Source organism: Lygodium microphyllum, chromosome 14 (genome assembly GCF_053477565.2).
Source record: "Lygodium microphyllum isolate KBCC chromosome 14, Lygodium_microphyllum_v1.1.10, whole genome shotgun sequence".
NCBI lineage: Eukaryota > Viridiplantae > Streptophyta > Polypodiopsida > Schizaeales > Lygodiaceae > Lygodium > Lygodium microphyllum.
Window position 1 is genome coordinate 149,973,334 of NC_141148.1, and position 144,179 is coordinate 150,117,512.

Below are 144,179 nucleotides of genomic sequence, written 5' to 3' on the forward strand. Positions count from 1 at the left end.
AAGCACTTACATGATGTACTGCATGTCCCGTCAATTACTAAAAATCTATTGTCTATGGGCCAGATGACGGAGCAAAACTTTCAAGTTAGGTTTAATAAGCATAGGTGCTTTATTGAGAAGTTTGGTAATGGTTGCAAATTGATTGCTCGCGATCACAGGAATGACATAATGTTTACTCTTGATGCTACTTTGTTAGACCTAAATTCATCTATGTTTGCCCATGGTTCTAGAACTATCAGAGATTTGGAAATTTGGAAAAAGAGAGTGGGGCATGTAAATTTGCAAGGGCTGAAAATTATGCAAAAAAAAAAGCTCGTTATAGGTTTTACCCAAGTTCCAATACTCAGATATTGGTCATGTTCGCGATGCTTGCCAGTTTGGTAGGCAATCTAGGTTGCCATTTGTTAGGCATGTAAGGCAGAGTACACATCCATTACAAATACTACACTCTGATGTTTGGGGGCCAGCCCATAATGCATCTATGGGAGGCTCTAGATACTATGTGACATTCATTGATGACTTTAGTCGCTATACTTGGGTCTATATTTTGAAGACAAAGGATGAGGTGTTTGGTGTTTTTCGGCATTTTAAAAAGCAGGTTGAAAAGGAATTTGACTGCTATATCTCTTGCTTGAGATTAGATAGCGGTGGGAAGTATGTGTCAAATGAGTTTGATTTTCTGGCTGAAAATGGCATACACAGGCAGCTTACTTGGAGCTACACTCCTCAGCAAAATGGGGTAGCTAAAAGAAAGAATAGGGTCTTGATGGAAGTTGCTCGTGCCATGATGAATGAGAATAAGATGCTGCTCTATTATTGGGTTGAGGCTGTTACGACAGCTATGTATATCTTGAATCGGACTCCCACTACAGGTATTCATGAGATGACACCGTTTGAGAAGTTGTATGGCTATAAGCCGGATGTAAGTCACATGAAAGTCTTTGGCTGTCTTGCTTATGTGCACATTCCAGATGAGAAAAGGAAGAAGCTGGATCCAAAAGCGCATAAGTGTGTTTTCATTGGATATTCGCAAGAGAAGAAGGTATACAAATGCTATGATCCCTCTACCAGGGGGACTTTGGTACGCAAGGATGTTATCTTTCATGAGATGTATTCTTGGTATGTATCCTCGGCTGCAGTGCCATTGGATATGCCTTCTATTCATGTATCTATAGTTGATTCACAGTAGAGCACTCCTATGACAGGTCCTAGTGGTCAAACAGTATCCCCATGTACAGGGAGATTGAGGAGCTCACCGTCCACTAACACGAGTATGTCAATGAGGGGGAGAGATGATGTCTTGGACAGCAAAGGAAAAGAGAAAGCTACTGAGGATGCATCTGGTATGATGACACCTGGTAGAATGACTTCTGGATATGAGTCTGCTGACACTTTAGATAGTGAACTTGGTATTTCGACTGTCTATACGCCTGGCACGAGGCAAAGCAGGTACATTCCACCTCATGAGAGAGGGAAATTGAGCAGTGCACCACAACCTAGACGATTGCAGAGAGTTAGATATCCTGTTGACAAGTTGACGTACAGTGGCTACTCTGTAAAGCATTATGCTTACATGACAAAAGTGATGGAGATCAAAGAACTAGGTACATGTGCTGAAGCAGTGAAAGATGAGAACTGGTGTGCAGCTATGGATGAAGAAATGAATGCCTTGGCTGAAAATAAGACATGGGATCTTGTACCACTTCCTGAAGGGAAAAAGACCATTGGTTGCAAATGGGTCTACAAGATCAAATGCAAGTTGGATGGCAGTGTGGAAAGGTACAAAGCCAGGCTGGTTGCTAAGGGGTATGCCCAAAAATATGGACTTGATTATGAGGAAACATTCAGCCCTATTGCCAAGATGGCAACCATATGCACTGTGATTGCTTTGGCTACTGCTAAAGGCTAGAAATTGCATCTGATGGATGTGAAGAATTCCTTTCTTAATGGTGACTTAGCAGAGGATTTTTATATGGTTTAGCCTGAAGGGTATATTCACCCTAATTTTTGGCATTACGTATGTAAGCTGAAAAAAACATTGTATGGGCTCAAGTAGGCTCCGAGAGCTTGGCATGCAAGGATCAGTAACTACTTGCAAAGATTGAGATTTGCTGTTGGTAGGGCTGATCACAGCCTATTTACAAAGAAGATAGACAGTGGCTTGGTAGTGCTGGTCATATATGTTGATGATTTGATAATCACTAGTGATGATGACTTGGGCATATGACATGTAATGAAGATGCTGAAATCTGAATTTGACATGAAGGACCTAGGAGAGCTGAAGTATTTCTTGGACATTGAGGTAGTTCTAGCTGAAAATGGTTTATGGCTGATGCAGAAGCACTATGCCATGGAAATGCTGAAAAAGTATGGCATGGCTAAATGCAAACCATTGGATACACCTCTTGATCAGAATGTCAAGCTAGACATGAGCACTGGAGCTGAAGTAGAGGATGTGACTATGTACAGGCACATGGTTAGCAGTCTAATTTACTTGACCATCACTAGGCCTCACTTGAGCTATGCTGTAGGACTCATAAGCCAGTTTATGCAAAAGCTCAGAAAGCCGCACTTGGATGCAGTTAGATGCATTATGAGATATGTTAAGTCCACTGTAGAGTATGGGTTGTTTTACGTCAGAGATAAGCCCTTGAAACTCATTGGATACACGGATGCAGATTGGGCAGGATGCTCATATGACCATAGATCTACGAGTGGATATGCTTTTAGATTTGGTAGCGGCGTGATTAGCTGGAGCAACAAGAAGCAGTCTATGATTGCTTTGTCGAGTACTGAGGTAGAGTACAGGGGTGCTGCATTGGCAGCATGCAAGATTTCATGTCTGCTCAAGCTTATGGATGATTTGGACATACATGTAGATGCTCTAGTAAAATTACTATGCGATAATCTGAGTAGTGTACTCTTGGCCATGAATCCAATATATGATGCCAGAACGAAACACATAGAGGTACATTACCACTTCATTAGAGAGATGGTTCTTGCAGGACGAGTTGATCTCATGCATGTAAAGACTGATGAGCAGGTTGCGGATATCTTTACCAAGTCCTTGGGTAAAGATAAGTTTAGTAGTTTCACATAGCTACTTGGAGTTCATCAGATGATTTGAGCTTGAGGGGGAGTGTTAGAATATCATGCTCCCATTACTCTTCTGTCAGAATGTATGATCGATATTAGCTATGTCCAGTTGTATCAGCAAGTGTGGAACATTAAATAGGTTGGTGGTCTTAGACCCAGTGTGAATGGTCCTACGAACCTTAGTACTATTGTACACACTTATATTATGTTAGTAGTCTATGAAATAATGGAAGATGATGAACGACATGAAGGTTAAGTTGCTGCTCCATTACATTGTCTCTCTTCCTCTCTCTTCCAATAACTATAGCCAACTATTCTCCACAAAACTAAAGAGAAAAATAAAAAGAATGAGTATCAATGGAATATTTTGCTATTATTGAATAATTTCAAGACATCATCAAGTGGGAGATTGTGAAAAGGATTCAGGAGTCATGATTAGTGGAGGTTCACAAGAATAAGAAGGAAAATAGTTGGGACTTTTTCAAGAGTCCCAAGGCAAACTAAGGTCCCGCCAGATCCATCTTGAAAATGTGGATGACAAGCCAATAAATTTAGTCCTATTACCAATCTTTAAGAGAGGATACAATGAAGACCCTAATCTTCATGTAGTTGAGTTTATAGTAGCGTGTGTAGCCAACAATGCTAGAACCCCCAAGCATTAGTTGGCAGTATTCATAGCCATTTCCAAAGGCGTAGCATTTCAATGGTATGAAAGATAAGGAGCATGAAATTTCGGCACATGGAATGACCTAAAGATGTCCTTTCTCACCAAATTCAAGTGTGAAGGTTTTAAAGAGTAGATGAATGAGAAGTTTATGAATTTAAGGCAGTCCTCTAGAGAGTGGGTGGAAGCATATGTCTCTAGAATGGAATCCATACTAAAGAGATAGACCAACCATAACTTGGATAAAGGCATCTAGAATGGAGTTTTTATTAGAGGCCTACAACTAGAAGTTTCTAAGTTAGTGGAGCTAAGAAGACCAATCAATCTACAAGCTGTAATAGAAGGTGCAAGACTGTATGATGAAGTTGAAGCATGACTATCTATGACCTTAGCAAGAGGAGTCCTATCTCCTCTAATTCTAGGAATGTTATACCCACCAAATGCAATCCCAGGGACCATTCCCTACCCCTATCCTTAGATGCAAATAGTGCCATAGTATAGTGCACCAAATCCATAGTGGCTATAGATAGGCAGTGTCTCAAATAATGGTTCAACCATAACATCGATTGCCTCAAACAATTCCCACAATGGCAAATCAACAACAATGAAATTCTACCAACTAGAACTAGCAACCAATAGACCCAACAAAAGCTATAAACTAGAACCAAAATAGAGGACCCTTTATATCAACCCAATCAATTTATGTGATGATTATAGAAAGCCCCCAAAACTCTACTCCAAGTGCTAGAGGAGGAGAAAATTTGAAGGACTGCTTGTCCAATTCAGTTGCAAGCATCAAGAAAGAGCTAATGGATGTGATTATATATAGCAGATATGGACACTTTAAGTGAATACTACTAGAATATCCAATATTGTAGGAGTAGAAAGAGATTTGATACAATTGAATACCTAGTGGGAAAAGTGCCATCAGCCATGACATTTGGCAACTAAATGTACTCGAAATCCAACTATCCTTAGAGTATTTTTCTGTGTGTCTAAGAAAAAAAAAAAAGAAGACATCTACTCTTTGAAGGAGATGCATGATAGAAGGAAGAAAGATGAGGAAGCAACCTGCTTGAAACCAAGATGACAATGCAAGACATTGGACCAAAGCCTAGAGAATTTGGTCCTAATTTTGGTCCAAGGAGTTTCACCTCCCAAAGTTACAAAGGAAGAGAGTTTGATGGTGAACAATGATCTGAAGTGGAATGTTATAGATATAGAGAGAAGATCTATGGATTACAAGCCTCTCTATAGCTGATGCAAAGGAGAAGGCCATAATACGAAAGACTATCCCAGTCCCTATCAAGGATAATACCAAGACAACCAATAGAAGAATCAAGAGCCTATAAGATCCATGGATTACAAGCCTCTCTATAGCTGATGCAAAGGAGAAGGCCATAATACTAAAGACCATCCCAGCCCTTATCAAGGCTAATACCAAGACAACCAATAGAAGAATCAAGAGCCTATCTCCAACTTGGTGAAATTAGAGGTAGTTGTAGTTACATGTACCAAGGAAAGAGAACCAATAGTTCCAAAAGATAATTTTCCACCTCTAAAAGCTATCGAGTTCAAGCTTCCAACATAGCCACAAAGCAGTGCGATACATGACAGTATAGTGAAAAATAATATAGTGCTAGAGAAGAATACAGAGATAGTTTAGGATGATAGACTAGAGATACAAAAGTGAGAAGAGGCGGATGTGCTCCAATAATAGAAGATATAGTGATGCAATCCTTGGTTTAAGAAATAAGAAAAATTAAAGTGGGCATTGCTCCATTCCCTAACAAATTGGAGAAGCTAGTGGATCCTATCAAAGAGTATGACTTGGTAAAGGACTTGGATACCTTCCACCCTAATCTAATATTCTAACAACTATTGATGCTCTCACCTAGTTGAAAAAAATTATTCAAAATCATTCTCATGCAAGGACGTGGTCTAAAAATCTCCCAGCCTACAACTATTACCAATCCAATAAGGCCCTAAAGCTTGTGAAAGAAGTGGATGTGGCCAATGCCTTCCTAGATCCTAGAACTCTAGAGCTAGAGATTGATGTCTAGATAGAAGAGTACTTCATTGTGAGTGCATTGACAGATGGAGGCTCTTTAATGAATATTATAATGGATGTGTTGATGAAATGTTGAAGCATACAAGGCATGAAACTTATTGTGGCAGATCAAATTGACGGATCAAAGAAGAATCAAGCCTTTAGGCATTGTGTCTTACATCATGTCCACAATTGCAAGAAGAGATTTACTGGATGACTTACCTAGTGGTGAAATTAAACTCGTATGGGGCATTTTATCCTCTATTGTTTTGTTGGAAAGACCATGGTTGTTTGAAGCATGAGTAAGGACGGATTGGTTTACAAGAACCCTGACCCTAGGTAAGGAACCCAACAAAGTGGTGCTCAAGCTCTATGGTTCATAGAGAGGCCATGGATCCACCTCCATAGAAGTCTCATATGACTCTTCCAATAAAGGAACATATGGAACATCAGTAGAAGAAGACGATGTCAAACAAATTTTCTCAAAGAAACCAAAAGCACAATCCATAATAGTGGGCATTGAAAGCCATCTGCCGAAAGATGCAATATCATTGTCAATGGGTGAATACCTTCTACTAGGATTAGGAATGACTTTTGAAATTACCTTTGATAGTGAGATAGAGGTATATATGTATTGCTCTCCCTATTACATGGCTACATCAGAGTCCAAGACAGAAGTAGAAGTAGAAACAAGAGTGTATTCTTTTCTTATAGAGCCTCTACAAAAGTAGAGATAGAGCTTGAAGTGGAAGATTATGAATCCAAAAATGAAGTTAATGAAAGCCATGAACAGAAAGAATCCCTTCCATTCAAAGAGGATGTCCATAAGACATGACAAAGTATTTAGAGGATGAAGAACCCTTACTCTTGGATGGAATGACCATGGTCTCTTTTCGGCTCATTAGTGGTCCACAATGCATGCCAAGGATTTACACAAAGTGAAAGAGATAAATAGAACCAATCCCATGGCATCAGAGAACCTTAGACATCATCAAGGAAATCTAGCTCATCATTTTGAGCCGAGAGTCATGTCAAAGCCATGCTACTGCTATTATGAAACACGTAATAAAAACAACACATAGACATCAAGAATTGAAAATATGATAGCCAAGTACATTGAATGACAATGCTTATTAGTTACATAGTACTACAAATCTTAACCATGCAATTAGAGAATTAGAATGAAAGAAAATTATACTTTTCAAATGGTTTTATATTATGAACATGGAGAAGTAAACAAGGAGCAAGCCATTGTTTTATAGTCATAGTACAACTTGCAAATAATCATTGTTGAATGTATGGAAAACAAGGGAATAAATATATTTCATATTTATCACATGACATCCTTGAATAACATTGAAACCTCACATTTTAAGCACATTTTATATCCCATATCCATAATATTGCAAATATGAATATTAAAATAATTGTAATGAATGAACAAACAAGGGTCATATCAAAGGGGAACGCTTGAAAGATAACATTGTTAGCTTTATTGCATAGTGTGAGAATATTGATAATGAAATTAAGAAAAGTACATGTTTAAAAAAAGATTTTATTAAGGGGTCACAACAATTAAGGAAAAAAATATCATGCCATAAATTATTTTTAGATGCCAATGTATTGTGATGCATACTCATGAAAGGGAAAGTTGCTACTGCTTGACTCCATCGTAGCAAAGTATATGCTCCAAGTTCCATATTTGCATGTCTCAATTAAAAGAGGTACTTAGTAAAAAGGCAAGAATATCATGCATCATTTTCAGCCTATTCTACATTGATGCAAGTATGTTGTTAGAGGGGTTTTTGTTGTTGAAAGGTCATATCCACCGGGGATCAGAGATAGAAGGAAGTAGAGATAGGAGATAGAAGAGAAGACAAAGAATACACAAGAGGTAAACACAATAATGACAAAGCACAATGAATCAAATCAATATGTATTGACATAACCTAAAACCCTTTGTCTGGCACTACTCAGAAGCACTCTCCAGGCATTAGATCTCCTGCAGTTCCTTTGTAGACCAAAAACATGGATCGAAATAACAGTTCCTTTGCTGCTCGGAATCCAAATCAGATGGCTTAGTTGACTTTGAAAGGGGGTAAAACCCTAGGACACTTGCTTAGGGATCTCCCAGATCACTTCTTCTTCTTATTCCAGTTCAAAGTGTAGTTTTCAGCCTGTCAACAATGATAACGAGGCATGCGATTTCGCCAATCTATTTTTTTTGTGAAAAATCTCATAACTGACTTAAAAAATTTTGCTTTTTGCATGCCATCCTAATCCAAATATTTTTCTATCTTTTTTGGATTTTTACAATAAATATGTTATCTTGTTTTTGCTCCTAATGACTAACCTCTTCCATAACATGCTTGGGAGGTGGCTCATGTGTAGCTTTATGCTGATCCACACTTCTTCTTGTCATTCTTTTATATGACCCTGCATTATCTTCATCTCTCTTTCATTTTTCTTCCACAAGTACATCCGTGTTTTGTACCTTTGCTAAATATGCATACGCTGAATATGCACTACTAGTGATTCCCAACCAATTATGCCACGAATATCTTGCCTTGCATGAGATATTTCACTATCAGTGACCTTTCTCTTTTCAGTTATATGTAAAACATGTGTCCATATTTTAGCTTTTGAGCCAACCATCACTTGGTCATGCATTCTATCCAATTGTAGACCAAAAGTAGAAGCGTGTACCACCGCATAAGCATTTCAAACTGCCAAGTCCTCCAACAAGTTCTACATATTCCCGTTTCTTGTGCATGGATCTTGCCATCTTTCCAAAAGGTAAGTTGTCGTGCCAAGGCCTCTTGATAGGCAGCACAATCCTTTCTCTCATGCTACAAACTATCACACCACATACATCGTTTTCCATAGTCTGTTTTTTGTGAAAAATCTCATAAGTTGCTGAGAAAGAAAATTTATTTTTGCATGCCATCCTAATCTAGAAATTTTTCTACATTTTTTAGATTTTTACAATAAATAATATCCAACATATCTAAAATAGGCTAAATTGTCCAAAAATCTAGTATTTTTGTATATTCATGCTACTCACACTAGCACTAAGGACTTAAATCACAGTGACTCTCTTCATCAATAATAAAGTCGGATGATGATGCACTCCAGAGTTTTTCACACCATGTCCGTGTAGTGGCACGACAACGTTAACCATAAATGAAAGAGAAATAGTAGTAGCAAAACAAACAAATGTATTCTAGGCATTAAAACTCAACATATTTAGCTTTTGTCTGAAATGCAATAATGCATCCTCAATGTCAAAGTTCAACATTTTCAACTTGCTTTTAGACAACTGGACTACTAAATTTCATCATTTAAAAGCAAGAGTAGCAAAATAGAAGAATATATTCTCATCATCAGGTTTAACACAACCAACTTATTTTTTAGAACTACAATACATTGACAATGAGTTAGTTATAATCAAGAGTAGATAAAATTATGTGATTACTGGTATGAAAATTATAATTCAATTTGTGTGATTAGGGAAAAATAGGTTGTATAATTAGACCATCATTGAGACTTGGTAATTAAAATTAGAAACTTCATTGCTAAGTAAATGTTAGAACCTTTGCACCTTCTTGGCTTTGCATGCTGCCTATCAAGTAGAATATGCTTACTTTGAATGGAGAATTTGATAAATTTGAAGCTTCATTAGCAAAGGTATGTCAATGTTTCTACACTTGTTGCAAAACATTTATGTTTATTACAGTTATCTCGCTATAATTCTTTCTCATAGTTATGAAATTAATATATTTCAATATCAAATATTATACAAGAGTAAGAAGATAAGGAAACATGAGAGTACTTGAAGGTGGGTGTTGGTATGGGATGCAAACACAAACTAAGTGGGATGCATAAGCAATTGAAGAACAGAAAGCTTGCATGCAGTGGAGAACACAATAACAATCACCAATTGTGAATTCAAAGAGAAAAATTTCTTAAGAAAACCATATGAGACAATTTTTTATCTTTTGCAATTCCAACCTTCAAAATAAAGGGCAACAAAACTTGTTGTAATGGTGAAGGTTGATTTTCCTATCATTGAAGACACCTATAAACATTTGGTGAAGGTAGAATATGTAGATGTTAGGTGATCACATGTTGGCTTGCAATGGAGGGGTCTTCATAGATAATGAAGGAGGATCATTCCCAAACAAATAATAGAATAAGCAAACAATGCATTGAGAATTTTCCTCACCTATTAGTATCTAAGCATCAACAAGGGCCTAAAGTTGGTAGGTGTTGTAAGCTAAAAGGATGACCCAAAAATTGGTTAGATACAAGTGGTAATCTCCAATGCAGGAATTGTTCATTATGACCAATTTGACAATAGAAAAGAGGGGGTAGAGGTGAAATACCTAAAGAGCATACACATACACACACAAAAGCAATGGAGACTTGAGAACACAGAGAGATGGGGCTAAAATCTTATTCTTCTTTTTTGTTCTTTTTCCACACAAAAGAATTAAGTCTACAACATGATAAAAGGCTAGTATAAAAGTACCACAACATATATGTACTAAGTCACTGATTGTGAATCCACTAGGAAAGAAGAGGTGGCACAATAAATATGCCATAACTAAGGATGGACTACGTGGGTATAGTCTAGCGATAGAATCACTAATGTATCCTCATGTCGGTCACATAATATGCCAGTGAATAATATCATGCCACATCACCAAGACATGTAGTGGATGCCAATTCATGTAGAGCTCGATACCTCAATACTCTCCCTCAAGCTCAGCATGAGCTCATGAACTCCAAGCATAGTCTTGAAGTGTTGAATTTTCTCAACTCCCAAGGTCTTGGTTAAAATATGAGAAAATTGATCTCTATGCTGACATAAACCAAGTCAATACCACTTGCTAGAGCTCACTCCCAAATGAAATGGTAATGGACCTCTATATGTTTGGTCTATGCATGATACATTGGGTTCCTAGTGAATTGAATACTATTAAGGTTATCATAGTAGATTATAACCTTTTTATCCACATGCATTCCCAAATCACCAAGTAGCTTGTGTAACCAAGCTACCTTACATGCTACAATTATAGTACCTCTATATTTTACCTCTGTAGTAGACAGGGCAAGTGTTGATTATTTCTTGTTGCTCCAAGTAACAGTACCACTCCCAAAGCAAAACATAAAACCATTGGTAGTTCTCCTATCTAAATTACTACCAACCTAATTTTCATGTATGTAACCATGCAAGTCTGATGGTATACTTGCACCATAGAATAAGACATAGTCCAATGTAGACTTGAAATAATGCAATGTGCACCGAACTACATAAAAATGTGGCTTCCATGGGAGATGAATAAATTGACTCTCCAAACCAACTTTGTAGTTTAGGTCTAGTGATCGTCAAATAGATAAGGGTGCCTATAATCTTTCGATACATAGTGACATCCTCAATCAAGTCACCCTCATGTGTACTAAGCTTAGCATTGACATCCAAAGGTATAGAAATAGACTTGAAATTAGCCATATCATAATTTCTCAATATTTCCAATGCATACTATCTGTGTGACAACCATATACCATTTGGAGTCCTAATTTTCTCCATGCCAAGAAATTAGTACAACTCTCCCAAGTCCTCCATCTGAAATTCAACCTCGAGAAGACCCTTCACATTGTCAATCTCTATTTCAGTATCATCCATAATTATCGAATTATCCACATACATATGCATCCTCTAGAATCCAGATTATCTCTATGCCACGAACATAGCATAGCTCTGCCAAGTCCTTCATCTCAAATTGAGTCTCGAGAAGGCCTCTCACATTGTCAATCTCTATTTCAATATCACCCACAATGACCAAATCATCCATATATATAGTAATGGTCACAATAACTACATCACTCTCACATACATAGAGGGACTGATTAGCTTGTGCTCTACAAAATCCAATATCGACAAGGTATTTTGAAATCCTATCATGCCATGCCCTAGGTGCTTGTTTTAGTCCATATAAGGCCTTAAGAAGCTTGCATACATAATCTTGTAACTCCTCCTTTAAGAAGGCATTCTTAATATTCGTTTAATGCATGATCCAACCTTTTGATGCAACCACTAATATGATAACCCTTACAGTAGCCATTTTAGCCATTGGAGCAAAGGTCTCCTCATAATCAATACCATGAGTTTGTGCATAATCTTTAGCAACTAGCCATACTATATAATGCTTAATAGATCCATTTAAATTTTGCTTGACCTTGTAAATCCATTTGCAACCAATAGATTTCTTGCATTTAGGTAGAGGCACCAACTCCCATGAGTCATTATCCATAAGTGCATCCATTTCTTCATTCATAGCATGATCTCAATATTCATTACCCATCACTACATCCTCAAAATAGGTGGATTTTACATCCTACACAATCTTAGCCATGTATGTGTAATGATGAGCTATATAGCTATCATATGTCAATTGATGCATTTGCTTTCTCACTCTACTCACAATAAATGTGTCATAACTAAGGATGGGCTATGTGGAGGTGTAGTCTAACTATAGAATCACCAGTGTATCCTCATGTCGGTCATGTAACATGCCAATGAATAGCATTGTGCCACATCACTAGGGCACGTAGTGGATGCCAACGACATCTCAACACAAATGCACGATAGACACTACAAAAGGGATACAAGCTATACTAATGCTTTTGTTCAACATGTCTTAACAAAGCTTTGGCACACCAATATGAATGTCTCTTTCATATAGTTGCTCCAATGAGTTGACCACTCTTTACATCTTATGCTCAAATAATTGCATTATCGTGGACAAAATGATGCCATTTTAGTTATTTAAGGCTGCTATTAACTTGTTTGGTGAAAATGCAAACATGAGAAAATTCAAGCTCCTTGAGAAACCTAGAAATAAGGAAGTCAAGCTGCATTGTCTCATCGTTGAAGTATTGGGAAAGTCGAGAAAACTTGGTAAGGCTAGATGTAGGTGGACCATTTTGTATGTGGATTACTTGATCATTAAAGGATAGCATGAGCATATGCTTCATAAGATTATGAAGATGCTAAGCTTTGAATTTGAAATGATGGGTTTGGAGTTTATGTGATTTTTTTGGGGTATCAAGAACTTGGTAAGATCTTCATTTCTCAACAAGGGTAATTTAAGGACATTGTAAAGATATTAGAAATGACTGAGTGCAAGGTAGTGGTTTCACTGATGGAAGTAAATGCTAATCTCTCATAGGGTGCATCACTATTAGTGGAAATTAGTTGACGTTGAAACTTGAGGGAAGTCTTATCTTTTTATGTATTATGAAGCTCAATCATAGTTCTATAGTTGAATTCTTGAGAAAGCTCTCAAATGAGCCCTAAAAACCATTGGAGAGTAGGGATGTGGGTGTACTACAATTCTTAAAGGATGTAATGGGACTATGATATCACCTATAGATTGAGAAAGAGCTTAATTGGACACTTTGATTCGGATTGGGCAAGAGATGTAGTTTCTAGGAAATTAGTGACTATAAATTTCTTCTCAGCACTTCCATGTACATAGTCTAAAGATGAACTTGTATGGCATCTCCTTTCAATATTACTATAAAATTCTACATGAATTTTACTTAATACCCATCCATGGTGGTTGGTTATGAAATTTTAAGACCCATATAAAGGTACAAACATACAATGCTTGGCCAATTTACATCATTGGTGCAATTTACAAGTGTAAGCACTTGTGAGCAATGGGTCAATGTCTGTACATTACATTGCATTAAATGAAGTTGTCAAGTAATGAAAATGTAACATTATACATCTTTTACATGAAGCCCTTACAATATTTTATTTCACTTTTGATAATAAGGGTAGAGTTATCACTACTTTGAACAAAGACTATGTTGGCAATTATAAGCAACCACTATTTATCTCACAATTAATCTATTGATTGATTATTGATAAAATTGGTTCAAGGGAATATTAAGGGGATTTTCTTTCAAAAAACGTGTACTATATTGTGGAAGACATTGAGATTATGTTCTTGGGATGTTTGTATGCTATGCATCACAAAAATCATAGTCATGTATGCTTGTTCTTTCAATATTAATGCTAATGTCCATATGATTCAACAATTCCTTCTACGAAATTGGGAATTTTGATTATAATACATGAACTTTTGCAACAAAATTTGAGAAGTTATCATGAGTTAGGGAAGTTAATTATTGATCCTAACATCATAATGGATCTATGCCATGCATTTTATGCAACTCTTATTGGGCCACGACAAATAATGGATGGATACATGTGCACTACAAGGTATTGGGAGTATAGCAATGTTTTCTTTCATCATTGCTATATAGCAACATTTTTAGCAACACAATGCTATGGGGAAAACAACACTGAAGCAAGTCCATGATAACTTTCAATTGTGAGTTGAGAGAAAGAAAGAAAGAAAGAAAGTTATATTAACGTCTTCTAAAGACCAAAACTGGCCTATGAGACAAACTGTGATACAACTGATGAGGTCCAGCTATCCAAAATAAAAGTGCTGAATAAAAAGCTAAAATTTGGAAACTGAAAATACGGTGCTGTGAGTGTGCTTAGTGTCGTGTATGTGTATGTGTGTATGTAGCTCTGGTACTCCAGATAATGGCTACAAAAGGGGAACAAATGTCGGTTGTCATAGGGGAACAACTGTCGGCTGTGATAAAGTGGTGCGATGTGTATATGTAACAGATGCAGGGAGATATACTATCCTAGGATGTAGTAGCAGTTGTCGAAGTCACTAATAGTAGGTGATCCCTCCTGGATGCAAGATGTGGTACATCGGTGGTGGAGAAAGAGCAAACTGGAGATCTGAGATCCAATGTGTCGAGTGTCGTCGAATCTCAGTCTGCTGTCCATGTAGATCAAGAATCCTCCGGATCTCCTGTCGGTGTGGCTGTGGGGTCCGAAACCCATGGATCCTCGTGCGGCGTCGGGTACGTTGGTCCTCAGCCTGCTGTAGTGTGAGCCCGGATGTCTGGCTAGAGGCTGGCACAGTAGCTCTCACTCTGTCTGTCTGAAAGAACTGTGTAATAGTCGTCTGGGTGGGCCCCTCTCTGACTGGGACCCGCTCTGTGCTCTGCTCTCAGATGTGCCATGCCTCTCCCAGAAAACGGCCAAATGATCTTTGATCCATATCAATCATACATCCCTAAAGTGAGCTGCTCAATGTGTATCTAGATCTCAACTCTGAGTATGCCCAGGATCTGAGAACAAAATGCTCCTCACTCTCCACCTCTGATCTGCAAAGGGGACATATCCTCTCCTCCCATGGGATGCCACTGGCTCTGCCACTCTCAATCATAAGTTGATGTGATGATACCCTGAGCTGTCCAATAAGAACTCTCAATCGATGTGGCATATAGATCTGCATATATCTCGGAATCTCTATGAATCCCTGCTCTGATATGCTCAAGAACTGTGTATAATAATGTGCTATCTTCGATGGCAGTGGCTGTGCAGGGCTGACCCATGTCCTCTGTATATAAATATGCCATATCTCCTGTCTGATGACTCTGTTCCTCTCAGAGAGAGAGAGGGTGTAAGTGGGAGCATGAGTATCATATAGAAGAGGTGGGAGTTTATCAATGTCCAGCCCATGTCTATCAAACCAAGCTCTAGTCTGTGCATACCATGATGTGGTATCCCCCGCTCGAGCCATCTCCTGAGATGCCATATATGCTCTGTATGCAATGCGATCTCTGTCCATATCCTGAAATTTGTGTAGGAAGCAGACTGTCTGAAATAATGCCTCGACTAGCATGGGCGGTGTGGCAAGCTCTGCTCGCACAATGTCATGTGGGACTGAGGCCTTGCTGCGAATCAATCTAGATATCAATGTCCATACATAATCGGCAAGGCCTAGCCCCCATATAGCTACTCCATACATCAGTGCTGGAGTGACTAGAGTATCAAAGAGCCACCCCTTGGTGCGGGGCTCCTGGAAATGTGCCTGATGACACTGTTGCTCCATAAGAGCCAATGCTGAGTATCCTCTAGTGAGGCGGTCACGAGCTGCCTGTGTCATTGAGAAAATCCCTGAAGCTACTGTAAAGGTGACTCCCAAATATACATATGATCCAATGACCTCAATACTCCCTCCTGCTGCCATGAAAATACTCTATCTACGTATGTGAGTTGATGTATGGAATATAAGAACCTTGGTTTTACCAAGGTTCACTGTCATGCCTCTCTGTATGCAAAAATCATCCAATGCTAATAAATGTTGCTGTAATCCTTGAGCTGAATCTGAGACCAACACAATGTCATCTGCATATAGTAAGATATGAACTGTGGCTCCACTGAGATCTATACCTCCACCGGCTCGTTGTTGAATAAACTCTGCTATCTGATCAATGTATAGCCCAAATAGAGTCGGTGAGAGTGGGCATCCTTGTTTCACACCAATGGTGCTCACAAGGGGATCTGATATACCTCCCGGACATTTGACTCTGCCAGTAACACGCTCATATAGTGCATAAATACCCCACATCGTGTCATCATCCACCCCCAGATCAAGTAGGCGTTTGAAAAGCCTCTCTCTCGGAACCGTGTCAAAGGCTTTGCGGAAATCCACAAAGCAACAATACAATCTCTGTTTCTTCACTTGTGTCTGGTCGATCAGACAATGGAGAGTGAAGATGTGGTCTATGGTAGAAAATGCCCGTCTGAACCCTGTCTGTCCGGGTGCGTGCATGCACTCTCTCTGTGCCAGCGTGTTGAGCTCCTCCTCCATCACCGTGCCATAAAGTTTGGCCAAAACTAGCCCAATCATGATGGTCCTATATGTGTTAGGATCCATAGGATCCCCTGACTTGTGGATAGGTACAATGGTGTGCTCTATCCACGAGTCAGGGAACCCCTCAGACAATGCACGGTTGAAGAGGTGAGCAATGAGTGGAGCCAATGTGTCTCTACCATATATAATATGCTTTGCCTGAAGATCAAACTGGTCTCGAGTGTGGCCATGCTGTAATCGTGAGATAGCATGTTTCACCATACTAGTGGCAAAAAAGGATGAAATACCGGGTCTCGGTGTACATGGTGTGGGTATCAGTGGTTGTGCGGGTACATGATATAAACTCTGTGCGTATCCATGCCATACTACAGGGTCTTGTATCGGTGTGGGTGAGTGTGGTTCTCTGATCTGCCTCCATGCCTCTGCACAATCTCTGCTCATAAGAAGGTGGTATATATCCCAATATCTCTCCTCCTCCCATTCCCGCTTTTTACGGCGGGTCAAGCGGTGCATGCTTCTCTGCGCCTGTCTATGTGTGATCTCTCCTCTGGCCTTCAAATCGTGTAGCTGTCGACGTAGATCTCTGCACTCATCATCATACCACATGTTCTGTGGCATGGTACCGGTCCGAGGGGGGTGCGTGTATGTGTGATGTGAAAAATTGAGTGTAGCAGAATCATGCAAAATGCGTGTGATATCAATGGTCAGTGTATCAAGGGGTGCTTATGGATCAAGTGACGTGATGTGCTCCTCCAGATGCTGTGAGTAAACATGTGAGAGCTCATGAGTGAAGTGTATAGTAGTATGCATGTGGGGTATGATATCTACAGCAGGTGGTGATGGTAATGAGGTGAGGAGTGAGAGACTGAGAAAGGTGTGATCGGCACTGAGTGGAAGTCTCCCAAGGCCGAAGGACTCGATAGTATGCATCCCATCGATCGGTCCGAGCAGATAATCTATAGTACTCTCACCCCCCCCATGTGGGAAGCATGTAAGACCTCCTGAATATGGCCATCGTGCCATCCCGTTACAAATAACGAGATGATGTCTACTACCAAGCTCAAGTAAATGCCCTCCATATCCTGTGGCATCTGGCCCAGTATCTGCTGACTCCCGACTAATCCCCAACTCCTCAGGGTCTAATGCTCTCATGATCTCTGGCTACTCCATATCAAAACTCTCAAACTATCAGCTCTGTGTGCGCCCGTTGAAGTCCCCCATAAGGAAAACCTCACCCAAACTAGAATACAAAATAATGTCCTTTGAGAGTTGTGAATAAGGGGAGGGGGAATCTCTGGCCTAAATATCACCCTGCGTAGTAGCATATATGGACCCTCGTGGTGAAAAGTAGCATACTGCCATATAAATCCATCTCTCAGCTGATATCTACACTCTAATCCATATGTAACTGGCCTCCTCATCTCGTCTCACTAACTGGATATGTCTCTGTATCCCCTGACGGAATAGAACTGCCACCCCTCCTGAGCCCCTAGATGTACTCTGCCTAGTAGTAGCCCTGTATGCAGATACCCACTCAAATCTTGTAATGCGTGGAAGCCCTCTCTCTGGGCTCTCATGTGTCTCTGTCCATCTCGATAGAAGGCTTTACGGCCTTCTCTACGTGCTTGGAGTATCTATGGCATGCATGCTCATCTGTGTGCAATCTGCATCTAAGTCAAGTCCTCGTCCATGAAGATGGGAGCCCCAGTCATCCCTCGGAGCAAAATCCGCTTCCGAAAGAAAGCGGCTCTATCTTCCAGTGTGCTCATATGTAATATCAGAGCTCTGACCTTGGTAGTATCTCATCCTGCACGCCATGCGTGAGTAAAGGGCATGCTCGTGTATCCTAGTCGGGTGCATAGCCCACGTGCGTTCTCCTCCGGAGAGGCCCCTTCGGGGAGCCTGGTAATACGCACGTTCAATCTACGCACGTTCTTGATCCTCTCCTCCTCTAAGGTCTCCTGAACCCGGACTACCTACTCTTTTTATTTTCTTCATGGACCTCCTTCTTAATGTTCTTCTTCACTACCTCAATCCACCCCTCCTTATTCCCTTCTAATTCTTCCTTCATGTTTGCTTTGATTTTTTCCTCCCATCCCTCTCTCGAAGCCTCAACTTCACCTTTAATGCATACTTGGAGGTCCTCTCGGCATTCCTTCGTGATAGCCTCTCGAAGGTCCGCTTTGAAATCCGCGTCCTCTCTTGCCTCCCGTAGATGTGACACTTCCATTTGTAGCTTGTCCAGGTCGGTTTTGAGATCCCTCTTCTCTTCCATGAGTGTCTTCACCATCTCCTCCAGTCGCAAGATCCTCTCATGGAGCTGGCGGGTTTCTTGGTTCAAGGCATTATCCGCATCCTTCTTGAAATCTTTCTTCACCTCCTTGATAGCCTGGCTGATTAGAAGCTCCACGTTATGGAGCTTGAGCGGCATGTCGCCTGCCTCCTACACTGCCTGACACCTTCGTCAGACCAGTGCAGGGTCTCTTCTGCCCTGTTTGAGCCCTTCTCTCGTCTATTTGTGAACAGCCGTTTGATCTATTTGAGACCTCTCGTCAGACCAGCGCAGGGTCTTTTCTTCCCTTCTCAAGCCCTGGCCTCCGCTATCTGTAAACAGCCTGCTCGAACTGTGAACTGTTGTGCATCATTCCATCCTGCAGAGCCCTCCCTGGCTGCGATCTCAGCCTGACTTCTTGCGCCTGTCTTGGCTTGACCTGCACATGCGCTGCCCTACAGTAGTCTACAGCCTTGTTCTTCGGGCAAAATGTGATAGCTTCAGCATCCAAGCAGGGAAAAAATTCCTCTTGATTGTGACACAAATTACTGTCCGTGTCTTCTACTTCTTTGCCTGAAGTTGTGTGGCCACTGCTGAACACTTTTGACTTGACATCTCTTTGTGCTTGCCTCCTGTCATTACCAATGTCTTCAAAATCAAATATTTCCTACTGATTCTTCTGAAGGGATGAGCAGTCCCAATCAAGATGATTGTTCAACAGACAGCGGATCAACTTCCTGAAGGGTTCGAATAGAGAACCTCACAAGCAGGGCAGTCTACAAAAGACGACTGCCTTGTAGATGTCAGGCGTTGAGAGAGAGAGACAGGTGTTGGGTGCGTTCTACAGTCACACTATCGGTTGCGAGGAGGGACAAGAGAGTGCTGTATGCTTCGACTGGAGATTGATTGATCGGAGAGAGAGAGAGAGAGAGAGAGAGAGAGAGAGGGGGAGGGAGGGAGGGAGGGAGGGAGAGAGAGAGAGAGGGAGGGAGGGAGAGAGAGAGAGAGATCATCAGAGAGAGGGCGAGAAGATAGAAGGAGGTTGGGAAGGAGAAAAGGAGGAAGAAAACCACGAAGGATAAGAATAAGACTAACACAAAGGAGAGCTTCAAGGGAGCACTCATGCTTATTTGGGCATTGAGATAAGATATTTATTTTCTTCTTTCCTCATTTTTCTTTATTCATTGTGCTCATGAGAGAGAGAGAGAGAGAGAGAGAGAGAGATCATCAGAGAGAGGGCGAGAAGATAGAAGGAGGTTGGGAAGGAGAAAAGGAGGAAGAAAACCAAGAAGGATAAGAATAAGACTAACACAAAGGAGAGCTTCAAGGGAGCACTCATGCTTATTTGGGCATTGAGATAAGATATTTCTTTTCTTCTTTCCTCATTTTTCTTTATACATTGTGCTCATGAGAGAGAGAGAGAGAGAGAGAGAGGGCTATTGAAGTAATGAAAGAGGAAGAGTGAGAGGTAAGCCTTTTATTTTCTTTGTTCATTATTGTGCCTTTGAGAGAGAGGGAGAGAAAGAGAGAGGGGAAAGGAGACGGAGATTGAGAGAAGTGATAAAGGGAGAGAAAGAGATCAAGAAAAGGAGATAGAGATGGAGAGAGAAAGAGAGGGTTATCAAAGAAATGAAAGAGGGGGAGAGAGAGGGAAAGAAATGAAAGAGGGTGAGAGAGAGGAAAAGAAGGAGGGGGGCGGAGAGGGATATGGAAGCGGAGAGAGTGAGAGAAAATTAATAATTTTTTGTTAATAAAAGATGGGATATGGGAAGATAAGGAAAGGTGAAGGGGAGAGAAAAACATAGAAAGGGATATAAATATCATAGGAAAATAGAGAGAGGGGTGGGGATGCTTAGGAAAAAATTAAAAATATTAGAAGAAAGAGAGGGGGAGAGTTGAGATAAAGAGGGGCAAGAGATTAGAGATGAAGAGAGGGAAAGAGAGAGAGGGAATGAGGTTTAGAAAAAAAAAAAAGAGGAATGAAAAAAAGAGAGAGGGAGAGTAGTAACGAAGAGGGGAAAGAGAGACATAGATAGGGATATAAAAATCATAGACAGAGAGAGAAGGGATGAGAGGGTTATGAAAAAATAAAAAATTTCAAGAAAAAAGAAGAGGGAAAAGAGAAAAAAGATAAAGATAGGGAAAGAGGGAGAGAGAAAGAGATAATTGGTGGAGAGTAAGAGAAAAGAATAACAATTATTGGAAAATAAAGAGAGAGAGAGAGAGAGGGAGGGAAAGAGAGATAAAAGGAAGAGAGGGGGATTGAATAATTTCTCAATATGTTTTACTTACATGAGTGTAGAAGTGATCAATAGTTGTGGTTAGTAATCATATGTAAGCATAGACACACTACATTTGGTAGCCAAGTGCTTAATACATGTATCCCAAAAAACCAATCTATAAATTTTTTATCCAAGTGTCATTGACGATTCATTAAATGCACAAAGCTAATCTCTATGAGTTTGAATTGAGAATACAATGTGATCTAGTCATTTAAATGTGAATGTAGTTCTCATTCAAGTGGTAGTTAAGATATTAGAGGGTCTAATATTTTAGAGAGAATGACTAATGATGACAACTACAATGTTGGAGATTGAGAGGCGTATGTCAATTAGCATGTCCCATGTTCTTATATTTGCAATTCACTAAAAATGTTGTTTTTCCATAGACCATGTGCAATGCTATGGCGAGTTTCACTAAAAAGCCATTGATTAAAGGATCTTGGACTACGAGTTAGCGATGAGCAAAGTGTGCAATGAATGCATTGTATGGTCAAGCCTTTATTGAAATATTCTTCAATATATTGTTTTTCTATGAAAATCTTCATAGGGGGATAGCGATACATTGCAAGACATGATGTTTTGTACCCAACAAGAAGAGTTTGTGGGCATATCATACAAGGAGCACCTAAATAGATGTGTCCTATGAAAAGTGCTTCCTCTAGTGTACCCTCCATTGGAGAAGATATTGGGGACTAACTGGACCTCCCTCAAATATTGGAGTGTGAGATGGAAGCGATGATTGAGGCATTACTACCCATGGATACTTAGTCATTTGATTGATTGAAAGAGGAGGCATCTATACCATTATATAATAGGTGCAAGGTATTACAATTAAAGATTCTTCTTGTGCTCCTGATTATATAAGTCGAGTATGGATGGAGTGATGCAAGTGTGATCGAGCTCTTTAGGTACTAACCTTGTGCAACTAGCTTATACGTGATGTCCTCTTTAGCCCCTCATCTTACTTTTGCTACTTCCTTTAGGAACATGTTCCTTAGAAGACTCTACATACCACCCAAATGATAGAGCATGAGTAGGAACCTACCACCACAGTTCAATGCTCTAAGCAATGCTCAACTCTCACAAGCTAAAATTGCCAATCCTAGCAGATTCCCTTAAAGAGATGCCATACCCCAAGGTTGGGTATCATCTCAAAGATTTAGTACACTCATTTCTTAATTGTATTAAAATTAAAATGTCACATATTTCCATATGAAAATATGATACCAAAGTTTAGTGATGATGTAATACAAGTGTTGCAAAAGCTAAACATGGATTACAATAATATACATACCTACATAAATGATTGTGTGCTCTTTTGAGGAGAATATGAATCCAAGGCTACATGTCTGAAGTTTGATGCTTATAAGTATCACCAAGACATGTAGGATCAAATGGTCCCTTAGAATGTTCTCAGAAACCTTTTGTTCTTACTACATATCTATCATATGTTTCAAACATTAGGCATGGTAAGTGTAATAACATGACGTACATAAATTAGACCCATGGATGGTATCTAGTATATACTGATAGACTTGCAAGCATGGTGTTACATTGATTCCACGTTTCTGAACTTTGCAAGAGTGTTTTGGAGAGTGCTCAAGTAGATAATTCTTCATTCTCATTACTTTATCTAATATCATACATTTATGCTCATGTTGACTAGATATAGTGGTTGTTGTAGGGCTTGTTACCTCAAGTTACCAAAGTAAGACTCTCAAAGGTCTTAGGCAACCTCTAGTAAGGATGAATGCCCAAAGCTAGTATGAGTGGAAGATAGCCCATGAAGGGTAACTAGTGGAATGCAATGGTTCTCAAAATTTTATGGGTTTCCATATTAGAATCATTTGCAAATCAATCATATTTTGGATCCCATGAACATTTTTAAGAATGTTGGTACCTTGTTGTGGGATTAAACTCCATAGCTCACATTATCCAAGGTTACAAGTACAATAATCTCTCTCTCTCTCTCTCTCTCTCTCCCACACATCACTATCACACTCCCTTTTAGATAAATCTAACCCTAACTCTTCTCTATTGAATGTGTTTATATATAGACACTTGATACATGCATTTCTCTATCTTAACATCCCCCTGAAGTACATGTATCCGTACAGAGAAATGTCTCAATTCCCCCCCTTAACCTATACCTTTCCTCTCAAACACACACAACATAGTCTCTCCCATTGTTTTACATGGTACAATTGCTCTCTTATGGAGCATAGTGCCAAAAACTAGTGAGAGATCAAATTTGAGGAATACATAGTGATAGACTTGTAATATAATGATCCATGACAAATCAATCTGAAATGTAAGGGTTGATGTACATCCATAATTTGACCCCTCAAGGGTCTTTGCTTAAGCTCAGTGTAGTCAACTCCACTCTCACTAAGTAACATTGTCTTGGACTTGCTCTCATGCCAAGAAATTAAGAACATAACTAGCTCTTCTTCCAACCTACATATCTTCATTGTGCTCTTGCATTTTGTCATCATGAATTATATTTTTAATGCCTTGCTCATTGAAATTTCTTGATACATTTCTATAAACATCTCTATGCATCACATCTTCTTTTTCACATTTCAAAATCACATCTATGCTTTTCCATGCACCCCTATATTTCAAATCATGACCATCATCTAGATGACAAATATGTTTATCCTCACATACATATAAATTAAACAAAATATCAAAACCCTTTGTGATTTTGATTTCACATTTTTTTGTGATCTCCCAATTTATCTCCAAGCGGCTTGCCTCTAGTGCTCAAAGGGGTTGAAGTCACACTTCCAAAATTTCTTCCTTCATCAATGGGGATGCATTATCCCATGTACCTATCATGGGCTTATCATCATTGTTAAGGAAATATGGGTCATTGTAATGTCCATCATCACTTACAAAGACATGTTGGTGTGGCTCAAGTACATCCACATCATCATCATACATTCCAATGAAATAAATTCATCATTTTAATTTTTTTTTGCTATGAGTTAAAAAAGAATTTCTTATGTGAAAGGGCCCAAAAGTTTTATGGATATGGTTTCAAATAAAATACTCAATTTTGTTTCTTCTTCTTTAGCTTCCTAATTTTGGGTTCTTGTGCAATTAGCTAAGCTAGTTTCCTCCCTCCAAAACCTCAACTTCATATAGTGCTTTGTTGCCCTTTCCACCAAGAATCAAGGGTAGAGATTAATGGCTATGGTAGCATCAAGGTTCTTATCTTATAGGTAGCTCCCTCAATATCCAATTATTCACTTGTATTGTGTGCTAGCAACACCAGCATACCTATCTCCACTTTTCAAGGTGAATTGTGAGACTAAAACCTTAAAGGTGAATATTGGTTCTTTGCACCATACTAGAATGTACTTTATGGCTCCTAAATCACAACTCCTACATCTTCTGTGGGTGTTTGATCCGTCCCTTCCATTATGATTGATCTTGCGAAGATTAAGTGTTTAATTCCTTTAAACTTTTGGAAATGCATATCTAATAGTTATTTTCTCTTTGAATTCACAGGTTCCCTACTTCCAATTTATTTGTAGCACTCCATCCACTTTGTGTTTTTATGCACCCTTGGCTATGGCTCCACTACATTAATACTCATCCTTCTATCCACAAGGCCTCTTTGGAGTGTGGGTCCATAACTCTTGTTGCACATTTGATGCTGGTTTTTGGGCTAAACGCACAACAATTAGGACATTGGATGGGCTTCTATTCTTTTAGAAGATGCAACTCACTTTAGCAATAATCTCTCAACTTGTCTCTCCACACTCCACTTTAGATAACCATGCATCCTTCTCTCCAATTCAAGAAAGCAAGGAAAAAAGACTAGCTTCAAGGTGTAGTGAACTCGCAACTTACCTTCTTGCATTGTAGTACAAAATATTGAAGGATCCAAAATGGTTCCATGATCAAAACAACACAATCTGATGATGTTGCTCCTTTGCATTCACCACCAAGTACACCAACAAGTTGAGAAGCTAGTAGAGAAGAATACGAGAAAGAAAATGACAAAGAGCTTCACCTTCCCTCAGTTCCTTCCTCAACTCACCCCTCACTCACCTCTCACTCACTCTCTCAATCACTGTCAACAATCAAGGAAAGATGATAGAATAGAAGAAGAGAATGGAAAGCTTTAATAGTTGTACTAATAGGAAAGATGATACAATTGAGACCTCCCACCCTTATATAGATACAAATTAGAGCTAGGGTTAGGTCATTTCTCTAGAGTGGAATGCCAGTTTAGGGTTAGGGTTTGCACCTCCTTTTGCATTTTAGGATTTGCACCTTACCTTGTGTTTTAGGGTTTGTGTCCCTTTGAATTAGGATTTGCACTCCTTTTGTGTTTTAGGCTTCTATCACTGTGAATTAAGATTTGCATCCTCTTTTGGGAATATTATCCACTTCATGGGGTCTAGGTTGATCATTCCTTGAAGAATACTTGTACCTTCACCTTATTAGATCATATCTACATGAATATAAAGACAAATACATGTGCACAACCTGAGCCTGACTCTCACGAAGTAATACAACCATAATAATATGATGTCCATGAAGTACAAAATTAATATACAAGTTCTCAAAATAATATAATGAAGCTATGAAAAACAAGAAGCCTTTCAAAAAAATAGTAGCTGCACTTGTGCTTTCACTTTACCTCCTCCAAATATCCTTAATGTTGGTGATCTCTCCACATCTAGTATCTTTCATCTTCAATGAAAATAAAAGATATGTTCATGTATGATCTACTACATCTTGTCTTTCCTTCCTTCTTAGAATGTGTTTGCAAAGAGAACTTTTGATGATAGGATGCCCCATGCTATGTCCTTGTTTGGTTTTACATGAGGCTAGAACCTCATTGTCAAGCCCTTGGGCCATACTTCTCTTTCATAGAAGGCATTTGAGCTCCTTTTTTATTTGCAAAGGTCTTCTTGAACTTTCATTTTTTTATATTCAGCTACATGTTTCTATCCTAAACTAGCTTATGTATAAGCTTCCGAGAACAAACTTCCAATCAATTTGAAATTTCTTAAATCATGTCATTCTTTTGAAAGTTGTTGAACTAAATAGCATTTTTCATAGTTTGGGAATGAGAATTTGCCAATAATGTTGCAATGAAGCATAATGGAGCCATCATGGCTTAGAATTTCTCTAATATATATTTATCTTCTTCTTTGTGAGCTTTTAATGTCCTCTGACTTATTCTATTTAAAGATGCCATCACACACCTCACTGTTTTGCCAAATTTAGGCCATAAAACCATTAACTTTTCCTTTCTTGTCTTTCAGTGTTCAAGAGGCTAGGCTCTTCTTCATAAGCTTGGCTTTGAAGCCAACAAATGTAGCCCAAATGCACATCACACAAATGCCTATTCTTTCAAGCTTCCATAACATATCAAACTTGAGTATTAATAGCCACCAATAATTCATAAACTATATTGTTCTTGCGACAAAATCACATATGTTCCTTTATCATTGAACAAAAACTTTACAACCATCCAGCCTTGAATGTAACAGCCATACCTAGAGCCTTTCAATAGCCTAATTCATTTAACCACGATGAACTCTTCTCTCAGACTGTAGATAACAACAATTTAGTGATTTTGACCTCCTTGTACTAAGCTCCATGTACAACAAAAGACAAACCCACAAGTGATTTTGACCTCCTTGTACTAAGCTCCATGTACAACAAAAGACAAACCCACAACCTCACAGTCTCAAGGATGAGGCTTTAATACCATGTAAATAGATCGAGGAGGGGAGAGAGAGAGAGAGAGAGAGAGAGAGAGAGAGAGAGAGAGCGAGAGAGAGGGAGAGGGAGAGGGAGAGGGAGAGGGAGACACACACACACACACACACACACACACACACACACACACACACACACACACACACACACACACACACACTCCATAGCTCACATCATCCAAGGTTGCAACTACAATAGATTCTCTCTCTACCACACATCACTATCACACTCCCTTTTATAGATAAACCTAACCCGAGCTCTACTCTATGGCGTGTGTTCATATGCACACACCTAAGATGGATTTCTCTATCTCAACACATATCATATGAAAGAGAGACACTTTGGGGGCAAGGATGGACTTGAAAGATATAGGTAAGATGGAGGTATACCTAGTGCTTCTTAGGTCCTATCCACTAAAGAGGAGTGCATAGTGAAGCAAATCATTTGGTCTATCTGCATACCAATCAGTGTGATGTGCTCTCCAATCACATTGATTTTAGCTATGCACTGATTGGTGTGCACTGATTGGTCTTTATGCTCCTTATATTTACTATTTTCATTGATATATAATGCATTTAACTAATAAAAATTCATATTATAGATCACAACCACTCGTCTCACTCTAGAGATACATTTGGCCATTTATAAGTTGTCAAAATTAGTACAATGTATCTTGAAAAAGGAGATAAGAACATCCTTAATTGAATTGGTAAGGCAAGGAGTGGTAAAGATCATCTGTCTTTTTAAGAAGCACTTACCATAAGTATTTTCAGGATATAGACCCATCTCCTAGTACATCTTGTCAAGAAAGTGGAGGTGACAAGACTAGTACATAGCTAGTGGATGTTCTTTTTGTGGAATGCTTCAAGAAAACCTTGAAAGGATTTGTGCAATAGTGGACTCATCCATAGGGTTACATGGCTGAAGGTTAGCTAATGTTAGAGGCTTTGATACATATTTTTTAGTAGCTTGTGACCATGGATACATACGATAAAATACTATGGAACTTAAAAGAAAATGATAGACTAACTAGAGTTGTGGTAGTTGGAAATGGAATAGAGAACCATGGACAAGAAAGTGAAAAATTTTAAAATATTGCACCAGAAGGCAATGAGAGGCAACATTATTTGAATTTTAGTGTAGTACACAATGACAACACGTTCAATATCCTAAGGGCCTTGAGGAGTTTATGAAAGTCATGCCTATGAGGTGGTTGTATGATGCATTGACAATAGCATCACATGAAGGGGAGGTAGTAGTCATAAGAAGAGTGGTAGTTCTCCAAGGAATGTAATCCAAAGGTAAATATATGTTTTCATCATTGTTGTATCTAGCAACAACTACAAGTGACAACTGACTTAAGCGTTTCAATGTACATAAGAAAGTCTATAGCAAAGTGTGGTTGGATATGCAATGTTTTTTGTAGAATGCATCAATAAATTGTGCTTAACAATGGATTGTGATATAATGGCAGTTTTGAACAAGAAAGTCCATGGTGAGCCATAGACCCAAATATTGTAGCAGACAAGATGGAGTACTTTGGTAACTTGCAAAGTGTGAAATCAATAGATTATCATAGCTTTTCCATTATCATATTTGATGTGTAATGGTTCAAAGCATAATTGAAAGGAACAAAGAAACCATTAGATGAGGGTCATCTAGATTATTAGAGGTAGATTCTGAGAGGAGATGGAATAATTTGTGAGATATGTTTCTCTTGCAGAGTCACTATGAGGAGGTGTGTGCCTTGTTTTTCCTTTTAATTCAATAAATTGAAGGCCACAAATACATTTTACTTTGTACATAGTTCTTAATTGGTTCCATAAAGGTGATCTTTTATCCTAATCTACAACAATGTGATTGGTTGTATGTTGTGCATATAGCACCTCAGAAAACTCAAGTGTGTGATGAAAGAAGTGTCCCTAGTATGGACAAGGAGAGAATATAGGAAAAAATCAATAGAGGAGACAAGCATATAAGAATTCTTTGAGAGCCAATTAGACTCTTCATTTTGTGGACACCCATGCATAGACCTTTAGGTGTATATCATGTTATGCCAAGTTGAAGTTATAGAGCCGTAGAAGCCATCATATTACAATAGCTTGTTTGAGTCATTGATTCCTTCTTATGTTAGCTAGTCTCTCTCTCTCCCTATTTATTTATTTATTTATTACACTTCACATTCACCTCTATATTGAATGTCTTGACATCTATTTTTGATTGTGTAAGTCATCACACTTGATCTAGAGAGTAGTACGAGCCAACCATTCACAAATGACGAGCTAGAGAATATTTTCATACGTATGTCTCTAGGTCACATGGAACACTTCAAAGACACAATAGATATAGAGTTGTCTCAGTCAATATCCTCATGGATAGCCTCTATGGAGTTGATACTCTAGGTTGGTTATGAAGGAAGATGGCTCAAGTATGCCTTGCCCAATTGGTGGAGGTGGTGGCCTTAATGCACATTGTGGAGAGCCACAAACTTCCTCTCCTCATCCCACCAACACTAGTTTTAATGGTGTTGTGGAGATATTGATGCAAACATCCCATGGCCACTTGATATATATCCTCACTTCCATCACAATTCTTCAAAGGTTGGCTCTAATGGTTGTTGCAAAGATATAGATATAGTATTGCCCTTGTATCAATTGAGTGGATGCATATCAACCATATTGGCTACACCTAAAATCATTTCCACTCTTGTGATGTTAGTGCTTTCTTATTCATCGATGGGTTTGGCACTCCCATAGGTGCCATTCTTGTGTTGTCACTCCTGTAGGTAAACAAGATGTATATGGATCTCTTGGTTATACTTAGGAGCATGATGTGAGGTGAAAGTGGGCATATAGCAAATGTACCCCACCAAGCTATGGATACTTAGTGGAGATATCCACTAGTACTATGTACATGAATGATGAGGGGAAGACTCATAGCGTACATGCACAAGTTATATTAGCAAGTACTTTGACATAATATATTGGATCACTGGAAAAACAAGGCCTATGCTAGCAAGAACTATGTGATAGCATCCTTGCATGAGGAGTTCCTAATACCTTCTGTGACTAATCATTTTACTATAGGATGGATGATGGATCAGATGCACAACTAGATGTCCAACAGATGATCAGATGTATGGCATGGAGTATCACTCTTGGCATGTAGTAAAAAGTGATACAAGGAAGCCTGAGTGCTAGATTGGAGAGGAGGTTACTTCCTCTCCACATCAATGGTGGCAGTAGTGGAAGGTGGCAAGGGCATGACTAGAGATGGAAGTCATGGATCACCTTGGGAGTGGTGGCCACATGACTTACCTAGAGGATTTTGTAAGTTCTCTATTTGTTATTATGACTTCCTTATTTTTTGTGTTGCTCATAGTAATAACCTAATTCTAACCATACTTATTTATCTTTTTTGTTGTAGTACTCCATTAAAAATCACAATCCAATAGACTTGTAGATACAATATGCAAAAAGACATGGTCTAACTATGCTTATCGACAAGCTCTATGGATGTACTGGTATGGTACACCATGACTCTTTTGATAGTACATAAAATTTTTAGTTCTTAAAATGCATTGTCTAATTTGGATTGATCTTTGGTTATATTACAGAGCCATTTCAATAGTTCCTTTCATCAAATGAGCTATCCAATGGCAACTAGCAATAAGAGCTTGAATTCATGGAGCATCTCTCTCTTATTTGGTCTTATGCTCCATACATAAGTTTTTCGATTGATTGCACATAGCTTCCTTTATACACATATTTTTTCTTCATTGTATGTGGCTTGCATTGAGCAATTATTATAGAGACTTTTTCATGTTATTTCCTCTACCTTATCACTTGTTGTAGAACTATCATAGTCATGTGTTATCATTGTACTTTTCTAGATATTCAATCAATGGATTACTTACTTTTTGTAGAGAGGTTTATAGTCCATTGAATCATGATGTACAATATTTGAAACTTACTTGTATGTTGGATTGTAATTGAAAGGAGGAAGAATGTTGAGCCCATGTGGCTAGAAGAATGGCAAGGCATGCATACCGTGCCACTCCACAATTTCTCTTTTTGTCTAAAATTTTCACTATTAGCATCGCAAATTTTGCTACATTTGTTGCTATTAGCTTTACTATTTTAGTATAACCATCAGTATACTTGTTGCATTAAATCATCAACAAATAGCAAGGACCATATTGATGCGAATAGTGATACTATCAAGGAGAGAACTCAAAGGTGATAAAAAGAAGAGCAGAGGAGAGAGAAAGATATAAAAGAAGAGAGAGAAGCCATAGAAGCTATCAACAAGAAGGTGAGATAAGAGATAGTAAATGTATTAATGTTTAAAAGATGTGAAATTTTACATGTCTCTCCCTTTTATACATGTGTCAATATGACAATGTATTATTAATAATTTCACACTAAACATATCTTCCCAACTTCTTACAATCCACCCCATCCCAAAGGTTTTTGCCCACGAAAACAAACTTTCAAGAGTTGAAAATGATGGATGAAACAGAGTACTAGTCTATTTTCAGCTATACAAAGTATGGAAATTAATTGAAGATTAAAGACATATGGATTGGAATGAAGACATGAAAGTAAATCTAAGCTATATACATGATCTTGAGTTCTTCAAAAGAGTTTGGGGCCTTTAAGTCTTCAAGAAACAGACTCAAAATGAAGAAGATAGCTTGCTATAAAAATAGACCCTATTGAGCCAAATCTATCATAACTTTTGGTAGCAGTATCCAAATGAAGTGTGATACATGTCAAAATGTAGCTCTTGAAGAGTAATTTGACGTTGAGGTGCCATATCTCTCAAAAATTTAGCAAAATAAAAAATATTCTAAAATAAACTGTTGTCAAGACCTTGTATGCACCGTAACTAGCTCCACAGTAATTATTATTCAACCACAAATGTATCTTGTAGATAAGAAAACTCATCTAATATACATTCGGGCCTCCAATAAGCTTCTTCACGTGGTAAACCTCTCCATCTAATTAAATATTCAATGATAGAGCAAGAGCAAAGCTTCTTTTCACGTTGACCTATGATAGCCTCAAGGATGTACTGAATAAGACCTTCATTTATAGGTGTAGCAACTCATCAACTCTATCCACAAGAGCACTATAAAAAGGCTTGAGCTAACTAACATAGAATACATTATGAATCTTAGTGAAAGAGGGTAGTTCTAATCTATATGTCAAGTCTCCAATATGCTTCAAGATCCTATAGGGTCCATAAAACCTGTGAGCAAGCTTGTTACTAGATCCATCCTTCAAGGTAGAGTAATGAGACTTGGGCACTTTCAACAGAACTAATTCTCCTTCTTGGAAGTCTAAAGCTCACCTCTTCTCAACTGCATGCAACTTCATTGCATCTTGGGGCTTCCTAAGATTCATCTTGCATTGTTGAAAAAGGGTCTATGTTCTTTCCAATTCTTCTTTCCCATGAGAATTGATTTTCTAATTGAAATTGAAAATGACTGTGGGTAAGGGTTTTTATAACCATACATAGTCTCAAAGAGTGAAACTCCAATACTAGCATGAGTGGAGTTATTGTAGACAAACTCAACCAAATGCAACCAAGAAACCCACAAATGTTGCACATCATTGTAAAATATTACACGGCGCAGCGAACAGAATCTGAGAAAGAGATAGAGAGTACACAACAGATAAGAGGAGAATCAGTAAATTCTTTTACTTCAAACAACTGATACAAAGATGGCTCTGTCCACCCGTGCGCTTCCACTGAGTGAAGCTTAGATGGCGATCTAGACAGAAGATAGGTGAAGAGTTTAAGGCTAGCTGGAACAACAACTCTGACTGGGTGAAAGATTAGTGTAAGATGGCTGCGAAGGGGTTTAGCTTTTATAGCCCGCGAAGGTCGTTAGGTCGGCCTGCTGACCGACCTACCATATGAGCCTCCACTAGTCGGCCAGGGAATATTCCAGGGAATATTCCCTTTACCATCGGGCCGGGGGCGCTGCCCCCGGACCCCCGCCAGGGGGGCCGCTGGCCCCCCTGGGACCCCCCAGCCAGGGGCCGCTTTCGCGGCCCCCGGACCCCACAATAGGGGCCCCTTTTAACTCCCTTACCACGCAACTCAATGCAATGTGCCTCGAGTTGCTACCAGCTTAACCACTCCGTCTAACCCAAAGATTAGACCCACAACAGTCACCTTTTTGCCATCCGGTCACATAGACCTCATCTGATATACAAGTCAGGACTCAACCAATGTCCGGGCTCACATTTGGCTTCTCCTCATAATGGGGGCCTTACAACTTTGAGCACCATGGATCATTGGTAGCACCTAATGAGGGTGGGGCATTGATCATATCTAACACCCCCCCTCAATGTCCACCCATAGGTGAACTATCTCCTCGGCCCAATGCCGAGTCTCTGAAGATGAACTTGAAGCAGATCCTTCGTAAGTGCTTTGGTGAAGATATCTGCTCCATTCTCCTCTGTTGGACAGTAGACCAATTCCACTATCCCATCCTCCATCAAATCACGCACATAGTGATACTGGATCTCTATATGTTTGGTGCGTGCATGAAACACTGGATTTTTGGCAATGGCGATGCAACTCTGATTGTCACATCTCAGCACAGTTGGTTCTTCATCCTGCACTCCCATATGCCATAGAATCCTTCTCAACCATACGGCCTCACATGCAGCAAAACAAGCTGCCTTGTACTCTGCTTCGGTAGAAGACAATGCCACTGTTGGTTGCTTCTTACTAATCCAAGAGAAAATTCCTGAACCCAAAGAGAAACAATAACCAGAAACTGACTTCCTGGAATCAATGTCTCCTGCCCAATCTGAGTCACAGTTCCCCACAAGAGAAGTTCCGAAACTGTATGTGATACCATAGTCAAGAGTTTTCTTCAAGTATCTGAGCACCCGCATCCCAGCCTTCCAATGACTCTCATGAGGTTTGTTTGAGAACCTGCTCAAAACACCAACAGCAAAACTGATATCTGGTCTGGTGTTACACAAGTAGATTAGACTGCCGACCAACCTCCTATACCTCCCAATGTCTGCTAGTGCTGATGTATCCTCAACGGATAACTTTACATTCACCTCCATAGGTGTAGCTATCTCCTTGCACTCGGTCATACCAAATGCCTTCAAGATCTCCCATGCATACTTCTTCTGAGAGATGAAGATCTTTCCTGGCTCTTGCCAGACTTCAATCCCCAAACAATAGTGCAGCAAGCCCAAGTCTGTCATTTCAAACTCAAAACTCAAAGCCTTTCGAGTTTGGTTGATCATATCTTCATAGTCACCTGTAATAAGAAGGTCGTCCACATATAGGACAATCACTACAGACTTTTTACCATCCCTGTAAACATACAAGTTAGCATCTGAGGCACATCTTTTGAAGTTTAGGTTTAAAAAGAACCTATCTATCCGCTGGTACCATGCTCTGGGGGCTTGTTTCAGCCCATACAATGCCTTCTTCAGTTTACACACTTTGTTCTCAGAATGGGGGGCCTCAAACCCTGGTGGCTGAGCCACGTACACCTCCTCCTTGAGGTCACCATTTAAGAACGCTGACTTAACATCCATTTGGTACACTGGCCACTTCTTGTGGGCAGCCACTGCAAGTACCGTGCGAATAGTGGTCATTCTGGCAGTTGGGGCAAATGACTCTTGAAAATCAAACCCTTCAACTTGTGAAAATCCTTGGGCAACCAGTCTAGCTTTGTACTTTTCTAAGGTACCATCAGCCTTGTACTTTACCTTCCAGATCCACTTGGTGCCAATAATCTTCCGCTTTGCTGGCCGATCCACTAGCTCCCAAGTGTCATTCTTCATTATGCTGTCATACTCCGCCTGCATAGCAGCCTTCCATGATGGATCTGCAAGTGCTTCTTCTAAGTCAGTTGGCTCCTTTACTTCTCTCATAATCTCAACCATCAAGGCCATGTTGACTATGTGAGCAGAAGCCCTCCTTTGCTCCTCTATTCTCTGAGACCTCCTTGGTCCGTCTGCCTTCTCCTCAACAGATGCAGGCATAGGATTATTGTGGTCATAGAGCTGCTTCACCCAGCGCGGCAATGGCTTTTCCGGTGGGGTGATGTCAGGTTGGTGAACTTTTTCCTCATCATCTGAAGATGATGCTTCCTCCTCCTTAAGGATAGGGATAGCTCTCGGGACAGGTTCATAGTGGACTACTTCTTCGCTTGATGATAAAGTGGAAGACCTTGCCTTCTCCTCCTCCACTGTATGCGGCTCCTCCTTGAACACCACATCACGGCTCGCGATGATCTTCTTTGCCTCTTGGTCATATAACTTGTAAGCCTTCTGCTCATCACTATAACCCAAGAAGATACATTTTCTGCTTTTTGGTTGTAACTTGTTTCTCTTCTCATCTGGAACATGTGCATAACATTCACATCCAAAAATTCTGAAATGTGAAACAGATGGTTTCTTACCAGTGTAAGCCTCATGAGGTGTTTTTCCCTTGAGAGCCTTTGTGTAGCTCCGATTTAGAATGTAGACTGTAGTATTAACAGCTTCAGCCCAAAAATGGTTAGGCAATCCCTTGCCCTTTAGCATGCATCTTGCCATCTCCACAATGGTACGATTCCTGCGTTCCACAACACCATTCTGCTGAGGTGTGTGAGGCGTTGTCAATTGACGCTTGATACCTTTGCTCTTGCAAAAGCCTTCAAACTCCTTTGAGTTGAACTCACCACCACCATCTGTTCTAAATTTCTTCACACTTTTCCCTGTTTCATTCTCAACAAGTATTAGCCATTCTTTAAACTTACCAAAAGCTTGAGCCTTATCACGAAGGAAGTACACCCACATCTTCCTACTGTAGTCGTCGACAATCAACATAAAATAAGAAGATCCCCCCAAGGCCTGTGTAGGCATCTTACCACACAAGTCAGCATGCACCAACTCTAGAGGAGCATGTGCTCTATTCTTGCTTTCTTGTGGAAATGCCTTTCTCTGTTGCTTGCCCATCATACAAGCTTCACATGGTTCCTTCAATTCAGTTATTGTAGGTAGGTGAGCAACCATACCTTGCTTTTGCATCTCCTTCAATACTGCAAATCCGATGTGTCCAAACCTTTCATGCCAAAGCTTACTTGTGCCCACTCCAGCGGTGGCTGTAAGAGCACTTAGCTCATACAGGTTGTTCCTTCTTTCTCCTTTGCCAACAATTGTGCCAGCACTATCAATAATTTCTGCACCTGTCTTCTTGAACCTCACTTCATGACCAAGATCAGTTATGGCAGCAACTGATAAGAGATTTCTCCTGATTTCGGGAACATACAACACATTTGAAAGCTTTTTGACTTCACCATTTGCAGCAACAAAAGAAATAGTACCTGTGCCCGCAGCAGGGCATTTAGCATCATTTCCAACCGTCACAGTGATGGATTCTTGTAGAGGCTGCATAGAACTGTATAGACCTTTCTTGTTGGTCATGTGACGGGAGGCCCCACTATCCAACACCCAAGAGTCAGTGGTAGATTCTTCTTGCGCCGAGGAGCACACTTCCTCAATGGTCGCCATGAATAATTCCAACTCTGCTTCAGCCGTATTGGCTGTCTCTTTCCCTTTAGTTTTAAGGGTACCATTCTTTTCATCTGCCTTCTTGACACGACAATCTGCAATCGCATGTCCTTTCTTCTTACAGTAGAAGCACTCTCCTTGAAACTTCTTCTTGCCGCCCTTTTTCTTTTTGTCACCATCATTTTTGGTGGAGGAAACACCTTTGCCTTTTGCATTGGCAGAGAATGCAGCATCTCCATTGTTGCTTCCTTCTCGGGCTTTCAGCCTCAACTCCTCCTCCATTAATAATGCACAAAACTCCTCAAAAGTCAAAGCTTGAGGTCTCACCTGAGTATTAAGGGCAGTTACTAGTCCATCAAACTTTTGTGGACAAATCCGAAGACACCTCCGAGCTAGCTCTTCGCTAGTCTTTTGTATCCCAGCGCCAGCCATCTGGTCGCGCAGATTCTTAATCCGAGTGATGAATGCTTCAACCGTCTCTCCTTCAGCAAACTTCTCCGCTGCTAGTTGATTCTCCAAGTTTTGAATCCTTGTTTGGTTTCGTGTTTCATATTGACTCCTTAGTACATTCCAAGCCTCTGACGCTTTGGTTGTATGCTGAATCAGAGTCAAAACACTGTCAGAACAGCTTGTAACTAAGGCACACAATGCATCTGCATTCCTTCGTTTCCAAGCTCGTAGAAGATCTGCATTCGGAGGAATCATCACACTAGGATTTGATGGGTCGGGGGTAGGCTGTGGTTCTGCGTCAGTCCCCAGCACAGTCTCCAGAAGCTCATAAGAATCAAGGATAGTAGTAATTTTGAACTTCCACAAGGTGTAGTTTGTACCATCTAACTTGCCTTCGCTGAAGGTTGGTGGACGAATCCTCAGTGTTTGAATAGCCGGTACAGCAGCACCACCTCCTGCACCGCTTCCTGATGCGCCAGAACTGCTTCCCGGAGTCGACATCGTTTCTCTTTGCTGTTGAAGCCTTTGCCTCTTGCACTCTCTCCGATCTCTAGAGCCCCCTGGGCTCTGATACCATGTAAAATATTACACGGCGCAGCGAACAGAATCTGAGAAAGAGATAGAGAGTACACAACAGATAAGAGGAGAATCAGTAAATTCTTTTACTTCAAACAACTGATACAAAGATGGCTCTGTCCACCCGTGCGCTTCCACTGAGTGAAGCTTAGATGGCGATCTAGACAGAAGATAGGTGAAGAGTTTAAGGCTAGCTGGAACAACAACTCTGACTGGGTGAAAGATTAGTGTAAGATGGCTGCGAAGGGGTTTAGCTTTTATAGCCCGCGAAGGTCGTTAGGTCGGCCTGCTGACCGACCTACCATATGAGCCTCCACTAGTCGGCCAGGGAATATTCCAGGGAATATTCCCTTTACCATCGGGCCGGGGGCGCTGCCCCCGGACCCCCGCCAGGGGGGCCGCTGGCCCCCCTGGGACCCCCCAGCCAGGGGCCGCTTTCGCGGCCCCCGGACCCCACAATAGGGGCCCCTTTTAACTCCCTTACCACGCAACTCAATGCAATGTGCCTCGAGTTGCTACCAGCTTAACCACTCCGTCTAACCCAAAGATTAGACCCACAACAGTCACCTTTTTGCCATCCGGTCACATAGACCTCATCTGATATACAAGTCAGGACTCAACCAATGTCCGGGCTCACATTTGGCTTCTCCTCATAATGGGGGCCTTACAACTTTGAGCACCATGGATCATTGGTAGCACCTAATGAGGGTGGGGCATTGATCATATCTAACACCCCCCCTCAATGTCCACCCATAGGTGAACTATCTCCTCGGCCCAATGCCGAGTCTCTGAAGATGAACTTGAAGCAGATCCTTCGTAAGTGCTTTGGTGAAGATATCTGCTCCATTCTCCTCTGTTGGACAGTAGACCAATTCCACTATCCCATCCTCCATCAAATCACGCACATAGTGATACTGGATCTCTATATGTTTGGTGCGTGCATGAAACACTGGATTTTTGGCAATGGCGATGCAACTCTGATTGTCACATCTCAGCACAGTTGGTTCTTCATCCTGCACTCCCATATGCCATAGAATCCTTCTCAACCATACGGCCTCACATGCAGCAAAACAAGCTGCCTTGTACTCTGCTTCGGTAGAAGACAATGCCACTGTTGGTTGCTTCTTACTAATCCAAGAGAAAATTCCTGAACCCAAAGAGAAACAATAACCAGAAACTGACTTCCTGGAATCAATGTCTCCTGCCCAATCTGAGTCACAGTTCCCCACAAGAGAAGTTCCGAAACTGTATGTGATACCATAGTCAAGAGTTTTCTTCAAGTATCTGAGCACCCGCATCCCAGCCTTCCAATGACTCTCATGAGGTTTGTTTGAGAACCTGCTCAAAACACCAACAGCAAAACTGATATCTGGTCTGGTGTTACACAAGTAGATTAGACTGCCGACCAACCTCCTATACCTCCCAATGTCTGCTAGTGCTGATGTATCCTCAACGGATAACTTTACATTCACCTCCATAGGTGTAGCTATCTCCTTGCACTCGGTCATACCAAATGCCTTCAAGATCTCCCATGCATACTTCTTCTGAGAGATGAAGATCTTTCCTGGCTCTTGCCAGACTTCAATCCCCAAACAATAGTGCAGCAAGCCCAAGTCTGTCATTTCAAACTCAAAACTCAAAGCCTTTCGAGTTTGGTTGATCATATCTTCATAGTCACCTGTAATAAGAAGGTCGTCCACATATAGGACAATCACTACAGACTTTTTACCATCCCTGTAAACATACAAGTTAGCATCTGAGGCACATCTTTTGAAGTTTAGGTTTAAAAAGAACCTATCTATCCGCTGGTACCATGCTCTGGGGGCTTGTTTCAGCCCATACAATGCCTTCTTCAGTTTACACACTTTGTTCTCAGAATGGGGGGCCTCAAACCCTGGTGGCTGAGCCACGTACACCTCCTCCTTGAGGTCACCATTTAAGAACGCTGACTTAACATCCATTTGGTACACTGGCCACTTCTTGTGGGCAGCCACTGCAAGTACCGTGCGAATAGTGGTCATTCTGGCAGTTGGGGCAAATGACTCTTGAAAATCAAACCCTTCAACTTGTGAAAATCCTTGGGCAACCAGTCTAGCTTTGTACTTTTCTAAGGTACCATCAGCCTTGTACTTTACCTTCCAGATCCACTTGGTGCCAATAATCTTCCGCTTTGCTGGCCGATCCACTAGCTCCCAAGTGTCATTCTTCATTATGCTGTCATACTCCGCCTGCATAGCAGCCTTCCATGATGGATCTGCAAGTGCTTCTTCTAAGTCAGTTGGCTCCTTTACTTCTCTCATAATCTCAACCATCAAGGCCATGTTGACTATGTGAGCAGAAGCCCTCCTTTGCTCCTCTATTCTCTGAGACCTCCTTGGTCCGTCTGCCTTCTCCTCAACAGATGCAGGCATAGGATTATTGTGGTCATAGAGCTGCTTCACCCAGCGCGGCAATGGCTTTTCCGGTGGGGTGATGTCAGGTTGGTGAACTTTTTCCTCATCATCTGAAGATGATGCTTCCTCCTCCTTAAGGATAGGGATAGCTCTCGGGACAGGTTCATAGTGGACTACTTCTTCGCTTGATGATAAAGTGGAAGACCTTGCCTTCTCCTCCTCCACTGTATGCGGCTCCTCCTTGAACACCACATCACGGCTCGCGATGATCTTCTTTGCCTCTTGGTCATATAACTTGTAAGCCTTCTGCTCATCACTATAACCCAAGAAGATACATTTTCTGCTTTTTGGTTGTAACTTGTTTCTCTTCTCATCTGGAACATGTGCATAACATTCACATCCAAAAATTCTGAAATGTGAAACAGATGGTTTCTTACCAGTGTAAGCCTCATGAGGTGTTTTTCCCTTGAGAGCCTTTGTGTAGCTCCGATTTAGAATGTAGACTGTAGTATTAACAGCTTCAGCCCAAAAATGGTTAGGCAATCCCTTGCCCTTTAGCATGCATCTTGCCATCTCCACAATGGTACGATTCCTGCGTTCCACAACACCATTCTGCTGAGGTGTGTGAGGCGTTGTCAATTGACGCTTGATACCTTTGCTCTTGCAAAAGCCTTCAAACTCCTTTGAGTTGAACTCACCACCACCATCTGTTCTAAATTTCTTCACACTTTTCCCTGTTTCATTCTCAACAAGTATTAGCCATTCTTTAAACTTACCAAAAGCTTGAGCCTTATCACGAAGGAAGTACACCCACATCTTCCTACTGTAGTCGTCGACAATCAACATAAAATAAGAAGATCCCCCCAAGGCCTGTGTAGGCATCTTACCACACAAGTCAGCATGCACCAACTCTAGAGGAGCATGTGCTCTATTCTTGCTTTCTTGTGGAAATGCCTTTCTCTGTTGCTTGCCCATCATACAAGCTTCACATGGTTCCTTCAATTCAGTTATTGTAGGTAGGTGAGCAACCATACCTTGCTTTTGCATCTCCTTCAATACTGCAAATCCGATGTGTCCAAACCTTTCATGCCAAAGCTTACTTGTGCCCACTCCAGCGGTGGCTGTAAGAGCACTTAGCTCATACAGGTTGTTCCTTCTTTCTCCTTTGCCAACAATTGTGCCAGCACTATCAATAATTTCTGCACCTGTCTTCTTGAACCTCACTTCATGACCAAGATCAGTTATGGCAGCAACTGATAAGAGATTTCTCCTGATTTCGGGAACATACAACACATTTGAAAGCTTTTTGACTTCACCATTTGCAGCAACAAAAGAAATAGTACCTGTGCCCGCAGCAGGGCATTTAGCATCATTTCCAACCGTCACAGTGATGGATTCTTGTAGAGGCTGCATAGAACTGTATAGACCTTTCTTGTTGGTCATGTGACGGGAGGCCCCACTATCCAACACCCAAGAGTCAGTGGTAGATTCTTCTTGCGCCGAGGAGCACACTTCCTCAATGGTCGCCATGAATAATTCCAACTCTGCTTCAGCCGTATTGGCTGTCTCTTTCCCTTTAGTTTTAAGGGTACCATTCTTTTCATCTGCCTTCTTGACACGACAATCTGCAATCGCATGTCCTTTCTTCTTACAGTAGAAGCACTCTCCTTGAAACTTCTTCTTGCCGCCCTTTTTCTTTTTGTCACCATCATTTTTGGTGGAGGAAACACCTTTGCCTTTTGCATTGGCAGAGAATGCAACATCTCCATTGTTGCTTCCTTCTCGGGCTTTCAGCCTCAACTCCTCCTCCATTAATAATGCACAAAACTCCTCAAAAGTCAAAGCTTGAGGTCTCACCTGAGTATTAAGGGCAGTTACTAGTCCATCAAACTTTTGTGGACAAATCCGAAGACACCTCCGAGCTAGCTCTTCGCTAGTCTTTTGTATCCCAGCGCCAGCCATCTGGTCGCGCAGATTCTTAATCCGAGTGATGAATGCTTCAACCGTCTCTCCTTCAGCAAACTTCTCCGCTGCTAGTTGATTCTCCAAGTTTTGAATCCTTGTTTGGTTTCGTGTTTCATATTGACTCCTTAGTACATTCCAAGCCTCTGACGCTTTGGTTGTATGCTGAATCAGAGTCAAAACACTGTCAGAACAGCTTGTAACTAAGGCACACAATGCATCTGCATTCCTTCGTTTCCAAGCTCGTAGAAGATCTGCATTCGGAGGAATCATCACACTAGGATTTGATGGGTCGGGGGTAGGCTGTGGTTCTGCGTCAGTCCCCAGCACAGTCTCCAGAAGCTCATAAGAATCAAGGATAGTAGTAATTTTGAACTTCCACAAGGTGTAGTTTGTACCATCTAACTTGCCTTCGCTGAAGGTTGGTGGACGAATCCTCAGTGTTTGAATAGCCGGTACAGCAGCACCACCTCCTGCACCGCTTCCTGATGCGCCAGAACTGCTTCCCGGAGTCGACATCGTTTCTCTTTGCTGTTGAAGCCTTTGCCTCTTGCACTCTCTCCGATCTCTAGAGCCCCCTGGGCTCTGATACCATGTAAAATATTACACGGCGCAGCGAACAGAATCTGAGAAAGAGATAGAGAGTACACAACAGATAAGAGGAGAATCAGTAAATTCTTTTACTTCAAACAACTGATACAAAGATGGCTCTGTCCACCCGTGCGCTTCCACTGAGTGAAGCTTAGATGGCGATCTAGACAGAAGATAGGTGAAGAGTTTAAGGCTAGCTGGAACAACAACTCTGACTGGGTGAAAGATTAGTGTAAGATGGCTGCGAAGGGGTTTAGCTTTTATAGCCCGCGAAGGTCGTTAGGTCGGCCTGCTGACCGACCTACCATATGAGCCTCCACTAGTCGGCCAGGGAATATTCCAGGGAATATTCCCTTTACCATCGGGCCGGGGGCGCTGCCCCCGGACCCCCGCCAGGGGGGCCGCTGGCCCCCCTGGGACCCCCCAGCCAGGGGCCGCTTTCGCGGCCCCCGGACCCCACAATAGGGGCCCCTTTTAACTCCCTTACCACGCAACTCAATGCAATGTGCCTCGAGTTGCTACCAGCTTAACCACTCCGTCTAACCCAAAGATTAGACCCACAACAGTCACCTTTTTGCCATCCGGTCACATAGACCTCATCTGATATACAAGTCAGGACTCAACCAATGTCCGGGCTCACATTTGGCTTCTCCTCATAATGGGGGCCTTACAACTTTGAGCACCATGGATCATTGGTAGCACCTAATGAGGGTGGGGCATTGATCATATCTAACAATCATGACAAAAATGGCAAAGGTAACTTTCCAACCACTTGTTTGCCCTTTCTATCTGGCCATTTTTAGTTTGTGGATGATAGGCTATAGAAGGATTCAATTTAGTACCCATGGAGTTGAATATTGCTTGCCAAAAGTTATTCATGAACTTTGAATCTCTATCATGTACAATCACTTATGGTAATCCATGTAATCTAAAGATCTGCCCATAAACTAGTTAACCACTTATGAGACAGTGAACTGTCTTGGTAGGAATATAATGGGATACCTTGGTGATTCTATCCACCACCACATAGATACTATTCCATCCCCTTTTGGTAGTATGCAAACTAGTAATGAAGTTAATGGTAATGTGTATCCACTTGCCCTCAAGAATAGGTAATGGCTACAACAAACCACTTGGCTAGGTAATAACAATCCTATCATTTAACCAAACTAGGCCATTTTTAAGTTGATAATGTGAGTTTCCTCCATGAGTTCTTGTTGTAATTTTTGAAAAACATGGCTAAGCTCATCATCCAAAAGATAGGCTTCTTGTAAATCTTCAATCCACTCACTATGTAGCTTAGTCATAACTGAAACATTACATATCCACATGCAAGAAAGAGAATCAACTACCACATTGTCTTTGCCCCTCGTATGAGTGATATCAAAATCATAATTTTGTAGAGTAGCTATCCACATACACTACTTAGGAGTGACATTGGACCGAGTGATAAAATACTTTAGGACCCTGTGATCACTCTGAACTCTAAACCGGTTGCCTTACAAATAATGATGCCACTTCTTTATTACATGTAATATAGCCAACATCTCTTGGTCATAGAAATTCATAGCCATTTCCTTATCTATAAGCTTGTGACTTTGAAAGGCAATAACTCTATGCTCTTATAATAAAACAACCCCTATGCCATGGCCACTAGCATCACACTATATGGTAAACTCTTTCAAAAAAATCTAAGCATACTAGAATAGGAGTGGAAGTAAGGAGTTTCTTTAACTGGTTGAAGCTACTATCTGCAAGTATATCCCAAAAGCTTCCCGTAATTCTTCAATCTAGTCATTATGTAGCTTAGTCATAGCTGAAACATTACATGCCCACATGCAAGAAAGAGAATCAGCTACCACATTGTCTTTGCCCCTCATATGAATGATATCAAAATTATTATTTTTATGAGTAGCTATCCAACTACGCTGCTTAGGAGTGGCATAAGACTAAGTGAGGAAATACTTTAGGATCCTCTGATCACTTTGAACTCTAAATCGGCTACCTTACAAATAATGGTGCCACTTCTTTATTGCATGTAATATAGCCAACATCTCTTGGTCATAGACATTCATAGCCATTTCCTTATCTATAAGCTTGCAACTTTCAAAGGCAATAACTCTATGCTCTTATAAAAAAACAGCCCCTATGCCATGGCCACTATCATCACACTATATAGCAAGCTCTTTCAGAAAATCCAAGCATACTAGAATAGGAGTGAAAGTAATAAATTCCTTTAACTAGTTTAACTAGTTAAAGCTACTATCTGCAAGTGTATCCCAAAATAAAGCTTCCCTCTTCAACCTATCAATCAAAGGAGCTATAATAATTGCATAATGCTTAATGAATCCGCAATAAAATGGCGATAAACCAAGAAACCCTCTAAGTGAGGTAGTGATAGTAGGCATTGGCTAATCTTTAACACACTACACCTTCTTAGGGTCAACTTGTATCCCTTTTTCACTAACAATACGGGCCAACTACTCCACCTCAATCTGCATGAAAGAGCATTTCTTCTCCTTAGCAAACAGTCTGTGATGCCTCAATACATCAAAGACCTTCCTCATATGTGATAAATGGTCCTATAGAGTCTTACTATAAATCAATATATCATCAAAGTCAACTATGATAAATTGAAAGAGGAAAGATTGTAAAATCTTTTTCATTAAACTCTGGAAGGTAGCTAGAGCACTAGTAAGCCCAAATGGCATCACTAGAAAATGGTATAGGCCACAATCAGTCCTAAAGGCAGTCTTAACTGCATCACCCTTTTGCATACAGATTTGATGATACCCTGAACGTAAATCAATCTTGGTAAAGAATCTAGCCCCCTTGAGCTCATCAAACAAATCATAAACACTAGGTATTGGGTACTTGTTATTCACTATGATCTTGTCTAAATTCTTATAGTCAATACACATCCTAAAGGATCCATCTTTCTTCTTCACTAATAAGACTAGAGATACATAAGGTAAAGAACTAGGTTCAATGAATCCCATCTCTAGAAGCTCCTTCATTTGCTTAGCTACTTCTTCACGCTTACACTTGGACAATTTGGCTTATTGTTTGCCTTCGAGTTTTGCTCCAAATCAATAGGGTTCTTAGGAGGTAATAAAGTGGGTACTTTAAACAAATCCATGTACTTCTCAAGAAGAGGTTTTAAAGTTGGATGATTTGCTAAATTTTTAAATTGCTTCAATCTCCTTATTCAGGTACAAGACAAAAATCTATGAGTGTCTCTTATACTCCTTGAGTTGTTGAATGGTGATAAGTTGAAAATCAGATTTACTAGAGATTCCCTGTAAAAGGATAAGGTGTTTATCAAAGTTAAACTCCATATACAGCTATGAGAAATCCATAGTAATCTTTTCTAAGGTCATCAACCAATCACATTTGAGTACAACATCTATGAGTCCAATTTCCAAAGTATTTAGGTTTACTTTTACTTCATAATTTTCAACTCGAGGAAGTTACTATATATATATTCTCTACATCACATGCGTTCAAGGCCTATTTATAAATATCCTTATCTGTGAATTTTTTTGAGTAAAACATAACCATTTTCTATTCAATTTGTAAATAACCCCTTTATATTACACCCTTCTATATATGTAAAAAATGTATAAAAATGTTATTTTAAAAATACCTTATTTTGAACCCACGTGATGCACATATATATTCATGTAACTTATCCAAGATTTTCAACCAGTTGTAAAGAAACCTATGGACATATTTGAGTACTGATTCTCCCTACACGGGCTCCATAATCCACCATGAATCCATCATAAAGCTTGAAGAATCCACAAGATCAACCCATATAAGCTCAAATAAGATTGCATTCGTAACGAATCAATGTTCCAAGCTTGCTTGAACACTTGAATGTTAAAGATTCAAGCTTCTTGAAAAAAAACCCCAAAATAATCCTTCAATATAACCTTTAAGAACCTCAATATACTGAAATCATTGCAATGCCTTCAATCTTGAAGTCTATATTGCTCCAAATTGATGGTAGAGAAGCTTTGAAGGTCGGGAAGAGCCAAAGATTGAAGAAATTGAAGCTTCTCAGTCTAAAGCTATGGCTACCCTACTATGTATTACGGTTCCAGAGAAGAAAAATAAAGATTAGTGGCTTACAAAGGCTCAGGCCCTAGTGAGTACAATGCCAAGGATTGGTCCAAACGATAGGCAATCTAGAGATAAGTGATTGTTGATTGTTGTGGCTTGTGGACAAAGAATAGGAAATCAATGCAAATTTTGGTGCATTTTTTGGGTTGGCTTGTGATATCTTTTCTCCATTACTACTCACCCTATGGTGCTCTATTTGATGCTCAAAGGTTGAGGAATCATTGCCCCATGGTCAGATAAGAAGAAAATATCATTGGAGAGAAAGATATTGCATTTCTTGGCAACCACCATGGAAGCTTCAACCAAAGCTTTAAAGAGAAAGAGAAGAAAGCTCTACTCCAAAAAGTAACTGAGGTTTTAATATTCTCCATGTCCAGTTACCTCTCCTTTCTCAAAGTTATCTCCAAAATGATGTGTAACGGATGCACGACCTACCATTTTAGCCATGGTTTGGATAAATCTCTCCAAGATCTTTGTCAAAGCCCTAAGTTTAGTCTATGCTTCAAGAAGAACTCTTGCAAGTACTTGCCATGTGGCTCCTATACCTATTGTCCAAGATTTAATGGTGAAGATTTAGAGAAAAATATGTCTGAAATGAGAAAATCCAATGGACTAGAAATCTATGCTCTAATACCACTTTTCAAGGAGAGAACTAGGAGGTGAGAGAAAGAAGAGCAAATGAGAGAAATACTCAAAATAGAGAGAGAAATATAGAAAAGAAGAGAGAGAAGCCATAGAAGCTGTGAACAAGAAGGTGAGGTAAGAGATAGTAAATTTATTAATGTTCAAAAGATGTGAAAATTTACATGTCTCTCTCTTTTATACATGTATCAATGTGACAAGGTATTATTAATGGGGGTAATTTTTACATAGACTAATAATATCACTACAAACATTAATATTGAATCTGTATATTATGGTGATGCACGTAAGGCTCTATACATTGTCTTTGGCTTAGTTAGCAATGATTTACCTTAGAATATGGCTTATAAATTGGATGCATGCATTTTATAACACGAGGTCAAAGGTGTAACGCTTCATTTGAAAATACACAAAAACTAGGGTTGGGATAGTATCACCACTAATTTTTTCATTGGAAATATTGAGCATTTGAAGGGGCCTTTGATTACCATTAATCGAAAAGTTTGGCCAGCCAAAAATTTGCTTCAACCATGAACGTGGGTAGTGGGTATAATGGTGGGAAGAGAGGATTGGCCTTGGGGGGAGGTTATGGGTGTATGCACTTACATGTATATAGTTCAAAGATGAACTTTATAGGCCCTCCAATGATGCTTAATACCAAACTAATGGTGGTTGGTCATGCCACTTTCGGGTGCATATAAAGGTGAAAAGGTACAATGACTAGAAAATTTACATCATTGCTACAATTTACAAGTGTAACCACTTGTTAGGTGGGTCAATGAGAGTAAAATTGTATAGTATACATGGACCGTGAAACAACATAAAACTTGCACAAATCCACTATGCACCCATCAACAACATATTTAAGCTTATGGTATCTAGACAATTTGCAAAGGAGACCTTTTAAACCACAGTTGAAGGACATGACATAGAGCTAAACTTTTTATTTTAAAATAAGGATTTTAGTGTATATAGTCAAGATTGTATTTCAAAGCATATACTCAAGATCACTTTGCATATAGTCAACGTTGCATTCCAAAACATATAGCCAATAATACATTGCGTGCAATCAAGTTTACAAAGAGCCTTAGTGAAAATGTATAAAAAATGAAGAATACTAGCCCGAGACTACATTGCAAAGTAAGGGTCTTAGTACATAAGAGATAACAAAAATGGAAGAAGGGAATCTAGTTTCATGCACATCATTCTTTAGAAATAACAACCATATGAAGGCTCAAGAGCCAAGCAACACCCAAGCAAATTCTACTTGCACAAGCTCGCATAGTTAAGTTTAATAGTGTGTGAAGTTCATTTGACCCTGTTTAGCTTTAAATTAGAATTTTAAGGAGTTCATGGAGTACCATTTATAAATGGTAGTATTCTATGAACTTGTTGCTGAAGTCCAAAGACTTGGTAACGAATGATTGGTAGAAATCATATTCTCTCTTGAAGGCCCCTTTTCTCTCTAGCTCACTTCTCTCGCTCCCTCTCTTCTTTATACAATTTTCTCTCACCTGAAAGACCCCCTCTCTCCTTGCTTGCATAGGTGGGGTCCAAGCTTAGTCAAAGTAGGGCTGGCCTTGGTGCTTTCACTCCCAATTTTACTGAGCTCAAGGCCAAAGACTTGGGCATGGTGAAGCCCCAAGAATATACATAAAATGTGTCATAAATGAAGAAAAGTGGTCCAACATTACATGTTGGAAAGCAAGAGGCTTACATAACGGGTGTCAAAAAATGGGGGAATAAGTGAATTGAGTTTGAGATACATCGAGTCTTTAGAACCAGCAAGTTGCAACCAGGTGAAGGCTTAATAATATGCCTATAGATACATACAGACGTGCACTCATAGATGTTTCTCTGCACAAAATGATTGACAAATGCATCGAGCTTACAATTGCCAGAATAGTAAGCATCAGGTGGCAATTGTTTAATCGCGCTGCCATTACAAACAGGCCATCAACTTCTTATATCCGCGTAAAAACTGATGGCAGAACATTCTGTCTACAGAGCTATGGAGGGTTTTACAGCATTTGCGCATACATATCGACACAGAATACCATGAAAAATGTTACAAAAATTTGCGGATTCCCCAAACGCCATCATCACATACGACCGAGTGGTTAGTGTCAGGTCGGTTAGTCCAAGCTGCATTCTGGAGGCCTATTGAGGTCCTCGTTAATTAATCTGGGCCGCTTGGGGGGAGGGCTAGGAGCTCGATTGCTCTGCTGATCAGTACTGGAGTCCACCCTGGGATCATGATGAGGCAAGACGGAAATTATGATCAGACACAAGCTTTGGTTTATGAGAGAGAGAGAGAGAGAGAGAGGAGCTACCAGAGTTGCAAGCCTGAATTAGTAGTACAGCTGGTTGAGAGAGGAGCGCAGTTAGCGCCCTCTTCGTCTTCTTGTTGTTGTTGGGCGGCCAACTGCAGGAGATTATTGAAGGTGGTGGTGTTATTATTAGTAGGAGAAGGAGCTGCATGTTGATGCTGATGGCGGCGCTGCTGCTGCTGCTGCTGCTGGGAAGAGAAAGGACCCGCAAGATCCGCCAGCTTCGTCAGAAGATTGGAGTTCGAGTTCGCGCTCGTCCGTACTTCCGATACCTTCCTTAACCAAAAGCAGTTAATTGGACTTTAGCTTTACTGCCCTGATTCATCCCTCAAATCGCCATATAACATAACATCACAAGTAAGAACTATAATCACCTCGGTTCATTCCAACAAATGTACCTTAACTTTACTGCCCTAATTCACCCCACAACAGCCATCACATAACAAGTAGCACCTATAATCACCTCAATTCATTGCAATGGACCAAGTTGCACTTTGGTATCAACTTGATTCCAAAGCTTGATCATTTCTCTTTATGAGTTTGCAAAATTGTGTCCTTGTGTAGGTGTGTAAACTTCAAAGGGTAGCAAAGGTGTGGACACAGAGCTAGCCTCTTTCCACCAAGTGAAAGACCTTTGTCCACCATATTACCATTGAGAATAAAATCTTAATGATTTCTAATGATGATTCTCTTTGCATGATAAGCTTCCATCCCTTGGCATGACCAATTCATCAGATGACATGGCAATGATTCTTATCACTCATTTTCCATCTCCCAAGCCTAATCTCTTCTACATGAGTTTGCTCAACCCAAAGTCTTAGAGACCATTGTATGGAAAGAGTTAGGTTCACTTGTTTTGGAGTAGAAATTGGCTCAAAAAATTTGATGCCAATGGATCAAGCTTGACTAAAGCTTTTAGTATAGGTTTGGGAGGTGAGAAGGACAACAAGAAGGCCAAGAATGACAAGAGGAAGAATGTTAAGATCTTAACAAGAAGAGGAAGAAGGATGACAAGAAGGCCAAGAATGAGAAGATGAAGCATACCCGTATAGAGAAGAAGTGTACGAAGAAATATCCTCACCTTCATCGAGGAGTGAAGGATGGAGCTAAATCATCTTTACCATTCCTCTACCTTTACTCCAACTATTACATATAAGTTTGTATTCCTTTACATCCATGAGATGGAGGAGCCCGTTGTTGCCTTCTTCTTTGGGTATCTCACGTGCAAAGAGGCCTTGGCTCATTGATACTAGTGCTTCAAGTCATATGAGTCATTGAGAAGACTTACTATAGAATCTTCATCCATTATAGGGTATGGTCACTATTGGTGACATTGCTTTGATGCCTATTACTAGTGGTGCACTTTATCATTATTGTTTGACCATCCATCAAGTTCCATTTGAGATGCCCTACATGTTTTAGATTTGTACTTTCCACCACTCTCAGTTTATGGCCTTACTAGACTTGGGTAGTCACGTTGACTTCACAAAGCAAACAATCTTTGTTGAGGATTCTTCCAAAGGGGCCATTTAGCGAAAGGTTGGTAAGAGAGGGGTACTAAATAGACTCCATTTTCCTTCCTTTGTGTGGGGTCCTTTGAGGCAATCTTTCATTGCCCAACTCATTGCTGATTTTTTCTTGATTGTGCACTGCCTATACCATATGTTCCATCCCGTCTCTCACCATCTTCTCTAGTGGTTTTCTTGTATCCCACATCACTTTCATAGGGGATGATATTGGTGATACAAATATGGATTTCCTAGGTCCTTATGGTTTAAAGGGTAATTCCTAGGATTGTGAGGAGTTTCTTTATTATAGACTACCTCGATGGACATAATCACTATTGGTACCTCTTTTATCACCCTTGGATCTCTTATGTTCTCTTTGACCGTTAGCCACATCGAGGATTTGAGAGGCCTAGGTGTTGGCAAACATATATGTATTGCACAATCATCTTCCACTTGTGAGACTCATTCTAAATTAGAACAAGGACATTACAAGCTCTTATATTTTGTCTATATGTCATTTAATGTGTTTTGATGAAGGAGGTAGCTACTTCTAGAGTATACATTATAATACATTTGTTTTTAATTAGTTTTAGTGTGTTCACAATATTTGAGGACAATTTCCAACCCTTTTTATTTCTTTCTCAATTGTTGGAGGATCTATTTACAATTGATATGAGGTGATCAGCTATTTTATGTAGTGATCAAAATTTTCTAAAGTGGCTTGCATTATCTAATTCATACATACTTAGACAATAGTAGACTAGTTTTAGCATTTCATGGATAAAGCCATCCTACACTTGGCTAGTCATCATTGTCCTTATTGTAGGGCCCACATTGTATTTAGATTTCTTTTCAAGTTTAGTGCATGTTTATCACTTCCATTTTCTTCTTTTGTCGCAATCTCTCCTTGCTTCTCTCTCCATATTCATGTTCCTCTTTCATTGCACGCTTTCACAAAAGGGTCCACTATAGGGCCAAATTTTTTGCTATAAAGAATTGTCACTACTTCTATCATCCTCTCATCCTATTTACACCAACTAGAGTCTTTATATCTAAAGTTCTATATATCCACTAACTTCTATGCAGCTTTTGGGTTGGATATATTTACTACAATTGGATAATTAAGAAAGGCATCTAACCTAGTAAGATGAAGCTAATATCTTCATAACATCCTATTATTGGCCAAAAAATGTCTTTGTCCCTCAATTCAAGGCAATTCAAGATTAATTTTGAATGAGTTAAAGATGAGCTTATCCCCATTATCTTCAAGGGATTCATTACGCATATCTCCTAGTCGCTCAAAGGTGACTACATCTCACGTTATCACATGCCATTGATACTTCTGTGCAAAGGATACTAGAAAGAATTGCAAGGAATTCTCTAGATCCTTCCAAGGTTCCATGCTAAAGGTAAATAAGGCAATCACAAAGATTATTCAAGAACTAGGCTTATCTCTAGCCTACATTGCATCCCTTAGGACAATATATCATATTTTTCATTGTGAAGTATATTATTGATACTGTAAGTCACTTATCGACTCACATGGAACCATCACTCAGACCCTGTCAATGACTAAAGTTTACAATCCTACGTTCACTCGTAGATTCAAAGGCAACAATGAACAACATCAGCAACTCTTAAGTGGCTAATATATCTCAAATGGTGTAGAATTTGAGTTTAAATTGCACTATAAAGGTTCACCCATTGATGTGTTCAAAATAGTCTTACAAAATAACATCATGACTTGATTTCTCATTGAAAATATATCTCTACAATCAAGCCTAGTCATGTTAAAAATTTCAAGCAAACTACATATTGGCAAGTGGAGCAAGCTAAGTATATTGACAATGAGAGCAAGCTAAGTGAGGTAAAAATTAGTTAATTTATGTCTTACTCATTCAATATTAGGGATTGAGTCAAATTCCCCTTCTTGTTAAGCCTAATCCACTATGCACTCCAACTGCTATAGCCCCATTTAGTAAATAAAAGCTTTTTTTGCTTCAATCACTCTCTTCTATTCATTATTCTTTGGTGTATTTATGTTGGCTTAATGAAACTAAAAATGAATAAACAATCACTAGAGCTAAATCTAAGATCAATTCATAAGTGGTTTGTATGCAATCCTGGTTGATTTACTATATTATTAATGACTATTTGCCATGGTGACTAATCTATGACCACATGCCAGATAGTGACTATATTATTAGAGCATGCATTTGAAAGCCAAGCTAAATGAAAATACTAAAATCTCAAGTAAAGTGTTCCTAATTATCCTCTAAATTTGAAAGATGTTCAATATGAGTTGCTAGCATTGACAAGGAATATCAAAGATAAAGAGATTTACACACGTTATTATCAAGGGACGCAAAAATAAATGGAATCATTTTTTCCCTTCATTGTATGAGGGATAAATTTTAAGCCCTCATATCCAAGAACAAGAAGAAAATAGAAGGCCTTGAACCACAAGTGGACTAGCAAATAGATAAAGGCCAAACTATGCCAATCTCAATTTAGCCCAAAGGTCAAGACTCTACCTCTTAGGCTTGTCATGGAGTCCCCAAACTAGTGATACTTAGGCTCGTTCCCACTTCAGATCTAGAGGCTTCACACATTATTAATCTAGTGAGAAACCCTATAGAAAGGGAGAAAATATTCACATCTCATTGACTTTTTCAATAAAATGACCAAACATATTATACCAAGGATGCAAGAGTATCAAACATAGAGGCTGGTAGAGAGATATGAAAAATCCCCCATACAATACAAGTAGTATTAAATAGAGCTAAGAGATTTGTCTAGATGCTACCTACACACTATCTTATTAAGGATGAATGATATATTATATATAGCATTATTCGCTCACACAACTAGCCATGCATTTCTCCATATATCCACCTCTTTATTGTATCCCTATATGGACATGATATTGCACACCTTCTCGTATTTTTCTAATTTTTGTTGTATATCATTCATTATTATTTAACACGTCACACTTTGATATCGATTGACACTTACCGTGAGAGCTTGAGCATAGAAGATCCAAAATATGTTGATCTTGGTGAGAATCGTTTGTCGATGAAGGACTTCTTTGTAGTTGGATACAGATATTTGAGGTCAAGATGATGTAGAAGCATCTTGTACATTGATGCTCTTGCTAGAATGCTCCAAAACAACCAAGCTTGATAGCCCTCCCTTGTTTGTAGCAACCACATTTCGCTCTTTTCATGGTTTGATGTTCTTAGATTTGAAGCTTTGGCTCCATGTCTTGGGAAAGCTTGTTGTGTGTTGACTTCTTGTAGATATTCAGGGCATGTTTCATGTAGCCATTGACATTGAAAAGAAGCTCTATTCCAGTGTCAAAATACACTTGATGGAAAAGTGGTTTAAGATGTGAAACCTGAGAACCCGCCTCAAAGCAAACACGGGCTTGGGGGATTTCAGTGTGAACAAGGGCTAGAGCCCAATGGGGGTTTTGGAGAGTATTAAGGTTTGAATACCTTAATAAACTTGGAGCTCAAAGAGCTTACAAACCTTAATAAACTTGGAGAGTCGATTGAATGTGGACTAGAAGCTGCATTCAACATCGATTGAGGTGTTGTTAATTGGCTGGTGGGTGTGGAATCTGCTGAGATGGATACCGGTGCTGCCGGTGACTATGGGGCTGTAATGGTCGTGGATTGTTGAGCTGGCTTGAATCAATAATGAAGAGATAGGAATCTCTCTCTCTATCTCTCTCTACACGTAGTAGGGGAACAAGATAAGAGTAGCGTCAAATGCTAAGGATAGACAAGAGATAGGTTCCAAGCATAGGCAATGAAGAGAATAAGATTAGGTAGAGAATAAGAAAGCTGAGTGCTGCAATTAATCCTAAGCATGAGTGCAATTAATGACAACATAATCATAAACTTATACACAAGCCTAGATTTCTCATTCCATGTTGGAACTTTGGTATATTCCCACGATCAGGAGCTTCACTTTATAGCTATGGCTCATGATACTTTACAGTGCTCACGGTTGCATGTGACAGAGAAGGTGTTTGTGGAGAAGAAAAAGAGAGAGCAAGATAGACAAGCTAGAAGCAATGTACAATTGTATTCATGTTGATAGATCAAAAAGAAATTTGTTGCAATGAGAATGAACCTCTTATATAGACTTTACTCAAGTTGCTTGATTATATTATCAGTGACATCATAGTCACGTGGGTCCAGTGACTTTTCTCAAATGGGTCCAAATACATCTCTCCTTTTTCCATCAAATAGAGGAGGATTCATATGAGCCAATTAGAGAGGCATATTTCAACATAAATAAGATAAACAAGACATGACAATTGGAGCACCTAGTATGTAATGTAACGACCACTTGGCAACCACTAGAGTGAGAAGTGTCTTCCTTGGAAGCCGTCGTCTCCCTACCTAACTTAATCTCATTGAGACCCTAGTCAAACAAGAATAGTCAAAGACAATGTCTGCTTCAAGCTTAAATATAGATGACCTAAGATTTTACGCTAGTAAATTTCCAATAGAAATGTAATAGTTATTAGTGCAATAGAATCAAAAGATGAGGATAGTCTAAATGGGGAGATTAGCACATGAGATAATAACATATTTGCAATAGGAAAGAAGACTAGGAAAATGTTTATTACAACAAGTTGCTAAGTTCACGTAGGCACAGAGCATCCATACGCAAAGAAGAGAGATTGAACTGAACCAAGTCTAATGCATCTTGGCTTTTGTAGAAAGAACTGAACTAGGAGCAAATATCGATAGGGAAAGAGCCCTCAAAGCACACCTTACACTAGCCAAACTCTTGACAAAGTGATTGCTAGTTAATTCAATCAACGAGCAAAATAGTGCAACATTAGTAGCCTCAATCCTAGCTAGGTTAGGAATAGTATCCAACACAAAAAACTAAGTGAAAATCCCTATAGTCACACAGTAGATTGAGAAGTATAAAGCAAGGGATGATCCTTACAGCCACTTGAGAGAATTCAATAGATAACACTTTGGACAGTATATGCTTATATATATGGCACTCACTTCACCCATTCTATCCATCCCACATTCATTCCTTCTGATGTTTAGTCACTCTCTTCCATCTCTCCACTGCTACTCACACTGCCCTCGGAGGACATTGTAGTTCATGGACTTCATTTCTCCCTACACTAGGCACCTTGTCTCCTTCCATGCTGCGTTTTGGACTGTAGATGCTCTTCCTCTACTTGGCTACCATCTCCATGCATTTTTTATTGCAAATTCTCTTTCCCCATCTGGAGATCATCATCTCCATTTGGAATCAATAGACACCTATTTTTTTGTTGCCAGATTACCTCTATCTACCTAGTGACATTGTCAACCTTTTAGGATGTGTTTCATAGTCTAACACCTCCTTAGCATGGGTGATGGCTCTAGTAGGTACTTGCTACCTAAAATACTTTTGTCTTTGCAATTCTTGCTCCATCAGGGGTTGGATTTCCTCATCTAGCACACCATCCAGTTGATCCTTATCTTTCAGCATATGTCTTGAGCATATCCCATTACCAAGAGGATTGTGTTTCACTCCCTTCATTGTGCAAATTCCCTTCAAGTGCTACTGCTTGATTCAAACACAACAATGCAATCATCTTCAAAGCTTTGGCTCCACTATATTAGTTTTGTTTACTAAACATGATTCAATGCTTTATCATCATCTTCTTCTGTGTTTCTTGAGTTTCTCTTCTCTCAGAAGGTTTATTGTACACATTATGCTTCTCCCCGCAAACCCTATGTTTCTCTAGTTTACTTTCACAACAATCATTTCTCGACATGGTGTCAGAGCATATCTACTTTCTTGACATGATATCAAAGCATATCTCATTTCTAGGCATGGTACTAGAGAATACCTCATTTCTTGATAGCAAGGAGCTACATTGGCATTATGAGTATGCAATGAGAAAAGACCCATAGCACCTAGGTAATATATCAATCTAAAAGGAATACCCAAATCATCTTGATCCATTCTTACTCATGCACCCAATGATGCACTCGTGCACTTTGTGAAAGAGCTATTGAAGAAAAACCTTATGTAAACTCGTATATCATGTACGATGATATCCTATCCTCATGGACTTTAGATTGGTTTCATTGATGGCTTTGAGAAGAGGAAAAGGTTGAGGGATAGGTGTAGGGGAAATGCAATAGTTTCTCACTTATTGGACTTCTGGCCACCTAGGAAACATCTCATCAAGATGCCACATGCAATAATAGGCTAACAAAGGTAAGGTGGATCTAAGATGGTTGTAACGTGGTTAGACACATTTATATGTTGTTTCTCCTAGACAAAAACCCTCCACTAATTCAATGATCCTGTGCTCTATATCGCTTGGACATTTTAGTTGGAAGCCCCTCATGATGATGCCACTTCAATACTCTCAAATGTAATGACTAGAGCCAAAGAACTAGCGCCTAATAACCTAGATGCATCCTCTATGGGAAAGAAAAATCAAAAGAAGAGAAAAGGGAGATGGGAGTGGAATTCACCCTAAAAGCAAATAGTGCTATCATATTAAAGAAGGAAAAAAAAGTCCCTAATGCAGAGGTAGAAACATCTACGTCAATGACAAAAGAAAAGGAGAGTGCATAGGGTGGAGAGTGCCTTGATCTGTATCAATAGTTGGAGATAGTGGAAAAGGTAATAAGCTTGGTGGAAAAACACATGCATATCTCCAAGATGCAGAACCCATATTGGAAAATAAATTGCATGACCTCTTAAGCATGATCTTGCCCTCATCCCCCACATATGTTGACTTAGAGGGAAATCGAATGCTTAAGGTACCTACCTAACCAAGAGTCAAATAGTGATGGAGCTAGAACAGGCTGAACAGAAAGCTGTGGAAACAAAGCGATAGGGAGCATAAACACAAGGGATTGAATGCTAATCACCTAGCCTCTCTAGCCGTGATACCATTAAAGGAAGTGAGCCCTAAAGTGGAAGCACGGAGCAAAAGCAAGAGTTATAGTGAAAGGAGCAGGAGCAAGAGAGAGAGACACACACACAATATGTGGAAACTCCAACAATCACAATGTGTGACCGGCCTTCCCTTTATTCAAATGTCACTGAAAGAATAAAGAATAAAGTGATAGCGATGGGCACCCATCAACTGCAGTGTATAGGTGTGCGGATATATGCGTACTATCAGTGTAACTAATACACAAGCGGCTAGGCACAAGCACCTTTACCCCCAATAGCATCCCACTTAAAGATGAATGTACCCCTAGTAAGGAGAGAATAAGAAAAAAAAAGTGACAAAGTACAAATGTACATAAGTACAATAGGATGAGGAAAGACGTTATCTCATCCAATGCCCATCAACTTCATAAGCAATGAAAAATGCTCTGCTCTAAATCTATAGGATTTTGGTCAATTCAGATCTTAACAAGATCAACAAACTGTCCTCAATGACCTCTTTGATGAAGTGGTGACATGCCTCAATGTGTTTCATCTTTGAATGGAAGATTGGATTCTTAGCTAACTGAATAGCACTCATAGAATCCGAATGTAATGTAGAGACCACATCAATAATGCCAAGGTCTGCCACTAGACGACCTAACCAAAGAGCTTGCTTGCAAGCCTCAGTGGTTGCAACATACTTTGTCTCTATAGTAGATAGGGCCATGCATTTCTGCACCCTCAACATCCAAGAAATAGCATCTCCAGCAAAAGTGAAAATATAGCCAGAGATGGACTTCCTATTGTATCCATGTCTTGCATAATCATAGTCAATGTACCCTAGGACTCCACTAGCTTGGCCACCATAACATATGCACATAGCTACTCTGTCCTTCATGTACCTCATGATACCCTTAACGGCATCCCCATGCCATCTGCCAAGTGTAGCCATATAGCGTGCCATAACTCCTACTGCAAAAGCTATGTCAAGATGAGTGACTATCATGGCATACATCAAATTTTCCACTACAGATGCATAAGAGATATTGGCCATCTCGGCCTTCTGCTCATCAAACTGTGGACAATCGGCCTAACTAATCTTCACATGAGAAGATAAAGGACAACCAATAGGCTTAACATCCAACATATGAAACTACTCAAGGACCTTATGGATGTACTCCTTATGTGACAAGTAGAGGAACCCCTTTGAGCGATCACGCGTAATGTGCATCCCAAGAATATGTGAGGCTTGTCCCATGTCCTTTACCTCAAAGCTCTTCGTAAGCTGACCTTTTAAGGCATCCAACTCATGAGCACACCTATCAATCAGCATATCATCCACGTAGAGGATCAAAATCACCATCATGAGCCTTCTTTTGTATAAACACGAATCCATATCACTGCGGGAATATCTGTGTGAATGCATAAAAGCATCAAACTTGTGGTACAATTCCATAGGTGCTTGCTTAGGGTCATAAAGGCTCTTCCTCAATCTGCACACTAGGTGGTCCCTGCCAAGTTCTGCAAAGCCATTAGGTTTCTCCATGTAAATATCATCATGCAAGTCCCCATGAAGAAAAGCCATCTTGACATCCATTTCATAAAGATCTAAGTCAAGCTTAGCAACCAAAGCCAGTACCAAATGTAAGGTAGTCATCTTCACAATAAGAGAAAAGATTTCATCAAAGTCCACATGATGCTCTTGTTTGAAACCCTTAGCAACGAATCTAGCCTTGTATGTTAAGAAACACTATTCTAGAGCTAGATTGGCTATGGTAGATACAAGCCATAAACATGATACATGATTGGAATGAGAGATTGTAACTTAAGTGAATTAGATTCCAAGACTGATTAGCTTGAACTCATAAACACAATCTCAAGTTGAGGAAAAAAAGAAGTACTATATATTGCATTGAAATGATAACCAAGAACATGTTTTTATAGCCTTTGGATAGTTCCACTTTCATCACTATGCTTATGGGATTTTGAGCCTTTCTCTGAGAGAATACATCATGTTTCCTATCTTCCAACACCCCCCCTCAAATGATGAGTTCCTACACTTGCTGGCTTTTGCCTCCCCTACATGAATACATGGCCTAGGAGACTAGCTCATAAGTAGCCTAGTCAAGTTAAAGCTTGAAACTTTACATCTTTGGCAAGGGTTTTTACAAAGCAACATCCACTATGGGAAATAAAAAATCCATTATGGGAGATATTGTTGTTGATAGCAAAAACATCTTCTTCATTCATGAACTGATTATAATGTTTTCCATTTCGCACGTGTTGTACTCTTTTATGGTGGAAACGTTCACTCGCTATGTGGCCAGTCTTACCACAATAATGATATGTAATCCAATCTTTGTTGTCAGTGTTAAATCCTCAGCCTTTACCTTTTGCTTCATAAGCTCCTTTGGTGTATAAGAGATTGTCTCTAGGTGTTGAGACAACTCCCTTTGCATCCTCATTTTTATGTTTGTTTTCTTCATTTAGTAGAGAGGGCTCAATGTCCTTAAGTGAGAGATTAGGAACATTACTTAAGGTAGATATAAGGTTCTCATATGACTCTTGATTTACACTTGCTAGTAATAGTGCTATTGCTTCATCTTCATCAATGTTCTTCTTTAGAGTGGCAAGTTGAGTTTTTAAGCTCTTAAACTTATTAATGTACATGGTCATATAATAACTATCTTTTACATCCATTTTGTAGAATTGCATAAGTAGTTTTACCTTGGAGTTTGTGGCCTATGTCCTAAAGATTTTATCAAGTTTATCCCACGCAGCTTTGGTATCCTTGATGCAAGAGATATGATGCAACACATCATCGGTCAATCCCTAGGCAATGATGCCTAGAGCCTTGTTACCCATTCTCTTTCATTCTTTTATCTTTGATTGGACTTCATCAAAGGTCCTACCTTCTACATCTTCTTTCCTACCATTTGCATGTCCTACATAATCTTCAAATAGATCCCATAGGTCTTTACGCATGAGATGATACATGGTCTTCTCTTTCCATGTATGAAAACATTCACCATTAAATTTGGCTATTTTCTCAAGATCTATCATTTTTAGATAAGGAGGTCTTACAATGAGTTTATGGTACACTCAAGTAGTGTCTATCGTTTTACAACAAAATTGAGAGTTTACAAAGGAGTATTTTGCACACAATAGCTTTCCACAAGAATGTGAATCACTTTTGGGATCAAGATTAGTTACATCCAATTTGCGAGGAGGAAGAGCATTTAACTGGCAATGTGAAGAAGGTTTTGAGTGTGAGGGAGAGGGTGTGAATGGGGTTTAAGCTTAATTGGATTGAGAAGGAAGTAAGAGTGAGAGAGGCTTGAATTGGATTGAGACATAGGATCCACCTTATTATGCTTGTTCTTAGAGTAAGTGTGAATGGGGTCTAAGCTTAATTGGATTGAGATTTGGGATCTAGCTTATTGTGCTTGTCCTTTAGATGCCAAAAAGCCTCACAACCAAAAACGGGCAAGTGAGTATATGAGGTAGGTTTTTTAGACCATATCTTCTTTGCAACCTAATAGTCAAAAGCAGTCCATGCAGACTGATTAATAAATTGTATGGCAGTAGTAACTACCTCAGCCCAAAAATGCTACGCTAAGCCTATCTAGCTAAGCATACTGTAGATTCACTCGTGAATTGTCTGATTCATGCACTCAGTCATACATTCTGGAGTGGGGTGTATGGGACAATCAACTAACGCTTAATATCTCTCTTATCACAAAACCAATCAAATGCTTTAGAGATATATTCAGCCCCACTTTTTAGCCTATATCCAAACTGGTTCTCAACCAAAGCCAATGCTAAAATGTAGCCAAGACTTTAAATTTCTATGTGATAGGATATGTCCAGGCCTTATTCCTATAGTCATCAATGAAAGTAATAAAATACTCCGTGCCACCTAATGACTTGCAAGGCATACAACTGCATACATTCAAATGAACAAGAGCCAAAGGCTCACCCATGCATGTCATACTAGACATTTTATGTGTATTACATGTCTGCCTACCATATAAACAATGATCACAAGACTCAAAACATTTATAGTCAAGGGAATGGAAGATATTGCAAATGAGTAAGCATTTTCATTGCTTTTAAGGACATGTGTCCAAGGCAACGATGCCAAAGAGATACATGTGGAACTGCATCCACTGCCAACATATGGTCACTTTGTCAGAGTGTAGCAGTGCGGAAGCGTAGGACTGAGAGAGAGAGAATGCAGAGACAAGAGAGAGAAAGAGACAGTGGAAGATGAAGATCTGCTGTATAAAGTGTGTTGTATACAAAGATATGCAGATATGTACACGGGCGAAGTGTGCAGGACTACGTGTCTCCACCTCGACGATACAACCTTCTGTTCACCTCGAAGTCTGATGCGGTCAGAACGATCTCTTGTCTGAAATCTACGAACAGAGATGGAATCTGCGCGAGCCTCTAGTCTGTAATCTGCGAGCAGAAGAGTGTAGTAGACTGTTGGAAATCACGGCTATAAATAGCCAGAATCAAGGCGCCAAATAACTGCATGTCGGCTCCATTAAATGCAGTCGACTATATGGAAGCAAGTCGGACTACCACGTGGCAGTCCAACTGTGCAGTCCGACTAGACTGCAGACTGTAGTCCGACTGGCTGCAGTCCGCCTTGATCCGCTAACATCCCCTCTCAGAGCCTGGGCGGGGCAGAAGCTTGAGGGATCTGGAATATCTCTAAAGTAGAGCCTGGGGAAGTGCCTTCATAAACAAATCTGCAAGATTGTCCTCTGTCTTGCAGTACTCCATAGTGATGGTCTCATGCAGAAGCTTCTCTCTAATAAAATGGTACTAGATCTCTACGCGCTTCGTCGGGCATGGAAAACAGAATTCCATGCCAAGGCAATGCAACTCTCATTGTCACATTGCAGCAAAGTAGGACGAGTCTGCGAGCAGCCAAGCTCCTCCAACAATCTCCGAAGCCACACAGCCTCACATGTGGTGGAAAACGCGGCCCGATACTCCACCTTAGTAGACGAAAGGGCTACCGTGGGCTGCTTCTTGCTACTCCATGAGATAACACCTGCACCCAAGGTAAAACAGTAACCTGTAGTAGACCACCTATGGTCCACATCACTGGCCCAATCCGAGTCGCTCCAACCTAAAAGCACAAGATCTGAACCACCTGTACCTATTGGATAATGAATCCCTAAATCAGATGTCACCCTCAAATACCGAAGTATCCTCTAGGCAGCCTGCCAATGCACTGTCTAAGGTTCACTCATGAACCTTGCCAAAAGCCCAACATCAAAACAAAGATCAACACGAGTGTTGAGGAGCCAAATCAATGATCCAATCAACTGACGATAGGGGGAAGCATCTGCCATAGGAGAAGCTGAATGTGAAGTGGCCTTCCAGTTCGGATCCATAGGAGTATAAAGGGGCCGACAATCTTCCACTTGTACATATCTCTGCTGAGATGAAGATCCCCCTCTGAGACTGATAAATCTCATGGCCCAAAAAGAAATGGAGTAGACCCAAATCCGTCATCTCGAACGTCCGATGTAAAGCTGCCTTCGTCTCTTTGACCTTTTGTGCATGATCACCTTTGATAATCAAATCATCAACATACAACACAAAAAGCACACAATGAGCCTCGGAAGTGTGTACATGAAGCTACGGATCGGCCTTGGAACGCCGATATCCCAACTGTGACTGAAGGAACGAATCAATCTTCTCGTTCCATGCACGTTGAGCCTACTTGAGGCCATACAAGGCCTTCTTCAACCTGTAGACTTTCCCATCTCAAGAGCCAAAGCCAGGAGGCTGCTCGACATAGATCTCCTCCTTCAAATCACCATTGAGGAAGGTCGACTTCACATCCAATTGGTAGACAGGCCATCTCCTATGGCCAGCCAAGACAAGAATAGCTCGAATAGTCGCCATACGAGCAGTGGGGGCAAAAGTGTCATGACAATCAATCCTTGGGCGCTGTGCAAAACCGTAGCAACAAGCCGAGCCTTGTGCTTGTCCAAAGAAGGTTTTGCACGAGTGACCAAGTGTCATTCCTCTCAATAGCCTCCAACTTGGCTTCCATAGCTTTCTTCCATGGTGCAAACTGTAAAGCCTCCTTCACGGAGGTGGGCTCTCGGTCCTACATAACAAGAGTCATCAAACAATAGTTAGAGCAAACAAGCTCCGTAGAATGTGCCTGGTGCTGCCATGACCACTGTGGACCATCCTACGGTCCCCACTCCTCAGGGACCCCCTCGATTCCTTGAATCACGGAGTGTGTCATGGGCCCAATGAGGAGGAGGCTGGACCTCTTCTCGTCTCTCTCCATCAGCTGAAGGCTCTAGGATATCCACCAGTGGTATCTCCTCGGGGGTGACCAGTGGAACAGTAGACTCTGTATCAGAAACAGAACCAGAATCAAAAGGCGTAGGCTCCAAAGGAACTGTCACGAGAGCCCAACTTTCCCCTGGATCTCCAAGAACGGATTGTTCCTCACCCATTGCTATGGCCGCAACCTCCATGAACCGCACATCTCGACTGGTGTATACATCCCGCTTGACGGGATCATACAAACGATAGCCTTGGGACTGGGAGTTGTAGCCAACAAACACCTGTCTTTGGGAAGCTGCTTCAAATTTATCACGATGAGCCTTGGGAATGTGAACATAGGCATCACACCCAAAAACCCTAAAATAAGAAACATCGGGCTTAGTCCCAAAGTAAGCCTCAAAAGGTATCATCCCATCAACGGCCGAAGTGGGGGATCGGTTAAGGATGTGGACTGCAGTAGCCACAGTCTCGACCCACAGAAACTGAGGTGTTTGTCGTCGGTGCTCCATCATGGTGCGCACCATCTCGATCACACTTCGTTTCTTCTGATCAAGAATGCCATTTTCTTGAGGAGTGTTAGTATTAGCAAACTCCTGGTGAATACCTTTATCTGCACAAAAATTAGCAAACTCATTAGAAACAAATTCACCACCCTTGTCGGATTGCAAGGTCTTCAATCTTCGGCCTGAGCGGTTCTCCTCAAAGAGAAGCCAATCCTTGAAGTGGAAAAAAGCTTCTGACTTCAATGCCAAGAAATAGGCCCATGTCATCCTGCTATAGTCATCTACGATCATTATGAAGTACGAGCTCCCTCTTAGGGACTCATTCCTCATAGGGCCACAAAGATCTGTAGATACAAGCTCCATCAGTGAAGTAGACCGCCGCGAAGCTTTGTTGGAAATCACATCCCTATGTTGTCTCCCATGAACGTAGGAGACGCATGGCTGCTGGCTCACCACTATGTTGAGAAACCCTCGAACAAGCTGTCCACATGACGCCCTCCGAAGATAATCATAGTTAAGATGACCAAACCGAGCATGCCATAGCTCTAACTCTGTCTGAGAGGTAAGAAGAGTAGAGAGGGTGGTAGAAGACTTCAATTTGTAGATGTCGTTCTCCTCATATCCGGATGAGAAAACCTTCCTTGACCCACAATCAAGGACTCGCACCAAATCATTGTCCAACTCCACCAAAAGTCCAAGGGAACAAATCTTATGAACTGACAGTAGATGATACCCTAAACCTGGTACATGGAAGACCTCTGAGGTATGGGTACTACCACGTCCATCTGGAATTAGTTGCATCTCACCCCGTCCTGCAATAGACACCGAAGAGCTATCTCCAATGAGAATCTGCCCACGCGAAGGTTGCAACTGGGCAATACCATTTGATAAAGGAGTCATGTGCCAGGAGGCACCACTGTCAACAATCCACTCTCGAGCCTAGGGAGCTGTCATCGCAGCATCAGAAGCATTTGATGAAGAGTCCTCAATGACCGCTAGATGAAGAAACACAGTTGATGAGGGTGTAGCCACTGCTCCAGAATCCTTCGTATCCTTCTTGTTGGTGTCCTTCTTGTCTTTATCAGGGAAATCCTTCTTCCAATGGCCAGTCTTTCCACAAATATGGCATGTGGATTCTTTGTCCTTGTCCTTGTCCTTCTTTGACTTGTTATCCCCCTTCTTCTTCTTTTGGTCCTTTCCCTTCTTCTGAGAGGCTTGGCCTATCAGTGCCTCCGACTTGGAAGCATTCTATCCCTTCAGTTGTTCCTCTTGGTCCAAGACCATAGAAACCAACTCTTCCCATCGAAGAGTGGATCGAAGAGTGGACTCTCGTCCCGAAACAATAAGGGCGGAGTAAAAAGCACCGAATCGTGTAGGCAACTGTGACATGAGTGCGATCGCCATGTCTTCATAGAAAATTAGCTTCCTCGCATTCTGAACCTGCATCTGAAGCTGTCTAAGCTTGTTGGTGTACTCCCGCAACAAAGAAGACTTGTTCATAGACAAGGTCCCCATCTGCATCTCCAAATAAGGGTCATCCGGTTATACATCTGATCAAGCTCCAGCCATATCTCCCGAGCCACCGTTAAGTGCTCAATGTGGGCTATCACGGCTGTAGTACAAGATAGAAAAAGAAAGGAATGAATCCTGGCATTCAGTTTGTCCCAGTGAGACTGTGCCTTGGCCAACTCCGCACGAGCAACGAAAGAGAGTTTGGACTCATCTCTCACAGAGGGCCAGTCGATCTCCTCTTGTACAAGCTCGGCCAAATCGTAGGACTCAAGGATGGCCAACATCATCACGTGCCAAATGCGGTAATTGTCGCCATCGAGCTTCTGATCTGCGGGGAAGAGCCGGTAAGACAGGCACCTTCCGGTCCATGATCGTCTGGAACTCCAAGTCAATCTCTGTAGATATCTATACTTGTAATGCCTTCACAAATGCAAAAGCAGCCCCCTCTGACTGTGAAAACGCAGCCTGCTAGGGCTCTTCCGCATCCCGAAACTTATTTACCCGTACCGGAGGCGATAAAAAAGCAAAACCTGCACTTGAAAGCTGAAAACTCAAACTTCCTCCTTGTCAAACAGCAGCAAATCCACCACATGGACTCCTTTTCCATGCGCCCACGCTTGCTTCAGCCTTGTTCCGAGGTGCAGCCCTCTTGCTCACCCTCAAACACTAGAAACACAGCCTTGTGTTGCGATGGAAACACCTCTTCAGGTTGGTTCTTCACTCAGCCAGCCCTTCTACACTGCTCTGATACCATGTCAGAGTTAGGGTGCAGAAGCATAGGATTGAGAGAGAGAGAACGCAGAGAGAAGAGAGAGAAAGAGACAGTGGAAGATGAAGATCTGTTGTATAAAGTGTGCTGTATACAAAGATATGCAGATATGTACACGGGTACAGTGCACTGGACTGCGTGTCTCCACCTGGACGATGCAACCTACTATTCACCTCGAAGTCCGCTACAGTCAGAACGATCTCCTATCTGAAATCGACGAACAGAGACAGAACTTGCGTGAGTCTCCAGCCTGCAATCTGCGAGCAGAAGAGTGTAGTAGACAACTGGAAATCACGACTATAAACAGCCAGAATCAGGGCGCCAAATAACTACATGTCGACTGCATTAAATGTAGCCGACTGTACAGAAGCAGGTCAGACTGCCACGTGGCAGTCCGACTGTATAGTCCGACTGCCGATTGGCTGTAGTCCGACCAGTCTCTGATCCGCTAACACACTTGATCCAAATACAATCAAGAGATAGAGAGTATTGGACTTAGCACCATGTGCAATGACAAGATTTCCATAAGTAATGTTTATGAGAAATCAATAAGAGAAACCACATAGCCTATATCATCCAATTTGCTAGCAGAGATAAGACTCTTTGTGAGTGCTGATAGATGACATACATCATGAAGAGTAAACATGTAAGTTGAATCAAACTATAGCTGGGCATCACCAATACCAATTATCTTGAGTGCGATAGGAGTGAAACCACTCTCTATGATAGGTCACATGAAAGGAAGCCCCTGAATCTATTAGCCAACACTGAGTATACCGTGAGACAAAGCATTAGTTAGATGTGAAGTATTAAGAGAAGAAGCTACAAGTATGAAATCATTATTAGAATTTGTCTGCACAACATTAATCTCTTCAATATTAACACTGGACTTGCTAGGGAGAATATTGCTGTAAGTTGACATAGAAGTGCTCTCCTTCATGCAAAGGTCCATCAATCGCTTTAGCCAATACATCCGAGAAGGCAGGGCTCTACTTGTCATAGTCATTGCGAATCTTTTCCCATAATTCCCATGCAGGCTGCCAATTAGAGACGACATTATAGAACACTTGGTTAGAGAGGGATAATATGATGGTGGACTTATATAGCTCATCTAATTCAGCCCAATCCTTTGCATCAATAAGTTCAAGCTTGACATCCTTATGTTTCCCTAACCTGCATTTTCTACACTAAAACTTGCCAAATTTGGTCCTTCCAGTAGATGTAGTTGGTGCCGTCCAACTTGTCAATATTAAAGATAACACTATCACTCGAGCCACCAGTCATAATGAAGGCAAAAAAATGCACAAACGGTCCTAATACCACCACCAGATCAAGTTGAAAACAAGGGGTATTGACTAAATAATGAACGGTCCATAAACTCAATGCAAAGGACTATCAAATGAAGGTGATTGCTCCCATAAACTGTGCAATAAACTATAATTACAGCATGTTGAAAATGAAGCACATCAGTAAGGAATCAATATCAAAGGGGGGTAATCACTGATATAAGATAATTCAACTACCAAGGGATAGCTCCAACCATCAATGAGTGAATAAGCAACTGGCACTAAGAACTATCAAAGAATCAGTGTGTCAAACTAAGATACATCCCATAGTCATAACCATCATGCATAGAGTGGGTCGCATGGGTAACAGAAGAGACCAACTTAAGGCACAACAAATTGAGCAATGTAACAAAATCTCAATACATAACCAACCAAGATTCATACATCACTGGTAACATTGTGATAGAGATAAGTGTCAACCCAAAAGTAATGTCAAATCAGCCCACTAAGCATGACAAGAGCATGTACATGTCACCAAGTCCCACGGTCTCACTATAAGACTCTCAAGCTCAATTGCATAACCAAATGCTCAATGTAATATCCAAATGTCAAACAACCACTCTCACTCGAACAAAAGTCAAATGCTAGATGAGCAAAAATTTGTCAAAACATCATGTGGAAGGTATCCATATATCCAAGATCCAAGTGGCATATATTGGGGAGCATAAAGCCCAATAGGTACTCTTCAAGCCCATAATAGTAATGGAAGCTTAAAAGTTCAAGCTGCCAAAAGCATCCAATGTGGCTCAAAATGGAGCCTCAATAGGTCACCATAGACATGCCCAATCCCATGCATGAGTGCCAAGTATGTATATTAGCATTTGTCTAACCCGAGAAGCACATAAGTCTTCAATGCATAAAGCTTTCAACCAAAATACTTGCTATCCACTATATATTCAGCAAAGAACCTTGCTTCAAATTGAGCAAAGAAAGCTCAAATCTATCTAAGAAGCATCTCAAGATATGTGCCAAGCATCCCAGCATCAATGCATAGGTGTATGTGCATCAATGAAGCTCAAAAAGTGAAGTAATGGCTATCCCTATTGCATGACAACATACTGCCCTATTGAAACAGTGAATGGTTGAAGCATTCAAGCTCAAACAAATACTCCAAAATGAGTATCAATGTTGGGGAGAAAGGCAAAAAATGTTTACTTAATGCCAATGGTCCCAAGAGCCAGGATAGAGCTACCAATTCTTGGAGGAGAAGCAAGGAAGACCAATCCAAGAACAAGCGTAAATCACGCCAATGTTGATGTTGGACTTGCTAGTCCTATTGGTGGTAATGATTGCCACTAAGCACTTTGTGAGGCTCAAGCAATAGTCTTCAAGCTCCAGAACAAGCCTCAAGTGGAGGGAGCAATTGGAAAAGAAGCGGGAGTGAGATTCATACCTCGGCAAAAAGAAGGCTGAACTACCATGGGACCTTCAAGCTAAAGCTTTTCTCAAGCTAAAGTAAACGAAGGGGAGATCTCCTCAATGCTAGTGTAGTGGCTCTAATACTAGTCGAAGGGAGTGAGCCCTAAAGTAAGAGCACAGAGTGGAAACAAGAGCTATGGTGGAAGGAGCAAGAGAAAGAGAGAGAGAGACACACACAATGTGGGAACCCCAATAGTCACAATGTGTGATCAACCTTCCCTTTATTCAAATGTCTTTGAAAGAATAAAGAATGAAGTGACATTGATGGGTGCCCACTAGTTGCAATGTACATGTGTGTACATATGCGAGGTACTGTTAGTGCAACTAATATATGGGTGGCTAGGCACAGGTGCCTTTACCCCCAACAACCATCTCTTTACCACTCAAACTATTAAAATCTCACACTTTGGAAACCATTGAAGGAATGGACAAAATGGCCGGTATAATTGGAAACATAATTTATGCAAGGTCATTATGTTGAAATGCGTATACAAAGTCTAATCCTAAACCCCAAGTTACAAATCTTGCAAGTTAATACCCAAAGGAACCAAAATGCATGCAGATCTCCTGGTTGTATGCCTTGGGAAATGTGGCTAGAAAGGGAATTGTTGACACTAGGGAAGGAGTTAATATCCTTAACTAAATAGATTTACAAGCTTGGGGCAGCCCCCCCATGGAGATGGCTTGGTTTAATGTTGCATTTGCCAATGGATAGAGCAAGTCCTTTTGAAGTACTAAATGATTGAAAAATAAAGTTCACAAATATCCAATTTTGAGTGGACTTTACGGAATGGATTATGATATGCTATTGGAAAGCCCATGGCTAAGAAATGCACATGCAATCAAGGACTTGAGCAATGGCCCAATATTCTTTGGTAAGTATATGGAGGTAGTTACAATTGAGTTGGACACATGGAAGCTCTTAATAGTTGACCTAGGTGCTAAATCACTTATGTTGAAAGGAGAATCTAAAAACATGTCAAATTGCAACCCATTAACAAAGTACATCTCTTATCCTCATGAGAAATGAGACCAGATACACATTCTCACAACCATTGACTTGACCTTTTCATAGAGCAAGGGTCCCTTGTCCTAATGATGAGTGAGCCTAAATACACATTCTTGCAACCATTGACTTGACCTTTTTGGATGATGAGGATGACAACTGAGTTACTTCTAGAGTAAGCAATGCAGAATAGCATGACAAAACACCTTAAAGTATACCCTATCTTTAGTACCAATCTACATGTTGGCTTGAAGTGTAAATGTGACTCCTCACATGACCTATCAAGTGCCTATTAAAAAATCAAAACTAAAGAGATTCCTAGAGTTTTTGAAGAAGCAATTACAGAACAACACTAATACACATTTGAATCTTGTAGAGGAACTCTTCAATACTTAAAAATGGAAGTGGACCAAGGTACACAACCTAAAACTCATGTACAATTGGGCCCTTCTAGATAAGAGCAATAATATAGATCACAATATGCTTTTTTATATGAATCTTCCTATGAAACAAACACTAAAAGTGCTTACACATTGCGAATCCAAGAGAGAAGCTTAAACAATGAAATTGACAGAATTGAGTGTGACATTGAGAGCCATATAATAGTGCAAATCATCATGGACTTTAAGCCTAGGGAAGTGCTTGTGCTTATTGATGGAAGAGTCAAGATGGACTCCAACCAAACTTGTAAACTACAAAAAGGTCAATACAACAAGAAAGAAAGGCAACTATCTGTTACCTATATGGAGTATATGTTGAAATGGGTTGTAAGAAAGGAGGCTTATAGCCTCCTCAATGACTTTCAGGATGCAATCGAGTGCAAGTTAATTTGAATGATAGACAAAAACAACATTCACTATTGAAAGAAGAGTGTTTACATGCATATTGATACCCTTTGGACTAACTAATGCTTCAAGTACTTTCTAATGATTCATGTGTATAATCTTCAAGGGTATGCTCCACAAATGGTTGGTAGTATTCGTGGATGATCTTTGCATGCATACAAACTAGATAGAGCATCTAAGAAACGTCAAAGTGGTTTTTAAGCACTATAGGCAATACGGTCTCTCTTGAATCCATTAAAGTTCTAGTTTTGGGTAATGACAATGCAACTAGCTTCTCGAAAGTTAAAAGTATTATCGATCTACCACCACAAGAGAGTTCAATTCTTTCTCAACCACATTGGATACTATTGACCATTTGTGTGGAGCTATGTGCTAATTGCTCAACCCCTATATAAGTTGTTGATTGTCTTTGAATGGACCAAAGAATGTTAGTGTGTTTATGACTCATTAAAGATGGCTCTGACATTAGCACAAATTCTACGAGCCCCAAATTAGAACCAACCTTCCATGGGTATATTAATGCTTCAAAGTTTCCTATGGGGAACTTGGTTACTACTAGAGAGAGGGCTTGGTCATTGTGTTTTGGTCTTATTTCTATGGAAGTTTCACCATTATTTGCTAGCAATGACATTTCTTCTCTTTGTTGATCATCAAGCTTTGCTTTCCTTAGTAGACAAATCTTGTGTGACTAGATACATTGCTTGATGATTTTTTCTTTTGCTAAAATTTGACTTCTCGATGGTTGAGATAAAAGGAAAGAAACACTACATGGCCAACCACTTCTCCATAGTACCCAATAGAGAACTTCATCACTTCTCCATAATAGCCAAACACAGAATGCTGAAAAATGAATTGCGGATGATTTTCTTAATAGACTCTTGTTCAAAATCCCTCACAAAAAAGATCTTTATCAAGTAGACTTGACTACATTTTTGGCTAATCATATTGGAGAAGTGTTGAAAGAAGGAATACATGATCGCTCCATAGAAGAAACTAAACTTTGTTACCGCATACTCAAAGGGGAAATCCTATCAATTGATTGCTAGGGAATTGCACCATCTCCAACAAGATGGTGTGCTAAGAAGGTGCATCTATGAGCATGAGATGTATAAGATCCTAGGAGAAGTGCATATGGAAATTGCAAGAGGGCAAAATAGAGACTCAATGACATTCAAAATTCTCCAATCTTACCTATGGTGGCCACCCTTTTATGAGATGCTATTTGTAAAACATGGTGGTGAATGCAAGCATATGAATGTTTGAACTCACATGAGAGGTCATCTTGGTGGTTGGTAAAAAGCAAAGAATTCATGTTTTTGTATGCTTAGAGGCATTGATGATAGGATGATCGCATATGCTACTGTGAGGCATTGTTGACACACATAGAGAGCTAGTACGATTCTTCTCTATTTTCAAGTTTTGGTATGATTGACATTTACATCAGGTTCTCCCCAAATCACCCCAGTAGTGTCTGGATCGCCCATTGCTTATGTATCCATGGTTCTAATCTAGTGGTCTTTGTTATATGGACTATGATGAGTCATTATCATTATATCATTGTATTGTATTAGATCCACCATGATTGGAGAGAAGGTATTAGTAGTTTACTTAGCTCATGACTAAGTTTGGGCATGTGCAATTGCGGTCTAGGTATTGTAGTGTATTTTAGGTACACTTTATTGCCATCAATTTGATGATTTAGGCCACTTTTTACTAGTTGACTCTGTATTTGCTAGCAGACCTATTATTTTATTGGTATTATTTTATACACGTATATTTGGCTCCCTCCTCCTCAATCTATGTCATCATCATCCACTTGCAGATTCCCAATGCAAGTCCTATTGGAGAAATGGATCCACTACCAATGCCCACACATCCAATGACTCATTGTTATACGTGACCGTTTAGTATATGGATTTCATTTCCTCAGCATAGCTTTGAGTTCTCCCTTCACAATATTATTTTGTTTCCTTCTATTTTCTCTTTTATTTTGTGTTGTGCGGACTATTAGAATAGTCTTCTGTGCTTCCATTGTTTGTTACATCCACTTCTAATAAGAAGTCAAGCCAGAGAAGGGAAGGCGAATTAATCAAAATGCTTAGCAATAGAAACCTCTCAATCTCAAGCATTATAGTGACAATTAGAGATGAGAAGCAAAAGATTCTAGGACTCACAATGAGCTAAACTTAGAGTGCAATAGTAGCAACAAGAAGCACAACTAGAGATAAAAGTATTAACCACCTTTGACAAGGGAAAATGAAAGATAATCATTATCAAACTAGCATCTAAGTAGGGAATGGTGTATTTGAAGAGAACAAAGCTTCTGAAAAGAGTAAAGAGGAATCATGAAGGGAAGAGGAGGAAGATAGGTGAAGAAAGCATGAGGAAGAGGAAGAACTAAGAAGAAAAGAGACAAAGGATCTAACCCTAGCAATTAGAAGATCAGTTAATTAGCCCTAAGAGGGGTTGAAGAATTAGTATTTATGCACCCTAATATGGGAATCTTTGTAGAAGTTGACACTCGCGAAGGTGCAAGTTCGACTAGAGTAGGAATCCCACAATCCCCACTAGAAGTAGCCAAAGGCAAGGCTCATTTGGAAGCCCCATCCCCTCTAATCACAATCATCCCATTATCCATTTTAGTATTCATAACTAAAGGGAACTCTAAGGTCAAAGGAGAAGATAGGATGTATGAGTTTGAAGTGCAACTTGCTATCTCGTCCAAGCAAGATCAAAGGAAGTTCTTGTTAGAATATCAATCTCTCGTTAGTCAGTCTATCTTTATGTGTGTGACCGGCATGAGCTGGATACAATTGTACATTGTGTGTGACATTCAATAAGTCAGTGTAGTCAGTGACTTAAAAACAGTTGGTCTTGGTTAGTCATACCTATGTGTGTAAGTCTCTTTCAGTTTGTATGATGGAAGAATAATGGAAGAAGAACAACAATGAGTTCAGGCTCATCTTTCACTCCACTTTGTCTCTCTACCTCTCTTTCAACATGGTATCAAAGCTTGAATGCCTAAATCCTGAAGGCTCGTTTTTTTGCAGAAGCTATATCTTGCTATAGAAATGGTTTTTAAAGAAACGGCCTAAGATTCCTGACCGTCTCTACATGATCTACAATGTTGCAGAAGAAACTTTTTTCAAATTTATCACAGATTTTGAGATATTTAGCACAGACCTGTCTAGACTGGTTGTTTACTGCAAAAAACAATAGGTGATTCCAGGGCACTGATGGCTTTCATCCTAACAATGTATATGCACTTATTATCATGCATTTGAGCATGATATTGGAGTGTTAAATACTCAGTTTTGGAGCCTATTTGCAGGCTGGAAACATTAAATTGATTGCTATCCTGAATTTGGAAACAATATACCTACAAGGTTGACGTATTTGTGATGTTTATTTGCTACTGACAAATGCTTGGATCATACCACTTGAGTGGTAGATGCTTTTTGGGATATTGTGAGTGCTGAAAGTCCAAAGTTTGGACTAATTTGTTGTTGGTTATACAAAGGTATTGAGTGGTTATTTTCTACAGAAAGGATATATATCATCTTCACTTGACATACATGCAATATATTCTGACTAGTTGGACATGTATCAACTCCTGCATAGAGTGGCAACTGAATGAGATGTTTTGGGGCTTTTTTGAGGTCTAAATACTCTTGTTTTAACAGAGAAAACACTGCTGGTTATAGCAGAGGGCTGGCTGTATTTGATATTGCTACTTGCATATAGTATAAACATTGATACTTGTATGGACATAGTTTGTTGCTGGGATGTTTTGCCACTACCATAGAATGTTTCGAACTGATTTGAGCTTGGTTAATGCTCAGTTGACTGTGTTTTTTTCATTGTTGGAATATAGTTTATAGCAAGTAGGTTGTTAGGAAAACATTCCTGTATTGTAGGAAACTATCATGAATAGTAGAAACTGATCTTGAACTGTAGGAAAAGGAGTCACATACTTACAGGTTATATATATCACTGAATACCTAAGCTGCAACTATGGAAAATACTGCAAAAATTTTGCTTTATGGAAGTTTCGTATGAAGAATTTTTTGGTTGGCAGAGGTTATTGGGACTTATGCACAGGTGATGAAGCTGAACCTGAAATGCATAAAAGCAATCCGACAAATGATCAGAAAAGGGCTCATAAGCTATGCACTAAGAGAGCATGCAAGGTGTTACATTGGTTTTCCTTATGTTTATCAAATGCTATGGTTATATAGATTACTGGATGTAGTTTCTCAAAGGATGCATGGGACATACTTATGAAGAATTATGGAAATGTAACACATGCAAGAAAGATTCAGCTAAAGAAACAGTTCAATACCATGTTTAGGAATTGCAGAAGGATTTAGGCCTACACTACACAGATCAAGAACATAATCGATCAGCTTGCCACCATTGAATTTTCAATGTTTGAGAATGATATAATTGCAGTGACATTGAATGGACTTGGCAAAGAGTATAAAGCATTTGATATGTCTATTTCTATGAGAGTTGAATCCCCTGATTGGGATGAGCTGATTGCTTTGCTGCTCCATGAGGAAATTAAGCTTGGACTAAATATAGGTTCTAGTACATCTCAAAGCAGAGACACTATTCTTTTCTCTAGCCCGTGTGGTAGAGGTGGTAGAGACCGTGGCTCTTTTCGAAGTCGAGGAGACACTCGAAATGCTTATGGATAGCATGAGCAGAATGCCTGGCATGGCACAAATATACATGGCCAGTGTGGTAGCTTTACATGTAAGGGAAGATCACCCCATGGTAGAGGTGATGGATTTGATTCATGGTAGTCAAATGATCAGTCAAACAGAGATAAGGCCTATCATTAATGCAGCAAATATGGACACATTGTGAAGGATTGTTACAAGAAGCATGGAGATATAAAGGCAAAGGGCAAACATCATGGGCACTATGCACCTTCTAGCGGTGCTTATGATGAGCAGGTTGACAGATTTTTTGCCATGCAACATGTGTCTAAGAATGCATCTAGGCAGAACCGAGATGAGAGATGGTACATTGATTCAGGGGCTTCAAATCATATGACACCCCATGGAGAATGGTTTGATGAGATGGTTGCAAGTTCACATGGTTATGTGTATACTAGGGATGACACCCAACATGACATTCAACACACAGAAATTGTTCCGTTGTTGATGCCTAATGGCAAGAAAAAGAGCCTGCATGATGTACTACATGTACCTACAATAACCAAGAATCTTTTGTCAGTTGGGCGGATGGCAAAACAAAATCTACAGGTGAGATTTAATAGAGATGGATGCTTTGTTGAAGAATATGGTAATGGCTACAAATTGATTGCTAGAGGCCGAAGAGATGGCAGAATGTTTACTCTTGATGTATCAATTCTAGAATTGAAAGCAGCCATGTTTGCACATAATGATGGTGCTATACAGGATATTGAGGTATGGCATAAGTGGATTGGCCATGTGAATGTACAAAAGCTGAAATCTATGCAGTAGAAGGAGATTGTGCTTGGAGTGCGTAAGTTCAAGTATCATGACTTTGGATATGTATGTGATGCATGTCAGTTTGGAAAGTAAGCACGGTTTCCATTTATGAGACATGTACGGAATAGCTCACGACCCTTGCAGTTGGTACATTTAGATGTATAGGGTCTGTCTCATAATGCTTCATTTGGTGGTGCTCGTTACTATGTATCCTTCATTGATGATTTCAGTAGGTATACTTGGCTTTACATACTAAAACATAAGGATGATGTGTTTGATGCATTCAAGGACTTCAAGAAGCATGTTGAAAATGATTTGAGCTGTAAAATTTCATGTCTTAGATCAGATGGAGGTGGAGAATATGTCTCTAATTACTTTGACATGTACCTTACTAAACATGGGATCAGAATACAGTTATCTTGCAGCTATACACTGCAGCAAAATGGTGTAGCAAAAAGGAAAAGTAGGGTACTAATGGAATCGACAAGAGCTATGTTGAATGAGAAGATTTTGCCAAATGGTTATTGGGATGAAGCAGTAGTGATTGTTGTCTACGTGCTGAATAGAACTCCTACAGTAGGGATTCATGATGTAACTCCATATGAGAGGTTGTATGGTCATAAACCTGACATTTCACACTTGAAGGTATTTGGCAACATTGCATAGGTGCATGTTCCTAATGAAAAGAGAAAGAAATTTGATCCCAAAGTTGTCAAGAGTGTGTTCCTTGGTTATGCACAAGACCGGAAAGCTTACAAGTGTTATGTACCGTCTACACATAAGACATTGATTAGCAGATATGTTTTTGATGAGCTGGCATCCTGGTATGGTAATCCTATTGCAGTGGCTACTGATGGATCAACTAGCACTAGTAATGCTAAAAATAAACCTACAGTGAGTACATCTATGAGTGGTCCTATAGGTGATGGGTCACCTACAATAAGTCCTTGGTCAAGACACTTGCGGAGTCGTACTCCTACATCCACTGACACGGATATGTGAGTGAGGGGGAGATTGGATAAGGGAAAATAAAAGATGCTTGAGGATGTGACAGGTCCACTTACAGCAGGTTATGAGTCATCTAACAACAACGGTTTGGATTGTAAGTTGGGCATTCCGTCTATTATGACGCCTAGAGCAAGGTAGAGTCGTTATGTATCGCCTCATGAGAGGCAAGCTCAGAGTAAGCCACAGTTACAGAGATTTGAGAGAGTTAGAAAACCAGTTGATAGGTTTACATACACTGGTTATTCAGCCTGCCATTATGCATATATGGCTAGTGTGACAGGTTACAAAGAACCTACAAAGTTTGATGATGCAGTTACAGATGATAACTGGTGTGCTAGCACGGATGAGGAGTATGCAGCCTTGACTAAAAATGAGACATGGGAATTGATTGAGTTGCCTGAAGGTAAAGTCCCCATTGGTTGCAAATGGATATACAAGGTTAAGTGCAAGTCAGATGGTTTGTTAAAACACTATAAGGCTAAGTTGGTTGCAAAAGGGTATGCGCAACAATATGGCCTTGACTATGAGGAGACTTTCAGTCCGGTGGCTAAAATGGCAACAGTTAGAACTGTCATTGCTTTGGCAGCATGCAAAGGCTAAAAATTATGGCAAATGGACATCAAGAATGCTTTCTTGAATGGTGATTTGGTTGAGGACACATTTTGGTATGCCTTGATTATGTAACTAAATGGGTGGAAGTTAAACCACTTAAGATTGATCGAGGAAAGTATACATAGAGCAGCTTGAAGGCTATGTTCACCCGAACTTTCCTACACATATATATAAGCTGAAAAAGGCTTTATATGGACTAAAACAGGCACCTAGAGCATGGAATGCTCAAATCCGCAGTTATTTACAGCAACATGGATTTAGATAGGGTGATGCAGATCACAATTTGTTCATGAAGAATATAGATCATGGATATGTGTTTCTAGTGGTTTATGTAGATGATCTTATCATCATTGGAGATGATGAAGAGGGCATTGCTGAAATTAAATCATGTTTACAGGCTAAATTTAGAGTCAAAGACCTTGGTGAACTAAAGTATTTTCTTGGGATTGAGGTAGTCTTTACGCCTCAAGGTATATGGCTGCTATAGAAGCACTATGCTCATCACATGTTACAAAAGTATGATATGGTTGAATGCAAGCCTATAGAGACACCTCTTAATCAAAATGTCAAGCTGCAGATTGATGTTGAAAATGACATAGAGAATGTGGCCATGTATCAATAGATGGTAGGCAACTTAATACACTTGACTATTATCCATCTTGACTTATGTTATGTAGTGGGGTTGATTAATTAGTTCATGCACAAGCCTCACAAACCACATTTAGATGCAGTCAGGAGGATCATGAGATATGCAAATGGTACTTCAGATTATGGGTTGTTTTATGCATATGGAAAATCTCTTGACTTGGAAAAGTTTACTAATGTTGATTGGGTTGGTTGTGCCTATGACAGGAGATCAACCAGTGGTTATGCATTTGGATTGGGCAGCAGTATGATTAGTTGGCAGAGTAAGAAACAGCCTACTATTGCATTGTCGGCAGAGTAAGAAAGAGCCTACTATTGCATTGTCTAGTATAGAAGCTGAGTACAGAGGAGCTGCCTTAGCAGCTTGCGAAGCAGTTTGGTTGATGAAACTACTAAAAGACTTGGAAATATAGCTGGAAAGCAGAGTGAGATTGTATTGTGATAACCTCATCAGTGTTATGTTGGCTAGCAATCCTACCTACCATGCTAGGTCCAAACATATTGAGGTTCACTACCATTTCATCAGAGAAATGGTTATTACAAGGCAAATTGACTTGATTCATGTGAAGAGTGAAGACCACGTAGCAAACATATTTACCAAGTCTCTTGGTAAATGAAGGTTCATATACTTCAGATAGCTACTTGAAGTTTATCAAATGGTTGAGCTTGAGGGGCAGTGTTAGAATATCAAGCTCTCGTTACTCTTTAGTCAGTCTATCTTTATGTGTGTGACTGACATTAGCTAGATATAGTTGTACATGTATGTGACATTCAATAAGTCGGTGTAGTCAGTGACTTAACCACAATTAGTCTTGGTTAGTCATACCTATGTGTGTAAGTCTCTTTCAGTTTGTATGATGGAAGAATAATGAAAGAAGAACAACAATGAGATGAGGCTCATCTTTTGCTCCACTCTGTATCTCCCTCTCTCTTTGTTAGAATATCAAGCTCTCGTTACTCTTTAGTCAGTCTATCTTTATGCGTGTGACCAACATTAGCTAGAGACAGTTGTACATGTGTGTGACATTCAATAAGTCGGTGTAGTTAGTGACTTAACCACAATTAGTATTGGTTAGTCATACCTATATGTGTAAATCTCTTTCAATTTGTATGATGGAAGAATAATGGAAGAAGAACAACAATGAGTTGAGACTCATCTTCCGCTCCACTCTGTCTCTCCCCCTCTCTTCAAACAATCCCTACTACAAGTACTAAAAGACCACTAATTACAGACACAAAGTTCAAATAAAGGGTAGAAAATGTACCACAGGTGGAAGAATCCTCGACATTTGTGCCTCTAATATTAAAGCTAAGGATTAGATAGGAAAAATGTATAAAGAACTCAACAATATGAAGTGGAGAGAGAAAATTGGCTACATCTAGAGAATAAATCTACAACAACCAACAAAGAAAGGTTTGCATAAAAGTAGAACTACATACAATGACACAATTGCGAGAGCAATTAAAAAGGGAACTAGAGAAATTTAAGAAAGTGAAGTAAGAGGTATAAAAAGAAAATAAAAAGATGGTGGAGCTATATGGTGTATGAGTTAGAAGTGCAACTTGCTATCTTGTCCAAGCAAGATTAGAGGAAGTCCCTTCTACAAGTACTAAGAGACTAATCATAGACACAAAGCCCAAACAAAGGGTAGTGAATGTATCAAGGATGGAAGGATCCTTGACATTTGTGCCTCTGCTCTTAAAGCTAAGGAATGGATGGGAAAAATGTATAAAGAACTCCAAAATGTGAAGTGGAGAGAGAAAATTGGGTTCATCTAGAGAATAATTCTACAACAACCAACAAAGAGAAGGTTTGGATAGAAGTAGAACTACGTGCAATGACACAATTGCAAGAGTAGTTAAAAAGAGAACTAGAGAAACTAAAGAAAGCAAATGAAGAGGTAGAATAATAAAATAAAAAGATGATGCAGCTAATCAATGGAGTAGCAAGGATATCACATAATTATGAGTAGCTCCAAGACCAATTAGCTTATGAATTGAGGCAAAGAATGGAATGGAGCTAGGCTTGGAAGGAGCAACACACTCATCACACTAGAAATCCTAACAACCTTGCAAAGTAGAGGTGTAGAGTGGACTAAGGAAAAAATAAACTAGTGGGAAGAGAAAAAATGTAACTCCTATGCTGGGCCACCTTACCATGGAGCTACCACAATGAGTACAAGAAGAATTCGATAAAAGAAAGAACAAGGGTCAAGGAAGAAATGATGCAAGTACTTCACTAAAGCTTTGTCAATAACCTATTGGAATCGACAAAAAAGGGTGAAGGAAACATAAATGAGAACATGGAAAGGAAGCTGGAGCTTGCTAGGAGAGACCACTTGAGCAAAGTATGGTAACAACCTTGGGCCCAATTAAAGGACAAGATGACAAAGGAAGATCATGTGCTATAGTGAAGGCAAGTAGGACCCTACATAGAGAATTGGCATCCTAGCACTGATGAACCATTCCCAACCATAGAAGAATATCCACTCTTCCCTCCAATGCTCACGGAGGAAGATTGCCACCCAATGTAGGCTAGGGGTTCAACCCTGAAATAGCTTGAATTCTTAGAAGCATAAACCTCCCTAAAAGTGTTGATGGAAGTCAAGCGAAGGAGAAAGGAAATGTAAGGCTCGTTTGAAAGCCCCATCCCCTCCAATCACAATCATCCCACCATCCATCTCAGCAACCACAATTAAAGGGACCTCTAAGGCCAAACTAGAAGATATGATGTATGAGTTAGAAGTGCAACTTGCTATCCCATCCAAGAAATATCAAAGGAAGTTCCTACTACAAGTACTAAAAGACCACTAATCACAAACACAAAGTTCAAACAAAGGGTAGAAAATGTACCACTGGTAGAAGGATCCTCAATATTTACACCTCTAATATTAGAGCCAAGGATTAGACACGAAAAAGGTATGAAGAACTCAACAATGTGAAGTGGAGAGTGAAAATTGAATACATCTAAAGAATAAATCTACAATAACCAACAAATAAAAGGTTTGGATAGAAGTAGAACTACATGCAATGATACAATTGCAAGGGACTAGAGAAAATAAAGAAAGTGAAGTAAGAGACAGAATAAGAAAATAAAAAGATGGTGAAGATATAGGGTGTAATAGTTAGAATTTCAACTTGCTATCTTGTCCAAGCAATATCACAAGAAGTCCCTACTACCAATACTAGAAGACCACCAATCACAAACACAAAGCCTAAACAAAGGGTAGTGAATGTACCAAGGGTGGAAGGATCCTCGACATTTATGCCTCTACTCTTAAAGCTAAGGAATACATGGGAAAGAGGTATGAAGAACTCAACAATGTGAAGTGGAGAGAGAAAATTGGGTACATCTAGAGAATAAATCTACAACAACCAACAAAGAGAAGGTTTGGATAGAAGTAGAACTACATGCAATGACACAATTGCAAGGGAACTAGAGAAAATAAAGAAAGTGAAGTAAGAGACATAATAAGAAAATAAAAAGATGGTGAAGCTATAGGGTGTACCAGTTAGAATTTCAACTTGCTATCTTGTCCAAGCAATATCATAGGAAGTCCCTACTACCAATACTAGGAGACCACTAATCACAAACACAAAGCATAAACAAAGGGTAGTGAATGTACCAAGGGTGGAAGGATCCTTGACATTTATGCCTCTACTCTTAAAGCTAATGAATAGATGGGAAAAAGGTATGAAGAACTCAACAATGTGAAGTGGAGAGAAAATTGGGTACATTTAGAGAATAAATCTACAACAATCAACAAAGAGAAGGTTTGGATAGAAGTAGAACTACATGCGATGACATAATTGCAAGAGTAGTTAAAAAGGGAACTAGAGAAAATAAAGAAAGCGAAGGAAGAGGCAGAACAAGAAAATAAAAAGATGGTGGACCTAGCCAATGGAGTAGCAAGGATATTACACAATTAGGAGTAGCTCCAAGACTAGTTAGCTATGAAATGAGGCAAAGAAAATGAAATTGAGTCTAGCATGGAAGGAGCAATGCACCCATCACACTAGAAATCCTAGCAACCTTGCAAAGCAAAGGCCTAGAGTGGGCTAAGGAAAAAACAAACTAGTAAGAGGAGAAAAAATGTAACCCCTATGTTGGTCCTTATCATGGAGCTACCACAATGAGAGTACGGGAAGAATTGGATCAAAGAAAGAACAAGGGTCAAGGAATAAATGATGCAAATACTGCACCAAAGCTTTACCAATATCCTATTGGAATTGACAAAAAAGGGTGAAGGAAACATAAATAAAAAAATAGAAAGGAAGTTGCAGCTTGCCAAGAGAGAGAATGTGAGCAAAGTATAGTAACAACCTTAGGCCTAATTAGAGTACAAGATGACAAAGGAAGATTATGTGCTATAATGAAGTGAAGCGGAACTTTGCATAGAGAATTGGCATCCTAGTAGTTGATGTATCATTCCCAACCAGAGAAGAATATCAACTTTTCCTTCCAATGCTCAATGAGGAAGAGTGGCACCTGATGTAGGTCAAGGGTTCAAGCCTGCAAAAGCTTGAATGCTTAGAAGTACGGACCTCCCTAAAAGTGATAATGAAAGTCAAGCAAAGGAGGAAGGAAAAAGTGGAGAAGATCAAAAGGAAGTTTGTTACAATACCCCAAAGCTCTTTGCATAGAGGCAGAAACCCATTCCTACTGTTTGGGATAGCGAGATTGCTATGCTAGGACCATGGGGGTCTTAGGAGTCACCTATGTAATTTTCTTTCTATCTTCCAAAGAGACTCCAAAAATTACTTCCTATTAGGATAGTGTAACAAATCGTTAGAGTACAGCACAACTACAAAAAAGATGGTTGGAGCATAAGGCACAAAATTTTGGATTTTGGCAATATGAACCATCAGATTATTGGTACAACAAAGTGCTTGAGGTGCCCAAAATAGTGCAAGACTATGAATCCCAACCTAAGTGGAGAAGAAACTTTATTTATGTTAGCATGGAGGCTTAGGTCACCTTCTACAATGCACTTGAGAGAGAAGATCCCATCTATGTACCCTATCCATGAAGGTATGGGGTTGATTTCGACCTTGAAAAGCATGGGCAATACAATTTTCCTCTTATCTTCAATATTGACACCAAAGGTAAGAAGATAGCCTCAAATTTAGAGAAAGAGACTTGGTATCTCTTTCAAATGATTTGTAACTTTTCAAGTTTTCGAGATTCAACCTTTGTTATGACTTGCAACAACTTAATGTTGTTGCTCACATTGTTAATCTAAAGAAGAGCAGCAAAAGAAAGAGACTTGCATGCTCTTTTCTTTGACATAAATATAGGGATAGATAGACATGTCATGGTCAAATTAGTCCTTCTAGTGAAAATACTATATGTTTACCATCTTGAGCTATTGGAGGATATAAAAACAAGCAAGTTCACCAATTGCAACCACCCCTCCCTTCCAACCACACCACTTTTGGCAAGGCTAACTCTCAAGAGTTTCATGATCAGCATGGCTTACCTAGAAAAATCCTTGAAGGCACTCCCTCTAATGACATTAGAGAGAAGGAAACAAGAAGAAAAAATGTATACTCAAGAGAAGAGTAAAAAAGAAAGAAAAGAAAACAAAGAGAAGATATAATAAGAATGCACCCACCATCACATCAGGTAGGGTTCTTTAGGTTGGGCGTGTCTTGGTGGCCCTAATGAATAGGCTCCACTTCTAACCCCCTATCCCTTTCCTCCACCACATAGACTTAGGGCCCACTTCCTAGGGTCACTTGGCAAACCTATCACCCTGAGCAATTCACTACATCTCACCTTTTACCAACTAAATACTCCAATGTGCTACCATTAAATAAGCTAAGAAATGTGGTAGTGGTCAACGGAGCCCTTTCCTCATTTTTTAAATAAATATAAATAAAATTTTAAATAGAAATTTCTAAATGTCTCCCATTCCCTTCCACTAGACAAGGAGTCTGTGCATGAAAGCATACTCGTCAATTCTATGCGAATATGAGCCCAAAAATTTGGGGCTTTTCCCAAATTTAATCACATCTATGCTTAGCAGCGACATTCAAGTCAGAAATTTTAGACGCTGTGCATGGTGACCTCAATCAAATTGGGGACTTTGCCAAATTTTTTGGAATTTCACTTTTCCAAGTAAAATTTCTTAACACTGGACCCCGGAAAATTGGGGCTTTTCATGTAGTGGTAAAATTTTGCTCAACTAGGTTAGATTGGTTGATATTTATGCACTATTGGACCTGAAATTTTGGAGCTTTGTGTAGAATTTGTTAAATTCTTGCAGTTTTTAAGTGTGTGGTAGGCTAGTTCATAAACAAATAGCTGAGATTTATTACTATTTGAGGAAGAATAACAGTGTGTTTGTTGGCTCACCTTGTGCTTATGCAATCCATGCTATTTATTCTTGTGTTTGTGAAAAAAATGGTTGCAACTTATTCTAGTTCAGACATCAATAGTTTGATGGAAATCAAACGGTTTGATGGTCATGGCTTTGACCTTTGGAAAGACCATGTGCAGGGCATATTGTTCTTAAAGTATTGTGAGAATGCTTTGCAACAGGAAGTTAAACCCGCACAAATGTTTGATGAAGATTGGATTATAGTGAACAAAAAGGTTGTGGCTTACATGAAGATGGGTATCACTGATGACATTTTGATAGACATTAAGGGTTTAGATACTAGTTATGCAATATGGAAGTAGCTGAAAACTACCTATGAGGTCACCACACTTGTTAATTAGGTATGCTTAATACACAAGTTGGTGAATATGCGACTGGATGAGTCAAAGCCTACAGCTCAGTACTTGAGTGCATTTACTTGTATTTCAAATTAGCTCAAGGATGCAAATTTGGATTTTGATGATAAGTAGAGGGTGATCTTTTTTATCATGACACTGCCTGATACTTGGGAGACCTTGGTGGTTTTTCTCAACAATAAACCCAATCTCTCATATGATGGGGTAAGGGGTTCAATCTTGAAAGAAGAAATTAGATGTATGTCTAGTGGACAAGGCAATAACTCAGCTTATAATGTAAGAGGAGGGCTGAAAAGAAAAATGCAAATGCTAGAAGAGCAAAGGAAAGGAAAAGAGTGACATTACTTGCTATCATTGTGGTCGAAAGGGCCACAAGAAGCCTGATTGCAAGTACTACAAGAAGGAGCAAGAGAGAAAGAAGAAAGCAAGAGACAAAAAGAAGAAAGAGGATAAGACAAATGCATCTGAGGCAGCCAAAGGCAAGGAAAAGACCAATGTGGCTTCCAGTGTAGTCATAGAGGAACTTTTGGATACAGAGGCAGACGTATTATGTCCAATTGACTATGATGTCCTTATATGTCACATGCATGATATGGAGAATACTAAGGCTGATGTGATTGATGCACTTTTATTAGTTGATGGTGTCACTCAAACTTGGATTGCAGACTCTGGTGCCTCTTTCCATGTAACTCCTTGCTTGGAGTGTTTTGCTACGTTCAATGTTGGTAGTTATGAAAAGGTGTATCTTAGAAATAACCATGCTTGCAACATTGATGGGATTGGCACTGTACACTTGTCTTTAGATAATGGGCAGGAGCTTGTGTTGAAAGATGTCAAATATGTGCTTGGCAGTAAAAAGAGTTTACTATCTGTTGGTCAGCTTGACTTGCATGGATACACTATATTGTTTGATGATAGTTTGTGGAAAGTGAAAAAGGGTTCCATGCTGATTGCAAAAAGAAACCAAGAAGGGGACTTTATATTGTTTGCATTATAAAGCTTTGAATGGAAAGTCTCTTGCAGTAGTTGAAATTGGCTGTCATTTGGAGTTGTGGCATAAGAGATTAGGCCATATGAGCCAAAAAGGACTTGATGTCCTTACCTGCTTGAAAAGGGTTGATGGAAAAGGCTCTAAACTTGACTTTTGTAATGAGTGTCAATTTGAAAAGAAAATAAAAAAATCATTTTACTCTGGTGTCTCTCGTAAGTCCAATGTCTTGAAATTAGTGCATTCTGATGTATGTAGTATGCCCATGAAGTCGTTGGGTGGTGCTACATATTTTGTCTCCTTTATTGATGATTGTTCCAGAAAGATTTGGGTTTATCTGTTGAAAAAAAAAAATGAAATGTTTGTTGTTTTTAAATCTTTTCATGCATTTGTGACCACTCAGACAGGTAGAAAGCTGAAATGCTTGAGAACTAATAATGGAGGTGAGTTCACATCTACTGAATTAAAGTCTTTTTGTGACTTGTATGGAATTAAGAGGTAGCTTACAACTCCTTATAGCCCTTCTTCAAATGGGGTGGTTGAAAGATATAATAGGACTTTATGTGAAAGAGTGTGGTGAATGTTGTCCACTGCTAACCTCCCTCATGAATTTTGGGGAGAGGCACTCAAACCACGGTTCACATTTGCAACCACTCTCCAAATAGATCCTTAAATAATGACATCCCTGAGGAGGTTTGGTCTAGCAAATTGGCCTCATATGACCATTTACACATATTTGGTTGTGATGCTTTTGTGCACGTTAGAGATGAGCTAAGGAACAAACTTGACCCAAAATCAACTAAAGGCATCTTCATGGGCTATGGTGATGAGGGTGAACTTGGCTACAGAGTGTGGTTACCTCAGTCCAAGAAAATTATTTGCAGCCATAATGTTGTGTTTAATGAGGAAAAATTGCTGAAAGGTACTCTAGCCTTTAATGAAGATATGAGAAATGTCAAATTTCAAAACTTGTAGCCACCTATTGCTTCGTATGATGAGTCTCATGGTGTTGTACCATAGGCTGAAACTAATAATTAGCCGGTTATTTTTGAGCCAGATAATGATGGATAGCACATAGAAGCACAAGGAGGTCACGAACAACAAGATAGAATTGCTGATTATGAAAATGCAAGTGCTGGTAATGAAAATGAAGGTGTTGTACAGCATGAACAGCATGCTAAAAATGGCTTATAGCAGCCAATAAACACTGAAAATGACATACCTCAAAATGTAGATCCAATTCTTGAAAATGTAGATCATTGGGTACGGAGGTCTATATGCATAAAAAGGCAACCACACAAGTTTGATCCCTCCTTGCATTATGTGATACTTACAGATAAGGGTGAGCCTCTTACATAAAAAGAGGCCAAGTCATGCAAATTCAACAGTAAGTGCGAGCTAGCTATGCATGAAGAGATTAAATCTCTATATGCTAATGATACTTGGGATCTTGTATCGTTGCCGAAAGGAAGGAAGCCTCTTCCAAACAAATGGGTTTACAAAGTAAAGACAGTTGATGGGAAACCCAAGTAGAAGGCAAGATTGTTTGCCAAAGGGTATGCACAAAAGAAAGGGATTGACTTCCAAGAGGTCTTCTCACCTATTGTGAAGATGACCACTCTACGTGTGCTTTTTGCTCTCATTGTTGTATTGGAATTAGAGTTGTACCAAATGGATGTGAATTTTTTGCATGGCAACATTGATGTGGAAATCTACATGAAATAGCCTGAGGGCTTTGGCATTCCTAGAAAAGAGTAGATGGTGTGTAAACTAAAATACAGTTTATATGGACTAAAGCAAGCACCACGGTAGTGGTACAAAAAGTTTGACACTTTTATGTTATTTCATGGATTTACATGGAGCCATGCAGATTATTATTTGTACATGAAAAAGGATACAGATGGCAACCCCATCATACTTGTTTTGTATGTGGATGATATGTTGCTAGCTGGGAAAAGAAAGACTAGCTTGGATGCTCTCAAAGACCAACTGAAATCAGCCTTCTCCATGATAGATTAAGGGAATGCAAAGCATATTTTGGGCACGAGGATCTGTAGAAATACAACGCAAAAATTGTTGTTTTTATCTTAAGAAAAGTACATCAAAAATTTACTAGAAAAATTTAACATGACTAAAGCTAAGCCCTTTGGGTTGCCTTTACCTCCAAACCTTAAGCTTAGGAAAGCCAACGGACCAAAAGATGATGTGGAAGCCAATGCTATGAAGGGAACCCCTTATGCATCAACTTGTGGCTCTCTTATGTATGCTATGGTTTCTACTTATTGAGGCATTGCTTATGCAGTGGGAGTTGTCAACAAGTTTATGCCAAATCCTGGCAAAACACATTGGGAGGTTGTCAAGTGTATTCTTCGATACCTAAATGGTACAAAAAGAAAGTGTATTTGCTATGGGTAGGGTGCACTTAGTTTGCAGGGTTATTGTGATGCAGACATGGTAGGTGACTTGGACACTCATAGATCCACAGGCCGATATGTCTTTACAATTGCTGGTGGGGCCGTTTCTTGGTGTTCCATGTTGCAAAATATTGTAACACTGAGTACTACTAAAGCTGAATACATATCAACTATATTGAAGCATCTAAGGAAGCTATATGGTTGAGTAGAGTTTTAGAGGATCTTGGCATGTCTATTGGTACTGCAATGTTGGGATGTGATAGCCACACTGCTATGTATCTAGCTAAGAATGCCATGTATCATTCACGCGCAAAGCATATAGATGTGAGATATCACTTTATCATACAGATTCTGAAAGATGGTCTAATCACATTGACCAAAATCAAAACATAGGACAACCTTGCTGATGTTCTCACTAAAAGTCTAAGAAAAGCTTAGCATGAGCATTGCATATGACTAGTGGGAGTTAGTTAGAGGTTCACTTCGGACCTTTAAGTGGGAGGTTGTTTGGATAAAGGCCCTTTTTTCACCTCTGTGTATAGTACATGTACATTATTTAGTTGTACATGTGAATGCACCCTTACATGCCCTAAGTATAAATACATTTTATTCTTTGTGTACCAACACATTGTTGGTACACCCAAATTGAATCATACTTTCACATACACACTCTCACTCCTTGAACTACTACTCACTCCAATTGAGCTACAATACTTTTCTCAAAACCATCTGAATCCACATCGACATGAAAACAACTTGATGATGCATCGGCTATAATAGGTGAGTCCCCAACCTTCTCGTTGCTTTTTCTTGATACTTGCGATATACTTGGTGGAGTGACCTATGATTGTAATCTACCACTCCAAGCTCTATCAATAGTAGATCCATGACTACTAAGAGACTCATGTGTCCCACTCATAGTCTATGACTATTGACTTGTTTTATATACAACCATGTCGTCATATACATTAGCCCCAATTGTATCTCGCACATTACTACACTAGCTAATCATTTCATCACAGACAACATCTCTACTAACTCTCAACTCATGTGTAATAGGGTTATAGTGTATGTATCCCTTTTGGTCAAGAGAATATGTCACAAATATATATATTTTAAATTTGGAATCAAAATTATTATACAACTCGTTAGAAATATGCACATAAGCAATACATCCAATCACTTTCAAATGGAATAGATTTAGCTTTTTACTAGTATACTTCCCCTTGGATGCCATACCATGTATAGCAACCTAAGTGTCCCATTTATAAATAGTAGAAATTACTTCAACCCGATACTAATGAGGTAACTCTCTTTTAGACATCAATGCTCGAGCCACCTCTGTGATATGCCTATTTTTTCACTGAGTAACTCCATTTTGTTACAAAGTGTACCTACATGTAAATTGCCTTTGCCCCCTTCCTTGGAATTATTCTTAGGGAGCTCATTTGGGGCATTGTATTAGTGTATTAGTAAGCAATAGGCAAAGCACACAAACTTGAGAAACTTTTTGCCATCCTCACTCTACTATTGGAGTGAAGAAAGGATGTCCTATCTCATTGATACTTTTGGATTATACATTGATGAGATCTCTACCTAAACCTCCAAAGGAGGATATACAAGAGCCCCACTAGCAGATATTTGGATACCCCCTTGCTTTATACATATGATATGTAGTTGATAGTTGGTTCTCCATAGGAGCTACAAAGACACTTGGATGTACTATACTCTTATGTGCAAGAGAGTGTGCTCTTAATCAACCTTGGAAAAACTAAGGTTATTGTGTTCAATGCCACACCATAGTGGGTTAGAAGATTAGCATCAAGCTTTAATTATGGGCAATAAGGATTGAGTATGTAGATGCTTATGTATATTTGTACATCTTATTCATAGGATCTAGTTTCTCTATGAGGGAGGTATCAAAGACTAACTGACATAGGGATGTACAACATTGAGAGGGTTTGAAATGATGTGTACACAAGTATAATTCTAGGATCCCCACAGTAACCAATGGCAATAAGATGCTTGGTCACATCCATATTGTTGTATGAGGTATGGTCATGGTACCTAGTCTTGACCACCATAGTAGATCAAGCCGCACATATGATCAAATATAAGGATTTGGTTCTACATGAGATTGTTACAAGTAAGTTGAACACTCCTTCGATTGTGGTGAAAGCTCTTACTAGATTGGTATCATTCTTACACAAATTATGAAAGCTAGCTAGATGCATATAAGCATGGCTCACCCTTGGGTCCTCACGATAGCTTGCTACAAATGGTAACACTTCATGTTGGCATGCCTAGATCGTATCATGTTTTCAAGTACAAGAATTCAACATGGACATGTCACCACTCTCTCAGTAATCCCTTAATTCACCATCTATCATTTTGAGCCATTAGGTAACTCCAAGATCATCAGATAGAATCTTATTTATCTAGAGACTAGTAGGGAATGTCTAACACCAGTATCTGTGCTCAAAAGGAAGATGGATTAGGATGGTTTTATTGTATGTCTACATACATGGATGCTTACTAATGGAATTAGATGTGCTGTTGGTTAGTTGTATATCTCTTCAGATTAGCTAGATATTCAAACTAGGAGATATGCATCCACACCTCCCGATGAGCATATGTGTTGGATCTGCAATAAGAGCCAAAGATAGAGGAGCACTACATCTATTCTTGCTTAGTTTACCATGAGATTGGAGGACACTTCCATTGTTTGTTTAGGAATTTGCCTTGGTCGATTTTGAAAGTTATGAACTATACAATTAGAGATGCCTTGGTCTTTTTCTCCTGAAGATATGAGGACTAAGAGAGACTATCCTTAGAGATAAAGAGTGATATCAAGGGCCCATCTAGTGATAACTCATAAATTTCATTATGAGAAGTATCTAAGTGGCCTCAAACTAGTCCTATTGTATATTCAAGAGGACTGTTGGGAAGTGCTACACACAACCTCAACCACGTCTAGCTCACGGACATTGATTAATTGAATGGTTCAAGTTCGTTGATCTTGGGCCCTAGTCTCTAGAGCTGAATAGACAAGAGGACACATTAGATTATTGCTTGAGCTAGAGGCACAACCCCTAGGTTCTTCTCTTTGTGGGATGAGATTGAGGCTATGCACCAAGGACCATTGAGGGATTTCTTGAGATTATCTATACTCTCATGGTCTTCATGGGTCCACTTCATGTATCTTTAGTCTTGACGTAATGTTTGGATACCTAGAAACCTCCGTTATCAGCAATCTAGATTTCTTTGTACTGTTGGTTTATCTATTCGATAGTTGCATTAATGTCCAAACAATGGTAACCCATGGTCTCATAGGTAATTTTGGCCTTTGGCATACGTTAGCCTCTCTCTCTCTCTCTCTCTCTCTCTCTCTCTCTCTCTCTCTTACACAACCTTTTGGTGAGATGGACAATTGTGGCGGCTTACCTTCTCTTTAAGCTCCTCCAGCTGCTCCAAAAGAAGCTCACCCTGCAAGCACAAGGGAGGGTTCAAGAAGAGCACTTGGTGAAAAAAAATGAGGTGGATGAGGTGAGGGATGTGTCTTCAAGTGCGCGTAAATTGTAAATTTCAACGTATAAACCTTCTTAGCACGAATTTGTCCAAGGCTGTTATGAATTTGCTGCTCCAAACGGATCAGGTCCTTCAGCGAAAGCTTCTCCAAGTCGTCGCCCATCAGATTCCTGCTGCACAGCATCAAAGCATTTGGAGCTGAGTTAAAAGACTCACTCCACCCTCCACGATTATACCAGACCGACATGCATGCACGAACCTTTGAAGTGCTCTGAGTTTCTCGGTGTACTGAGTCAGCTTGTCTGTCGCCTCGACATTTGGCTGCCATCAAAAGACCAGGGAAGATCAGCTCAAGCTAGCAAGCTAAGTTTGATTCTGGCTGTTATGTTATCATTTCCAGTAGAGAGATTTCTATACCATCCACATTATTAATGCCAACATTTTAGACATCAGCGCTACAGAGACCTGCTTATCAATAAAACATAAGGCATCATCACGCACTTCAGTTGCATTGAGGAGTGCCTCCGGGGCTCCAGCATCTTCTTGAGATTTCACGTAACGCTCAAGTATTCCTTGCATGCTGAAAGACCACACCACACCACAATCGTCAATTGTTACTCTTTGTGTATATTACCTATATCTTAACATTGTGCCACAGTAGTCATTGAGAAAGTCTACTTGTTTTCAATAACTAATTTATGAAAATATTCATTTACCAAACAAGTTCAATTGTTTCCCTTAGGATCTAGCATATTTGATGCATATCCACATATGACCAACTCCCAATGTAGGTGGAGTACATCTATGCAACATGATCCCTGCTACGAACCATAGTGGGTTGTTTATTTTCAAGGTTTTTTGAGAGGCCAATGTTGGATGCTGCATGGCTACAGATAGTATTGTGCACTCCCTTCTCTCAGTTGCTCAACTTTCTATGGTGCGAGGACCAATGTGTATAATGACAACTATGTTAGTATTTGATATCTCATGGGTACATGAGGCTTAGATATGGAGTGTCTATGGTCCTCTATAGGTTGGTGTTATGCTTTCGGTAGATGTACTATTGGTCGACATAATGGTAGCCAACCTTCCCTTTTCTCTAGGCTATAAAGGGGCCAATAGAATGACAATTAAGGCTCCCATTAGACTTTTTCTATTTAGGTGAGCTATGTAATATGTTTTCACTTATTGACCTATATACATTGTCTCACACAAATTAAGAAACGTGAACCATTTTGTAGACACTTATAAATGAAACAAAAAAGTAATGATGAGAAGCTTATAGAGTGACACTCACGAATGCATTATTTTGAAGTCTTATCAAATCTAAAAAATTAAGAGTACTGAAAAACTCTGTAAGAACCTACTGGCTCATTGACTTTATCTTTGTTTTGTCTTGCTCCTCAAAAGATTCTCTTTGTATGCCTAGATCTCCAATAAGAATAGCCCTACAGAGATTTGTTCCTTGTGCTCCATCACCTTGTGGAGAGGCCCAAACACCTCCTTAAAAAAGGCAATGAAATCTCCCTCTGATCTCATAATATACAATACATCTACAAATAAAGTGCTCCTTAGACTCAACCTCCTAGTGGACTCTGGGATGCACCTACACTACCATCCGTATCACATGTGTTTAGAGGGTATCGAAGAACCCTATTTACTTATGTGTTAATACAGGAAGGCTTGACCCCTTTTCCTTAAGAAATGCATGGTTGTCTTCCAAATTGTGACAAAAAGGTCCACTTTGTAAATTGACTCTTATGTACGAATAGGGAATTCCAATCATGGCTCATGTCTTGATCTTTGTCTTGAAATCCGATGTCTTCAAAGTTCACATCGATCCTTGTTGTATGCAAAATTGTGCTCTTTACAAAGATCCATTCTAGATGGACTTTGCAACAATCCTCGTAGTTATGATAATCAAAGCTAATGCTCATTGTCTTGGTCATCATTGTAGTTGTCCTTGTGGTATCTATAGAAGCACCTTTTCATTTGATCTTGTCAATTGTATCGTAGTACCATGTGTATCCTTCAAAAATCTTCCCAAAAAAAGGATATATGTTGTCTTTTGATGGGAACAACCTCTGGAAGTGGATGGTGACCTGCTCATTGTTGCCTTTCAAGATTAGTTAGCTCTCTAGAGTAAAAGTGATCTACTCTTGCTCCAAAATCTATGTCCTACTAATTGACTTGATTGGATGCACCCAACTTACTACAGCTACAAAACGATTGTTGGAAATGTTGGAAATCTTGCATTTAGAATTGGAAAAGTGGATGGATGTGAGAATATTTGTGAAATGCTAAAGCCCACTTTTGAGGGAGAAACAATAGCTACAAGGGGTCTCAAGTAGGTCATGTGGCCAAAATGAGGAAAAACATAATAAATCATATAAAAATGTTGTCTCACATGGTTGTAAGGAGGAAAATCCAATAGATCAAATTGAAAATGTTGGCTCTATGTCATTCTTCATGGCAGTGAACCATGTAATAGTGCACCATCGAAAAGAAAAGAACATGAAGGAAAGAGAAGAGTAGATAAAATGCAAAAAAAATAGAAGAAAGACACTAATCTGCATACTTATAAAAAGTTGCACATAATCAACCCTTGCATCTACAGAGGTACATTAGTGAGGATGTCAAATTGATGGTAAAAGATTAGAGAGTGACTCTGAGGAAGATTAGAGAGAACGAGCATTGGTTGGAATGATGTGTGGAGGCATAAGAGTAGATCCTTATAAGTAGGCAAAGGCTATGAAGTAGGAAAATCTTAGGCTATCAAGGACAATACCTTTATAAAAGTATCCACCCATTGAGAAGAAATACTACTCGAAGTGCCACATAGCAAATTATGCAATGCACCTCATAAAGTGAATTGTATGTAAGGAAAATGCTAAGTGCAACAATGGATAATGAAGCCCTATTTTCACATGACATTCCTATAATGAAGGAGTCTAACACAAAAGAAAGATTGATAGACAATGATAGAGATAGGATTTTGTGTTCCCTTGTTTGACTCAAACATGAGGCTCACAAGTAAGAGATGTACACACAATGAGAGAGAGAGAGAGAGACAGAGAGACAGAGGAGCAAAGGCTTTCTATTTACTCACTCAATATCTCATTCCCTTCCTTTCATGCAAGCTTAGGATGAAGCACAAAGAGATTGGACAAGAAAGAGTACTCTTTTTTGAATCCACTTGAGGAAAGAAATGCCAAAAGAGTAAAAAGGGAGAAAGTTGGCAAGTCTTGATCTAAAGGGTCATTTGTATCCATGTGACTTCACAGGCATATAGTTTGAGACCAAAGCTGGGCATATGTAATTTGCATCCTTTCTATGTTAGTTTTCTAGTTTTACTTACATGGTGTACAAGTTATATGATTGATACAAAAACTATATGTGCTTTATTTATGATTCTCAATTTTTGGATACCAGTTTTCTCATATCCCTTCACTTTTTTGAATGGGACCATTATTCCTCATTGAACGCTTGATGTCATCCTCTGATTATAGTGAATGTAAGTCTTTCTCGACCATAACTACACCATTTTCTCCAAAACTTGTGCATTCATTCCTTGTTCTCATTCGTTCACTTAATATTATTGACCCATTGCCAATAGTCATCTCACATATTGAAAGACGAACCCATTACAAGTCTAAAGGCTAGCGCCAAAGGTGCTAAGTTCTTGCTTTTACAAGAAATTCGAATCATGTGTACTCTTGTGATAGGAAAGAGTCTGTTAGCAATCATGTGTGTCTTGTGGTCATCTCCTGCTTGTGAGCCTTACCGTGAGTTAGTAGACGAGGACATTCGGAGTTTTGACATTGTATTTGTCTGTCATTTAATATGGTTTAGACACTTTAGATAGAGGGCATAGTAGTGTATTTCTTTTTGTGCACTTTTGGCTTTTTTTTTGGGGTTTGACCACATTGAGGGTTTTCCTCAAGGAATTTACTATATATATATATCCTCTACATCACATGTGCTCAAGGCCTATTTATAAATATCCTTACCTATGAATTTTTCTTGAATAAAACATAACCCTTTTCTATTCAATTTGTAAATAACCCCTTTATACTACACCCTTTTGGATGTAAAAATGTATAGAAATGGTGTTTTAAAAATACCTTATTTTGAACTCACAGGATGCACACATATATTCATGAGTAACTTACCCAAGGGGTTTTCCCTCTTTTTGGCCTATATATAGGTGGTCAGCCTTTCCACTTTCTTTATCAATTATCCATCATTGATCCTTCGTGATAAGCCAACCCTTCTCATTCTCTCATCCCCCAACTACCATTTGTATCAACTCTGGTACGTAGAGATGCATGTTGGGGCTGATTATTGCAACCTTGTATCTTCAACCATTACACTCATAATGTTCATTCTCTCTCCTGCATTCTCTCTTTGTGTCATTCTTTTGTCCATGTTCACTTTTCTCTTTCCATTGTGGACTCTCACATGGTATTAGCACACCCATGCATTGGAGCTAGAGATTTTGAAGAGGAGCACTCTATTCACTATTTTAGTTATGTTCATTGCCAATTTTGGGGGCAATACATTTGCACTTTTCCTCATACCTCACTGGGTGGACTATTCTTTCGTTTACAGATCTGCATTTTGTAGGTAGCCCAAGTATCTAGTGCTCGTTTCAAGTAAATGAGAGCTCCTACCAGCTACCTGATTAATTTCAAGATGTAGGTAGCCCATTCTAGGTGGCTCATTCTCAAGTGGATAAACACATGTCAACACCTGTCTATTATAGCTAGGTGTATCCTCTATCATGGGTGGCATTCCAACAACCTCGGCTACCTATTTTTTGCCATCTGAAACATTGCCAATAAACTTGCATTTGACAATTGGCATTTCACCTCATACCTAGGTGGCACATTTCTTATAGGACCTAGTCATCTTCTACTTGTGTTTTGATTTAGCACTATAAGTAGACCCTTCTTCTACTATATTTTGACCAAGTGAGGTAAGCATATTAGTTGGGTAGCCTATTTTCTATGCTAGATGGCCATTACTATAGACCTAGGTGACTTGTTTGTTGTGTGTTTCCTTCATGATTGGAAACTCCTCATCTACCTTGCCTCAATCACTTTTCTTCTATACTATGGCCCAATAGACCCTGATTTTCCCGAGGACATCTCTTATTTTGGTTGGCCTTATTCCAATGGCAATATCTTCTTTGTTTTCTTGCAAGTACTTTATTGAAGGACATTTATGGTGGCTAACGTGTATTCTAATAATGGGGGATTGTGTGGTTTGAGATCATTCACACCAACCACCATCATATCACTCTTTCCCCTTATATCTTTCTGGGGCTTCTACTCTCTAATTGGCATTGATGGTAGGTCTTGAGCAATTGCTAGTCCTACCCTCTCTCTTCATCATCGAGTCTTTATTCCCTACCACTTGGCCCTTGGTCCTTGGTGTTTCTATGCAGCTTATGGTGCCTTCGATACTTCCTTGCTATCGTCTCATAACTGGGTTCAAGGCTTGGCTTACCCATCCCCAACTGGAGTTTTCATGAGTGATCTATTCCAAGCCTCTTTGTTTCCTTTACCCTTTGGTGGCCATCCATTTGATCGGATTTTTCTATGGAGAGGGGGTCTTGCTCCTTGACTAGCTTTCACGATCGATGAACTACATCAGCATTGGCAGTCTTCCTGCCACTAGATCTCCATCTCGTTTGGCATTTTGCAACATCTAGGATCTAAGAGGTGTTAGCAATAATGTGTCTTATATGGTCATCTTCTACCTATGAGCCTTAGTTAGTCAAACAAGGATGTTAGGAGCTCTGATATTGTGTTTATATGTCATTTTATGTGTTTTAGAAACTTTAGATGGAGGGCACATTATGACATTTCTTTTTGTGTGCTTTTGGTTATTTTTGGGAGGTTTGATCATATTTAGTTATTTTCCTCTTTTTCACCTACATATAGCCAGCCAGCCCTCCCACTTTTGGCCTAGATGGAGGGCATAGTATTGCATTTCTTTTTGTGTACTTTTGGCTATTTTTGGGAGGTTTGACCACATTTAGGATTTTTTCTCTTTTTTTGCCTATATATAGGTGGCCTGCCCTCCCACTTCCATTATCCATTATTGATCATTGTGATCAACAATGGACCAACCCTCTTCATTCTCTCATTCCCCTACTCCCATATAATGGCCCCCACATTGATGATAGAGTTGTATGTTTGGGCTGACTATTGCAACCTTGTACGTAGCCATTGAAGTCACATTGTTCCTTCTCTCTCTTGCATTCTCTATTTGGCTTCTTCTCTATGTGTTCACATTCCTCTTTTAGTTGCACACTCTCATAGAGTCTACCATTTTCTTAGGTACAAATATTTAAGTAACATGTAGTCAGAGCACATGAATATTTACATTACATGATTACCACTTTTATGCAAACATCTCAATAGCTTTAAAAACACCAAATTTGTGGAAATAATGGTGATGATAATATTTATAATATTGATTGTATTTAGCTATACCGAAAAACGTTTATATACTAGCGAGTGGGTATTCTATATGAAAACTAGAGGGAATCTAGTTTCATTTTACTATTGGAAATTTTGAAATAAGGGTTGATTAAAGTACACATTGTAAATTGAAAACTAGTAGGGGGACCATGTTAATACATAGAGAGAAGGAGAGAGAGAGAGAGGATCATTTCTCAATATGGAAGCGACAAGAAGTGAGAGAAAGAGGAAACGGTGAAAATAATAGGAATAGAACATCAAAGATGATGAATTCTCAATAATCAAGTGAAAGGACAAGTGAGAGAAACAAAAAATCATAAAAATGAATAAGAAAAGAATGCATGTATTGTCATGGATAGAACAATAAGCAACAAGAAAATAGACTCATTTATATCCACAAGAGGTCTTGGTTCTCTTGTTATTGAAAATATATTATATAGCTCCATGAGAGAGAGAGACACACACAAAGAGAGAGAGAGAGAGAGAGAGAGAGAGAGAGAGAGAGAGAGAGAGACTTTGTATATGTGTGTGTGTGTGTGCGCGCGTGCGTGCGAGCATGTGTGCATGCACATGTGTGTGTGAATGAGCAAGAAAGAGTGTCTTATACCTTTTTGTTTCCTCTTCCAACTCTTTCTCTATTCAATCCCCCATTTTATTAGTTCTATTCTTAATAGATTCTATAGTATTTCTTAGCAACTTTCTCCATCCATAATTTGTTATGCTCTCACTCTCACACTAAGGACAATATTGTGCTTCTCTCACACTAAGAACAACATTGTGGTTTATACCCCTAGTGATTCCAAGTTATCACCGTTATAACATAAAAAGTTTTTGCAAAGGAGTTCCCCATAGTTGTAATATGGAATTTTATGATGAAATTCTCAAAGTATAGTGAAGTTGAGGAAATTTGATTACACAAGCTATGCTTAAAGATTCAAAGTGGTGTAGCTTACTAAAAGCCTAAGGTCTTGGCATTTTGTCGATAAGGAAGGTGTACAAAGAAACTAGATGGATTTAAAAGGTGTTGTATGTCAATTTGTTTTCATTAGTATGAAGAGAAGTATAAACCAACTTGGGGCTTAAAATATATCAACATTTCAATAAGACACATGGAGTTGAGCTTGGTTATTAGGCATCACTTATTACAATATCAATGGTGGGTGAAAGGCGTGGTAGAAAATATAAACAATAAGCCATGGGTTAGGCATAAGGATTTTTTCACGAGAATGGTACATATATTAGTTAAGGGTTTTTCACACACACACACACACACACACACACACACACACACACACACAGAGAAAGAGATGGAAACCTAGATACATATTAGATGGAAAAGAAAATATACTAGATATATAAAGTCTATGAAATGGTTAAGTACATTTAAAAAGGTTTAAATAGAGAGATATAAAAGTATTCCTAAAATGTAGAAGCTATAAAGAGCCTATTAGCAAACATGTTATCTAGCATCTTATTCCATGTTCACCTCTTTCTTGTGAGCCTCAACTTGGCTTGATGAGGACATTATGAGCTTTAACATTGTCATTGTCTCTCTACCCTTTATGTGTGTCAATTTACTCACTTAAAGCACATTAGGTTTCACTAGTTGTTGGTTGGTCAAGTTGGCCACTTTTTTAAGTGAAAATTGGTTGGATCATAGTTGCATACATTATCAACCTATTTCATGCCTCTATACCTATAAAAATAGCCACTCATATGCCTTCACAGACGTTCATCCAAGTGCCAAGATTATTCCTAATCTTGCTCGATTAGATTCTCATCTTCTATCCAATTGTGAAGATTACTCCTCATCTTCCTCACTTACATTCTCATCTTTTGGATTAGTCTAGAGCCCTTGATGTGAATCTTGCACGTGTAGGGGTGATTATTTGTGACCTTATATTGTGTCTAAATGATAGTATTTTTCTTCTACTTCATTTGCATTTCATCTTCTTTTTCTCTTCTCTTGATGTTCCTCTACTTTAGCTACACACTCTCACAAGGGATCCCATGTTAATATTACAATCTTACCATACACTAATGATGACTCAAAGCTAACTCCTTGATTTTTCATTAATGATGTAATGTGCCCGCCTATCAACTATCCAACCATGTTTTAGCGGTCCATCGAGAAACGAATCTAAGAGTCACTGCCTAGCACTCCCAGGGAATATTCTAGGGTTTGTCGCCTAGGGTTTCCCGTGTTCACCTCGCAATAGAATGTTCACGGCCGAACCCACTAGGATCGACCTAAAATCTGGGTTCTTAGGGCTAAGGTCTCCTAACAGCATTCTAGCATCGGATTTTGGACTCCTACTTTACACAGAGATACCCAATCCGAAGCAAATCCATACCCCACTTGGTTCAAAGAGAATGGGAAACGAGAGGGATGCACCGGTGAACCTCTCTACCCGTAGGGCATAGTTCCATTTCAATCCCCGGGCCAAGGTCTCCTAACAGTATTCTATCGTCGAGTTTTGGACATTGTACTCTACGCAGAGATACCTAATCCGAAGCAGATCCATACCACACTTGGTTTAAAGATAATGGAAAACGAAAGGGATGCACTGGTCAACCTCTCTGCCTGTAGGGCATAGTCCCATTCTGGTCCCTTAAAATGGCATAAATCTAGTTCTAACTTAACAATACCTAAAGGCGAATGGTTCTATCCACCCGCTTCCCTTGATAGGCATTATTTAGTTATCTAATTAGGTGTTACCATATTTATGTATGACATTTAAAATCAACTTCCTTAATTAAATCTTTAGGGAACATGGTTCGTTCATGTAATTTACAACACAGACATGAAAACAAAGTAAGCAGACCTTTTGACAAACAAGTTCCTTAACTTATCTCCAAGTTAATCTTTGTCTCTTGCCCATACACGAGATCCACCCATGCAAAATATCATTTCTTAATTAATCCAATTAAGAATCAAGCATAATTAAGGCAATAAGCCTAATATCATCTTCTAGTGAAACATTCCTTTATTTTCCATGGCTACTTGTCATTACTAACCTTTGCCATGCTTTTACCATCAAACACAAGCACTTGGAATATTTATCCAAATCACAATGCAACAATCAATTGATTGTAAAAAGCATTTAGGGTGTTGTTCAATCAACCAACAAAACTAATTGTATTTCTCCCAAACGATAGAAAAATAGACGCAATAATAATTCCATCGCATATTCGCTCTCCCCCTTGGGATCAAAGAGAAATTATGTGCAAAGTTTACTTAATACCTGTATGCACAATTCCTAATGTTATTCTTTTTACAATTATGCTATTCATAACCCCTGACCAATTGTTCTTTGCAATAACTTCCCTTGATACATGCACTTTGCAAACTCCATCTTTTGAATATGTGAGAAGAGGCCTATCCCTTCCCATGACCTATTCTCGTACATCATAGTATGAAGCCTAATGTATCTCATGTGAGAATCAAAGCAAGCAACTGTCAATTTAGAAATACATTCCTTACGATCGAAATCGCAGTTGGATTGACAGTGATGCCTTCACCTGAAGCTTCATTGCTAATTGTAGGATTGCCATCCGTATGCGACATTCTTCGCTTAGAGGCCATCATATCCACAAGTAGACTCAAGAGATTAAGAAGGCAAAATAGATTTGAGATGGGAGAGCATAAGAGAAGATGGCTCCATTGAGGATCGAGATAGAGAGAATTAAGCTAACTCTCTCCCTTACAGCCTCTCGGGGTAACTCCTCTCTCTCACACACACACACACACTCACACACACACACACACACACACATAATCTCTTGGAGGGATATCCTTCTCTCTACCTCCCTCTCGCAACCTCTTGGGGTCTCCTTATGCTCCCTTGTGCCTCCCCATGCCTCATATTTATAATGAATTAGAGAAGAGGGGATGTGGCTGAGAACAAGAATTCTTGGTGGAGGGGCTCTTGGAAGAATCAGTGATCTGATACTCAAATCATAAAGTTGATGGTTCCATTGGCTCCAAAAGGGGGGGTAAAACCCTAAGACACTTGATTAGAAATCTTTCAGATCACTCCTTCTTTCTCTTTGTGTTCGAAGTGTTGTCTATTGCTTGTAAACTGCAATCACGACACGCGAGATTTCACTAATCTTTCTCTTGATTTTTTTCTTTTTATAAAATCTCCAAAACTTACTAAAACATCACTTGTCTTTTCTTTTAAATGACATTTAATTCTAGAAATTTCTATATCTTTTTAGAATAATATCCAAAATATCTAGAATATGCTAGTTTACCCCAAAATCTAATATTTTTGGACCATCCATTCTATACATATTAACACTAGTGATTAATATGGCTCATAACTCTCATTCACATTGTAACTTCTATGAAGGGTGGCTATGGTCCTTGTTAATCCAAGGTAAATATCATATTTATGACTCTCGATTTTTAAAATAAAATGTTTTAATTAAATAAAAATTATTAGTTATTAATGTTAGTTAGTTTTTACCTTAGTTAGTAACTTACTAAATTATTAATTGAGTAACTAACTTTCGTACTAACCAACTAACTTTTAATTGCATGGAAATGTTACAAATGATAGCCTTACAACTACTATTAAGAAAAACTCATTTCAATCCAAATTCTTTTTTTTCACAAATATCCATGCCATTATTTTGACAAATCATGCTAAGGTACATTATTCCTATTCCCAATGTTGAAAATGAGGTGCATTAAAAACTTATCCTAACTCTTAGAATTGAAACATGGGTATATTCAAAATGTCTGATATATAATGCGACAACCTAGATGTTTGTGCTCATAAGGGCAAGTTGGGACTCTACAAAAACTGTTCAACCCAAAACATGTCATCTCAAATATCTAGTGATTTGCATATATATAGCATCTTAAACATCATCCATAATACTTTGAATACATCAAAGATATGATAAAAAACATTAACCAAAGAGATGGCATCTCAAACATCATCTAATATTTCGAACAAATGTAGCTTGAAAGTTAACAATAGTCCTACAAGGCATGAAACATATGCATCCTCATCCTCCCTTCCAAATTAATACTATTTAGTTATCCTCCACATGGTACCTCAAAAATTGCTATGATACAATTATCCTACTCTAATGGTTCTTAATGCTTATTTGTTCTAAAACCATGGAGTCTCTAAAATTGTAGATTCTAAATGAAAAGGGAGAACAATCCACCTCCGTATCTCAATATCAAATTTCAAAGATTCTTAAAATGATGTTTATGGTAATAAATCTCCTATAAGTATTGACATGACTACAAAATTATTAGTAGATTAGTTAGCTCATAGGAGTTTGTGCATAGGTACATTTTTTAAAAGTGTAATTTTATTTCTAATTTTTAGGCATCTAACCGTGGCTTTCTTGCATATTATTTGCTAGCTAACTACATTAATGATGCCATATTATTGACAAACATAGAGAGTTGATATGATTCCTTTCTATTTTCTAGAACTGCTATGATCGATATCAATGTCTAACTCTATCTCAAGCACCTTGGTAGTGGGTTAGCCATCCATTACTTGGCAATATATTGTTTATTTCAATTGTCATTGTTATATATACTTTGATTAGCTAATAGCAATCTATACTATATTCTTACTATATTGTACCAAATCACCCATGATCTGAGAGAGAATATTAAAAACTTAGTCAATTCATCAATGAAGTATATGGATGTCCCAGTGCGATGGGAAAATATTTTTCAAAGTGAATTGGTCACCACTTCTTTAGGTGTTTAATTTGGCTTCCTAGCACATTCATTTCTAGTTGATTGCATAATGATGTCTCATTAATACTCACCAATCTATTTATATTTTTATCCTATTTATTGCTAGTTATTTCCTTCTCCTCTCATTCATTCAACACAAATCTACAGTTGTTCCATTGGAGAGTGGGAGCAAGAGACAATGCCCACATAGCCAGTGACTAACTATTGTATTTGACCATCTCATGTTTTGGTATATGGATTCCATTTCTTGAGCATTATTTTGAGTTATTTTTTTCATGTTCTTCCCTTCTTTGTAGTCTCTCTCTTCCCTCTTGTGTTATGAAATTTATGAGGCAACAAGTTTATACACTTCCATCACTACACCAACTTCCAATAACTACTAATTATTTTCAAAATCTTCATGTTCATCTGCTTGTTTTATTGTTGAATAGCTACAAATGAGATAAGAACACATAGAAGAGTCATCAATCACATTCAGGGATTCACTAGAAATCCTACACTTGGCAAGTTTCATATGCTTGCTCTACTCTCAAGATCCAAGCCAAGTGTATCTTATGCCTTTAATGTCCAACTATGTCACCATCCACACCACTATGTGAAGGTCCAAATTATTGACATGTACATGGTTTACATATCCCTCAATCCTTAAAGATATCAATATTAATTGTCCCTTTTGTGTTACTTTTGACTTTCATATCCATCTCCACAATTAGAAGCTCACCAGACCCAAAATTGAAAAGAACTTGAAGATCTTCAAAAACTTATTTCTATACTTCACGATTGTATACCTAATATAACATTGTTTCTTCCCTTAAAAGTATTGGACATCATATGGTCCTTTAAATTCATTAGGAATATTCCATGATTATCACATCCATCTCCTGGAATTGCATTGTCTATAAGCTCTTTATCAAATGTAGTTTCCTCATAGAAATAAGCATGTCATAAGACATATCCATGTTATAAACAACATATTCAAGAAGGTTCAAATTAAAAGCATAAGCATAATCTATGTATAAAGCTTAAAATTAATGTTTGTATATAGCTTTCAAGTTACAATCACTATCATGATTGCCCTACTCTTCATTCACATCCTCTTTTATAAGGGCCTTAGTAAACATGTAAATACTTCTCCACATCTTTGTTTTAGAGAGAAATTAGCCCCCTTTCCAAATCTTGAATAGAAGCCACTATCCTTGGTTAATTCTGCTAACAATGAGAGGAAAAGTTCTTCGATAGACTGCCATAACATCATGGTTTATATAAATATACCACATTAACTAGTTGCTCTAAAGATAGTACTTAAACCAAGCATTTGAAAGTTGATTGGTTAGCTAGATAGAGCTTCCCTTATGCCACAACTCCGGTAGAGGCAAGAAGAATAGTTGTTACCAATTAACCAAACAATTTTCCACTTTGGCTCAATTCTTAATATAGGAATTTATTTACATTCTCTCATTGATTCATGGCCTAGGGTGTACATCCATTAATTGCCCACAATTGAAATCCACCAGTTTGTTCCTTAAGTTTGTTCTTAATGTAAGTAAATTTTCTAAGAGAAATATGAAGGTCTCTTATTCCTCTCTAAATGTAGATATAATGTATCATTCTAGGTTTTCTTATTTTCACTTGAGCTCAATCATGTCTCCTTGCTTGAGGGTGTAGACAAAAATCTTTAGGATAGCATATACATTCAACATAGAAGTAATTTTGAAGAGTTAAAGTTATAGAAAAAAATATACATCAAGGTTTTATTTATAAAAAGTTTAAAAGAACAAAATTCCAATCTAAAATGATGCTTTGTGTATACCAAAAAGTTGAATCTCATCCTCCAACATACAAGGGCTTTGAGATACACCTCAAACCCATATGTGCTATATAGGAGTCCTATGTAGTGAATTCTCGATCTCCTTTTATCATCCTCCTAGTGAATTTAATCCTTTAAAATATGTATGCAATGATTTTTTAAGTACACGTGTAGCACATAGGTGGCATATATATTTTCTCTATAATGATTACTTAACCTGCTTTATTGTCCTACTATACTTAGTTTCAATTTTCCATAGTTTTGTGGATCATCATTTACATGGTTTTCACCAAAGAAAGATTTTCACTTTTATTCCAATGCTCTTAACAACTTCCTTTTGTCCAAGATTCTATATACTAATATATCAATGTCATCTGCCTTACTAGTAAAATTATTGGCTCTCTACACTACATGACTAGGCAAAGAATGCATGCCTTCTCCTCAGGAGGTTCACTATGGAAATCCTTACTACCTATGTGTAAAGATTCTATCCACTAAATTTCATGTTCAACAAAGTTAAGACGTGGAGATGATTATTGGACATATAAAGTTTTCCTAAACAATCAACAAAGTAGTTGTATAGTGGTTGTTAATAGTTACATGCTTTTGTGTAGATGCTTTGAGGAGAAGTTAGTGCATTCTTTCTAAAGAATGAGGCTTCATTCCATGCAAAGAAATTGCCATTGTTCTAAGCTATGACACTACTACATTGTATCAAATGGGATAGAAATATGTAAGAGCTATTCTCATTAATGAGGCACAACAAAGATATGATAAGCAAAAGGAAATGGAAACTCACTATTTAGTAAATCCAATGCTCAACAAATATCTTGAGACATAAAGTTAAGAAATGCAACCACAAACTTCAAAGAAATAAAAACCTCTAAATCAAAACTCACTATTTCAGTTGATCCAATGGTCAACATATATCTTAAGATGTAAATTTAGGAAATACCAATACAAACTTCGAGAATAAAAACCTCTACTAACATGTAGCATGTCTCCTTATTTATCAAATCAAGTACCCTTAAGCACAAACGATAAAATCCTTGCATCATTTAACTTGAACTTCAAATTACCTTCTCTCTTTACCAATCACTTTCCTCTCCCTCCCTCCCTCCCTCCCTCTCTCTCTCTCTCTCTCTCTCTCTCTCTCTCTCTCTCTCTCTCTCTCTCTCTCTCTCTCTCTCTCTCTCATCTAAAATATTCAATAAATAACATTCTTCAACTCATCAATTAAGAATAAAACTGATCTTCTTGACTTCTCTACTCTCCTTCCATGAAGCATTCCACTTGTGCCTACATAGTCAAATCCTACATCCTAAAACTTCAACACTATCATGCCAAGATTTTGAACCATCATTCTCCTTATTCCATGCCTCACCAACAAATTGCTCTTACTTTGGCTTGCCATAGCCATATCAACTAAGACCTGAAGTGTGGTAAATAAGGATTCTCATTTACATTGTGGGTTGAGAGCTCCATGTTCTCATATGAGTGTTAGCTATTATGGGCACCATAGGCATAATCATAGAAACATCGGTCTAGATATTGAGATCTCTAGCTTTACTATCCTATTGTGCCTACTCTCATAAGGACACTAGTGAAAAGATTATAGAAACGTGAACCAAGCTATCAAAGTTGAAATGTTAATAGAGAAGAAATCCATTATAGTGGTATTGGTTGAGGAGTTATTAGAGCAAGTTGAAGGGAAGTTGTAAGCATACAAGAGTTGTGGGACAACATAAAATTATAATATGCATACTAGTTTGGATCCAGGTTCCTAGAGGGTTTGGTGGTGAGAAAGAAATCTCACCAATGTCCATTGGATAGTCATCTATTTGTTAGGGACCTTGTAGTAGAGCAATAGCAAAGTACACTGTAGGCACAAACTAGTTGTTTGGTAAAGACAATGTCAACAACTATGTTAACCTTCATGAATAATTTGAACATTCACTGCATTTAGGTAAATCACAATGTGTGTTGGCTTGTGTTTAAAGACACATATATCAAATGTATAAAGAATATTAATGTAATGGAAAGATCAACAAGTAGATTGTTCTACTTCAAAAATCTTCTATGTTGGTATGATAATTTTCCAACCCTATTTTTGAGACAAAAGTACTTCCTGGATTAAAATTGTTATTTACATATATAATGAATATATAATGATGTGCATGGACCTTATGTAAGGAGATTGAGTGAGATGAACATTACAATATTGACAATTGTATGGTACTTGGGTTTAGTGGGCCTATGTTTGCAAGCATACTTTGGTTTCATGGGTTTTGTAGTTAGAGGTGACTTTTGGGAACTATCCAATACTATTATGGGTGAATAGTTAGCAATGAAGACTAGAGTAGGATTGAATTCTATGCAAATTAGGTCTTAACAAAGAACTTGGTTGGGTGAAAAACTCACTGTTGCTCATGATTTCTTTCTCAGAATGTACTATGTATTACAAATAAGTTAGTAGAACGTACCAAAAAGATGTTGGGATACTCTAGCAGGATAACCGAGTCAACAAAAGGATCCGTACACTTTAGAAGGAATTAGAGTGGTTAAAATAAAGAACATGAACATTGTTGAACATGCAAGTGCTCTACTGAATGAAGATAATCATTAAAAAGTTGTTGATTTGAAGTAGGCAACATTTGTGTTTTACCTCAAAAGTAGAAGTCTAAATATAGGATTTTTCATTCTAACTTAAAAGAGGCATCCTAAGATGTAAATCAATTTTGCCTTAAGAAACATCAATCCTATCTAATACGCAAGTGTCCAAGCAAAGCAATTGATCAAATAAGAATGGTGAAGAACTTAACACCTCTATACACATCATAAAGAAAAGTATAAGTAAAGAACATTTTGGTCTTATTTTAGAATGAGCATACTACGGTGAGCTTGGGCTCTTAAATTGAGAAGCTTGGGGTCTTATTTTAGAATGGGCGTACTATTGTAAGCTTGGGGTCTTAAATTGAGAAGCTTGCATTTGCAAAGAAGAAAAGACTTTGATCCACAACTTCCAAGCTTGCATTTGCAAAGAAGAAGAGAAAAGACTTTGCTCCAAAATTTTCAGAAGGTCATAAAACATAGTGTCCACTTATAGTATTAAAATGGTTGTGATCACCAAGGTTTACAAAGGATAAGAGAAAAGACTTGGACCCGAACTCTCCAAAGATGCCTGATCATTCATTATGACCACATTTGGAAGGTTATAAACTATGTAGTCCACTTATAGTATCAAATTGTTGTGATCGCAAAGGAATGGCAGAAGTTACAACTTCTAGGATAGCAAGCTACAATGAGTCCTTCACATACATAGGCTTGAGTGCAAAAATCCTTAATGCTGGTGATGTGATGGAACATGATGACCTTAAGCAATAAATCTCATTTTGCTTACATCAGTCACAATGTCTCTTGGCACATCAAGGGTGAAAATTCAACGTTTTCTTTTATAAATAATGGTTCCTTCAATGGAAGATCAAAATATAGCTCTAGAGTCTATAGAAAAAAGTGTATATCCTACCACTCCAAATTTTGAATAATGTCTCTTGGCACATCAAGGGTGAAATTCAGCGTTTTCTTTTATAAATAATGGTTCCTTCAATGGAAGATCAAAATATAGCTCTAGAGTCTATAGAAAAAAGTGTATATCCTACCACGCCAAATTTTGAACCTCATTATTCAGGAAAAGCACACTCCTTATAAAGGGAGGGGAAATTATTAATTATACAATCATGGATATTTTTATGTTTATAGGGGAAAAACTCCTTAAATAGAAATAACGATGAAATCGATTTCAAAAGATGGGGTTGTCCAACAAAGATAGCAGATAGAAGTGGCGCTTTGGTTGCTGTTGCACATTGCCACCAAAAAAGTAGCTAGATGTAGGAGGGTTTGATCAAACTCAGACTGCATAGTATATGTCCTATACCACAAAAGATCGCCTAGCAGCAAGTATTGACAACTACAACACTGGAATTGTTGCCCAGCAAGGAGGGGAGGATATGTCCAACACTGAAGGCAGTACCAAGTGGGCTGCAGTTAGGCCACACTGTCAGATGTAGATGAAATGTAGGGTCTTCAACACCAGAGGATGTTGCGCAACTGGTTGTAACGTGAATAATAACTCCATTTCATCATCATCATCAGCTCCCACCAAGGCTGTAGCACCATGCGAGAGGGTACAAGAGAAAGAAGAGCGAAGACAGAGAGAATAGAGAAGAAATGCCTATCTGGGCAGGTCTTCAACACCAGAGGACATTCTAAAGGTTATAAATCTCATGGCTGTCATGACTCTTCACGAGTCCAAGCAACCGGTGCGACAAACGTTTGCTATGATGCAATTTGGAACAGAAAACAGCAAGGCGATGGAGTTTGCAGACGATGTCACCTCGATAGAGGCTGGACAAAGGCATTTTGAAACACTAAACCTTCTCGATCACGGGTGAGGAGAATTTGGAAAGTGGTGTGGTGGGGTGTACAACTTATTGCTAAATATGGGTGTGGGCTATCGTTAGTTTCTTAATAATGCGGTGAATTGTATTATTATTCGGGTGAGAAGTATGTATCTCCTCTTGGTTTTGGGCTGTCGTGAGCAGGCATCTTGAAGGCAAAGACATTCATCACAGTGGTGCCGTAGTCGCTGAATTTGGAATATTGGCGTCTCACTATCAGGGAGCTTTTAGCGCTTTGAGGTGAATGACCTTAAAGCATCAGTCCTATTCTAAGTATGGGCATGCAGCATCATTAATACACGGTAATAGATGCTTCGCCTCCTTTTGACATATGGATGTTTCCACGCTTGAGAATCTTACCACACTGAGATGTAGTTAGTTGCGGGCTGTGCATTCATTCCAAGATTCCTGCTTAGAGAATCAGCCAGCAGTTCCGAGAACACATGGATGATGCGAGCGTCGTGACACTCATTGCTGGATACCTGCTGCAGTTGTGCAAGAGACCTTAACATTCTCCTCTTTAGCTCATGACGATAAGCAGCCGAACATTCGAGTGTCCTTGACCCACAGGCAGATATAACTAGAGTCATATGGCTTACAGACAGAACTTAGAAGTCCAGTGGCTGATGTTCGTCCGGTGGAAGGAGCATTGCTAGGCAAGGGGTTAATTTAGCGTGGTTCGAAGTGTAGAGTCGAGTCCGGTACATCGGGGTGTACCCCTGAGATCATTCTACTGACTCGCGGCTTGTTTGGTAATAGGTATTGTGCCTCTGATTCTGGAGAAGCGTGCTTGTCAATCGACAGGAGTACTAGCAGGTACTAATGATTTGTATAGCAGGTGGTCAGAAGAGAGAGAGAGAGAGATTGTCCGGGGCGAAAGAGACAGAGACAGAGAGACAGCGAGGGAGAGGGGCTGGGGAGCATACCTGGAGCTGGCGAACTGGAAGAGCTTTCCCTTGCTGGAGAAGATGATGACGGCCACGTCGGCGTCGCACAGCACCGAGAGGTCGTGGGCCTTCTTGAGGAGGCCCCCCCGCCGCTTGGAGAACGTCACCTGCCGCGTCGTCGCGTTCTCGATCCGCTTGATCTTGATCTTGCGCCGCACCATCGTCGTCGATCGATCGCTGGCTCGCTCTTCACGCATCATCGTCATCCGTCGCCCATCCATCCAATAAATACAAAGACAACCACACACCCGTAATTGGCTTTAGTCTTAGCCAAAAACTGAGTACAACTCCAAAAAAGGAAAAGAGAGCAGACAAAAGCATTTGTCTGATCAGCTCTTCACGCACCTCCAATAACACTAAAATAAGAAAGCAAGCTAGGTAAGGGCCCAAGGGGGGGGGGAGGGCAGAGAGAGAGAGAGAGAGATACCTGAAGTGAGATAACACAGCTATGAGAGTCTCGCTAGAGCAATGCTTGTAGCTACCTCTCTCTCTCTCTCTCTCCCTGTGAGCGAGCAAAAGTATGCCTGGAGAGAGCGAGAGAGAGAGACAGACACACACACACACACACAGACAGAATACCAACAAGTCGTCGAGGCTGCAGTTTGTGGTATTGCTGCAGCTGCTTGTCGGCAGAAAAACGTGAAATGACCTAAAGGAAAAAAAGGGTGAATATTGACAATGGAAATACCAGAGGGGAAAAGTATTTGCCTGCAAAAGCGATTAAGTCGAGCTTATCCACAATGTACGAGCCTACACAGTGCACGAGAGAGACGTGACGAGTACAGTATCAGTCCGAAGATCCCCGGCCTAATGCAAGCCTAATCGCAGGTCCTAAGCCGCGAGTTTAAGCAATGATAAGACCGTAACTTTCAAATGGACTACGGTACATTTCGCGCCACCGCACGCACGTACTTTGGTGGGTGGGGGTGGCGGGTCTGTTCGCTATCACTTCTGCTATTCCGACCAATGACAAAGCTCTCTCTCTCTGTGTCTGCCTGCCTGCATCTATGATCTCGGGGCAGCTCACGCGACCTCTCCAGAAGACTGAAGTTCTGAGTCCGGAGTCCTCCCTCTAAAATAGTATGGCATAATTCTCCAATTTGAGGTGGTGTGTCCTTTTTGCCCCGAGAGGTCGTCCTCTCTGCTCTCCCAACAACAAGTTCCTGGACAGGACCTCCCCCCATCACTGATCAGTACTTTTCCCGGTCGCGTCTCCTTTCCCAAATCGTGACGGTACACCTCCATGACACTGAAAACCACGGCAGGGACTGCTAGCCAGACCCGCTCTCACACGCACTTTAGTGCCCCCACGTCATATGGGCTGCTGACTTAATTTCCCAAACCAGGCTCTCTAAATGCCGGGGCATAATTCTTCTGATGATCTGTCGACTAAGTAAGACTCCATGATCATCGAAGAGAGCCGCTCGGGAAAAAGCGAAGCACTTACGAAGCACCCAGTTGGTGGGACATCCATGAGGGCGATGGGCGACCTGCTATATCACCTTGTGGTGAGCTCGAGTCACACACACACATACACGGGCGACCTCTTATTACCTTGTTGTGAGCTCCAGTATCCACCCACCCACCCCGCCAACCTTCATCCTTTCAGACACAAAGAAACACGAGCTAGCTAATGCTCGAAACAAGTTAGAAGTACGATTTGGAATGACTGCCCTTCCAGAATATCGGACCAAGGTCCAAGACCAACGTCCATGAAATCATTTTTAGAAGCAATTGCAGATTCCTCCCAACCCCCAAGAATGTATGCCTTTTGCTTATTTAGTCCTTAGAATATAATCGGTTATTTCATTGAGTCTCCCTTTATGTGCATGATATATATTCTCCCATCATATAATCTATAATTCCTCATTTAAAATTGGCTAATTTTGTAATTCAAATTTTCCCAATAAGACGAACTCGTCTTGCTCAATGCTCACAATCTCATTGTTTGATCATCTTTAAAAATACTAGAGGCTTCATTTTCATCTCTAGCAATCCATTGGACACTTCACCTCAAATTTTCATGAACATTGTGAAACTGAGCTTGCCACATTATTGAAAACAAAATGCATAGCTTGCTAATCTTTCAAAAGGAGAGTGGCTAAGGTTGCGAAAATAGGGAATTTGAAAAAAGAAGGAGATGGATCAAAATAGTGAATTTACATAAAGAGAGAAGACATTTACAACTCCAAAGTTGATACATCTCCTCAAAAAAGGGTTACCATTGGATTATTGAGATGGCAAGGTCACCACGTGCGGACACTGATGATGGACCGCCTTGTTCGATGGGTCCTCACGTCTACACTTAGCACGTCGATGGTCATTATGATCCTCACATTGCCACTGACTTATCACTTATTATATTTAGTTTATTGCGCCTACCTACAGTTACCATATAGTTATAGTGCCAATCAACTAGTATAGTCAGTTATACATTGTTTGACGTAGTAGGTCACTTTTCTTTATGTTATATCTTATATATATTTTGTGTGCATTGTATTACATAAGAAAGAAGAAGAATAAATCAGTAAGAAAACGTTTGTCTTCTATCTCTCTTCTCATGTTATTGAGTGAGCTTCAAGTTTTGTGTGTGGTGTATATTTTGATGTAGCAGCTTAAGCAAGTCCCTCCACAACGTGATTGTTGACATGGTATCAAAGGGATACCATCGAAAAATGCTAGTTTTGAAAAGTGAAGTGAATGAGAAGAAGCAAAGATTAAAGTAAGCAAGCAACAGGTAAGAAGCTCTCCCATTCTTCCACTCTTTCTCTTGGATACTGCCTATGGAGGCACCAAAAGCAGGACACAGTCAAATCCCTAGATTACTAAAAGATTTGGTGTACAAGAAAAGCGTTGTATGTTCTACAGATAATCCCTTCAATGCTTACTATTGCTTTAATGGCCATATGAGGCAATTTTAGACCTCGTTTTAGACCTGTAAGATTGCGAACATTAGTTTCAGAGTATACTCCAATTTCGAAGGTGTTAATCGAAAGTGGATACAATTGTTACAAATTTGAAATCTGTGAGTTCTAAGGTATTTGTCGCGAAGAAAATATAAGTTATATCTCCAAATAGATTACAGATTACATATTCTATGAGCAATCAGTGACAAATACTACTTCATGTGCACTTATTGTAAAAGATTGCAGAGAAGACTTGGTTGTTGTTTTGTATAAATTTTGTGATAATAATAAAGAACACTGAAAATTCCATCATTGAGAAGCTAGATAAAAATAATTATTCCTCGTAGAAATTCTATGTGACAAACTTCATTATTGGAAAATGCATTTATAAGTTTGTTTTAAGTGGAAAAAAAAAGAACTAGAGCTAAGGAATCCTACGATTGCAAAAGAATTAACGGCGTGAAAAGAATGGAATGCAAAAGACAAAAGGTAATGTATTGGTTATCTATAGTCATTGATAATAGTAAGCATGGATATATAAAAAATCTAAAAATTTCACATGTAGCTTAGATACTCTTTAAGAATATATTTTTAGTAAACACAAATGTATGAAAGATTTAACTCAAGCAAGACTTGAATACTTTTTAAAAAGGAAAGATATTTGTAAATGAGTATATTTTGAAAGTGAAAAATGCAATGCCTAATAATGATGATTTGGCTTTATCTACTTCAGGTGGCCTCAATAATCAGAAGGCCTAGAAATCATTTGTCACTTTTGTATATGTACGAAAGCCATTTCTAGTTTTTCATAAGTTGGACTTTCTCACGATCTCATTGACGCGAGTAATACGCAAGATGACTCATTCAAAAGAAGTGGTGAGCAACACTATAAGGATACAGGTGCATAGCGATGGCGGTTTCTGATGTAAATTAACAGCATCGCTATTTGTGTTGCAAATGTGACGCAAATAGCGACGGTACTCAAGTGAAAAAATGTGAGCTGAAACTCGAGTGCGTCATTTTGTACGAACGAATGAAAGAGAGAGCGAAATGAAGAGTGAACTTCATCTTGCATTTGAGAGGGAGAGGGAGAGAAAGAGAGAAAGAGGGAAAATGAAAGCTTCTCACCACCGCCATCACTGTTTGCGAAGAAGAGGAGGAAGTGTACGGAGGGCGAAGAGAAGCCGTCGTTGCGAAAAGGAGTCGTCGAATTCATTCTCGAGCCTTTGCGGTGAGTGCATTGTTCCCTCTTGCTTTGTTTATATTTTTTCTCCTTTTCTTTTACTTATTTTTTGTTAAATATCATGTGTATTGAGAGAGAAAGAGAGGAAATGAAAGAGGGTATGAATTTCGACGTATTACGCTCCCTTCAATCGATTCAATATCCCAAGGGCATGGAAGAAATGCCACGGTTTATGTCAACGCGATGGTTGCATGGAGCTTTGACCACAGCGTCTCGTGAAGGAGCGAATGTCTCAACCGATGAGTGGGAATTCTCGAGGGGATGTAGTTCAAAGGTGATGACATGTTTAGGGTTTGTCGTATCTAAATTTTATATGCGACAACTAATTAAGTGTTTCAATGTACAATACAAAATATATAGTGTGGCATGGTCGCACAGACAACATTTCCACGCGGAACGTATTGTCAAAATGCGCTTCACAACAGATTGTGGTATCATGTAAAGTTCAAGCAAGAGAGTCGATGAAGAGTAACGGATCCAAACATGGTTATACATGAGATGGAGTATTTTGGGAACTTGCAAAGTATTGTCATGGTGGATTACCATAGCTTCTCCATGGTCTCGATATGCAGTGGTTCAAAGTAGTACTTAAAGGAGTTGGAGCAACAGTTCGACAAGGTCCATCTGGATTTCTCGAAATATATATTTTTTAAAAATGGACAAATTTACGTGATACGTTTGTGTTGCCGGCCCATTGTGAACAGATGCATGAACTCATGGTTTTTTAAATTGTATTACGACATGGTAAATGTCGTCACAATAGTTAAATCTCTCTTATACGTGATTTTAAACATGTTATTTTCTATCCAAACCCCCAACAACCTCAATGGTGGTACGTTATATCTTCAACTCCCCGAAGTGCGAGAGCATATGATCAAAGTGATGTTCTAAGCATAGATGAGGACAATATGCAAATAGAGGGATCGTTATTGCAAGGGGTGAAGGCCACCGAAAGCTTGGAGCATGTAGAGGAGCTAGAATCGAGTAACAATGATGGAAGTACAGGAATCCAAGAACGAGGTCGACTCATCCTTTTGTGGTGCATTAGGACCAAAAACACTTCAAAAATGGCACTTGTAAAAAAGTGATTAAGTTGCTAATTAGTTGAGGTTTAGGAAGAATAAAACCTCTAAATTTGGTTGTCCAAATGTGATTAATGAGAGAATATTTGGTTCATTGAAGAGGTCGGCCATTAATTGCCCTCATCTTTTAATCCAGGTCAAGGGTCACCTTTTTGGCCGTTTTTGTCTTAGAACTCGAGAGATTTTGTATTTTCGAGATTTTTACAAGAAAATCGCATTTATTTGCTCCCGCGTTTTCTTTCTACACACTATTCTCTTTTGCCATTCTTTTTGTTGCACTTGCTTCCTATCGCTATGAGATTCTTGCTCGGTTCATTTGCTAAAATGTCTAGCAATACCTCTTCAAATAACACAAGCACAAGCACACGTAAATACAAGCTAACTATTTAGCTAGATCCGATTTACACATCTTGGAGAAGTATACATCATCGAGTATTGATAGATGAGATCGAAGCCAACAGGTTGCGAACACAAGGAATGAAGCATATAGATTTGTGGGTGGACGGAAATATTTATCCCAAGGATCCTTCTACAAGAAAACCACCTCCTTTTTTCAATGTCCATGACTATATAAGATATATTAGAGAAGGTTACAATGGGATGCTTGGCTACTGTATGAGGTTATACTCTGCATCTTACACATATATAGCTCAAATACATGAAATGAAAAAAGCACTAGAAACTACACAAACAAATATTTTAGAGTTGACAAGTTAGAATGATGTTTTGAAAAATGTTAACAAGTCATTGCAGGATAAGCTAACACGCTTGAGAGAAACTCCAGTAGGATTTAGAGAGGGGAAGAGACCATTAAAAAATATAACCAACTTGTGTGAGAGAGCAAAGAAAAGGAGACTAAATCTTACAAAAAAAATATGTCTCTAATATATTAGGCATCAATATCTGAGAGAATGAGGAAAGAATCGAACTTTTAAAGGAAACTGTGAATAAGAAAGATATTTTGAGGATTCTTAAGTCACCCAAAAATGCAGATTTGAGAGGTCCAACTCTCAAAGAGTTAGTGAAGGACTTAAAAGGCACAGTGAAAGCAAATGAAATTGTAAAGATGTGTGATACTGCAGGTATAAGTCGGAAAGGTTATCGTGCTATCTTTGGATTATGGTTCAAAAATCTTAGACGCAATAGGATAAATATATTTGGATTGCCCCGAGTCCTTGCAGTTTCGACTACAAGAATTGCCATGAATCGCAAGATTCCACATGTTTTTGGAGATTACATTCACATCGAAAGGTCTATGTCCTATGAAAAACAAAAAAAAAATGCAATTTTTTATTACAATGCATTTAACAATATATGGGTTGATCTAAAAAATGTGCAAATTGCAATGGTTCACATGTATAAAATCACAGTAGAAGAAAGTTATGGTGTTCTAAAGTTCGCCTTGAAGTTGGATGAAGCACAGATTCAAAAGGGACAGCAGATGGAAAGAATTAGCATTTGCCTCATAAACATGGCATTGGACCATAGCAATGGTGAGGGCCAAGCTCCATTACATAAGATCCAATCTGAGATGGAGATTTAGTGGATTGGTGCAACCCAGGTACCAATTGAAAATTATCAAATGTTGAAATGATTGTTCAACCATACAGGTATTCCAAATATCATTAAGTCTCAAAGTGAAGGCGAAATGTTGGTAGTTGATGGAGTTGGTAATTTTAATGTGGAGTGGCATATGAGTGCTCATTTAAAAACTATCAAATGTATGCCTGGAATATGTAATGGTGCAAATGCAAAATATCCTTGCATTTATTGCATGGAAAGTATTGGATCCAAAGATTAGAGTAGTTTGCGACCAGTAATAAGAGCCCCAAATAGAGACTCTATAGATTTGAGTAAATTTAAAAACATAGAAGACATCTGGGATTCCATTCTTTCAATCTCTCTTAAGAATGTTCATATTTGTACTTTGCATGCAGAGATTAGAATAATCGATAAGCTTCTCAGGTTGCATCTTGACTACGCATATTCCATTAAGCCATTATCATTATCAGATGAGTGTATTGATAAATGCGAGAGTCATTACTATCGAAAATGGGATTTCATGGAGGCCAAGTTCACTTGAGAAAGGATCCAATACTTTCAGGAAAAACAAGAGATATCTTGGCCGATGTCTTAATGGGAGGCTCAAAAGCTAGACGATTCTTAGGAAACCATTCAAGAAAGCAGGTGAATGCGGCTTGGGAGTGTTGGAGAGAGCTATGTGAGATCACAACAGATGTTGCAAGCACGTCGAGGCTTTCGTTTCCTAGAATGGAGGTTTGGATACACCTTGATGTTTTTCTGAAACTCCTCAGGCAACATAACACAACATATACATATGCGGAAGAGTTCAAAAGATCAATCACAAATCTTGTTCAGGCGATAAAAGAGGCATGGGGAGAAAAAGATATCACTTTTTATCTAGTAAAGTAACAATTATTTAATATGGGTTTATTTTGATAGGTTTTTCAATTGGTATAAAATAAATGTTACTTTGTATTGCAGCATATTCTTCATATTCATGGGCCTTACTTTGTGGAGGAGCATGGCCCCTTAGCAACTTATAGTAGCTAAGGCATGGAAAAATCCCACTATTGAGCATGCACAAGTTATTTTTGAAGCACAAGGCATGGGGGAGGAGTTACAAAAAACAATGCTTTGGAGGAGCTATTCAATTGGTTTTTTCGACAACTTCAAAGAATGCAGATAAAAGATGGCAATAACACATGAGTTGTCGCACTTTTATATATAGGAAAGAATATAGCCAACTATAGATTTTACATCAATTCAGTTTGCAGCCAAGGCGTAGGATGTGAACGCCAAAAAGTATCATGCTCTAGAAGCAGAGTAACCTGGACTGTAGCCAAAAATCCTAATTGCTGCAGTCTTTTCCAAAAACATTACTTTGTGGGTATTATATTGTAATCTTGAGAAACCTAGAAGCCTTGTAAGAGCTTTAATACAAAGTATGGGCCATGCTGCATCCTCTGAGAAACTACTATGAAGCACTAAAAAGGAATTGGGGTCAATCCTAGCCAAGTAGTGGCCCGAGTGCAATGTCTTTCAATGTACTACCACCAACTCTCAATCCTTTGCCACGTCCCAAGAAGTTATCAGAATCAACAATTTCCAACTGCAAATAAAACCCATACCAAATGAGCGTGAAACTCAAACCTACCAATGTGTAAAAGCAAATTCAAAATTATCTTACCACTTGGTTTTCATCGTACTCCAATTTAACTGGATTCCATAAATTTATTGATGATGATGTCTCATTGATATTAATCAATTCTTTAACGTATTCAAACTCATCTCTTCCAAAATTGGAAATCCCAAGTTGGCTTTGTATGCGATCGAACTCCTCATCAGTAGGACTCAACTCTTTCTCAGATTCTTTTGCCTTTTCAAAACAAAGAGAGAGGGCCTCACTAGCATCAATAAACTTATCGTCTACAGTTTCTTTATCAAGTTTGAGTATCTCTTCCTTTGATTCATTCTCTGTGTCAACTATCCCATTTGCAGCATCAGAAGCCTCTGCAATAATGGCTAGATAATAATCTTCCCTAAGATTGAAGAGTTTTTGAATATCTAATAGTAAAATGTACTCCTTCTCCTTGCAAGGTATAGATGGTAGAGAAAGAACAATATAGTGAGAACTCTCATCAGTTGCAGGGTTTGCATTTCCTTGGCTCTCCTCAATGATGGTCTCAGCTTTGAAGTGAGCAACATCCAACTTCTCAGTAATAGAAGCCTCAAAATCTGTATCTACAACCTCCTCTGTTTCCTTTTCATCTGCCAGGTCATCTAACATACAAAAGCTAACAGACTTTGCTCCTTCCAACTGTTGCTCATCAGCTTTCAGAGGATATTTGACAAGGGTGAAAACAATAAAAGCAGCAGACTTTGACATAATCTTGCCGTTCTTGGAATGAGTGGAGCACAATATGTCTCTTGCATAAAATGTGTCCAGAGAGTGGACACCACACCTCTTAGTAAACACTGACTTTTCATTGCCTGTTGACCCAATGGGAACATGGACATATTCCTTTGTACCAACTTCAATAGAAGGATCTGCTAGATTTTCAAACTCCAAAAAGTCATCCAAAAAATATTTTTTACAATATTGCAAAACATTATCAAGGTCCCAATCGAAATTAAAGACATTCTTAGCAACTCCATAGAAAGAGAGATCCATGCCATTCTGAAGGATAAAGTTAAGAAGCCTCTCTAATGGAGTGACATCAGTAAGCTCTGATACTCCAAGAACTCTCATTGCGGACTTTCCCTTCCCTGGAGATGTGCTTGGCATTCTGACACTGGTGGCAGAGCATGGGGAAGAAACGGAATGCACAGGCTCATCACATGTTGAAGCCCTTGAGCCTCTAAAAAGCCTTATCCTTTTCCCAGTCCCCTCGCATAACCTTGGAGCCTAGAAAATCTGTAGGTTCAGACATGTTTCCAACTTTTGCTTGATACGGCACGATGAGACTGAAACACTAAACACGAATGTTTGTACTCGCGCCGTATCGGGAATGCAAACCAGAACAACTCAAAGCAAAGGGCCGCAACCGAAACGACACGACAAGGTAAAACCCAAATCAACGATCACTTGCCCTCGCGCAGTATCGCGTTAGGAGTCTAGAAATGAATGCCACGCTGAAGCAAGACAAGAATAGCTAAGCCCGAAACAACGCGAGCAGGCAAAAGCGCAAAACAAGAACACTCGCTCTCGTGCCATATCGGGAGAATAATGAGAAGTCCGCAAAGAAAGTCGAAAAAGCCGTACAGATGACGGACACCCCCTTATGTAGAGCGTGCAGTAATGCCACGTGGCACTAGCCGTTGGGCATCGACACGTGGCACTAGCCATTGGGTGACATGTGGCCGACAAACACATGGACCGATCGTTAGTCGACACGTGGCATATAGATGTTAGGCGGATACATGGCACAATCAATGCGAGACATGTGTCTGACATGTGGCATGGTTGACGAGGGTATATAAGGGACCCTTTTGCTTATGTGTACACTTTACATTCTCTTGAGCTCTCGTGCCTTGCTTGCTCGATACAGAGCGATCCCAGTGCTGCGTCTATTGCGTAAATGTCCTGTCGTGTCGTATCGGTTCCCATCGCCCGATACAGAGCGAGGGTGCTTTTGCCTCTTTCTTGATTTCCTCATTTTGCGCTGTTTCATGGCCATTTTCCTTACTACTCGCTGTGTTTTTGCGCATGCTTGTTCGATACGGAGCGAGGGCGTCCTTCGGTGGTCTACCTAATTGCCATCTCGCATCATATCCTCGTCTCCGATATGGCACGAATGCTACCATACGTCTTGTTCGTTTGTTCCTTCTTGCACTGTATCGTGCTTGCTGCGTTCTTGTCAGATTTTCTAGATAATTCCTATATCATTTTTGTCTTTCTGGCTCTTTTATTTCCTCCTCTGCATAGCAAGGAAAAGGCAAACTGCAAGAAAAGATTATGTGGATAGGAAGGACGGTGGGGGTAGAAGAAAGTTACAATTTGATGAATCTAAGGAGGAACCCTCTTCAAATATTGCTGAGGCTGGGCCATTAGAGGTCCCAGAGCATTTTGCCACAAAGATCCCCCCTACACCAGGTGTTGGCTTAGCATCTTCCATGGAGTTAAAGCATTTTAGTGCAGAGAATGTTTCTTCTCCTGAAGTTGAAGAAGCAAAGGGTGAGACTTCCCCTGTGAAGGATTCATCCCCTCCAATTGCACCTGAGCCTACTTTTGCTAGAGCCAGTGAGCCTCCCAAGCCACAAAAGAAAAAGAGGAAGTCTCAGTTCTTCTACATGCAAAGGTGTTTCAGTGAGATTAGAAAAGCCCAGAGAGCTACAGAGCACGTGATTCCAAAGGCTCCTTTCATAAGAGTTGTTAAAGAAATCTCTGACAGATTGTCTAGAGCGGCAACTGTCTCTGGTCTTAATAAGAAGTGGCAACTCTCAGTAATTCTTGCTCTACAAGAGGCTGTAGAAGATTTTCTCACTGATTTCATGAACGATGCTTACATTGCTGCTGCGCATGCTCATAGAATTACCCTAATGAATAAAGATTTCAGCATGATCAGCAGAATGAGGTATAGGTTCGATAAAGTGTTGAGGCCCTTGCCTTCCAATGATAAAAAAGCCTTTGAAATCCTTAACATTCTCCCAAAATTGTCCAAGAAAGGAAAAAAGCTAAAGGTTGAGGATGTAACTCACCTTTACTCTATAAGGGGTGCCACTCAGCATGAGTCTATATTGAGTGAAAAAAGGCAGGAGGCCGTATTGGAAACTGAAGACCAAGTTTACAAGAGGAAAGCCACATCACTTGCTCCCATCAACAACGAGAGGATGGGTAAAGTGTATGGGCAAATACTTGTGAATGTTTCTGTGGAACCTGAGGAGGATTACCTTAGTATATCTCTCGAGGACAAGCCCATGTTGGAGAAAAGGGATGTCCAACTATCTGACTCCATTGTTTTTTGTTGCATAAGGTAAGGCTTATATGTTCAAGTATATTTTATATGTAATTTGTATTGATTTTGATCGATTCAAATAGCTTTTGCTATTGACTGTAGGGCATTCGTCTCCTCTCTCACTCTCGATATCCGTAGAGCCATATATATTGTTGATCCACTTCTCTCAGTGGAACTATTTGCAAGATCTGGGTCTAATATTGCACCATTCTTTCGTACTTTTGATAGTGTGACAAATTACCACATCTTTTTTCCTTATGTAGAAATGTATTTTTCTTTTATGTAGAGAAAAATTTATATTCATTTGCTTTCACCCTTCTGCTCACCTCTATTTTGAATTTGCAGAGGGCATTCGAGTCTTATCTATATTAACTATCTTACGAATGCATGTTGAAAGAAAATTACTTGCTTTAATTATATTTACAAAAAATATTTTGAACTTACAAAGCTTCCTTTTGTAGTGTTGGTAGACTTGTTTCTACATTTTTGGATACTACATATGAGGATCTTGCTGATCCTCAAAAGCCTTATACGTTTCTTCTACAAGAAGTTCCATTGCAAAGCGATGTGCATTCTTGTGGATGGAGAGTTATATCAAATATTTACAGAACAGTGGATTCAAAGTTGTTACAAATAGAAGAAGTGAATGTAAGTTATTAATTTCATTTGATTTTTGTGCAACCATTATCATGATGTCTTCTCACTAACTTATAACATTTATTCTTATAGTGTAGAGACTATCCTGATTCGTATGTTTGGTGGATAAGGGAGAGATGCATTGAGTTGATTTTGGACAAGGCAATCACACCATATGATCCTAACTCCCCTCTTCCTCCCAAAACTTCAATGGCCAAGGGCACAAGCAAGGGAAAGGGCAAGGGAAAGGGTAAAGGCAATGGTAAGGGCAATGACAATGGCAAGGGCAAGGGCAAGGGCAAGGGCAAGGGCAAGGGCAATGGCAATGGCAATGGCAATAGTAATGGCAATGGTAAGTTAGCCACAAAGACCACTACTGCCGAGACTAAAAGAAAAGGAATGCCAATGCTTTCTCCTTTGAAATTTGATCCATCCCCTCTTAAACCCCAAAAAAAGAGAGTACCTGTAAAGATGAAATTCTTTCAACAATCAAAGAAAGGCCCTATGAGAAAAAACATCTTTGAAGAAATCGATAAAGAAGCCACAAAGCCAACAAAGGAGAAGGCATCAGATAAAGAATCAAAAGAGCAAACATAAGCATACACAAGCCTTATTATTTTGGCTTTGTACATTTATATGACATTTTTGTACCTCATGATGTAAAGAACTTTTTCACTTATAAATCGAATGTAATGTACCTTTATTTCTATACATTCGAAAGGCAACTTGCTTCATGATAGCTTATGAGTTTCCACTAAGAAATATCTTAAGGACAGTCAATTAAGATAAATTCCTGCAAAGTTTTCATTCTCAAGGCTCGAAACTCACAATTGTGAGAGACAAACAACTCGTACAAGAGAAAGAGCGCTCGGCTCTTTTACCAATTGTTACGCCATTCACTTTGAACTTATATTTAGGGGATGTATTGTCTAGTAATTCCAAGGCATCCCTCATATCTTTCAGACTCCAATTGGAAGTAACATTCACCTTCTTTACTTCTTCATGTGGCAAAACGTGCACCGCAAGTTTATACGGTGTGCAATCTATATTGGAATCCAAGGGAACCCAAATAACCTAATCGTTTACAATAAAGGTTTTGGGCTCCCAATTTCCATCTGCTCCCTGGCTATAGACTATGCAAGAGTGTATTAAACGAGAAGGGCGCCTAGAGGAAGCCATGAAAAGAATGAACGCGCAGAGAAAGAAGCTCAAAGAGGGGTGAATGAACTAAAAAGTAGCATTGAGAATACAAATGAATATGTATTGGGCTCCAAAAAGAATATTGAAAGATCTCCCGACTTTCAAAAAACTCATTATTAATTTTATCACATCTCTGTCACGTATTTTGTTAGATTTGTGAGTAAATAACATCTTTGGGACTCCAAAACATGTCAGACTTTGGGAATTTTGGCTAAAAAAGAAGAGAGAATCACGAAATGGACTCCACTATCTCTAAAAAAGAAAAGACAAGAATATCATATTCTTGCACATGGAGTAAACTCTCTTTGGCCTATTTCTTAATCCCATGATTAACAAAAGTGCATTTTTGGAAGTGTTTTTGGCCCTAATGGACATATTTATCGATCTTCCAGTATATGCAGAGTTGTGTCAGGAGATTGACATGGGACCATGGGGTACTTCATACTTGGAGCATCCACCTACTCAATTCGTTGGCAAATCGCTTATAAGGATACATAAGATATGTATTTTAAGTAAGATCATTTTTTAAAGATTTATATTGCCGTGCTTTGATTGATTAATATTGATTATGCTAACATCAATTTTTGTCTATGTAGCTGACCTTTGTGGATATTTAGATCATCATGATGAGTTGAAGGATGAGTAAGGAGAAGCTACACGAGATCTTCACGTGTATATCTCTAGATTAGATAGCTTGATTCAGAGATATAGTGGACCAGGAGCTGTCTCGAAAACCATCAAGCCGTTCTATTAGATCTACTTCAGTGCGCTCTGATGCTTCAGTTTCCAACAGCGGATGAGGTCGACACTCCAGACTTGGGCCAGACGGATGCTACGGAGACTTGGGTGTAGTGAGCCCGTGGTCAGCTCGGGATACATGTGCTACTCCTCGCTCTTGTGGCAGTTCGAGAGAGCATGGCTCAAGTGGTTGTTGTGGAGATATCGATGCAGTATCTCTGTCTCATCGTTCTACTCGAGTTGCGTCACCCATAGGATTTGTTACACGTGTGGGGACGTCTACTCCAGTCACTCCAACTCTTGCTCAGCCATCCACAGGTGGCACCTCTATGGGTACTACTTCAAGAGATACTACCCCGCAGGTACACCAGATGTACAGGGGTCTCCTAGATATAGCCAAGAGCATGGTCATACGTGGGAGAGGACACATCTTAGGCATACCCTAGAGGGGTATGGATACCTTGTAGATGATAGGATAGGAGCCATTATCATGAATAATGAGAGGAGGAGGGTGATGGCTCATATGAGAGAGTTATGCCAACAAGTTTTTCAGCACAACGTCTTGGATCATTGGAAGAATATAACGGAGGGGAGCTCGGACTACATAGTAGCATCCTTGCATAAGGAGTTTATGGTACTAGCCACAACAGATAGGTTTTCCACGGGCTGGTTGATGGAGTGCATGCGTACGTACATGTCACACAAATGATCGGAAGCACGCAAGGCACTTAAGAGTGGGGCCTCAAAGCCCAAGTGGCTAGACATGGATGATTGGCGCTGACTCAGGGAGGAGGCTATAGATTCTCCAGGACATTGGAGACAGTAGCACGAGGCAGCGAGGGCACGACTAGAGGCCGAAGTGGTCCATCATCTTGGGAGTGGCAGCCATAGGACATATCTAGAGGACTTTGTAAGTTTTTCTTTTATTTTGCTTACTTATTTTTTTGCAATATCCCTTGTACAGACAATCGTGTTTCTAACAATTGTATTTTGTTTTCTTTGCAGCACTCCATTACAAACCACGATTCCACCGGTCTAGAGACTTGATATGCAGAGAGACATGGTCTCACTACATTGATTAACTGATTGTATGGATGCGGCATCCCTGTAAGCCACTCATTTTTCTTGTCCGTAGTTACTAAGTTTTATTAAAATACAATATTGTATGTTGAATTGATGTGTAGTTGTTTCTTTTTTTGCAGAGTCTGTTTAATGCTCCTTTGTAGCAGGACAAGGTTTCGGATGGCGAGGATCTATAACTCGTCCTTGGATCCCTAGAGCTCATATACTCTTCTTTTTGGCTCACGTGATTTGTGTAGGCATTTTCTATGTTGTAGTAGTAGCTTGCCATGATTATACCGGTCACTTTCATTATGCGATAATGTTTTATTTTATATATCAGTGTTATGATTCAAGTACACTTTGCCTTTATTTACACGAGCATTGTACACAATACTAAAACTATTTTATATGGCCCAAATAAAGCACATAGTGCAATATGTGGCAGGGCAGGCCACAATTTTTTTTCCCTGTTACCGTCGCAAATTTATTACACGTGTTGCTATCAATGTCGCAACATGCGCCGCAAAATGTCGTTATTAGCGTCGCTATTTGCATCGGTATTAGATGCTGATACTATCGATATTTTGCGATACAAATAGTGACACTGATATCGACTGTTCTATGGTGTCGCCAATACCGACGTTTTTTGCGATGACGGGGGAAATTTTCTTTATGAACATTTTTGTTGCTTTAAACTAACTAATCCTGCAACTCTAGAAGAATTAAAGACAGAAAGAATAGAATGCAAAAGACCAAAAGTGATATATTGGCTATCTACAATCATTAAAAATACTATATTGTAACATATAAGAAATGTACAAACTTCACATGGAGCTTGGATGGTCTTTGAGAATACATTTTTAGTAAACACAAAGGTATGAAAGATTCAAACAATACTTAAATACTTTCATGAAAGAGAAGATGCATAAAAATAAGCATGTTTTAGAAGTGAGATACATTGCAAATGCCTTAATAGCTATCGATGTAATGCTTGATGATGATGATTTGATTTCATCTACTTTGGGTGGCCTCAATAATGAGAAGGCCTGAAAATAATTTGTCATTCTATATATACATATATATGAAAGCCTTTTTCATTTTTTGATGCATTGGTCTCTCTCATAATTTCATTGAACATATCAACATGTAAGGTAAATCATTTGAAAGAAGTGGTGAGAAAGTCTAAGCATATCACTCAAGTTCAAGAAAGACACATGGTAGCTTCAAGAGGCCATGGTATGGAACATGTTGGTGTTAATCAGAAAAACAAGTGAAATTAAAAGTTTGGTGAAATACAAGTTTTAGTAGGCCATGGAAACTTTAGAGGCAGGGGAAGCCCTAGAGAAAGAGGTGGATGGGAGAATAAAGGTTCTAGCAATTGTAGTATTGTTTGTCATTATTGTGACAAAACATGTTATATTACAGCCTATTGTTATACTAAGAAGGATGATATCTGCAATGGTAAATTATAATAAGAAAATTATAGATCATCTTCATGATAGATTGAAGATAAAGATGAGTGTATGTTTATTATATAGAATATGATAAATATTGTTACAAGAAATGGGACACATGATGATGTATGATATGTTGACTCAATTATATCTAATCATATAATCAGGTATATTGAATGGTTTGGAGAGATGTAAGATTTATAAAATCTAAGAAATGTGCAAACAAGTGATGATTCATACCACCCAATTTCACACATTGAAATTTTTTGGGTTAAATAGAGTATGTCAGATGTATTATATGTATCATCAATAAAAAAGAATTTAGTGTCTATTGGCCAAATGATAGAGCAATGCTTGTATAATCGACCTAATGCAAAAGACTACATAATTGAAGATTTTAATGATAAGTGTAAGTTGGTTGTAAAAGAAAGTAGAGTTGGCCAAACCTTCACTTTGGATACTTGATATCCTACTATGTATACTAAAGAAAAAATGATTACTTACAAATATTGAAATATCGCATATATGTATTAGCCGTCACACAAATATATAAAGATTGGAAGTAATGCATTCCAAAGGGTTGGTCACCAAGTCGTTTGCTTTTAGAGTTGCATAATTTCATAAAGTATGTGAAGCATGTCAGTTTGGTAAGCAAGCAAGATACCCCTTTTCGCATGATAGAGATGTGGGTAAGAATATTCTTGATGTTGTGAATACAAATGTTTTGGGGCCTACACAAAAAATATCTCTTGATAGGAGCAAAGATTTATCCATGTTTATTGATAATTGTTTAAGAAGCTATGGGTATATTTCATGAAGAAAAAGAGTGATGTAAACTTTTAAGGCTATTATTGGAACAGAAATAGACTTGAAAGTTAGGTGCTTAAGGTCGAATGGAGGGAAAAAGTACTTCTCTAATGTGTTCAGTGACTTTTGGAGATCTCATGGTATAAAGATAGAATTTACTTGTAGACATGCTCCATAGCAAAATCAAGTTGCAAAAAGAAAAAATAGACATATTGTAGAACTTATACGAGCATCAATGGCTAAAAATAATTTGATCAATGTAATGTTCCCATTACTTAGTTTATATGTGGTGTTGCACATCCACACATGGAAAAATAAATTTGCAAAATCTATAGGATTTACAAGAAGTATGATTGGTTTACTAGAACAGTCTAATATCTCTAGTATCATGTTTAAATGACTAAATTTTCACTTTAGATGGATACAAATATATATTATGACTTATTTTGAAGGGAATAAGTTGTCCAAGACAAAAGATGAATAAAAACAACGTGATTTACAAAAATTGTCATTTTTGCCTATTTTTGATGGATTTTTACAAATCTACCTGCGTTGGCCTATCGACCAGATGTGTTCCGATCAGTTTTAGTGTTTGGACGACTATATTTGGAGTTCATATGACAAAGTTATGATCTAAATAAGTTGTAGTGTAGGAAACAACGAAAATAATTTTTTAAAAAAGTATAAGATTTAAAGCTAAGTGCTAAAAACAAGGGTTCTCTCTTTGTCATCGCAAATCGCTAAAAAAGAAAGCTCTTCTCTTCTACCCCCCTCCCCCTTGCAAAACTATAAATTGAGGGCTTGGGGATGACTAGAAGGGAGTAACAAGAGTAATCTTGATGGGACAAGACACTGATCAAGAAGGAGGAGGCTCTATTCCACGAGACGAAGAGACATCATTCTGTTCAACCAAAGGAAGGGGACACATTGAGTTCTCTCATGCTCTTCTACTCTAATCACAGAAGAGAAGACACTGAAAAACTCTATCCTATTCTATCATATCTCTACTCTCATCTCTATTCTGTCTACTAGAGAGAGTGAAGTATTGCTCTCCACGAGGCAAGAAGAATCATCCGCAAGGTCTACATCATTGAATCCTGTAATATCTATCATCATCATTGAGAGTCTTACACCCTTGCCAATCGGTATTACTGTCGTGTTCTACTTCTTCTTCTACGAATTATATTTTCATCATGATCTCGAAGAAAATGAATTCAAAAGAAAAAATCATGAATGACCCTGCTAACATGGAAGCAACAGTTGGAGTTGCAAGCATGAGAGTCATTAATGGAGTCATGGGTGCAGATAACAACCCTTTTACCAATCATGATACCATAGGATTTTCTAAAAAAGTTCTATCCAAATTCAATATAAATAAGATAAGTCTCTTGAGAAATATTGGCTTAAGGCCAAGAAACTTGGTTATAAGAATTGGGAAGTTAAAGAACCCAAAATCTAGATATCCCTAGTTAAATTCAAAGGAGAAAATTTTATTATGTGAAACTCAAGTGTTGATTTCTATTAGAATTAAGCATCACTTGAAAGTTGCATGATTGATTGAAGTCATAATTGCTGCAGACATCAATCTTGTTTGTGATTTTCTAGATTAGATCATCCTGATTGAATTAAAAATTAGAACAAATAAGAATTGAGGAGCCCTGTATCTCCCCCAAGCATTGGTGCTAAATTCCCATACCAAGAGGGGATGTTTTTACCACCGTGGAAGCATGGACCAACCCCTCCGATGTGAGACGTCTCACAACAGGGATCGTATTAAGTAGGAGGTGGATAGGGTGCCAGGGGGGCTCTGACTAGTAAATCCTTTTTTTTTTGCACCTAGGAACTACTTGGTCCCCTCTTGTATGGCCTGAGTTCTACTTGGGACACCTATCACGCTCGCTATAGGTGGATTTGATCTTGGTGACGTACATATGCGTTGGATGATGCAAGATGTAAAATTATAAATTTTCTCCTATATGTGATTGTATATCCATGAGTAAATTATGTAAACGAACAACTGTGCATAAAGGAATTTTAATTAATAAAGCTGTTTTTATATGTTTCACGTAATGTGATAGGTAATTAGATGACTAAGAACTTCCATAGAGGGAAGCGGGTGGACGGATTCCCGATGAGTCCAGTTCTTAGAGGTTTCTCCAAAAACAAACGCTAGGAAGAAACTAGACTAGGAAGGGCCAATTTGCTGACTTACCTAGGGTTTGGTCTCAGAGCCCGAATTGTAAATTATCTTAGGGGAAAAGTATGGTGTCTATGCTAGAGCACTGTGAAGAATTTCATAAATCCTTAGTCTGCTATTGGAAAAAAGTGTTGTACTCCATGAGCCAAGGGTAATGGTAGTTGCTCCTTTCAAACAAGAAGGCTCTCAAAGGACACCTCCGGATGTGAGCTAGTTGTTGATAGGTGACAGTTAGATCAATTAGGAACCTTTAGGTTGGTCCTTCGTGGGTAAGGGTAGGATGCTTCCCTTGTGGGGTAGACCTAGGGTTAACTAGTTGGACAAAATCGATCATTATGGTTAGAGTATGGATGGTGACGGTTGAAAGGTAAACTTTGGGGGTGACTACTAAAACATTACTTGTCACGTTGTCGAAGGGTTTGTGAAAGCAAAGTCGTGTCTTCAGAAGACCTTGAAAATTTTCAGGATAAAAGATCTAACAGATGAATAAACAAGTTGAGAAAATAATGTCAGGACTTTGTTTTATTTCTGTCAATAAGAGTTTCAAGATTCAAGATGAAGAAATGCGAACAGCCTCTGGAATGCATAGATCATCTATACATTTCAAAGAAAATTTCCAAGAGTATGGTCTTCATCGATGAATAAGAAAGTGAATGAACATGGATAATTTTTTGATTCAAGTTCCATCATGATGACTTTTTACTGATATTGAGATGGCTTACGGTTCCTGGATTATCATCTGTTGCCTTTCAGTTCTTTCAGCTATTAAAGGTCACAATCCATGTCCTAGTGCTGTCATCAAAGATTCTCAGCTATTCAATACCTTATAGATGAATAATCGAGCTATGAACATAAGCTTCAGAATCTCCCTTCTCCCATAAATGAAACAGGGAATTTGAAACCCATAAATTGACCTTTAATATACCAAAGATGGATGTATCCAACAGCTACTGCAAGGATTCAAACATTGTGTTACCATCAAATTCTTGTTGTGCTGGGCATACGCTTTTTCTGCAGAACATATATACAACATGGAGACCACTTTCAGCATCATTACAATTACTCCAAACAGGTAATATGTAGGTTTTGGTGGTTCAATTTCAAACAGAAATTGTCTTGCAATTGAAGATCATAAAGAGACAAGGTATGAGGGAATTCAAGTCATCATTCACAGAGACAGTTTCCTGAACTCTTCTCTGCGCCAGCTGTGGACATGGCTAGCCCATAAAACGAGGAGAAGCACGAAAGAGCACATAAGGCACTTCAAACCGTGCACGGTTGCTAGCATCAGTGGCAGGATCACGATACTCATTGATTTTAAGCCGCAGGATGCTATTAGAGTAGACGATGAGATCAAGGATCAAGGGGTTTGAGGGCTCGCCATCAGTGACATTGATAGGGAGCAGCTTGGCCTGCACTTGGCCATCTTCAAGGATCACATCAGATGCTTGATAATTGGACTGATCCACCTGATGGGCTCATGTTTTATTTGCAAAAGGGGTTTTGATTGCAGTTCCTGTTGATGCGGCTGCTGATATGCCATGATGAAGCCCAGTTCCAAGAATTCTATGCACAATCAACAACTCCTTTGAAGCGCACAATTTATTGTAGTTCGTTGTTATTTCAACACCAACTTTGCTGAGCGAAATGTCGTCGTTATTGATGCCCTCTGCCAATCAGAATATGCCGCTATATATGACGTTGTAAGTCTGACATAACCTTGGCCTTCTCCTCATCCTCCCTTCTGCGTCGTCTTGCTGTCCATTTCTGTCTCGTTTCCCCTTACCGCAGCCTACAACACAAACCGATACCCTTTAGAGCTTCCTGATTTCCAAAAGCGGCTCCTTTCTTCTTCGTCGCCTCCGAGATCCTCTTCAGAGCTCCCCTCGATTTTCCAAGATATCCGTCATACTCCTCATTCCATCAAGTTGAAGCATACTCCTCAAACGAGTCGCCTTGTTTAGCCGCAGAGTACCGTCTATTTCCCTCTCTCACGATTCAAAAAAAGCTCTTCTTTTTTTCCCCCAAAAAAAAACCTCTTTTTCCTTCCTTTTCATTCCACATCAAATTAGCGTCCCTTAGATTTGGCCTCATATTTAGCACAGTACCAATCAACAGACCACCTGCACTTCTCCCATGGATACATAACTTGTCCTTAGCACCAAAATTGTGTGCCAATAGGTGTTCTGCTGAGGCAATAAAGTTAGTAAACGTGTTCTTCTTTTTCAATAGCTTCCCATCTTCATACCATTTTCTTCCCATCTCTCCCCCTCCGCGTATGTGTGCAACAGCATACACAAATCCTCTATCAATCAGCGCTAATCTATTTGATCGAAATTCTGGCTTAATTGGATACTCATATGATCCATATCCATACAACAGCATGGAATCTGTACCATCTAGTTTCACAAGATCCTTCTTGTAGAGAATAGAAATCGGTAGTTTTGTTCTATCAACTGCCGTTGCCCATTCATGAGTTGTCACATAATTCATACATGTCCACAAGCATGTCACCAACAACAGAATCTCTTTCTAGGCCGCTTAGGATGATCTCAGCATGTATCTCTTGGCCCATTGGGAATGCTCCTATGCTGCCACAGCTTTCAAACGAACCCTTGGTCACAATCAAAGTGGTCCATGAGATTGCATCTCAAGTTACCAGTCTACCAAAATTCCTTATTCTTCTCCGTCTTCAGCATAGAATGAAAGAGCAAACATAACAACTAAGTATGTACAAAGTATCAAATCACACACACGACTTTTGGGTGGTTTTCACAACTCGAATGCGCAGCAATACGACAACGTAATCAAAGGCGGGTGCATTATAAGTGATACCAGAATAAAAAAACTTGGTATTATAACTTGAGATATGAGTTGTTTTTTATGGCCAAGGTAAAAACGTTGAGGTTGAAGCAGAAATATGTGTTGAGTCCATGGAAGATTATTTCATTGTTGTTGGAATTACCCTAGCTAATCAAGCAATGATTGGCAAGTTAAAGCTAATAGAAGAAGCCCAAATTTGGTGGAAACAATGGTGTAAAGACCAAGGAAACTCTGAAGCATCTATTCGTTGGGATGTATTAAAGGATACAGTGTGAGGCTGGTATCTTCCACTAACATACCACACACAAAAAATGAATGAATTCTTTGGTCTAAAGCAACTTGAAATGACACTGGAAGCCTATTACTCGAATTTTGTAACACTTCTCAAGTATGCACCATCTATGGGCATTGTGCAATAAGTATCTAAGTTTTGCCACAGATCGGATGATCCCCTAAACACACAACTTGAAGCAATGCGTCCATCTGACCTCCAAGATGCATTGATAAGAGCAAGACCGATTGTACACAAACTCCAATCCAAACCAAGAAACAATAAGCCTTGGAATAATAAGTTCCAAAACAGAAATATAACTAGGGACTATGCAAAAAGAGCCCAAGGTCAATTCCAATCTACCAATAGCAAGAAGGCTAAGACATCGGTAGTGGAGAACTTTACTGGTGATAATAATGACACTTTTAGGTGCTATTATTGTAAAGAGCCTGGCCACATCCAAAGGCAATGCCCAAAACTCGGACAGAATGAACACTAAAGCAAGTTATGTAACAACCAGAGCCGGACAACCACAACTAGAGGAAGAGTTGTCGGCATAACCCTCAAGGAAGTAGAAGATGATGAAGGTCCCACCTTGGAAACCAACATGGAGAGAGCGAGAATTCACGCCTCTCTCAACAAGAAGGTACCAAATCGACAATTCTCAGTGATTCAAATACCATCAACCTATAACGGTAAACCCTTTAAAATTTAGATTAATTGTGGAAGCACACATTCATTCATATCACCAAGGTGTACTAGAAAACTAGGCATAGACACAATGCATGCACTTGGGCTAATAGTTGAGTTAGTTTATGGAAAAGAAGTTTCCTCAACACAATAGACAAGTGAGGTGGAGTTTAATCTAGGTGGCAATCAAACCAACATGAAATTCAAAGTGATGAACCTAGGAACCTATGAGTGCCTATTAGGAATGGGCTGATTAATTCCCAATGACGCTCATATTCATTATGAAAAGGGCCAAGTCACATTCTTGCATAGGACAACAAGTGACCACATATGAATAAGCAGGGAAACTGAAGATTCAATTAGCAAAAGCTTCTTGAATCGCTAAAGGTTTAAGAAAAGGCTCACATGTATATCTAATCAAATTAAACAAGACTGAAGAGGATAAAGAAGCCAAATATGAACCATCATGGCTTAGGGAATATGCTGATGTATTTCCTAAGGAATTAATTAAACTTCCACCATAGAGAGAAGTTGACCACAAAATCAAGCTAGTACCGGGAGCTGTACCAGTTGCAAAACGACCATATTGAATGTCCATTTCAGAAGCCATAGAACTAAAGGAACAACTCAAACAAATCTTAGATAAAGGATACATTAGACCCAGTAACTCACCCAGGGGACCTCAAGTGTTATTTCAGAAAAGAAAGGATAGGACTCTCCATCTCTGCATTAATTATCAAGGGCTAAATCAGCTAACGATCAAGAATAAGTATTCGATTCCAAGGATTATCAAACTACTTGATCGACTACAAGGAGCAAAGATTTTCTCCAAGATTGATATCAAATTATGGTATTATGATGTCGTGTCGCTACGCACACACCGTGTAAAAAAATCTAGAGTGTGGCTTCCTTTTGAATTTAGAGAGCCAATGCCACTTTAGTATTAGTATTAGTATCCATGGTTCAAAATATTAGATTTTTTTGGACAAGTTTTTAGTAAAATTTTAATATTTTAGATATTATCACTTGTAAAAATCCATAAAACTATAAATAACTTCTAGATTAGGAGGACATGTAAAAGAATGCATGTAGCTTTCAACCAATTTGAGAGGATTTTATGTAAAAACAGAGATTAGCGAAATCGCGCGACGCGCGATCATTGTTTTCAAGCAGTAAATAGCACTTCGAAAGTGGGAGATGAAGAAGGAGTGATCTTGTAGGATTCTAGACAAGTGCCATGTTATTTAACCCCCTTTCGGAGCCATTAGAAGCATCAGATTGGCGATCTGAGCAGCATAGATGAAGGTATTATTTTGTATACGTTTTTGTCAATTAGAGTTATATTTTCTCATAATGCTGAAAGAAACTGATAGGCTTCATCTCTGTTAGTATTCTTTTATATTTTCTAATTTTGGGAGCATTCTTCTACATCTTCAATCTCTTCGAACACCTTCTCTTCCCTCTACTCCTCTCCTTGAATCTATCTGCACCCTGCTGTCTCTTATCTTCAAGAACTTGGCTTGAAACCTTCAACCCTTCTCTTATCTCTACCATCTTCGAAGTCTAAGCTCTTGAACCCCCAGACATTCTTATCTTGCCAAACCTCTATGGTGACCTTCAACCCTATGCGTTGCGACATTGGTGAACCCGACGTGAAGTTCAGTGTAAGAGAACTCCAAGATGGGGGATTCTTCAGGAGATACTCTACAACAATTTGTGCGCATATTGCAGCAGACTCAGCAACAACAAGTCCAAATGTTACAACAAAAACAACAAAGGCAAGACGAAGAGAAGATTGATTCCATAGCTATCAAGGCCCTATAGTAAGTTGGGCATGAATTAAAAAAATTTAATGGTCAAAATGTATCTGTTTTAATTCGTTTATATGTTGAAAAAATGCTCTTCTTTGGTGTACCACAACATGCATGGAGCCGTTATTTTGCCAAACTAGCCAAGCATGGTCTTCAAGAAAGAATCCATGGTCTTTTTCAACAAGATGCAGATTGGGCTGCATTCAAAAAAACCCTACATGAAGATTTCTTCTTAGAAGACTCTGACCTAATGACGAAGAAAAGTTTCACTGAATGGGTTGAAAAACCCAACAAAGGTTTAGTTGCAACAGCTCTATACCATGAGTTTGAAAGTAAATTTGCACAACTTGATGCTGAAGACCAACAATGTATGAATGGTCAGAAGATTGAATTATTCCTTAAGGCTGCAGATCCCATTCTGCAAGAGAAGCTTGCTAATCGCCTAGAAGATGCTACCTTCGAATGAGGAGTCAAGACTGCATGGACAGATGTTACTAATGTAGTTAACATGATTGCTCGAAGAGAGCAGATGCAACTAAGATTGGGCTCTACTTCAACGTCAACAACTCCATTGATGGAGCTCGTTCACCTTCAAAATCCCCTATTCCTTTGACTAATCAACCAACTCTTTCTTCTTCTGTTTCTTCTAAAAATGATGCAATGGATGAACTCATTAAAAGCATGCATGACCTTCATCTGAATCTTAGAAAAATTGGTTCCAAAGTAGAGAAGCTGGATGTCAAAGTCTAAGAGCGAGGACGAGCATAAACTCAAAGACCCATAAGAGAAGGCTTTAAGAGGCACTATATTTGGTGTGACAGCCAACAACATGGCAAGAGGGAGTATTCTACCTTTTGTGAGGTTGAAGCACAGAAGCTCATCTTTTGGAAAGATGAAAAAATTCATGCGGCTGAAATTGGTCTTCCACTAGAGCCAAATTTTGGCAATGGTGGAATGAAGAAAAGATTAGAAGATTTAGCTGTAAAGAATGCCTATGAAGCTACCTATGGACTACAAATTGAGCTAACTAAATCAAGTTTAAAAGCATGTAAAGCTAATGTGCAATCTAAAGTATGGATGCATGCACTAGATCAAATAGAACTTGGTAAAGCTACCAAAGAAGATTTGGCTAACACCAATTAGTATATTCGAAGAATAACAGGTTGGAAAGAATCGGTAGATTCTTTTTCTGCCTTTGCACATTTGGTTGATGTCAATCATAAAGAAGACTTGATTGAAGAAAAGAGAAGATGAACCAGGGCTTTCCTCTACGAGTAACTAGAAGAATGCCTAAACAACCAAAGCTTGTTGAAAATATGACCCCAGATCAAGAGATGGAAGATGTGCCACAAACAAAGAAGACCGAAGGAAAGAAGAAAGGCAAGCAGCCATGCTACAAATTATAGTCTGACATAGAATCTACAACCGATCTCAAATGAGTTCTAGAAGAACGAATTCTAGGAAGAAAAATTGAATTCACCTTAGGCAAAATTCTTGGAATTGCCAAACGTGAATTCCATGATGTAATTATTAATGTAATCAAAAGGAAAAGGCAATATGTTGGTGATGAAGCTGAAGAAACAGTGCATGCTTTTTTGCAAGTTCTTTGAGTTTTTGTGCAAGATAAAGAGAAGGTGACTTCACAAGGAATTCAACTTGAAGCAGTTAAAGAATTAATTGCAGCAATTGAAGCTGAAGATAAAGAAAACATGAATGTAAAAATTAAAGAAGTGAAAACTGAAAATGTAATGGTCGGCTGGTCCAAACTAGTTGGGCAGCCCACCTCTCAAAAAGAAGGCTATCTACAACACATGCATGAGGAAGAAGAGGCTTGGTTCATTCCAAGTAGTCATTACTCTCGTACGCATTGGGCAAGGGCAACAACGGACACAGTCGTCAAAATTGGAGAAAAAGAAACACCATGTATTGCACTCTTAGACCATGGCTCAGAGATAAACGTCATGGCAAGGAGTCTCTATGAAAGTGGCGGATGGCCCATAGATGTTGATCCATGTGGTGAATGAGAGCTGCAAACAACTCTTCTGGAGAGTTATATGTTGCATGTCCTAATGTGCAGGTAACTATTGGAGACAAAAGACAATTTTCACTTTTTTGTTCAAGACTCTTGTAGTTACCCTATCATTATTGGGCAACATTACATTTCTAAAGCCCACTTGGAAACAAAAGCTCTGGATGATGGTTCTTCCTATGCTCGAATCCAAAGCAAGGATAATGAACGAGCTATCCAATTTCTTACTGTGTGTGTTAACCATCAGTGAAACAGAGATCGACTCCGTGATTATCGTGTGCCTCCTAATGCCCGAGAATTCAAGGGTTTTCAGACTGCACTACTATAAAGGGAGGCCATGGTAGTGCATCATGTAAAAAGATTGAACCTCCTTATGCTACAGAAACTATGTCTCTAGCAAATTTGTATGTATGTACAGCCAATAGTATAGGCTGTTATAAGTCTCTTCCGACTATGACTAAGGCTGAAAGAAAATATTTATATCATGTAAAAAGGGAGCTGAAAACTTATGACATGATGGCTGAAAATGAAGATATTTCGGGTATTTTTTTTGGATTGATTACTATCGACACATTGATTGAAATATATGCAGCTACTCATGTAGAAAATCTGGCTGAAAATTAGTCCATAGAAGTATGTACATTGGATTTTTATCAAACAATTCAAGAATTTGTTGAACAGGAAGACAATGGTTTACTCAATAAGATAGAAGCACAAGTGGAGACAAAATACAAGACAGTGGATAAGAAAGTCAACCCATTACCTCCTGAAAGTGAAATCGCTAATAGGGCAACAAATCAGCCAAGTCTTCGTGATCCTTCCAACATTGGTCACAAGTTCACATCTGAAAGTATAAAAGAGCTCAAAATAGGTGAAAATTATTTCCTTTCGCCGGCTGAAAAACGCTATTTTATGCAAATACTAATGAAACATGGAAAAGCTTTTGCATTTCAACCAAGTGAAATAGGCTGTGTGGATCCAAATATTGTGGCTCCTATGGTCATTTTTACGGTCCCGCATGTGCCTTAGAACCTCAAGCCCATTCCCGTTCCAAGGGCGCATTTGCCCAAATTATTGGAACTTCTAAATGAGAAGATCAGAATGAAGATTTTAGAACCTTCTTCAGCACCTTACTCAAACTGATGGTTTACTATGCCTAAGAAAAATAGATCTTTACGATTCATTCAAGATCTACAACCTGTCAATTGTGTCACAATCTGAAATGTTGGTTTGGGTCCAATTGTTGATGAGTTTGCTGAAGCTTTTGCATGTAGAGCAATTTATTCTATGGGTGACCTATATTCAAGATATGACCAATTTCAGCTTTTCATTAGAAAGCCGAGACATTACCACAATGAAGACACCTCTTGGATTGGTCCGCATGTGCACTCTACCACAAGGTGCAACAAACTCCGTAGCCCATATGATAAATGTCATGCACAAAGTCTTAAGGGACTTTATTACACAACTTACTCTTCCATTTCTTGATAATGTACCTATCAAGGGATGTGAAGTCAATGAAAAGAATGAGGAGCTTGACGAAGATGGTTACAGGACATTTGTAGTTAACCATAGTCATGATTGTGACAGGATTTTGACAAGGCTAGAAGAGGTATATCTTACCCTTTCTGGAGCTAAGTCAATTTTTGGAGTAGAAGAAATCCTAGTGGTCGGTCATCTATGTGGCCCCTATGGACGCAAACCTTCTCCAATCAAGATAGATGCCATCAGCAGAATGCAATAAAAACGCACAAATGTTTCAGAGGTGAGAATATTTCTTGGCGCATGTGTATTCTATCTCATATGGATACCACATTTTTCTCATATAGCCGAAAATCTTTATCAATTATTAAGAAAAGGCCAAAGATTCTCTTGGAATAAAGAGCATACTCTCATTATGCATAAATTAAAGAAGCTATTAATTTCAACCCCCACTCTCAATAGGATTGACTATTTAAATGGTCAATCCATCATCCTTACTGTGGATACAAGTCCCATTGGGATAGGATGGGCTGTTGGCCAAGAGGATCTTGAAGGTAACAGGTATGCAATTCAATTTGGAGCAAAAGTTCTCAATGAACATCAAAGAAGGTATGCATAAGTAAAAAGGGAATTGTGGGGAGTTGTAATAGCATTAAAGTGTGATTGTGAATACTTTATCGTGCTTCCGTAGTGGTAGAAACTGATTATCTTCCACTCTTGGGCATGATTGCCAATTGCTCTACACCCGACATTACTAGATGGATTGCATATATTAAGTCTGTCAACCCCGAATTAAAGCATATTGCAGGAAAGGTGAATCCAGTTGTTGACATGCTATCATGCGCAAGATATGACAATGAAGAAGAGATGATGGAAGAAGATGAAGCTGAAGAATCTATACTTGCTGAATTTCATTCCATGGTTGCTAAAAATACATTTTCAGTTACTGCATATACTGGTCCAAAGTTGAAAACAACAGGATGGTCAACTAGAAGCCGGCATGCTCATTGCATTGCTCAAGTTCTAGTCCCTTTTCTTGAAGAAGATTATGAAGAAGATGGCTAAAGATCGGCCAATATTTGAGCACAATGAAGAAGAAGGAGACTTGAACTGATGAGGAGTTCAAGCATATCAAGAGGAAAGCTTATGGCTTTTTTCTTAAAAAAGGACATCTATGGAAGCACACAAAGAATAAGAAAGGAGCGCATGTCCAAGTTTTAGGTAACAAAAGATTGCAACAACATGTAATGAAGGAATTCCATAAAAGCCTGTGGGCTGGCCATAGAGGCATATGAGGAACCTTTAGTAAAGTCAAATAAAAATATTGGTGGCAAAACATATATCGGGACATAGCACATTTTGTTGAAACCTGTTATGTGTGTCAAATGTATTCTATGGTCAAGCATCGAGATGGATTACAACCAACTTATCCTTTGTCTCTCCTTTGTCTATACATTATAGATGGGTTATTGATATTGTAACCATGCCTACAGGAATATGGAATATGCGGTATTTAGTACTTGCAAAAGAGGATCTAACCAATCAAGTTGAAGGCAAAGCCTTAAAAACCAAATCCACTCAAGTTGTTTGTTTTTTTTTTGCTTGAAGAAGTGTTTTGTAGATATGGTTGTGTGGGTAAAGTAACTGTAGATAGGCAATGGAAAGAGTGAGAGAGTTTATCAACCTATTCTCAAAGCTCTAGCAAAGTCTTGTAGAGGAAAGATCAAAGAATAACCTAAAATGCTACCTTTGCATTATGGGCTGACCGCGAACTACTCACAGTTCAGTGACTGGCTATATGCCAGCTGAACTTATGCATGGATAACAACCAATTATGCCAATTGAAGAATCTATTCTCACATGGAGTCTTCTACCTTGGGAGGAAGGTATCAGTAGAGAAGAGTTGTTGACTTTGCACATATGGCAGCTAGAAAGAAGGCCTCAAGATGTTCAAGAGACTATTGAGAAGCAAAAGACATCAAGACTAAAGAACAAAAGAACATTTGATAAGTGACATCAACTTTGGCCAAGAGTAATTCAAGAAAATGACTGGGTGCTTGTCTATGACAGCAGCCTAGATAATCAATACAGTGCTTATAGGAAGATGGTAAAGCGTTGGTTTAGCCCATATGTGGTAAAGGTCGTTCATGACAATGCCACATATTCATTGGCTAAATTGGATAGAACAAGCATGAAGATACCCATAGCTGGAAAAAGAATCAAGCTCTTCAAATGAAGAGAAAGTTCAACATATGAGCTAGAAGACTTGAATCTAATTCAAGAGCATGAAGACATAGAGGAAGAAGAAGAGGCAAAAGATAAAGACATTGACATGGCAGAAGATACTTCTTTTGACACTGCAAATCCGTAAGACTTTGGCACATGCCAGAGTATGTGCAGGTCAGGAAGGGGTGGATGTCGTACCGCTATGCGCACACCGTGTAAAAAAATCAAGAGTGTGGCTTCCTTTTAGATTTAGAGAGCCAATGCCACTTTAGGCATTACTATTAGTGTCTATGGTTCAAAATATTAGATTTTTTTGGACAAGTTTTTAGTCAATTTGTGATATTCTAGATATTATCACTTGTAAAAATCCATAAAACTATAGATCAGTTCAAGATTAGGAGGACATGTAAAAGAAACCATGTAGCTTTCAGCCAAATTGAGAAGATTTTATGTAAAAAAATAGATTAGCGAAATCGCGTGATACGCGATCGCTATTTTCAAGCAGTGAACAACACTCTGAAAGTGGGAGATGAAGAACG

At 39.3% G+C, this 144,179-nt stretch overlaps 1 protein-coding gene and 1 long non-coding RNA gene across 9 annotated transcripts; both read right to left on the minus strand.

Annotated features, from left to right (window-relative positions):
• Positions 1-48,926: 48,926 nt before the first annotated feature.
• LOC148026227 (MADS-box transcription factor 23-like) lies at positions 48,927-113,119 on the minus strand. Of its 8 annotated transcripts, none has more exons than XM_087693515.1 (8): positions 112,932-113,119; positions 112,484-112,691; positions 93,531-93,645; positions 93,325-93,386; positions 93,136-93,238; positions 92,982-93,023; positions 49,490-49,758; positions 48,927-49,403 (listed from the first exon to the last, which is right to left on the minus strand). In XM_087693515.1, the coding sequence occupies exons 2-8, from the start codon at positions 112,663-112,665 to the stop codon at positions 49,292-49,294; spliced, it is 885 nt and encodes a 294-aa protein (XP_087549641.1). In that variant the 5' UTR covers positions 112,666-112,691; positions 112,932-113,119; the 3' UTR covers positions 48,927-49,291. The 8 variants fall into 8 exon arrangements, 7 of the variants coding, with proteins under 7 accessions (XP_087549641.1, XP_087549642.1, XP_087549636.1 ...); XM_087693516.1 differs by lacking the exon at positions 112,932-113,119 and adding an exon at positions 112,850-112,873; XR_015693200.1 differs by lacking the exon at positions 112,932-113,119 and having other exon boundaries at positions 49,490-49,762; positions 112,484-112,842.
• On the minus strand, positions 112,992-113,896 carry LOC148026228 (uncharacterized). The gene is made up of 3 exons (XR_015693201.1): positions 113,417-113,896; positions 113,213-113,254; positions 112,992-113,123 (listed from the first exon to the last, which is right to left on the minus strand). It is a non-coding gene; the product is annotated as an uncharacterized LOC148026228 (long non-coding RNA).
• Between the last annotated feature and the right edge of the window lie 30,283 nt (positions 113,897-144,179).

Bases quoted from the DNA above. Each gene is read 5' to 3' on its own strand.
- LOC148026227 (XM_087693510.1), bottom strand. From the start codon at position 112,725: ATGGATGGGCGACGGATGACGATGATGCGTGAAGAGCGAGCCAGCGAT. The intron at 93,387-93,530 runs GTCTCTGTAGCG...TTTTGATGGCAG, and splicing joins TATGTTTTATTGATAAGCAG to CCAAATGTCGAGGCGACAGA. The intron at 49,404-49,489 runs GTAGCTCCTCTC...TCATGATCCCAG, and splicing joins AATTCAGGCTTGCAACTCTG to GGTGGACTCCAGTACTGATC.